We start from the raw sequence: 143411 nt of genomic DNA on the forward strand, positions 1-143411 counted from the left end.
AAAATATGCATAATAGTAAATTTACCATTTTAACTGCTTTAAAACACACAGTTTTGTGGGATCGAGTCTGCTCACACTGTTGTCACCACCATCCATCTCCAGGATATTTTCATCTTCCCCAACTAAAACTCTGCGCGCATTAAACACTAACTCCCATACCCCCTGGCAACCAACATTCTAATTTCTGTCTCTATGAATTTGACTAGCGTAGGCATCTCATATAAGGGGAGTCCTACGATACATGTCGTTTCGTGACTGGTTTATTTCACTCGGCATAACGTCTTCAAGGTTCATCCATCTTATAGCACGTGTCAGAATTTCTTTCTAATTTAAGGCTGAATAATATTCCATTGTATGCGCATACTACATTTTGTTTCCCCATTCATCTGTCATTGCTTCTACCTTTTGGCTTTTATGCATCATGCTGCTGCGAACGTGGGTGTGTGAATGTCTGATCCAGCCCCTGCTTTCACGTCTTACCCAGAATGTGATTAAGATGTTTTACAGAGAGCCCTAAGCCCATGCTTGGCATGTAGTAAACACTCAATGAATTGTAGTTAATAAAGTCAGTATTAGAAGAGTAGTGAATGAAAATGTTAAAAATGCAAATTTAAGAATGAGATGATGTTTCTGCCTGTTGAATTAGCAACAGCTACAAGGTAATAAAATAATCCTCAACAGTGAGAGGGAGTCTCATACAAACCCCTGGGTAATCTCTCTGGACAGCAACTCACAGCGCTAAATATGATATATTGAGGTTCCTGAAAGTGTTCATACCATTTGACTCAATAATTCCACTTCTGAGAATTCATCCCAAAGACAGAACATCGAATGTGGACCAAAGAGTCCAGAGAAGCTTGTCACAGAGATCTTCTTAATAGTGTGGAGGCAACCTTTATTTCTATCTGTAGGGAATCGTTAAAAAAATAATGTCGGTGAAGCCCTGGAATAGGATATTTAGCAGTTATTAAAAAATGCTTCTGAGAATAGTGAAATGGGAATATGTATATGCTACACTGTTAAATGAAAAGGAAGGAATGAAGATTGTATATCTTTATCCTATAAAAATAGGTACCGTTTACTGAGCATTTACTGTGGTGCCAGAAACCCTGCTAAGCTCTGTATGTACGTTCTCTCATTTATAACTCCTGAAGGCCCAAAGAGGTAGATCCTATTGTTACTCCATGTCGCAGATGAGGAGCCGGGGTTCCAAGGGGTGATGTGACTCTCAGATCACATAGCCAACAAATGGCAAAGCTGGAATTCAAACCCTTTGGCTCCAAAGAGTAGAAAAGGAATGAAAAGAACTGTGCACTAACAGCTAATTATGGCTCCTTGGAAGAGTAGGAGTGAGCTTCATTTTCTTCCTCATGCTTACCTATATTTTCTTTTCCCCAAAGAGGGGGGAGGGAGGAGGCACATATTAAATAAAAGGGGAAGGAAAGATAATGGCCTCTTGCAGGCATCTTTGTGGTTAAAACAGCCGGGTCTTGTGTCTCATGTCACAAACTCTTTTTTTCTGGTTCAAGTGGAGCAGAATGTGCTGGCTGTGTCTTCTGGCTGATTGTTTAATAATCGTGGACACACACACACACACACACACACACGGCCCTTGCTTGAGACAGGAGAGGAGACAAAAGCCAGCATTAGCCAGGACTCTGCTAGATCGATACAGACTGTCGCAGGCGCAGCTTTCCAGAAAGCACAGCGCAGTGAAATAAATATTTTTCCTGTGAGAAGAGGCTTAAGGCGGCAATCTGAACAACCCCCCGATTCATTCCAGATCCACGCCGAGTGGCTGGCGTCAGCGTGCCCATCTTGATGTACTTAGGGTCACTTAGTGACTACAGCGTGCCTGTGCGTCTGGCTGGCTCTCCCCCTCGGCAGTGTGCCAGGGGTGCCGGGCAGGATGACAAGGAGGAGCTTGTCCCTGGGGAAACTCTCCCTGCAGCTCCAGCTCCCCACAACTTCTTGGGGTTCCCCAACTTTCTTTGGCTGGTAATAAACCATCGCTATTTAATCTAAACTGGAGGCCTGAGAATTCAACCTTTTTTCTTGGCCGAGGCTCTGTTCTTCGAGTCCTGGAGACAATCCGCAGGAAGAATTTAGAATCGGGGACATCGAAAACATATACACACACGAGGTCTGGGTTATCTCAAAAATTGGGAGCGTCACTCTCCAGGCAAAAACTCACCGAACGATGAATCCATTCATTCATTTGCTCACTCAACAATTGTTTTTTTGGGGCCACCTCTTAAATGTAAGATTTGGTACAAAGCTAGTGTAAGAAAGTACAAAGCCGCTGGTGATGCATGATTCATTCATTCATTCATTCATTCATTCATTCAGGAGATATTTACTGAGTGCCTCCTAGGCGCACTCTCTGAGGGTGCTGGGTCTTTAGCAGTAAACCACTTCTTAGAGCTTGCATTCCGGCTCTGGCGACAGACAGTGGGTAAGGAAAAGGCAGCAGCACATAGGACATCAAATGGTGTTCGATGCTAAAGATCAAAATAAAGCAGGGATGGGGGGTTGGGAAACGGGGGCGGGGGCACCCCACGTACATGAGGGTCCAGGAAAGGTCTCACGCGGGGGCGATATTTAAATCACAACCCGCAGGGGATGAGGGGGGATGACTTAGGAGGTGCAGGCATTAAACAAGTGACTCACACGCCGTGTTAGCTAACTAACTCCCCTCTCAGTGGCCTTGGGCTTGTGATGATGCCAATGGGAAAGTCCGTTTGTTCTTAACGTCTTCGGTGCCTCCCTGAGGCCCACTCACCTCCCCCTTGAACGCACAGAGGCTTCGCAGGCAACTGTACCTACCTGCACTTGACCGTGGTCTTGTGTTGAGCGTGACTATCTCGCAGTTCCTGTTTACGCTGTCCACGGCAAATGACGCTGGCTCTTTGTTTACGACCAACATTCGAGTGTCCTTTTAAAATACACTTACTCTTCGAGAAGCGAGTTGGTTTCAGTAGTGATAAGTGACTTCGGATGCAGCTGGTACTGGAAGACGGGTAGAAGCGTGAAGGTGCCAAATGAATGAAGTTTGGGACACACTAACGTAAGACGTCCGTGACCCTTCTGGATGGAGTTGCTTGGGGCCCGGCTCGGGAGATGAAAGCTCTCGGAGTGTGAATCATCGACCTGCCCTCTGTGCCTGCCGGTAAGCTCTGGCCCTGCTGGGGACGGGAATCAGAGGAGATGCTGCTGAGGGCTCTGGACCTGCCAAGGAAGGTCATGCAGGGCATTTCAGGCGGAGGGAACGGGGGAAGCCAGGGCCGAGGGCAGGGACCGTGAGGAAAAGCAGCCCTGCAGTGTGCGTATCAGAGAGCAGAGCCGCTGGAGGAGCAGACCCTCGAGAGACCACCCCAGCTTTATACTCTTCCAGCGACGAATTCTGAAACTTCTGAGGCGCTCCTTCCCTGCGTTTTCTCCTGTGAGCTCAGCAGACGCATGTGGCAGCACTGTGGTTATGGTCCCATCGAACAGAGGAGGCACTGGGGGACTCGGAGCACACCATCCATGCAAGATCAAGCAGCTAGTGGGTACCGGTCAAAACTCCTTTAAAAACCTGCTTTAAAAAACTGAGCTATATATAATTCGTATAAGATAAAATTCATCCTTTACAAGTATGCAATTCAGTGGTTTTTGGCATATTCCCAAAGTTGAGCAACCATCATCACCATCTAATTCCAGAACATTTTTATCAGCCCCAAAGAAACCCTGTACCCATTAGCAGTCACTCCCATGCTCCTCTGCTCCCAGCCCGGGGGCACCGTTTATCTACTTCCTGTCTCTGTGGATTTGCCCGACCAGACTTTCATATAAATAGAACCATATACTATGTGGCCTTTTATGTCTGGCTTCTTGCACTCGGCTTAGTGTTTGCAAGTGCATCCACGTTGTCCCACATGTCAGTACTTGACTCCTTTACACGGCTGGTTGAGTAACATCCCATTGCACACCACGCTTTGTTCATCTAGCCCTCAGCTGACAGCATCGGGGTAGTCTCTACTTCTCGTTATGATGAATCGTGCCGCCAAGAACATCTGCGTACAGGGTTTACTGGACGCGTGTTCATTTCTCTTTGGGTGCTTGCCCATCTGAGGCACTGCCAACCCACCTTCCCCCCATTTCACATTTCCACCGGCAGTGTCTGAGGCTTCCAATTTCTCCGTGTCTTCACAGGGACAATGCCTTGACCTCAGGTTCGAGACAGAGGCTTGGCAGCAGAATCCTTTAAAAAAAAAAAAATCCTCCTCAAAAATCAGTGCAGAGGAGTCCCAAGGAAGGAATTACACCTGGGTCTGTGGCAGACTCCGAGGGGGAGGGGCTCAGGGCGCTGGGGCCTCATCTTTGCCCACTAAGACCGTTTTGCATATGCTACCTACATCCCTCAGGATCAGAGATTAGTTTTTAGCGTCCTGATTGCCCAAGTGGCCTGTGACTCCCAGGACACTGGGTCAGGGCTCGTCCCTGTGTCCTTGGTGTGTGGGGCAGGGCTCCGAAGGTCACAGGTTCGCCATTGTCAGTAGTCAGCTGATGCTAAGCATTAATATGTATGCTGTTCGTGTTTCTAGAGTATTCAGTGCGTACGTGCCTTACAATACACCCTGCTCGATGCTTTACTCGCATTTAATCTCCATCTCCATTTTACAGGTGAGGAAATTGAAGTTCTGGGAGACAAAGTTGGTACGGCTAACGTCACATGGCCAGTGAGCCTGGTCTCTGACCACCGAGCTACACTGGGAGGGGGTCTCGTCGGAGCCTTCCACGTGAAGGCTTCCTTTACAGGGCGGGTATTGGCTTTTTATTGCCTTGTAAGGGATTACCACAAACCTGGCAGCTTCACCCAATCACCGTTTATGAGCTTCCGGGTCTGCAGGGCTTAGGTCTGCCACAGTGTGGCTGGGGTCTCTGCTCAGCGGATCACAGGCTGAAATTCGAGATATTGGTCAGGCTGAGCTCTTGTTTGCAGCGTCCGGGACAAATCCACTTGCAAGAGCATTCTTGTTGGCGTCATGCAGTAAGTGGCTCTATGACTGAGGTCCCACTTCCTTACCAGCTGTCAACCAGGGACACTTACAGCTCCCAGAGGCCTCCAGTATCCCGTACCACGTGGCCTTACAATCTTCAAAGCCAGAAATAAAAAATCTCCCTAGCACGAATCCCTCTCGTGCTTTAAAACTCTTTTGCCTGGATGAGCATAATCATTATATTCCTTCCACCCACACTTAAACGGGAGAGGATTGCTCAAGGTCAAAGGTCACTGGAGGTCATCTTAACATTCTGCCGTATGTTCTCATAATTATGATAATGATGGCTATAGTAATGCTCGTACTGCCCTTCCTTTGCTTAAAGCCCGTGGTTTTCAGGCTGATTTTACACCTGTAATCCAGTTATAGCCCAACAGGGATGCTGCGAGGTATGTGTTTTATCCCCATTTTACCCATGAGAGTGAGGCAAACGCTTCGTTAGTCAGCTGGGGCCAAAGCCCAGGTTTTCAGATACCCCCGACTTCTGTTAGAACCCTCAGACCTCACTACTGTCCTTTGAAGGGGCTAAGCTTTTGTTCGTAGCCAGCCCGGCCCTCAGGGAATGCTTCCCTATAAACTCACCACACTGGGTCATCAGAAGGCTAGAGTCCACAGGGGTTGCCACGAGGGCAAACCTCACCTCATTAAGCAGGAAAACCAATAAGCATGTGTGCAGGAAGGGTTGGCCGGGTGGCAGCCCAGACCCCAGCAGGGGAGGGACTGGCCGAGGCTGTGATACGTTGGCCCAAAGCAAGGGGCCATGCTCTCCAGGGGGCAGTGTGCCAGGTCCCCCTGTCCCCCTGTCCTGGGTCTGTCTCCACGCGCCAGGCATTCATTCCACTTGGGACTTGACCTGGATGACCAAGTGTCAGCCCCTGAGTGTCCACGTGTTTTGAACCTCTTGTGGGGTACCCCTCCCTTTAATATTTAAACCAGGCTGAGTATTCCCCCGCCAGGACCCCGCTCTCCCCACCATCTCCCGAGGGGCTTAACATTTTTTCTAGGCGCCTTTGGCTGTTATATTAATTTTTTAAAAATCCTTCGTTCTTCTCCTAAAATTACTGTCTTTCCCCCTTTTATCACATCCTGGACACCGCTCCAGTTCTTTCCTTCTTCTCGAAGTATTGCTGACACAAGGCTGCTTGGAGAGTGGACTTTAGAGATAATCGTTGTGAGCTGGTGTCTGGCTCATTTAAGCTGAGGAGGTCGCCTGGAAGCCACTGGGTTTGGGGGGGCGGGTGGGCAAGAGACTTACTGAATGAATCTAGAGAATCAGGCCTGGACATGGGCCTGATTCAAGGGCTCAGGAACCCCAGGTGGGCTCGCAGCAGACATTCCAGCCGGGGCCCCTCTGTGGCCAGGATGAACGAAATCCAGCATGTTCTCTCTCCCGCCCCACTCCAGATGGCTTTTCTAAGGAGGCTGCATCGTCTTAGCCTGGCAGGGGCCATGTGCCTCTCCTTGATGAGGGGACTGTGGGGCCTGGACTGGTCCCATTGGACTGACAGCAGGGGGCAAGAACTAAATTACCAAAAAGAAAACAGGGTGTCGTCGAGAAGAAAGTCCACAGAATCTGGGGTCATAGGGACCTAGGGGGAGCGCACTTGGAAGTAAATTCTAGAATTTATGACAATTCTAAGATTTCATTGCCGGAGAACGTCGTGTATTATTGTCCCTCTTCCTCCCCCTCGAAGCCATCCTTTTTTCAGCAATCAACATGCACGTTTCTGTGTTTTCTTCTTCGCAACTCTCTAGCATCTCCTCTTCTACCTGCCGATGCTTGGGGCCCACTGTGGTAAATCTAAAACCTCGTTAAACTGCTGGGCCAAACAAGGTGTCATGTACCTGGTGTTGACTGAATTGTGCCCCTGCAAACATATGTTGAAGTCCCGCCTTCTCGTACCTGTGAATGTGACTATATTTGGAAACAGGGTCTTTGCGGGCATAAGCAAGTTAACATGAGGTCACTAGGGTGGGCCTTAATCCAGCAGGACTGGCGTCCTTGTAACAAGAGGGAAACGCCTTGTGAAGACAGAGACACACAGGGAGAACGGCGTGTAACGGCAGAGGCAGAGGTTGGAGAGATGCAGCTACAAGCCAAGGAAGCCCAAGGATTAATGGCCACCACCAGGAGCTGGAAGAGGCAAGGAAGGACTCTTTTCTTGAGCCTCTAAAGGGACCGTGGCCTTCCAGCCACCAGAACTGTGAAGACTATACATTTCTGTTGTTTTAAGCCACCTGGTGCATGGTCTTTGTTACAGCAGCCGCAGAAAATGAATACACTACCTCAAGTCTCTACCCTTAGCAGCACAAAGTAGTAGGAAAAGCTATAAATCATCGTCTGGTTTTTCCTTCTAAGGAGGAGAAAAACGCATGTCCTCGGAACTATAAAGTGAGGCAACGCTAAGGTCATTTCAAGGGCTTCCATTTTATAAACAAGGAAACTGAGGCTCAGAGCATAAGTGCCTTGTCCAAGTCACATGGTTGGAAAGAGGGAAGGGCTGGGCTTGAACTTGGGTGTTTGACTCTAAGATTTCTACTCATCATGTTCTGTGTATGTGTGTCCCACCGGTTATTACAGAGTCCCCAAATCCTAGTCCCCAGACATCACTTTTCTTTATTACATGAGCTCCGAACTCAGCATTATCTTTGTCCTCATGGGAACTACCTGTTCCGGCCACGTTTTCTGTAATACGATCCTCTGTACAGCGAGTTCTCTTTCATTACAAAAATTTCATTGCAAAATTGGAGTCTTTCGCTACAAAACTGGCCATTTTCATTACAAAACTGGCCATTTTCATTACAAAACTGGAGACGCGTTCCCACCGAAATCATCTCCCAACAGACCCAAGCAAGAATGTTTGGCAAAGAAGGAATTAATTGATAAACAGGACACAAACTCCAGGGGAGGCCTGGGGTATTTTGCAACACTTTTGGAAACTCCAGGATGACAATTCCAGCACAAGCTGTTTACTTCAGGCTAAGCCACCTACATATCCCTCACGCTTGGGAATGCAGCGGCCACGCTCTGAACGGCAAGCTCCCAGCCTCTCTCTCCTATTTGTGCCGGGCACTTGGCTGTGGCTGGCAGAGCAGGGCTGCAATACCGGGGGAGACCAGTAGGGGTCTTCTTCCAGCAGGAAATGGATTTGAAGCTGACGATTCAAGAAATTCGAGGTTTAGGATTCTAGAACGTAAGTCTGTTCCTTTGGGAGAAAAATCCATTCTCCTTACCATATAGGTTAACCATCTGGCAGAAAGAGGTGTGAAAAAAAATCTGACTTCCTGCCGCCCTGCCCCAGGGAGGGGCTCGAGCTGGGGCCGGGGACAGTCTCTCTCCACCAGGCACGCGATGCGCAGCTCCGAAAGGAAAACCGGAACGGCAGGCGGGCCCGATCCGTCTCTTGTAAATTGTTTACCTCAGCACGGCCAGATGCCGCCTTGCTCGTTGAACCCTTGACCACTTCCCGCGATGCTAACGGCCTCTCTATTCGCGAACGGCCCCTACCAGACCACACAGCACTGTCCTTGCAGGAACCGGGGGCCTGCCGTCAGGGGGCCTTGGCATTCCAGAAGGGTGACTCAGGGAGGCGCTGGGTCTAGGTTAGGCAACCAGCCGGGGGATGCGGTTTGGATCCGGAGGGACTGCGAATACCCACTGGGCTCCCTCGACCCGGCCCTGGCCCCCCACCCGCCTCCGAGCTCCTCCTGTGTGTTCCCTGCTCAGCCCACCCCTCACCTCTCACCCCACAAGTGCTTAAAACGAGTCCGAATGCCAGCGCCTCCCTCCTGCCCGTGCCTCCACCTGGCTGTGTGAGTGTGCAAAAACCACTTCCCCTCTCTGAGCCGCAGCGCCTTAGCTATAAAAGGGGTGGGTGACGGGGTGGGGTGCTGACCTCTCTTTCTGTCACAGGTGGGGTGACAGTGAGTGGAAACAGGATGATAACCCCCCATCCGCCCCCCACCCCACACTGGCCTGTGCTGTGACAAGCCCTGGCTGCGATAAACTTTTAAAGGGTGGGAAGGGGGCCCAACGGGGTGCCCTTGCCTTCCTGGCCAGTGAGTAGGGAGCTCTTGGCCGTCCCTGTCTGGGTTCCATCCTCAGGCACCACTGAACGTGGCCTCTCTGGAGGCAGCGTCTCCTTCAGGGTCTCGTGGGTGTGGTGTGGGGCTGAGACTTTAATTCTAAGACCGTGCAGAAGCCCCCAGACTGGGGTGGGGTGTGAGAAAGCTGATGGGCACTTTTCAAAGCTCACACTCTGTTTTCTGGTGGTGGTAGAGGGTGAGGTGGAGGCAGGGGGACCAGCGAAGACCCAAGGGGGCGGGTTGGCCCTGGGGTCGGGAGGTGGCGAGGAGGGGTCAAGTTCGGGGCGTTTCTGAGAAGCAGACCAGACAGTGAAATCTCCTGCAGTCCTATGGAGGAGAACGATACCCTTGAGGACTTTACAGCCTGGTCATGAGGCAAAACTCTCACCCAGGGCACTAGCTTCAGAAACCTCATCTTAAGGGCACAGAGAGCAGGCTCCAACTCTGAGACAAAGGGAAAATGCTGACAGACCTGGGCACGTAAGAACTGGAAGCTTCCGTCACACACACATACACAATCCCCATTAAGAACCAGTTAAAAAAAAATTAAAAAGAAAATAAAAAATAAATAAAATAAAATAGAACCATACAAAAGGTGAGTGAGGATCTGGGAGAAAACGGAGAAAGGATTGCCATCCAAGATTTACAGACAGCTCCTTGAAATCAATAAGGAAAGCCTAGATAACTGAGCAAAGGATTGTGAGTAGGTAAATCCCCGAAGCGATGCTGAGAGAGATGAACGTATGAAATTCATTAAGAACCAGGGCGATGCAAGCAAAAACGGGGAGGCCCACCCCCAGATTAGGTCAGAATGAGGCGGGGAGGTGGGCTAGGAGGGTGTGGACGGATGCGAGAGCCTAAACGTTCACAGACGTTCACGGATCATCTCCATCTTGTAACCCCAGGGGACTTAGCCGGCAGTGTTGGCAGTATTTGTGAACGTTAAAAAACAATTTTCTTTTCTTTTTTTTTTTTTTTTTGGAACAGGTAAGTTTTTCCTCTGACCAAGGTTCATCATGAAAATAAAGTTCCCTAGGTTGGAGGACGCAGAGTCGGCTTCACAGCTGATGCTGTGCAGCTCAGGGCAGCTGAATCAACCTCTCTGTTTTCCACAAACTAACATATTTTGCCTGTGATGAGGGACTACACGTCTGTGGTAGAACACCGGGGAGGTGTCGTTTCTAAATTAAAACCGAGACCGCGCTGGACGCAGTTCACGCCGCGCCCTTTTTTCACTCGGCGGCTTATTTTGAGCATTTCCCCGTCTCATTGCCCCTCACGGCCATCTTGCCAAGGGCCGCTCGGCTGTCCCCCGTGGGGCTGAACCGTGGGTTACCTACTCTTTCCGCCACACTCGGCCATTTGTGGCTGCACCCAGCGTTCTCATCTGTGAGGCCACAGCGCTGGCCTACCTGTGCACACGTGTGGTCATTCGTGTGCCAGGCCTGCCCTGGGCAGGAAGGTCACCGGGGCTGCGGGCTGTGGCCTCCACCTGGTACGGACCGTCTGCTTCCCGGAGCGGCCTCCTCGGGACACTCAGGCCTCTTCTGTCCAGGCTCGCATCCCTCCTCCTGGGCTATTTTGCCATTTCCTTTCATGCTAAACCAAAGGGGCTATTTTGGAAAGTCCTGTAAGCAAACTAAGCCCCGGCTGGCACTCGAGCGGATATGGAAAAGCCCTAAGTGAGGGGCTCAGGCATAAAAACTGCCCAGCCCTGGGCGCCCAGTCGTTAAATTTAGAAGCCTCACCTCCAAATGAGGTGAAATTGTAGGTTCCCTCTGGCGGGTGGGTGGCTTTGGCCAGCAGTGAGCTGGACAGATTTAGTGGAGTGAGCTCTGACTCCCTCCAGCCACACCTTGGGGGAAGAGGCCCAGGACAGTGCCCAGTGTCTGGGGAGCCGCTGGCTGTGTGAGAAGCCCCTTCAGCTGGCCTGTCCTCGCTACGCCCACCAGCTGCATCCAGGTGGCATCGTCAGCAAGTGCCGTCCAGGTCGCCAGGCCAGAGAGAGGCGGCGAGGGACGCACCAGGAGAGGCGGTCAGGTCTGCCACTGCAGGTTGGGGCCCTGCATGACTTCTGTGCCTCCCTTCTCTCCTGGGGGCCAGTGAGGTGTCTGGCCTGTCCTTTGTGTCCTGCAGAGGGCCCGCTCCCCAGGGCTTCCCTGAGCCACAGAGCGTCCCCCCGCCATCGGGACTTTCCAGACCTGCCCATAATCCAGCAGCTAAAGGGTTAATGCCAGCCACAGCTGGGGAAGGGGGGCCCGCGGGAGGAATGAGGTCTCCCAGTGGTCAGTGCCCATGGTGTGTCAATGATTAAATAGGAATATCACCCGTGGTCAAAGGCGACCAGCCTTCATCTGGGCTGGTCAGGAGCTGTCTGCTGAGGACACCTGAGATTCCGGGGGTCTCGGCCAGGCCATCTCATCTCCAGCCTCCCAGCTGGGAGAGATGGCGGCAGAACTGGCTCAGGTCCAGGGGGGCCCACGGGGACCTGGGCTCCCCCCACCCCCCTGAAGCCTGCAGGGCACGAGGTTGATTGTTCCCGGCCACCACCCAGTGCTAGTTTCTAGCTTGGCAGGTTCCTTCATGAACCTGCTTCCTTCTGGGCCCCCCTTACTCCTCCTCGGCCTGGGTCCGGCTCGTGGGGAAGGGGACTGACTGTGCGCCTCTGCACAGCCCTCGAAAAGCCAGTGCAGCCCAGCACGAAGCCACCAAGCTGTGGAGTCCACCGTGCCCAGGTTCAAATGCCGGCTTTGGCGTTTCCTACCCGTGTGACCTGGGATGAGTCATTTCTCCTCCTCTCTGAGCCTCTGTTTCTTTATCTGCAAAATGGGGATGATAATATTACTCGGGGAGAATTAAATGAGATTCACAGGCCGCAGAGCAGCAGGCGGAGTGGGGGGCTACCCAGGGCCACCCGTCAACAGCTGCTGCTTTTGTAAATCGTGTTTTATTGGAACACAGCCATTCTCATCATTTACACATCGTTTGTGGCTGCTTTTGCTCTAAAACGGTAGATAGTCATTGTGGCAAAGACTGTGTGGCCTGAAAAGCCAAAAATATTTGCTATCTGGATCTTTGCAGAAAATGTTTGTCCAGCCGTTGGCGTCTAGCACACAGTGTAAATCCTTCTTCTTCCACGGGCTGAACTTGGGGCCGCACACCCAGGTGAGGTGCAGGAAGCAGCCTCAGCCTCTCAGTCATTGTTCTCTGGTTCCATAAAGATGGGTCTCGCGTCTGCCCCTGGCCCCAGGGCTGGCGCCGGAGCCAGGGTCTCAACCCCTGACCTTGGGGCTCTCCCTCCCAGCTTCCTCCTCATTGCCCAGCTTGGCTAAGGGACATCAAGCAGTTGGAGAGGGTTCCTAGTTGTCACCAGAGCGGGCGCTTGAGAGTTGGGGGGTGGGGAGAGCGTGGGGTGCTGATAAATGTTTAACAACCAGTAGGGAAAAAAGGCCCTAATTCATAGTATTGGCCCATTTCCTCAGTGTAAATATTCCTGCCGTGGCTGATTTCGAGCTACCAAGTTCCTGAAGGTTTAACAGTGGACTCTGGTGAGCCGGTCCCAGCTGCAGCTGCACAGCTCAGAGGGCGTGGAGACCCTCCACGCCTAACCGCGTACAGTGAGAGCTGCTGTTTGAGTGGCAATGCCACTTCCCAGCTGGGGTCCTCGGGCTAGGCTTATCATCCCCCTGAGCCTCAGTTTCCTCACCTGTTGAATTAGCTTAGCAACAGCTCTTAGGCCTAAGGGGGCTGTGTGACTTTTAACAAGATCATTTCCATAAGGCATTGGGCTGGGGCTGGCTTAATAACAAGCACACGAGGAATGATGCCTCCATTGGCAGAGGACCTCGACCTCCCCATTTGTACTCGGTGCTGTCATTCATGGATTTAGAGCAGGTGACAATCCTGCTAGGGCTTGCCGCATAGTGGGTGCTCAGCAAATGCTCACCACCTGCCCCCGTCAGGGCTAGACGTCACCTCCATGGCTGGGCTCTCGGTCAGAACAATGGCACAGAGAGAGCCAGCTCTTGCCAAGTGTCTCTTATACGGCGGGCTCTCTGTCCCCTCGGGCCTTTTCTGAATGTCCATTATACGGATGTGACCACCGAGGCCCAGAGCCCGTGAGCAGCACAGCTACAGCCAAGATCTGAGCCCAGACCTGGCTTTTTGGTTCCAGTGTTCCCCCATGTACAGCAAACGTGGGGAGCAGGGCGAGGAATGACTAGGAGGAGGAGAAGTTTGTGGGGGCTGCACAGGGGGGTTCTGAGGGCGGGCTCTGGAGCCCATGGCAGGGGCTATAAACAAAATGCGGGACTGGACACTGGACGGATGTGGCTTGAAAGAGACCGTCGTTCCAGGCAGAGGCCCCCGTGTGAGCAAAGACGTGGGGACCGGGCTCGGCTGGCAGAGGAAGGGACTGTGGAAGGCGGGGGCCTCGCCGAGCGGGACTGCGAGGGAGTTGGTGGAGGGGCGCTTTTTTATGGGTTCGGCCTGGGCAATGAAGTCCCCGGAGTCGTTGGCCTGGCCCCAGCCTGGCCGAGGAACAGATATGAAACTGTAGCAGCAGAGATTTAGGTTAGATATGGAGGAGAACTTTCCGACTGTCCACGCTAGAAGACGCGGGGTGACAGTCCCAAGGGATGTGGGGGCACTGGAAGAAAGAGAAGACGGCCAGGGCTCGTCGCGGCCTGGGTCAGAGCTGGGGCAACGGGTCGGGAGGCTTCTGGAAGCCTCCGACGCCAGCAGCCTCTAGCCTCGTGTGAATTGGGCTTCGTCATCCCCTGCTCAAAACTCTCCCACGTCTCCCTGGCATCCCTGCCCAGCTGCAAGGCCAAAGTCCTCACTGGGGCTGCCCAGGCCCCCCAGTGACCTGCTGGCGTCTCTACCCTCACCTGGAGCCACACCCCAGCCCCCTGAACGTCTGTCCGCTTCTGGATCGCACCACGTCCTCTGCACCTCCAGGCTGTTACCACGCTGTTCTCCTTGTCTCTCCCCTCCCCTCCCCTGTCCCCTCCTCAGCCTTTCCTTCTCAGCTCCTGGGCTGGGCCAGGGACCCCCTGGGCTCCTCATCTCTTCACCCCGTAGACTCCCAACTATAACTGGCCAGCCTCATTGGCCTCCCTGCTGTACTGCGAGCCCTGAGGGCAAGGACTCTGTCCGTGGGGGTCTGTGGGGGGTGAGGGGAGGGGGACAGGCAGAGAGGAGAGCGAGGGGCCCGAGAAGCTGTCTGCCCCCTGCACGAGTACGCAGCCTTGCTCAGGGATTAAGAACCCAAGCCCAGAGCACAGAGACCTGGGTTTGGATCTCCTGCCACTCCCCTCAGGCAGGTGGCGGTGCGAGGCTGACTGTCCCGTCCTCTCCCTGTAGGTGACAGCCATGTCGGTGCGGGTGCGCTTCCTGTCCTCCGGGGACGCAGGGGCCGTGGGCGTCATGGGCCGGAGCGCCTCCTTCGCGGGCTTCAGCAGCGCTCAGAGCCGCAGGATCGCGTAAGTGCTGCCCATGCCGCGGGCATGGGGCTCCCCGCAGGGCTGAGAGGGGGCAGCAGGGACGTCCTCCTCCCGCTGCCAGTGAGCCTGGGGCCTGTGCTCATGCCAGGCCTGCGGCGCAGGGCAGCGTGTGTGTGCGTGCGTGTGCGTGCGTGTGTGACTCTTGGTGTCGGGAGAAACCTGTCAGGCCCACTTGGCAGAGCAGAAAACAGGCTCAGAGAGGTGGAGCTGCTCACCCAAGGACACACAGCAAGACCGCTTCGGGGTTGGAACTCAGGCTCCTGGGGCGGGGGTAGGATGGAATGTTCTTCCTGTTTGATAGAATGGGAAATGGGGCCATCTATCCTGGCTCTGTGCCCTGGGGCAAGTGACTCCGCCTCTCTGAGTCTTGGTTTCATCATCTGTGAAATGAGGTTCATGAATGTCCCTCCCTCGCGGGGCTGTCACAAGGCACAATGAGGTGACACGTGGCTAGCAGCTGGCACACAGTAGGCGCTTGTGGGACGTATTTGAAGGAGGAGGAGCAGCCTCTGCAGAGACAGGCCTGGGGTCAGTGCTGACCCTCTGGACGTGAGTTCACAGCCACTCCGCCACTGCCTGTCGGAGCAGATGTGGTGGACAGGCAGGACCCCCGGCCAGAGCAGGCGCAGAACCTGGCTGGTCAGTGAGTCAGTCAGCAACCAAGTCCCATCATGGTGCTCCCTCTCACTCAGAATGCGACCAATCCCCTCACGCACTGGCCCGCGGCCCGGCCTGGCCGGCCTCACTTCAACCCTGCGCTTTGGCTGCATCGACCTCTCCCCGTCCAGGACCTTCGCCCAGGCCGCGTGCTCCAGCCGGGGCTCCCGTCCCTCTCCTCCTCACCTGGACAGTTCCTCCTGAATCCTCTTTGGGCCGTGGCCTCAACGCCCTGTCCTGGGGGGACCCCCTGAGCCCCAGAACAGTGGTGACCGAGGGAGGCGGGCCCTGCAGGGCCTCGTGGGCCACTGTGAGGAAGGCACACAGTAGGCACTTCGTAAATGCCGCTGAGAGCAGTTAAAGGGAAACTGGCCAGGAAAAGATGCTCTTCCTCCACTGAGCCATTTCTGAGCTCCTCTTCCTGGGCTTCACCCTGGTCCCCCATGGGGTCTGTAATCAGGGCTGCTATGGACAGGTGTGGAGGTCGCCTGGCCACGGGGGACAGACATCCAGGCCATGTGACCCTCCCAAGCTGTGTGCCTGGCCCAGAGCTGGTCCACCCAAAGGGCGACTGTGGAGACTTTGTCCCCGTGGTCTGGCAGCCAGGAGACTCACCCGGGACCCCTCGAGTAACATTAACGCTCTGCTGTTGCCATTTAGATAAGCTTTGAACAAAGGGCCCTGCGCCAGGCCTCACAAGTCCATAGCCTGCGGCTCTCCTGTCAGGGGCCCCCAGACTTCCTGAATCCGAGGAAATGTTGCCTCAGGCCCCAGTTAGAAGCTCTGCCCCGAGAGTGCCCCCAGGTGGGCCCCCAGCCTCTTGCTGCCCACCCCACTCCTGGATTCCTGGGGCCAGCACTGTGGATGGGAAGAAAGCAGAGGGGATCCGACCCCATGACAATAGGGTTCATCAGTCAGCAGCACGGGGAAGAGGCACGTCCTGCAAAGTCCACAACCCGGCCTGAGAAAGAGGAGCCTTGTGGCCGTGACTACCCTGGACCCTTCCCGGGGCTCCTCCTCCTGGGGGTCCCCCCAAGGGAGTTCTGGAGGATGCCTGGCCTGGGCGGGTTCGGCAGCCCCCAAATGGCCACCATCTGGCCTTCGCCTCTGCGGTCCGCTCTCCATGGGCAAGGAAGAAGCTGCCCGCAATGACAAGGAGGAAGCATGTCTATTTTTAACTTCCTGTCTCTGTCCACCTCCCAAGGGTCTAGACAGCCTGGATCAGGTTTCAGGCCTCACCTTCTGGCCTTATTTCCTAGGTAATCCAAGCAGGCAGAAACACAGCCAGATGGCCAAGGCCCTCAGCAGCTGGTGCAGATCAGATGGAGACGGGAGAGCAGGTCCACTTAGATGGGGTGGGTAGATGCCCTCTTTGCCCCTCACCCTCACCCCTGTTCTGGCACCTTGAAACCGTTTTGACCCTAAACAGGGCTTTTTAGTCCATAATCAAAGAATTTGTCTGGGGAAGTCATCTGGCAAGGGGATTTTATACTAAGGTGTGAATGGTTGCTATAATAAAGCCATATGTAATAAGGTGGGACGAGGAAGAAAAGACCAGGTCCTGACCCTGTCCCGTTCTGCCCTGATTGATGGGCATGGCTACTCTAAACCGCTTCCTGTCACTCCTCAGCCAGGTCACCCCTCCCTCGGGCTGCCGGGCAGGTACCCTCCTGAGCCCAGGGCCTCTGTGACATCCTTGAGAACTTCTCTGTTGGGACGGCCGGGAAGTGGGGGTGGAAAAAGGCAACAGCGGCCCTTGGTTTTCGAGGAGCGAAGCCCGGAGGGAGAGGGCACAGCGGAGGCCCCCACACTGCGGCGTGCGTGGGGACGCACAGACTCCCGGGCCCTCGGGGACGCGTAGGGAGCAACGGGCTGGTCCACCTGGAGCCCCCGGAGCAGAGTTTGACCTCTGCAAGGGCCGCGCACACATTCATCATCACCCCGGCCCATCTGGTGCCACCAGACACAGGAGCTCACACCCTTGTCACGTGGAGTTCTCGCCCGAAACATCTCTAGCTGGTCCTATCATTGCCCCATGCCCATCCCCAGCCCCACCTGGGGGCGGGGGAGGAGGCAGGTGTGAACTTGAGCCTGGCCGGCCTCCAGAGCCGCGGCCACGCCACGCGCCAGAGCCTCCGACAAAGCATCTCCGCACAACACCAGGCAGGCCCAGTGGGCTGCACGTGCCCATCCGGCGGAATCTCGTCTGGCGAGCCAGCGGCTGTTGAATATTTACTGAGTTCGCCCAGGGCTGGGGAAGCATCCGCCCCAGAGATCGCTCCCTGCCCTGGCAGTTGGGACACCGAGCCAGACATGCAGCCTGATTTCGCCACCCGCAGCCGGCACACGTATCGCCTTTCCCGGCTGGACCGGCCCTCAGAGTGGCCGCCCCACCTGCCCTGATGAAGCTCAGACCAGAGCACTGGGCTCAGAGCTCCCCTGGAAGCCGCAGCGGCAGGGGAGCAGAGGTTTCCAGGCCGATGGGAGAGGGGCCTGGCTGAGGGCGCGCACCTGCCGGGACGCCGAGCCCCTGCACCCCTGCGAGCTGGCGGGTGAGCGTGGCTCCCGCCTTGGAGCCGCCTGCGAACCCCACCTGCCTGGCTGCCCGTCTGCCGCGGACCCTAGCTTGTCCGAAACCTGCCTCTTTCTCGAGCCCGCAGAGATGGCCACCTTGTGGAGGGTCTGCTCCAAGAGGTGGGTGATGTGGCCTCGGGGAGGGGAAGGGGGGCGGGAGCACAGCTCCGTCCTGGCCTTTGGAAAGTGTCACTTGTCATATAACGTGTAACCGAAAGCAACGGCGGGTCCAGGGATGACGATGTACCAGGCTTTGTGCCCAGCGTTCTGTTGGTACCTTTACTCAAACCTCACGCGACTGGGGGAGGCTTCCCCGTTCGCCCATGATCTTGCCTTTTTTTTTTTCCTCAGCACTAAGCACTGATGTATGATTTTTTTTTTTTTAAGTTCTTACTTAACTTCGACCCTGATACAGCGCTTACCTGTGGCCAGACACTGCTCGAAGCCCTTTACGTGAACTCATGTCACTCAGGGCGATCCTTTCTCGGGCTCCCATTTTACAGATGAGAATATTGAGGCACAGAGAGGTTCAATAACTTACCCGAGGCCACGCAGCTTGTAAGGAAGGCAGACCCTGGCGTCTGGCTCCGGGGCTGGTGTTCATTACCTTTTCCCACGGTCTCCCCCAGCTGGTACAACGGCTCACTGAGCCAGGGCTTCTCTCTGTTTTGGTCACAGTTCTACCCCCAGCCCCTAGAATCCGGCGCACAGTAGGTACTCAGTAAGTATTTGTCAGATGAGTGACACCTTTCACGACAACTCTGTGGGGCAGGACTCTTATTATCTCCCTTTCACAGAGGAGGAAACTGAGGCTCCAGTAGGAGAAGTGCCTGTGACCTCTGGGGCTGGGATTTGACCAGGGTGGCTGACCTGGAGCTTGTGTCGAGCACCGTGAGGGTCCAGGTGGGGTTCCAGAGCCTTCCTTGCTGCAGTGTCCCCTGGGACCGGTTCTCAGCCTGGGCAGGGCCTGGGGTCTGTATTTCTTGGTTTGCAATGTAGGGTGATGGGGAACCACGAGTCTTGGGGCTTGGTCCCCATCAGCAGGGGTGGCTGGGACAGCTGCTCTCGGCTGAGTCAAGAGCAGGTGTCTGCATCTGTGCACGGAATGTGCAGCTTGGCGGCTTCTAGGCCTCAGGGGGACCAGGGCAATGGTGGCCCAGTGACCCTGGCAGAGGATCTGGAGCTGTGTTCCGCTTGCCCTGTGCCTGGCTCTCCAGACCACAGTCCACCCCCTCCCTGTGGACTGTGAACCCTCGAGGGCGGGACCCTGGCCCCTTGGCGTTCATCACGGCTCCTGACCCAGGAAAGCCCTGCTCTGAGTGTTTGAATGAATGAATGAGTCCTGTGCCCATGATTTTGGATCTAAAAAGTCCAGCAGACTGTGAAGGGCTCCCAGGGAGACATGGAGCTGGGCGCCTAGCAACAGGACGTCTCCTGAGTGACGACTCCCATGCCCGGGACCAGCAGCATCGCCAGTACCTGGCAACACGTTAGGATGCAGGTCCTCAGGCCCCGCCCCAGACTCTTAGATTCGAAACTCTGGTGGGCTGGGGGTGGGGGCCAGCAATGTGGGTCTAAGTCCTCCAGGTGACTCTGAGGGCCTTGAGAACACCGCGCCTCACCCCCCGCTGCGTGGCGAAGACCCGAGCCTGGGGATCTGCATACATCTGGGTTTGGTACCACCTCTGTCACCTACATGATCTGGGGCAAGTCGCTTATCTGAGACTCCGTTTCCCTCCCTCGCAATGGGGTTAAAATTAATACCTGCCTCCTAGGCGGTTGTGAAAGTCGATATTTGTAGAGGTGAAGTTGCTTTGACAAGGGGAATCCCCCAAAATACTGGGACTTAAATAAGCTGGGCTAGTCCTCCCCATCCCGTAGCAGTGCCGAGCCGAAGGATGGCCTCCTCCACAGCTGTTCCTCCTTCCGTGTGGCTCAGCCATCCCCACGGGGGCCCCAGTGTGCATGGCCGAAGCTGACTCTCAGGGTACCTGAGGAAGACGAGGAGGGAGGCGGAGAAGGAAGAGAGAAAGGCTAGCCATTCCTCTTCAAGAAATTGACCCAGTCGTTAGTTTTAAGTGTCATTTCTGCCCTCGTTCCTTGTCACGAGGCCTTACCTGGTGTAGGGGCATCTGGGAAACAGTGTCTTTAGAGGGATAAGATGGGCTTAAACACACCTGGCGGTGGCATTCGCCAACTCTGGTCTCAAGCTTCGTGGACAAAGCAGAGGATCGTAAGACGCTAGAAGAGGCTTAGACGCCCATGGAAGCAGTTCTGTGCCGTGATGAGGCCCCCCTGACCACTGTGATCAATCCTGAACTGCCTGCATATCCGTAAAGGGCTGAGAGACACAGCTGTCACTGCTGGGGTATCCGGTCCGCGCTCCCAACTCCAACGAGGCTTCAGCAAAAATAGAGAACCAACTAGCTCATGTATCTGAAAGTCCATGGACGGGCTAGCTTCAGGCATAGCTGGATCCAGGAACGCATTGCCTTGTGCATGTGGTCCGCCTCCATCCGCTCTCTCCGCGCTGGCTCCATTCCCCCTACGTGGTGGCAAAAGAGGAGTCTGGAAGTTCCAGATGTGTTTCCCCCCTGGATTAGCATGCTGCCAAGGATCCTTCTGACTCCTGTGAATTTGCAACTAAACTCCTGAGTTACTGGCCAGACTTGGTTCCCATGCCTCTCCCTGGGGCCACGGGATTGGAATATACTGACCAACCCAGACCCGGGACGTGGGTTTGCTTCAGAATGCCCGTGTATGTGTGTGCATTACAAGTGTGCGCATGTGTTTGTGTACATTGATTCGTTGGCCCGCCGCCCTCCACATCACATACATAAAAAGCAGAGCTGGGGAGGTTCTCCAGAGCAAAACTGAGCTATGAACAGAGGGAGGCGGATGGATGCGGAGCAGGCGAAGCCAACACGGGCCCACCCCATAGGTACTCCACGGAACTATGATTTGGCCTCCCACGTTGCTTTGCCTGCACAAAGCAGGCTGAACAGAGAGCATTGGTATTTGGGCTGCTTGATTGTATTTCTCACTGTAAGTTAATTTCTCATATCAGATTATTATTATTAGTAGTAGTAGTAATAGTATTTGAATGCTCAAATCCAAGCCCTTGCTTTACAGAGAAGGAAACTGAGGCCCAGAGAATCTTGACAACTTTCCTGAGACCACGCAGCTTGTTGGTGATGGGGTGGGACTCAGCCAGGTCTCCTGACTGCCCGTCTGCCCCTGAGAAGGGCTTTGTCAGACCCATACCCTAACCATGCCCCCGCCCCCACCCCCCGCCCCATCCCTTCTCACAGAAAATCCATCCAAAGGAACTCGGTGAGGTCTCGAATGCCTGCAAAATCCTCCAAGATGTATGGCACGCTGCGGAAGGGGTCCGTCTGCCCAGACCCGAAGACGCAGCAAGTGAAGAAGATCTTCGAAGCACTGAAGAGAGGCCTCAAGTAAGGATGGGCTGTTTGCGGCCTTTAAAAAGTGTAGCCCTTGGCCTGGTTGGGTCTTGTCCGTACAAGGCCACAGAGGGAGCTCCTGCTTATTCACTGGCGGGAAGCAACTTGTCCAGGATCCCGTCGCCAGAATGCAGGGGGTGGGGCGGCCAGGCCAAAGCTGACCTGTCCCTCTGTCTGCTCTGGGCTTGGGTAAAATGCCATATCCCCCCACCCACTCCCCACCACCCAGGGGGCATCCCTTGCCCTCCTCCCATGATGCCCCTCGCACTGGTGTGGAGTAGGAGCCGGGGGTGTGTGCCTGGAAGGGGGAGGCCTGTCTCCAAGGCGCTCACCCCCCAGGACAGCATCTGGTGATTCCCATAAGGACTGCATGTTTGAGACTCGTCTGGGGTCAACAGCGCCCCCTTCTTTCTGGGAGCACAACCCCCAAGTGAGCAGTGCCTGGTGGTAGGTGGTACATACATGGGCCCAGAGAGGGAGAGTCACCTTCTTGGGGTGACCCAGCAAATCGATGATGGAGCCCCACGCAGGCCCCCAAGTCCGGGCCTCAGGTTTCCTGTCCGATCCAACATGAAATGTCCCCCTCCTGGCCCACAGCCTTTTCTGTGCTTTACAGAGTGGTTTTCCGGGCTCCTCCCTGGTCCTTGGCTCTGGGCGTCCAGACAGCAGGACGGCCTGCCCTCGTCCATGGGGGTGTGTGCTCTCGCTGACCTCCCCGGGGCTGCGGTGATGATCTTGGCCTCCAGAGGCCACTGCCTGGCTTTGGACCTGGGTTCAGCCTCTTACCTGCTGAATGACCCTGCACTGGGTTACTTGCCTTCTTTTAGGGCCAGTTTGCCCATCTCTAAAAGGGGTTTAATAATAGTTTGGAGAGTTAACAGAGAGATTCCCTATTCTGCACAGGACTGAGCACATGGCCCACAACGTGTGGGATCTGGAGGCTGAGCAGATAGGCCAGGCTCCCGGGGGAGAATGGCTGTGCCCTCTGCCCTCTGCCCTCTGCCCTCTGAGCCTGCTGAGAACCACGGCTGCCCTCCCTGCGGCAGCTCTGGCTGCCTGCACGCTGCAGCGTGGTCACCGGCCTGTTCCTTTTCCTCTCCTTGTTCCTTTTCAAACCCCTTTTCCTCGTTCTCCTCACAGGGAGTATCTGTGTGCCCAGCAGGCCGAGCTGGATTACCTGTCAGGGCGCCACAAGGACACCCACAGGAATTCCAGGCTGGTGAGACCCTTCCCCAGACCCGTCCCACTCAAGCAGCCTCGGCTGGGGTTCAAAGACGGACCCTTCCTCACCCCCGTGCCCACCCCATGGGTGCGAATCTCAGCCTCAGAACTCGGAGGCCTAGGGAACGGACTTGCTTCATTTGGGGATAAATTTAACCTCAGGGGCTGTGGAAAGCCCCCTGCCCCACGGTACAGAGTTCCCACATCTGAGGGCTCACCTCCATCCTCTTTGGTTCTAGAAGGAACTGTAAGGCGGGTGGGTGTGAGAGGTACGTGTGTTACACGACCCTATTTTATAGACCTTGGCCACCCTGGCGCCCTGCGGTCAGGTGGCTCGTGGGATGCCAAGAAACTGGGCTGGGCATCGAACCCAGGTGTGTGGCCCAGGTGCCTGTCGCCCTATGGTCTGGCGGCATTTTGAGAGCAGTGTCTTGGAGGCTGCCCTGGGGCCTGTCTATCCCAAGACGCATGTGCTCTGGGCTTTGCCACTCCCTTAGGAAAACCAGAGAGAGGAAAAAAAAAAAAAGGCTCAAACCACACCAAGACAACAAACAAACAAAACACACACATACATGAAAACAAACAGAACCGGAAAACCAAGACCGAAAACAAACAAAAAAGTAGGCTACCCAGTTAAATCGGATTTTCAGGTAAACAACAAATAATTTTTCAGCGTAAGAATGTCTCATGCAGTCTTTGGAACAGACTTATACTAACAGAAATTTCGTATCACACTGCCAGGACCCGCTGGGCGGGACCTCCTCCCCAAGGTGGGGAAGCCCCTCCTCCTGGTCTGGAGTCCCCAGCCTCTCTTCCCTCCCCCACCCACCCACCCTCCATGGGAAGAGAAACAAAGGACAGGAGGCCTTGCTGCCTGTGGGCTCCCACCAGTCAGCTTGTTTCTAGCGCCCCTCCTACTAAATGTAGAAAAAACGGGGAGCGGGAAGCGAATCTTTCTATCAAAACAGCAGCTGGTTACCTCTGTATCCTGGCTCCAGTGGAGAGGACCTGGGGTGGGGGATCGGCAGGGTGGGAGACGCAGGGTCCCCAGCCTCACGCATGTGCCAGATGCTTTGGCGAGGATAGGGTGGGCGGCTCAGGCAGGCCGTGCCCTTGGTGGGTGGGCGGGCCACGCAGAGGGAAGGCGGCCTTGCCAAGAGTCCACCCCCAGTTCCCAGCCCTTCCCATGCCCTCCCCACCCCTCTGTTCTCAGGTCTCCTGGTGCCTCTCTCCCTCTCTCTCTCCATTCTAGAAAGTACTCGAAGGTCGGCGAGTGTATAAAGGCCCGTACGTTTTAGCTGCTCCCGTTTCGTAGATGGGCCCACTGAGGCCAGGGACAGGGCGGTGACTGCACCGGGGGCCACACAGCAGGATGGTCCTGCCTCCCTGATCGCTGCTGGTTCTTGGTTTCCGAGAAGTTGCTGTGCGGTTACTTTTCTTTCCAAAGGCTTGGGAACTTCCCTAGTCCTTTATTTCTCACAGGGAGCTTTAATTTCGTAATCCCACACATAAAATTCCACATAAATGCATACATGGGAAAACCGAATTCCGGGGCTTTGAGCCATCTTTCCTTTTTGCCTGACACCCCTGCCCCTGCCCCCACTCCCACCTTCTCTGTCCCGCCCTGTTTAACCCTAAGGACAATCTAACAGTTATCTTTCCATGTTTTTTTCCCGGATCCCATAATTATGTAAACACACATACAAGTGCCTACCGAGGGTTTTGGTCAACAGCTGTCATAAAAACGAAGTCACGATTTACACGCTTTCCCACATCTTGCTTCCTCTCCCGAGTGGATCTCCGGCCCTGTGGAAGTTTCTCCAGGCTCAGAGGCGGTGGTTCTAATCCACGTGGGTAAACCAAGGCCTCTTTTGGAAACACAGCTTATCCACACGCGGCCACACCCGCCGTTCCCATATTGTCTGTGGCCGCTTTCCTGCCACCACGGCAGAGGCCGTGTGGCCCGCGAAGCCTGAAATGTTCCCTGCCTAGACCTCGACACGCAGGCTTCCCTGCCCTGACAATAGGTTACTTTCACCCTGGCCCCTGGCGTGGAGGGACCAGGTCTGGATGTGCCATTTCTGGGGCCTGAACTCCTGGGAGTTGCTGGTTGCCTCTCCCCGGCCTCAGTCCTTCTGGTCGCAGCCGAGGTCACCCCTTAAGCAATCGCATCGCAGCGGTCCCCCTTGTGTCGCGTGCTTACCGTGTCCTTTCCTCTTCATGGCGACTCTGTGGGGGGAGATGCTGAGGCTATCCCATTTTACGGGAGGGAATGGAGGCTCAGAGAGGTTGAGTAGCTTGCCTGGGACACACAGCTGGGAAACAGCCAGGACTAGAACCGCCTGGAACTGCCTCACCCAAAGCGCACGTGTGCGGGCCTCAGGGGCTGGCGTTTAGTCCTCTGAGCTCAGGTGCCCTAGGATGTAGGCTTCTGCGTCCTGGAGGAGCATCCAGAGCCCTGACACCTCCCTCCCCCCTTCCCTCCCCCACAGGCTTTCTATTACGACCTGGACAAGGTGAGCGAAACTTCCTCTGTCTGCATGTGGTAAGAAAGGGGGGCAGCAGCTGGGCCTGGCTGGGTGAGAATAATTCTTTTGCTCCCAGTGCACCCTCTGGCCATCCTATAAAAGAAATACCTGGGTTCCTCCCCAAAACTGAGGCTTGGCGATGCGCCTTCCTCAAGGGTGGTGAGGGGCTGGCCTGGCTTTGAGCCCGGTTCTGTGTTAGGACCTTGAGGAGGGTGGCCCAGGTGACTTTTAAAGCATCTTCTCTTTTTCTGGGAGAAGCAAACGCGCTCTGTGGAAAGGCACATTCGGAAGATGGAATTTCACATCAGCAAGGTCAGCTGGGTTCCTGGGGTGTCGGTGGGGGTGGGGCAGTACTGGAGCCAGACGCCCCCTCTGAGGAGGGGGCGGGCGTCTGGGTGCGGAGTGGCTGGAGGAAGTCAAGAAGGAGCAGCAACGGCAGGGAGACTGGGCCATGGGAAGCTTGACAACAACCACCCAGTCGTAGACATGGAAAAGTAGAGGCCCAGAGAGGGACAAGCACTGGCCCAAGGCTGCACAGCAAATCCTTTAGGCTTTGAAGTCTGCAAACCCTTACTCCCCCAGTAGTCCAGTGGGCAGGCAGGACGTCACAAGCCCACCTCCCCCGCTCACAGCCGAAAGCTCAGGCAGGGAGAGGGCACATGTTACAGTTACGTTTTCCTTGTGGACGGCCCAGCTGCCAGGCGCAGCCAGGAGCTGGGGATACGGAGTGGATGAGACACATGTAGCTCCTACCCCCTCCCCCCCCCCCCCCCCCCCCCCCCCCCGTGTTCTGCAGGCCCCCTGAACCGCTGTCAGGGGCTGGGCTGGGGGCATGAGCTCAGGGGTGTCCTTTCCCAGAGGGGGAGCGTAGCAGGCGGTCTGGGGCCCTGTCCCTTGGCGTGGGCGACGCCCTCCTTCCTGTGTTCCCGGCAGGTGGACGAGCTCTACGAGGGCTACTGCATCCAGTGCCGGCTGCGTGATGGCGCCTCCAACATGCAGCGAGCCTTCTCCCAGTGCCCGCCCAGCCGCGCCTCCAGGGAGAGCCTGCAGGAGCTGGGCCGCAGCCTGCAGGAGTGCACCGAGGTGGGCCGCGGCGGGGGCGTGGGAGGGCGGCGGGGGAGGGGGGCAGCTTCGCGGGGTTTCCCTGGACTCTGAGGGAGCACCTCTCTGCTCATGAGCCTCTGCTTGGTAGGGTCTGTGTGTGTCCTCTGTGGCCTCGCCTGGGGGCCAGCGCTGAGCTGCCCTGTGTGGGGTTTTGCAGGACATGTGGCTCATTGAGGGAGCCCTGGAGGTCCACCTGGGCGAGTTCCACGTCAGGATGAAAGGTAGCAGGGCTGAGAGTGGGTAGGCAGCGGCCCGTGTGGGTGGGGCGTCAGGCCTTCCTGGGGGCCCTAGGACTTCTACTGGGGGAGAAGGGGGAAAGGTGTCAGAATCCAGGGATCCAGGCTCAGCCCTGGGTTTGCACTTGTGTGATATGTGACTTTGGGCAAGTCCTGCCCCCTCTCTGAGTTGGATGTGAAGGTCCAGGCCTGTCCACTGCCCATCATGATGGCCTGTCCCTCCCCGAAGCTGATCCCCACACCGGGGTGGGAGGTCTCCTGGTAAAACCTGCGGCCCATGGTGCAGGGAGGGGACCGGCGGAGGAGGGTGGAGAGAATTGCCCGTCTGTGTTCCAGGCTTGGTGGGCTACGCACGCCTCTGCCCCGGAGACCAGTATGAGGTATGTCCACTCTCGGCGGTCAGTCGTCGGGGCTCCCCGCCATGCCTTTGGGGTCCCAGCAGCAGTGAGGGCGCCCGGGCAGGCGGCAAGGGCGGGTGCCCGCCGGCGGCGGCTGACCCCGCCGCTTCTCGGGCCTTGCGCGCAGGTGCTCATGCGCCTGGGCCGCCAGCGCTGGAAGCTGAAGGGCCGGATCGAGTCCGACGACAGCCAGACCTGGGACGAGGAGGAGAAGGCCTTCATCCCCACCCTGCACGAGAACTTCGAGATCAAAGTGGGTGGGGCCTGGGGGCGGGGCCAGGGCGCCCAGGCGTTCAGCTCAGACACCACCCACGACTCGCCCCCTTCCCCACCCCCAGGTGACAGAGCTAAGAGGCCTGAGCTCGCTGGCCGTAGGCACAGTGACGTGCGACATCACCGACTTCTTCACGACGCGGCCGCACGTCATCGTGGTGGACATCACAGAGCTGGGCACCATCAAGCTGCAGCTGGAAGTGCTGTGGAGGTGAGTAGGGGTCAGCCTCCCTGCGGGCCCTGAGGCTCCTCCTCCGGGTAAGCGCCAAGTTCCCCTCCGGCGCGACTCCCTCCGCGAGGGCTGGAGGGGCCTCGCCGGCTCCCCCTCGTGGCCCGACCGTGCCCTAGCATCCACTCGTGGGCATGTCTGTTGCCTGCAGTGCCTGAGTCACAGGCCCCCGTGGTCCGGCTGGGCCTCAGACACCTCAAGCCCCGCCTTTGTGCGAATGAGAGCGAGCAGGTTTCTGCAAAGCAGGGAGGGTTTACCCAGGCCCACCTGCTCCAGGGGCTGGATCGGCGAGGCCCAGGGTCCCCAGCCTTACCTGGGGACTCGGACTGACACAGAAGCCCTAGAATGGTGCCCTTTACAGATGAGGAATCTCGGATGGGTGGTGACGATGCCTACCCAGGAAACGGCAGCACTGTGTGTCTACCGCTGGTCTGCCGAGCTTCTCAAAGGGCCCTCTAAAGGGGGTCGCTGCTTCTTGCCATCCGAAGCCCCTCAGCGTGGTGGTGGGCCTCAGAGGGACGTTTCTGAGAGGGTCGAGAACGTGGCCCTCAAGTCCCTGGGCTGCGCTCGAATGTCCTCCCCGGGCACCGCTGACAAAAACGCCCTGGCCTTCTGTTCTCTCGTCCAGCCCGTTCGACACCGAGATCTTCCTGGTGTCACCCAGTCCCACGGTCAAGCTCTCTGTGGGCAGCAGGAAGGGCTCCTTGTACAACTGGACACCCCCGAGCACCCCCAGCTTCCGGGAGAGGTACTACCTGGTGAGTGGGCCGGGGACGCTGTGGTCACGCTGGGACTGGCGCGTGCGGTGGCGACTGGGCACCAGCGTGTGGGACGAGGCCGAGCAGCCTGGCGCCTCCAGGTGCCGCAAGCTTTGGGTTCAGCCTCCTTCGTTTTCGGTTATCCTGGGTGTTTTCCTGTGATTTTCTTCCTCGATGCCAGACCCTCCATTCTGGTCGGCTCCCCTACATGCCTGGAGTGGGGTCTTCTCGATGGTTCTATCACCCCAGCCATGGCCTTGGCCTCCAACTTACTCATTCTGAGCTTTAATGTTTCCAGGAGGTCCTACCTTGAGATCGTGTGCAGTAAAACCTCTCTTTCTTGTGACCTCCGGGGATCTGGGTCCCCTCCTTAGTGCTATCGTCAACTTTTCCATATCCTTCCAGAGATACGCTATGCCATCTGGGTGCAAATGCATCTTCCGCTCCATCTTTTATCCCATAGCAGCCTTTTTAACCTAGTGATACATTTGGAGACGGAGGCGTGAGGGATAAATGAGGTAGGACTTGAAGGCCCTTAGAACAGGGAATACAAATGCCAAATGCTTAATTCACTGATGAGCTGCTCTCGCTTCTGTATAATAGGCACTCGCCGTGTAGTGTATGTCAGGTCCTTCATTCGTTCATTCACTTCACTCATTTGAAACAATGTGCCAGGCTCTTCTCTAGGCCAGGTGAGGACTGTGCCCTCTGGGAGCACGGCCTGCCCGAGGGGTAGAAGGACAATGGGGGAATAACGCAGAACGTTCTTAGGCACAGAGCACAGTCAGTGCAAAGGCCCTGAGGTGAGAATGTGAAAATGAGCCTGGAGAGTGTGAGAAACAGCAAGGAGGCCCGCTGGGGCTTGAGAGGCGTGAGTTCGAGGGGAGACAGGGAACAAGGACAGAGGTTACAGGGTCCTATCAGCACCTCTGAGCCGCCTTGGTGGACCGTGGTCATCCGAGAACGTGGGTTCGCAGAGCAGGTGTCTGCGGGGGGGATGCCCCTCTGGGAGCCTCGCCATGCTCCCTGGGGTGGCCAGTGAGGCTGGTCCTGTGTCCTCCTCTCCAGTCTGTCCTGCAGCAGCCAGCACAGCAGACCCTGCCGCTGGGCAGGCCGAGGGCCACGTCCATCCTCAGCTACCTGTCCGACGGCGACCTTCGGAGCCCAGGCCTGTGGAGCCGGAGTCAGGAGCTGCCTGAGATGGACTCCTTCAGCTCTGAGGACCCCCGAGACACCGAGACCAGCACATCGGCATCCACCTTGGACGTGGGGTTCCTGCCCTCGGCCATCGGCCCCAATGCCTCCATCGAAGAGGAGGCCCAAGAGGACCCGCCATCCCCGGGCCTCCTGCCAGAGATGGCCCACCTGGCAGGAGGTCCATTCGTGGAGCGGCCTGGCTGGAGGAATCTGGGAGTAGAGATCCCTAACCTGCCACGGGGCTCCACATTCCACAACCACACGATGCCAGGTGGCCAGGGTAAAGGCCTTGATGAAGGAGAGACCAGGGATGGAGTGGATGAGCCGGGGGTGACCCTCGAGAGGCCCCTGCAGGAGGTCCTGGACTTACTGAGGTGCACGGACCCCTCCCAGCCCCGGCTCCGGGAGCTGGAGTACCAGGTCCTCAGCTTCAGGGACCGGCTGAAGGTAGGTTCACCCTCTGCTGGGCCACAGCCCCGCTTTGCCAGTGGTGGAACAACCGGGAACGGGGGCTGTGGGCAGCCGGCCTGGGCCGGCGGTCTCGCCTCACTCCGGCAGCACCCGGGTCGGCCACGGCCCCGCTCTGGGCCTCAGCTTGCTCATCTGTCAAGTGGGAATAACAACAGCCCTCACCGGGCTGGGAGGAGGCGTGTAAGAGGAAGTCGGGGCTCGGAGTGGATAACTTGCCCCACGTCCAGTCAGAACTGGCCCCGTCTTGAAACGTCTGACCCAAGCAGTTGAGGCTGTTGCCTCGGCATTAAAACCCCAAACTTGGGGTGTTCTCAGGGTCAGAGCTGGCGCCCTCACGCAGCCACACACCACCGCCCGAAACTTCTCGACAGGGCCTAGGTGGCTCTCAGAGGTGCCGGCATGGGGAGATTATCCTATTTTTTTTGTTTGTTTACATAATTTAAATGTATATCAAATAAAATGTAGGACACCAACACCTACTAATACATCAATTAATTTATGAAACCACTGTCTTTTGCGTAGGGCACTTGACGCTGAAACAGCTTAACGGCTCCCTTCAAAAATGAATCTTGGTGGTTTAATTCCCACCCTCGCTCCTAACATTATAGGTCAGCACAGGTGAAAGTTGGATTTTCATTTTATATCAAGTTACTTAAAAAAAAAAAAGTTCACTATCACTGCTATGATCTTTCAAAAGGACCTGCCCGAAAATTTCGAGAAAAAAAATTTAAGAAATAATCACCGTTTTCATATTTTTAACAGCGTTTTCATGCAGGACGCTTCGAGTCGGCATGCCTGCAGCTTCTGCCACACACCTGTGATTTGAAAAATTATACTTAACTTCACACTGAAATCTCAAAATAATTCGGCAATAATCTAAAACATCTTTGAGGAACTTTTTCGGCAAACCAAGTTAGAATAAAATGATTACAGGCTATGGTTTTTAGTTCGACTTTTTAGAGAGAAATTATACACACATGTACATGTTTACAAAGGTGTATGTTTACATGTCCATAGTCGATTCTCATTATTCATAGATTCTGTTTGAGCAAATTCACCTACTGGCTCAGATTTCTTTGTGACCCCCAAACCAATACTCGCGATGCTTCCACAGTCATTCGTGGGCAGGTGCAGAATGGCAAAAAAGTCTGAGTCACCCGCCACGCACGTTCGCAGCCGAGGGTGAGCAAGGTGACGCTCCGCCTTCGTGTTTCGGTTCTCAGGCCGTACTCGGGTGTCCCTTGCGTGGCCTATTCGGTGCTCTGCTTTTCACACGTTTGTGCTTATTGTCTGCGATGTGGCTGTTTTAAACGGCCCCGAGCGCAGGGCCAAAGTGCCAGCTGGTGCTGCTGCGCGCAGGAAGGCGATCGATGGGAAGGAACCTCACGGAGAAAACACGCGGGTTAGAGGAGCTCGGTTCGGGCGTGAGTTAAATGCTGTTGGCCTTGAGGTCGGTGTTCAGGAATGTATGTGGAGTCAGCGATGTATGTGACCTAAGGTGTCTTCAAACAGCATGCACATAAAACGAGGTTACGCTTGGACCGGTTGATGGAAATGTGACCAGAGGCTTGCAGCTTCTGCATTGCTCCTAGGAACCGTGGTTCCGTACTCTCAGATTTCATGGACAAATTTAGTGGTCACGGCAACTCTATATATATACTTCTACGAATGAGATCGACATGCATATGTACACACACACTATTTTTTTTTTTTTTTTTTTACTATCAAGAAAGGAAACCTCTACAACTAGCCTTATTAGTCTCTTTCTCTTTGGGCTCAACTTTTCAGAGCCCGGGTCTGGTTTGTAAGGCAGCGTCTGCTCGGGCTGTGTCGTGTGTGTGACGAGGCCCGGGCTAGCTGGGCCTGGGGATGGATGCCAGCCCTGGAGTGCCACCACATAGGGGCACAAGACCGAAATCTCCAGTAGCAGAGTTCTAGGAAGGAAGGAGCCTGCCATCGGGAGGCTCTGATGACTTGGCCGTGGCAGAAGCAGTGGCTCCAACACCACCTCCGCCCCCACCCCCCAGGCAGGGGCTGCCCCCATCTCCTCTCCTTCCACGTGTCCCTGGGAGGAGCAACACCTGGAATCCAGAGGCTCACCTTGCAGCTTTGAGCCTCCTGAAGAGCTGTCGGGCCTGACCCACATCACATTTTAAAAATAACTTGGTATTAGTTGTCAATATTTCAAAGCCGGGCATCTGCCCACAAAAACCTAGGCTCCCAGCCTGTCTGAGAACACTGAGCAATCCGGCAACACTGGCCCCAAGTCCCCAAGCTTGCCATCGTGAGGCAGGGCGCCCGCTCTCCTGCTTTGCTAGGTCACCCCTCCACCCCCACCCCACTTACCCCCCCCCAACTGCTCACTCACGCCTGTCACTTGCCCTGTCCCTGTGGGTGTCTGTGACCTGGCGAGGCTTTTCAGATCGGCCTCCCCTGAGTTTGTGCACCATACCTCGTTACTGGCCATGTGGGAGGGCACTTGAGGAGTGCCCACCCCGACCTTGGGGACCGCAGCCACGCTGAGGGACACTCCTGAGGTGGGGGTGCTGGGCGGCGTGAGTGGGGCCGGCTGCCCTCAGGCCTTGCTCGGTCCACAGCCCCGCGGAGGCCGCCGGGAGCACAGCTCGGCCGAGAGCCTGATGGACTGCATCCTGGAGAGCTTCGCCTTCCTCAACGCAGACCTCGCCCCACACGAGCTGTCCCTCTTTGGGGGTTCCCAGGGTCCCCGGTGAGTGCACCCCCTCCCAGCGCTGACCGGGTGACCGGCTTTAGCTCCATGCTTCCTGTCGGCCTCCCACTGCCTGATCGGTATTTATTTGGATGATTTATTGCGCCCCCAACCTCCCGTTCCCACGTGCCCACCGTCTGGCACAGAGCACGTCCTCAGTGACCACAGAGCAAGTGAGATGAGCTCAGCCTGGCCCTGAGCTTCTTGCCCCAGGCTATGGACTTTTTTTCTTAAATCGTAAAAAATAACGGCGGAAGATGCAGCAGGGCCCCTGACCTCGACCTAAGCGATGCACACGGAGACCGTGCCCCCCATTGTCCCCCCTGCACCCCTGCACAGCTGTCCTCACCTGTGACACCACCGTCCTTCCCGGTCAAGCAGCCCTCACCTGGCCCGGTCGCGGGGTCATGAGCGCTTCCCGTACCCAAAGCTCAGCAGCATCGAAGAGAATCAACAGTGGGAATTCCTCCTCCTCTTCCCCCTGGCGGTGGGACGGTGTGGCACCCCCTCCCCCCCACGTGATGGTGTCATTTCGCCCTTCCCCCGGCCTCAGGGACACCCCTCAGGGGCACCCCTGCCTTGGCGACGATACAGGGCTCGGCACACTGGCCGGCAGCGTTTCACTTACCAGCCTGAGCTGAGTGAACTAAGGCAGGGGAGGCAGACTTGCCCGGCGTCACCGAGCTAGGGCTTAGTCCGAACCCCAGGCTGCTGCCCAGACCGCACACCCTAGGGCGCCCCCGCCTCCCCAGGCCCTGGGCCCATGCCGCCCAAACCTGTTTTGAGTTATTGCCGCTTTTCGCTGCTTTTCCTTTTCTCTTAGTTTTTCCCTCAGTTTAGCTCCATCTCCCTAGGACCTGGAGTGGGCCTCCCTGACCAGGGCCCTTCAGGGAGGGTGGGTGTCCTCTGCCTCAACCAGAACGGTCACCCAGCTCTTCTCAACCCACCCCAGAAACGACAGGACCCCGCCCCCACCGCCGTCGCTGAGAGGGTCATCCCGGGAGCTCACGGCCGGCACCCCCGAGCTGGACGTTCTGCTCATGGTCCACCTCCAAGTCTGCAAAGCTCTGCTGCAGGTGGCTGAGAGACCCGGGGGGGCGGGGTGCGAGTGGAGAGAGGGGGCTCGCTGGGGGGGGCCCAGGGCAGTGGCTGGGGGTTCTCTTTGCAAAGGGCTGAACTTGAAGGTGGCGAGGAGCATGGTGCAGGTGGCAAGAGACCCCGAGAGCCAATGCGATTGAAGAGGTCGCCCCGTGGAAGGTCCAGGCCAGGCCGGGGTGAAGTGCCACCCATGCCCTGAACCAGTAGCTGCGACTCGTCCAGCTGCAGACGCCAGGCTCCAAATGGGCTGTGCCGCAGGGAAAATTTATTGGCTCACAGAGGGGGCAGGCCCAGAGGTGGGCTTCGGGCCCAGCGGGAGCCAGGGTTTCAGACGTCATCGTGACCGGGCCGCTCCCTGTCTCTGCTCTGCTTTCCTGTGCGGGTCGGCTTCTCTCTCAGGCGGGCTGGTCCCTTCTGGTGGCACAGGCGGCCCCTGGCAGCTCCAGCCCGTATCCTATCGGCTCGGCCACCTTGGTGAAGGGGAAATCCCAGGTGACAGTCAGGCACAGACAGCCCCCGGGGTAGCGAGGGCAGGCGGGGGCACGGCTGAGCCGGCTGGCCACCCCCGAGTCCCGCGCCGCATCCGCGCTAACCCGGAGCACTGTGGCATCTTCCCAGAAGCTGGCCTCGCCCAATTTGCCGAGGGTGGTCCAGGAGTGCCTCCTGGAAGAAGCTGCGCGGCAAAAGCAGGTTCTGGAGACTCTGTCCATGCTCGATTTTGAGAAGGTCAGCCGGGCGGCATCCGTTGAGGAGAGTAAGTAGCTAATCGTTGCCTCCACGGTTGCTCGCGTGACTGGCATGGACCGAGCGAGGGGCTCTGAAGTGCAGGGGAGCCTTGTTTCCCTTCCCACGTCCAAGGTTAACTGGAGCCCAGGGGTGCGAGCAGGGCTGGGGGCGGGGGGAGGACGAGGAGGGAGGCCGCACAGCCTCCGCGTGAGCAGCCCATGCTGTGTGACTCCGGGCACACGATTCACCTCTCTGAGCCTCGGCTTCCTCATCTGTATAATGGGGAGGCCGCTGGGCAGCGTGCAATGAAGTAGCCCCCCGAAACACTCCGGACACGCGGCATGCCCCCGCGCAAACTGCAGCCGTGACCCCGTCCTGTCGCGCCCCCCCCCCCCAGGAGAGGCGGCGACAGGAGCTGCCCCGGGTCGCCCCGAGGGCTGCGGGTAGCGGCCGAGGCTGCGCGTCCTTTATGTGTCACGCTGGGGTGTGGGAAAAGGACGCTCCGGCCGCAAGTCCCAGTGGAGGGGACCCTGTGGGCCGCCAGTCAGGTCCCTGAGCCTGGGCTTTCAGTTATTCCGCAGGCCGCGCGGAGGAAGGGCTGCCTGAGGCTGTGGAGTGGGTGCACGGGGCCCGGCAGGGTCCTGGCCTGCCCCGCCACCACGCTCCTGGACCAGCTCAAGAAGACGGTCCTGCACCGCGTCCGGGGGAAGTTCCCGGGACAGCTGGAAATAGGTAGTTGCCCCCTGCCCGCCCCACGAGGGACGCTGAGCTGAGCCTCCGGGGTCTTCGGGGTTGTTGCAGCCCTGTGTCTCTGCAAGCGTCTTCAAGGCACCGGATGGAGGCCGGGTTTTCAGCGTGACTGCGAGCTCCCGGGGGGTGACGTCCGGTCCCCCCTCAAGCCTTCTCCTGTGTTTTGCCAGTGGGCCGCAGGCTCCTGGAGCAGGTGGTCAGCTGCGGCGGGCTGCTCCCTGGAGCTGGGCAGCTGGAAGAACAGACTATCACCTGGTTCCAGTTTCACAGCTACCTGCAGAGACACAGTGTCTCGGACCTGGAGAAACACTTTGCCCAGCTCACCAAGGAAGGTAGGGGCCGGGGAGGGCAGCAGGTGACCTCAGAGCCGCACAGCGGCAAAGGCGCTTCCGTCCGTGGAGCCCTCTGTCCCCATGCTTGGAAGCCAGTTTCTCCAAACCAGCGTCCCCTCCAGCTGTTGCTTGGGGAGCCTGACTCCACTCCTCCAGGTAGTGGGATGAGGTCCTGGAGAAGGCACGGGACGGGGCCGAGCTGGTGTGGTGAGGCTCGCCTGGCCCGAGCCCCTCAAGAATGGGCTGGGGCTTTATTCATTTTCGGGGTGTATTTGATTTGATTCCTTTGCTAGAAGGCCGTCCTGGAGATTCCAGGAGGCCCACCTGCCACCCATCCAGCCTGGGCCTTGGCGATCATGTGAGCTGGCTCGGGATTTGCTTCTCCATGGCTAATGGCAGTGGCCAAACAGACCTGCAGCTGTGCAGCCCGGCTGTGATCAGTAGGGGACCCTTGGCCCACTTCTGTCTCTCCTAGTAACACTCGTGGAGGAGCTGACGTGCACGGGGCAGGCCAAGACGGGGGCAGGCCAAGACGATCCGGAAGCTGCAGGGGAAGAAGCGGCTGGGCCAGCTCCAGCCCCTGCCCCAGACGTTAAGGGCCTGGGCGCTGCTCCAGCTGGACGGGCCCCCGAGGGTGTGCAGGGCAGCCAGTGCTGGCCTGGCCAGCGCAGCCAAGAACAAGAGCTTTCGGGAAAAGGTAAGGCATGCGGAGGGTGCAGAGGCAGCCCCCTGGCTGCCGCTCTGTCAGCTGAGGGGAGGTGGAGGGAGCAGGCTTGCGCGCGCGCGCTTTCTCTCTCTCTCTCTCTCTCTCTCTCTCTCTCTCTCTCTCTCTCTCTCTCTCTCTCTCTCTCTCTCTCTCTCTCTCTCTCTCTCTCTCTCTCTCTCGGAAAAGCAACAAAGGCCTGAGTGACTGGGGACTGCCTTCTCTGCAAGATATTTGGACTTAGGGCTCATGGAAACATGAACATGGCTCTCTTCACACCATCACCATCGGGTGGGGGGAGGTATCTGGGTGGCCAGGCCATCTGAGGAACCCACAGAACCCCATGCCACAAACTCACCTCACTCATCTCAGTGTTTCTGAAGCAACGTATCTATTTGGTCTCTAAGATGTCATTTGCATGGAGAATGTGTTTCTTCGAATTCTGGCCATTTACTTGCAATTCACATGTGTGGCTGCTCGGTTCACTGTGTCCAGTCCATTTTTAAACTGAGAAATCAGACTCCTCTGCCTCTTAGGTTTCTGGACCTGTGACTGTTCTAGATTTAAGGAGCCAGCCCGAGGCAGCGTTGGGGTCTTACTGGTCTCTTGGGCTCGCCTGAGATCCAGGCGTGTGTCCCCACATGCTCACTACAGTTTCGTGAGCAAGTGCCAGCTTGATCGTCCAGCTGCAGTGGCTTGACCGTGGAGGGCGGCGGGGTCGGCGCTGTGACCGGAAGAAGGTGACAAGGGGAGAGAGATGCTTTTCCTTCCCTCCGGGCAGCAGCCTCGCGACTGCCAGCCCACGAGGACGGCGCCCTCCGTGTTCGGTCCTTGTCGTCCCCGCTGGACCTCTGATTTCTCCCATTTAACGTTTTCACTAGATAACAGTTTTAGAATGCCTTTCATAAACATTTAACTTTAAACAGTAAGAGTTTTCTTCCCTTGATGACCACCAGCCCAGGGACCAGCATTTTAAGAGATAAACTCAATATTGTAGTATACACCTCCGGACTGTGCGCCTGGCCCAAATTATTAACGGATCATGGCCTGATTTTTTTGGAGCAAGGTAAGAAGGGCTCGACTGACTGTCAGCCGTTGGAGGATCAGCCGTGGGCGCCACGGACTTTGCTTTCGGCTCCTCCCCTCTTTATTCACAGCAGCCTTATTTCCCAGGCTTTGCTCTTCTACACCAATGCCCTGACGGAGAACGATGCAAAACTCCAGCAAGCCGCGTGCGTGGCGCTAAAACATCTCAGGGTGAGTTTGACCTGTCCCCTCTGGTGATGAAGAGGCTTCCTTGTGGTGGTTAATGTTAAAGCTAGTTCATTTCAAAACGATTCCACTGGGACCAAAAAAAGTAAACCACTGCCAGGTGAAAAGCCACTGGAGAGCTGGTTTTAGAGGAGCAGGCGTAGCCGGCAGAGACCCTCAGCGAGTGAGCGTTTGCTCTGGCTCTGCACGAAGCAACAGGTGGCCCCAGGGACTCAATTCTGAGCTCAGATGATATGCTCTGATGTCAATCAAAACACTTATGAAAGCACGATAAACTCGTAGAAAAAAAGTGTAGTCAAAAAACAGACTCACAAATATAGTGGACAATCTGGTGATGGACAGAGGGGAGGGGGGTTGGGGAGCTGGGAGAATGGGGCGAAGGGTTAAAGAAGTACGAATTAGCAGTTGATAGACAGTCACGGGGATGGGGCGCACGGCACAGGGAATGCAGTCAGCATTAATATGATGGCTAAGTGGAAGGGCCAGGGGAGGGAGGGAGCAATTGGGGGGATTGTTTTATGAACACTATAGGTGTCTAATCAATATATTGTATATTTGAAACTAATTTAAATAAATTTAAAAACATAAAAAATGAAAAGGAGTGTAAAACATAGTAGCTTACGTTATCTGCCATCCTAAGACTTAGTGGAAACTACTGACATTTTGGTGTATTTGTGGGCGTGTGTGAACATTTTAAATTGTTGACAATATTAAGTATAGTTTAAAACCAGTAAACAAAAATAAGAACTTTGTGTTAGACTGGAAGCATTTTGGAATTCTTTAGGGGCTACCAGACGTATACCTTAACCTTCTCCCCTACTCTCGTATTGTAGAAAATCTTGGTTCATCATCATCCACTTTTTTATTATAATGTCATTATAAGCATAACTGCGCATAAAGCTTTAACCTCACTTGCATTTAGAATTCCCATTTTAAAAAATTGCCAATTTACTGGATGAAAAATAGTCCAATAGGTTAAACTCACTTACGCCATTAATTCTGGGATGAATCGACAGGAGATTCTAGGACCATCTGGTTATAATCAGATAATCAGGATGAGGGGAAGGGTGCCCAGTGGAGGGAGCTGAAGTACGCTCTGGTCCTTGGCCCTGGAGAGCAGCCTGGGGGTCAGGGTGCCTGGACTTGGCCCTGACAGCTCCCCTCCCAGTCTAACCTGGAGGGGAGAGTTGGGAGAGCAGGGAGGAGGTAGGAAGGTCCACAGGGAAGCAGGTCTCGTTTTCAAGACAGGTCTTTCAGAAGTTGTCCATCCGCCAATGCTAATGGCCTGGCTCACTGGCAGGTGTCAGGGCTGAAAAGATGAGATGTTTCCAATGGTACTTCTGATAACCTGAGGCCACATCAGAAACCTGGAAGCCTTCAGCAAAGGGCAGGGTCAGACCCCAGAGACCATGCCAAGGCTGGTCCTGCAGGGCGAATAAAAGTAGATTCTACCTGCTACTTAAAATGTTCCCTAATGGGCCCTCTTTCCCCCGACCTCAAATAGGGCATCGAAAGCATTGATCAGATCGCCAGCTTGTGCCAATCTGACCTGGAAACCGTGCGCGCGGCGGCTCGGGAGGCCACGCTGTCATTTGGTAAAGAGCAGCGTCAAACGTCACGTGCAGTGTGGTGGGGTTTCCGGGTCCTTAGACTGTGCTAGCGCGGCCGCAGCCAGCTCTCGGAAGACGCAAAATAGCACACGAGACGGGCACCGCTAGCGACCCACTTAATTGCACTCAGCTAAGGCAGGTTTCCTTTGTGGCTGAGGAAGTTAAGAAATGCTTTATTTCCTCATTTGGTTTACATTCCTTGGGAGTGAAAGCAGATGCAAGGTACACGCTTAAAGTTCAGCAGACCCTGTCTCGGACACAGGAGCAAGGAACGGGGTCCACGAGAGGAGGCCAGTGAGCTCCCCAGATGCTCTTGCCCCTCCCCATTATAGCAGCACCTGAGATCCAGGCAATGGTAAATGCTAAGGTCCCCCTGGCCTGCCAGAGTAGGCAACACTGAGGCAGGGGACAAGACAGTGACAAATCACCTTCGTGTTTCAGGTGAAAAAGGACGCTTCGCCTTCGAGAAGATGGACAAACTTTGCTCAGAACAAACAGATGACTTTTGCCAGGAGGCAGATGTTGAAATCACAGTATTTTAAAGAGCCTCGGCGGATGAGCTAAATCTGACATCTTTGTTTTTGCTGCTGCCCAGTCTTGACACAGGACCTGAGCTGTGGGTGGGGGCGTGCTGTGTGCTCCCAGAAGTGTGAGCTGGCCAGAGCTGCTCCCTGAGTCTTGGGACCAGTTACAAAGCCCTGGGTCACAAGTGGGACTTTGTACCGGAGCAGAACAAGGCAAAAGGCATGGCACTTCAGAGGCTGCACAGCTTCTTCAGTCAGCCTCTGGCTTCGAGACTCTGTCTGACCCGGGATGCAGCAGAGCTGGGTCAGCGCCAGCCAGCCACGCTGTGAAGGGGTCAAGGCCAACAGGTTGAGGCTTGGACTGAGACTCCAAGATGAACGTGCCGAACTTGAGGTCTCTCTGCTGGTCAGCTGGCATGGCACTTTTGGTTTGATTGAGGAAGCCAGCAGGCCGGTGATCTTGGCAAGTAAAGCAGGGTGTGGTGAGTCAAGTCATTTCAACTGCAGCGAGCTGTCACTCGGGTGGGCTGGGGAAGATGGGAAGGCACAGAGCCACGGGGTTTCTACACTTCACTCGTAATCCGAGCCGTGGCTTGCTGCCTGTTCACTGTGTCCGACAGCACAAAGAAAAGCAGTCTTGAGCGTCATGTGAGTAAAAGCATTCACTTGGAGCTCACGAAAACAAAATGGAGTCCAACTTTTGAAGCAAAGAGAACTTAGGGTCCACTACATGAATTGCTTCAGAAGCCATAAGCTGGTGTGAAGATTTTACAGAAGAGAATGTTGCTTTGAAGAAAGAAAATCAGTGTCCTATTTAAGTCTATTAAAAAACTCAAACGTGTCCTGCGCTGTTTGTTAATAACGTCACGATAACACGGGGCTTGAATGCGGCTATCAACAGTGGCCTTGGAGGGCTTTGTAACATTCTCACTTAGACTTCCTGTATATATTTTGTGCTTGTCAGTTTGACTTAGTATTTATTTGCCTTGTTTCCATGTTCAGTGTTCTGAAATTTCAATTAAAAAATGAGTTTTATTGGTGTTTGGCTTTACCTGAAAAAAGTAGGTAGTGGTTGTTTCCTCAAACATCCTGCTGGGGAAAAAAGTTGCCCCTCCTGTCCCTTAACGCTCTCTCTCCGATGCGACACCACGAGGCAGGCTCTCCCACAGGAGCGGGCGTGAGGGATTCATGTGCTTTGCGAAGACTCCCTGGGGACCCTCTGCCAGCCGTGCGATGTGGCCCACGTCTGGTCTTCAGCCCCATCGGAGTTCTGCTCCGAAGTTTCCAATTTGGTTTTTCGTTTTCTTCCCCACACTGCTATCCCCCCTCTTCACAAAGGCGCAGATGCCATTTTTTGTATGTGAAACAAAGACTGAAGTGACACAAGGCAGGACACCATTCAGGTCCCCGTAGTCCTCTACGGGTGTCGCGTGGTCACCTGACCATGACCGTTTGTTCCTCAGTTGCACAGATCCTGCCGGGAGGCCGAAACGTACGTGGTTTACTTGACGGCCAGCTATGAAAGTCATAAAACCTTGAGACTTAAGGGCATTCTTTGTATACTTTTGGCAACATCTTTGCAAGTCTGAAATTATTTTTTAAAAAGTCAAAAAAAAATGACTTTAGGGGGAGACTTTAATTTTGTACAGGCAAGGCTATGCAAATTTTGTATGTATTATTTCTATGTCAATTCTACATCAAATGTGGACCGTATGGAGGAACTGAGATGTAACAACCACTGTGTCTTACAGGAAGTTGGCTAAGGCACGGGTCCCTACACCCCGGGCTGTGGACCAGGACCAGTCCGTGGCCTGTCAGGCACTGGGCCACACGGCAGGAGGTGAGGCGGCGGGCGAGCGAAGCTTCATCTGTATTGACAGCCACCCCCCAGCGCCGGCATCACCGCCTCAGCTCCGCCTCAGATCGTCAGGCATTAGATTCTCATAGACACGCCGGTCCCTGGTGCCAACAAGGTTGGGGCCCGCTGGGCTAAGGGACACGTTCTTGAGGTCTGAACGGTTCTTTGACTATGTTCCAAATGCGGGTTCTGTCGCTCCTGAAGGAAATGCGCTGAGGCCTGATATGCTAAATAAACCTCCAGAAGGGAAAACGCCCCGAGCCCAAAGGCACTCGCAGCTCGGGGAGGCCCTTGTGATAACCCAGAAGCCGCTCGGCCGACGCCAGCTGCTCCGCGTCGGTGGCGATGGAAGGCAACGGGAGCCGTGCGTCCCGGTTTAGGCGCATTAAACAAAGAACTGGGAAGCGCATCAAATCCATGTTTCTTAGAAAAAAAGTTTTTATTGTTGCAACTAAAATGCAAACCCATCATTTATATGGCAAGTTGGAAAAACTGTACAGTTTGATAGTTCTGTGAGGTCACAGAAGACCCTGAGACGTGCCCCCCGCCCCGCCCCGTCATGCATCCATGTATACACACACCTGAAAAGGTATTATACCAAAACACCTTGCTTTTTTGTTTTTATTTTTGTACAAATGGTTTATTTCCGTGGCCATTGTAAAAAATAATGACCTGTTGAGTAAATATTGGCTTAAGGCATATAGTAGAGGAGCTCACTACTTCTCTAACATACGTTTAACAAGATGGAGAGCCATCTGTTTTCCAAGAAGAGGAGGTTAAACAGTATATCCATTTTTGAAATGCTACTATATATACACACCCAAACTACTACATACATATATAGGACTTCGAAAACAAACAAACAAGCCCAACTCAAAAATGCGTACGGCCTGGAACCTCAGCCTTATCCACACCTCACCAAGGCTCTGCAGGGCGATGCCTCAAAGTTCCCACCACAGAGTTTCTCTTTCTCTGCACCGGCTACTAACACGTGAAAGGCAAAATGTGAAAATGCTGGCAAAAGAGCAGCTCGTGAGCTACGGCTGCCTTTTTTTTTTTTTTTCTTGGTAAAAAAGCCACTTAGCGTGGGGGGTCTTAAGTTCCCCTCGCAGGAAAAGTCGTGAGCACCATCAGTCCCCAGGATTCAAGGGCGGGGCAGTCACGCCTCTCTCCACAAGGCCCTCCGGACTGAGACAGCAGCGGGCTGACTCTAAGGGACTGTTGTCATGCGGGCTGCTTCAAGGAGGGTGGTTTCCCACAGTTGCCTTGGCTCCACATCACAGTCTGCTCAAGAAGAGTGTGAACTTGGGATGGTGGAGGCCGATCCCAAAGGCGAATGTGCGGGATACCCTGCTTGCCTAAACGTCCAGAGCGTGAGGTGTGACTATGGCTTCCCATCCCCTTGGAATGTCTGAGTTACAGTGGGACCCAGCTGGACCAGGACAGGCTGGGCCTCACCAGGAAGTCACCAGAGTGTCATGCCAAGAATTAGGCAAGTATCTGTTACTGGAAAACATCCTTCTATCGCTGAACGGCAATTAGCTCAGCAACAATTAAGGAACCACAGCCACACAATGATCTGATCATGCAAAGGGAGACTGGACTTGTACACGGGGCACTTCAGTAAGCAGAGATCTAAGTATTTCAAGCACGTGGTATCTGATCAGGACACAAGAAGACCGAACATGCATTCTAATACACACGGGGAAAGCGGTGACTGAGAACAAGGTTCTAGCAGATAACCGGGGAGGGGAATAACTAATCTCTCGTCGTGTTCTTAAATATCCAAATATTCATTATATATTATCCCACTGTTCTATAAACATATGCCCGACCTCTTCTCACATTACCCACAGAGTCACGAAATAGCCACCGCTCACGACCGCCCTCCTTCCGAGTACCGGTCTGAGGCAGCGGCCTCGTGGCAAGTCTCGCATTCCCAGCACTACCTGAGGGTTTATTATTGTACTTTCTGAGAAAGACTTGGATGCAAGGCCGACATCAACACATCTGAATACATTATTAGTTTAAGAAAATGCTAGTGCACTATGGATGCCTTTGGGGAAAAAATTAAAAAATAAATATGGAGTGGAGAGGCTCACAACACAGTCTCCGCGGAGGTCTAGGGGAGGGTGCTGAGCGCCACCTGCCTGGGACGCGCCAGGGCACACCGGAGGGCGCGCTGGGCCAGGCCAGCCCCTGGGCGCTGCAGGCCACCTTTCCTCTGCGCCGCCAGCATGGTCCTCCCCTTCATTCTCCTCGGAACAGGGGCTGCGGATCTGGTATTGAAGGAAGGGGCGGAGGGAAAGACTAGAAGGATGCGGGTCAGGACTGACGGCCCGGGGAGGGCGGCCACAGTGCAGAGCCGACGTCCGGCCGGGCGGCGGCCCCCACCCGGCCCGGCACGCCTGCTGGGCGAGGGCCGGCTCTGCGGGCAGGGGCGGGCAGTGGGGCGGGGTGGGGTGGAGGTGAGTCAGACTATGTGTTGCTGCTCGACAGGAACTGGAATGGAACCAAATATTTTCAGATAAGCCCAGACCCACCCCGCAGAGCTGCAGGCTCGTGTCCTGCCCAGGCCGCCCCAGTGCCCCAGCCACTCCAGAGAAAGGGGTTTTGATTTTTTTTTTTTTTTTTTACAATAGACCCCTTCCCAAACATCACCCCTAAGGAAGAAACTTTATGTGTTGCCAAACCATCTGATGCATTCAAAAGATGGCCGCCAGAAAAGAGGTAAAATATTGAAAATGATAAAAAAAAAAAAAAAAGTCTTGTGAGGTGATTTTCATGACGTTTTGAAGCTAATCCTCTCTCTTCTCCTTTCTTTGTAAAGCAACACACTTCTCATGTGTGGATTTTTACTAAAATGGCATTTACATTCCAAATCAAGTGGAAACTACCCCTTCTGGATCTCGATGGCAGGGTGAAAAGCCGGTGGCCACCCTGTGGTGACCGCTGACCCTGAGGCAGGGGCCTCGAGGAACCCGTTTAGGAGGATGGGTGATGGGGGCAGGACATGAGCAAGATGACTGTAACAAGAAAGGATTGGTGGAGGAATGAACAATGGAAACCTGTGGGGATGCCCTGAGCGAAAGCACAAGCCGGGTTCTGTTTTCTAGAGATGGCCCTTTGTCGTTTTTCTTCCTAAAATGGGAAAGCCGGCAGGCACTGTCCTAGCTCAGGGCACGCACGGCAGGGGACGTGTCCGAAACCCTTAAACTCTCTTCTCCGGAGGACTCTACATTCCTCAAAGGGTGGGAGTCTTTCCCTGGGGAATCGAATAGAAGTCGTGTATCGGGTTATACCACCTAAGGGTACGTGAAAGTTTCCTAAGTGCCTAGACTTCCTTGCCCCCCGCCCCCGGGAAATAACAAAAAGTTGTTTTTTATAAAGGTTAAAAACAACAATGTGTTGTAATCCTTTTTTTCAAAAACGAATGAAAAAAAAAACCCATAAAAAACGAACCAACAAACAAAAACAAAAACAGAAAAAGAAAAAAAATAAAGAAAAATGAAGAGAGAGAGAGAGAGAGATGTATTTGGCATTTTCTCTACTTACTCCTGAAAAGCTTAAGGCCCTGAGATTAGACTGTTGTATTCTTGGGACCACAGGGCTCCTTAAAACCCCAGTGCATCAATCCTCAATTCTCTCTTGTTAGCCCTTCACAGTTCCAGACTTTAAAAAACTTTGATCTGTTTCTTCTGAGACTGGCTCAGATCCTTGCACAGCACTGAATGCTACCGCCAGGCTGTCGGCCAGTGCTTTCTGCACACGTGGTCTTGCCAGCACGTCCGTCAGTGAAAACATACCCTGTAGCAGAGGTACGCGCCAGCTGTGAGGACCGTGGCCATGCACATGTTGACCAGGAAGGGCTTCCAGTGAGTCAGAGCCTGGTCCTGCTCCTCCTTGGGTGGCGACGGCTCCCCCTGAGCAGGATCTGGCCCCACGACCCGCCTTCTGACTTCAGTGTCTTGACTCGTGCTGAGGAACGAGAAGGCAGAGGTGGGTTACTCATTCTGGGGAAAACGACGGCAAGGAAGTTATCACCGCAGGAGGAATTCTAGGAAAAAGGAGCCACGTGTAAAGAGCCCGGCGATGCTGACACGGGCCTGAGGCCTGCGTGTCGCTGCCACCCCGCCGCCCAGGGCGCTCCTGAGCGATGGCAGGTAAGGGTCCGAGAAGATGCAGCCGCAGGTGCACAGACAGCTGCTAACTTTGCCCTGAGCCCGTCGCCTGCACAGTGTTCCGCCGCAGATCGGCGAAGGTGACGGTGTGACCCGCATGCCTCTGCTTCCTCCCTGGGCACCCTGAAAGGTGCTGACATATGGGCCCTCGTTGCTGCCGACAGGAAGACACACTCATTCCCACTGAGCCCCCTCTACCCCGTCTGAGGCCCGAGTCCCCAGCACCGACGAACCCGACCAGGGGGACCCTTTCCCAGGTGTCCTATGTGCGGTCCACTGGCTACCTCCACGGTGGTGAGCCAGAGAGACCCAGTGGGGACAACATGCAGTGTCCTCGCACCAGGGCTGTCTCAGGAGAAACCTGCAGAGACCCATGGGCCCATGAGGAGCCGGGCCCTTCTTCTCCTTTTCCACCTCTGCCTCCTCCTCCGAGGGCCTGGCCACAGGCAGTCCGGCCTCGCACGTGCACCCACAGCCTTTCCACCAAGCGGCATCTTGGGACTGGCAGGGCTGCCCGAGGCGCCACCTCCCCAGGAGACGGGGAGGCCGCACGAAGCATCCGATTTCCAGTGCCCGCCCTGCGAGGCCCTGGCTGCAGGGCGGAGGCCTGTGTGCACGTGGGCTCCCGCTGGCGTCCAGCGGCACTTACGCTGCTCTTGGCACGACTCCATTTTTTTCTGAAACTCTGGCTTTCAGCTTCCCAAATCCTACTCCCCACCTTCACACACAATACGAGAGACGCACGCCTCGATGAGTGAAGAAACCAGAACATGTGGCACGAACGAGACACGAGCCGCCTGCAGCTCCTTTCCGCTCACCCGGGGCCGTCCGTGAGCCGTCGGAGGGAGCACACGGCCCACCCCAGGAACGCCGACGCGGGCGCTGGGAAGGCAGGCACGGCCTCGTGGCGCGGCGCTCACTGAGCTGTTGCTCTGCATATCACGTGGCACCTGCTCTGGGAGGGCCCACTGGACGAGTGGTGTTCCCGTAACAAGGACCAGCTGCATGAAGGCCCCTGGGACTCAGGCTCACGGGCTAGGCCCCGGACCTGACGACCAGCTGTTAGGAAGGTGCTCGGGCGAGATTCTAACGTTTAATTTCGCCAGCAGACGCCCTGCGGCACACACGGCCTGCAACCCGCTTTCTCGGGAACTGCCTCATCAGTACGGCCAGGTCCCCGCATTTTAACAGTTGCAGGGCACCCCTACACAGAAGAAAAACAAGATTTACCTAATTTCTCATCTCTGCCTGAACACCTCTGAACGCTGTCCGAGCAGTGCTGTGGGCTAATTTCCTACATGCATACAAATAGGAGGTCAAAGTGTGCAGTCATCTTAAACTGCTCTCCAAAACCCAGGTGCCGAGGGCACCGCCTCCACAGTCTCAGGCTTGAGCTAACTCCCATTCATTCTTCGAGTGTCCACACAGCGCCACCTCCTGCAGGCAGCCTTCCTTGACCACCTAGGGAAGGCTGAGTGTCTCTTCTGTAAGGCTGGCCACCTCAGCGTGCACCTCATCACATCAATGTCCACAGGCTCCCACTACAATCTGCCGTCCCCTTCCCAACAAGATGGTCTAGAACACAGACCAGGAGATAACAAAAATATTGTTATCTCAGTATTTCACATGTATCGATAGGTGCTCAATAATTTTTGTTAAACTGTAAGGAAGCAATATGGCAATTTAATCAAGACTACACGAAAAGCTTTCAATTCCCAAAAGGACCATTTCGGGGGCTGAAGGTACGTGGTCAGGCCTGGACACCACACTACTGGGCTTGCCCTGAAATGTGGCACTGTCGTCACTGGGCAAGAAGACCCGACTACCAGTGCGCCGAGCTCCTGATTCCAATGAGCACCACCAGGTGGTGCTAGAATCCCACTGAAGTCTGTCACTTAGCAGGGCTCACCCCTGACCAAGTACCTGGGCTCCTCCAGCCAGGGCAGGAGGACAGTCCTGGGGCCCCACACCCCAAGAGGAGGCTGCATCCACAGGGTTTCAATATCAACAAGTGTGCCTAAAACAGAAGGTCATTTCTCCCCACCCCAATATGCCAGGCCCTTTCACATTACCGTTCGATGCAGGGGACACTTAAGGGTGTTATGGTTTCTTCCTTGATGGGGTCATCTTCTTTATCCTCCTCGGACTCATCCTTTACCCACTGGTGGTTTGAAAAGAATTCCTTGCATTTCCCATTGTATGGCTCCACGATTCGTTTGGGTGGCCGGGGAGGTGGGGGGACATGCTCTGGTGGGGGCTCCAGGTCCTCGTGGGAGAGCTCCTTCCACTGCTCCTGGAAAAAGCAGCAAGATGAAGCCCCATGAGTGCTCACGTCTGGCTGACCTTTCAGTGAGCAGAGGTGATGGCTTGGTGAGGGGCTCTCTCTCTGTGCTTCTCGCGTCTCCCGGTGAATGCTTTTGAAAATAAAATCTACTTTCCCTATTAATGTTCTCTATGTGAGCACTTCGAAGGCAGAAGAAATTGGAAGCTGGTAAACATCCCCACAACTTTTCGGCTCTTAAAACATGAAGGACAGCTATTCGCTCTGATACGTGATAGCGTTTGAACTTCCACAACTGAGGGCCCCCATCTTCAGTCAAAAACTGAAAATCCACACACCTGGATCAAAGCGAAAGCAATGCTCACCTGCACTGAAGAGTCTCCCATGATGAATTTGGCACCTTCAATCACAGCTAGGTAGGAGAAACGGAGCTGGTCTGCTGTCTGGATCAGTCCCATTCGAAATTTCCTCATTTCTAACAGGACTTTCTTGATATCGACAGAGGAAGGGTCTCTCCTCTTGTCCATCTGAAAGCAAGAGAGGAGACACAATTCGGTCAGCCCTGACTCTCAGTGCCTGCTCCAGAAAAAAACACAACGGGGAGGGCAGAATTCTAGAAAATGTGAGCAAATGCAGCAAAATCGGAAACACAAGCACAGGGGAAAGAATGAGACGGGGGAGTCTCTGGATCTCCCTGGATCATACTTTAAAATTAGTAACATCCTTCCAAACAAATCTTTGGGGATAAAGCTGTTTTCATGGGAGGGAAGTTGTTAAAAAGTGAAGATCAAAGCTCGTTTACTGCAGAGACAATACCAGAGATACCAGGCCAGAGGAGAGCTTTACATGTGGCCCCATCCCTTCCTGGGGTTTTCAGGGACCTACTTACCAGCAAGAGACAGGTGTCAGCCAGACAGAAGGTCCCCGACCTGCCGATGCCGGCACTGCAGTGTACCACGATGGGGCCATGCTCCCGGCTGAGTGACCCCGACTCGCGGACTTTGAAAAGAAAGTTCAGGAAAGAGGCTGGAGATTCGGGGACTCCAAAGTCAGGCCATGTGGTATAGTGGAAATGTAAGATCTCTCGAGTTTCTTTAGACTGAAAGAGAAAAATACTCATGGCGATTCTAAGATAATCATTTGTACAGAAATCATGAATTCCAAATGTGCGAAGTGCCTTTCCATACATTCACTCTAAGGGCAGCTTTAATTCTCACACCTTCTGCCAAGGGCCGTGCACCTACTCCACAAACACCAGGCCCCGAGGTGCCAGGCCCTGTGCTCGACTCCAGACTGCAGGTTGCTCCTGCGTTGACGTCACTTCCGGTAAATGGAACAGTCTCATCCACCTCTTTCTCCAATGTCCCTCTCACCTCTGCTCTCTGTACGGTTACAACTGATTCCTCTCCGCCTCACAATGTTTCTGCACTGCCACCCATAATCTTGTCATAAAGCTTTCACGCGAAACAGTGAAAACGTAACTGCACGTGTGTGGCTCCACCTTCAGGTAACTCGGGGCTTCACTAGGATTGTCATTTTAGAGAAAAAAGTAACCAACTCAGTCTCCACAGACTGGAGGTTGCCACATGGGGCTCAATACCCGGCTGAACAGATGGTCCCCAAACGTGTACTTCGTTTTAGCACTGAGCACATCAGCTCGCTGAGTTCTCACACCAGCCCTTCGAAGCATGTATTCCCATTTTCCAGATGAGGAGACTGGGGCTCGGGGGCCAACCCTCCACTCGGTGGGGGAGCAGGAGTTTCGATCTGACTTTGCCTGACTCCAGAGCCTGTGTTCAGAGCCTGCTGCAAGCAACGTTCGAAAGCGGGACCCTGGCCCGGTCTGCTCCCAGCGAGGCAGAAGGAATGGCCTCTAGTGCCGTATCCACTTCTGGTCCTTCTCTGGGCCATGAGAGTCCGCTCCTAGAGTGGACACCTGGTCTCCGGCACCATGATTGAAATGTCGTTCCTACAGGGAGGAGAGCACCTGCGGTCTTTACCGAGCTACGGGCACACAGTGTCCGGGAGCCAGTCACTGGGTGAGCAAGGCCTGCAAGCCTTGCTAAAGCGGGCACAGGAACAAGGTTGGAAGATAAGGAGCCAGGCCGGCCTTGAGCGTCTCCTGCTGCGCTGTGCCAAGGGCCAGGGCAGTGCCTAGGTCACCCGGAGAGCGGCTGATGGAGAAACGCTTTGGGCCAGAGACCCACTTACGACACTGTCTTCCTACATCGCGCCAGGCACGATGAGGTAAAGATGGCACACTCGCCTTCCCAGAGCTCACGACTTCGTCATAACCACCTCCCCTGACCCCGGTGTGATGAAAACGTGTGAAAGGACCTTCGATAAACACCAATGACCCAACATCAGAAAACACATGTATTCATCTTGCACCAGCTGTTACTATGACGCACGCTGGGACCCTTCCGCGGAACTGGGAGAAACCTGCCTATGACGTCAGGATAATGTATAGAATTACACTAAGCAATTCCACTCTTTCCTTCCTAAAAACTATTTCCTAACACCTTTAATGGCTTAAAAGAGAAATGCCTTTTCTATTTTTTAAGGAAAGAAAAGCACTTAAAATGTATTTTAATGTATTTTAAAAATTGAGTAAGAAAAAAATATGCCAAAAATAAATTCTTTCTTTTAATCCTGAAGAAGGTGTGGTTATATCTCCTGTTTAAATCCTCCCTCATGCCTGCCATCCCTTTCTTGAAGAATTCATTTTAGATTTGTGCTCGAACAGATAGATACACATGTCTGAGAACAGGTTTTTTAAAAGCGAAGTCTGTTAGGCAAACATCCTACAAATGTTAAGGTCTCTGAGCAGCAGTATCTGCTGCGCCGCCCAGCACAAACCTCTTCTGCTTGGTCCAAATTCCGTTTCCCTCAACAAGTAGGGGAAATATTCTCCAGAGTTTACCAGAAGTCACTCTTAATATGTCAGGCTTGCCAATGCTAAAAAGCATTTAAAAAAAAAAAAGGCTACTACATAATTCTCCAGGCACATTCCAATCCGCTGCCAACATTATTCCTGAAAATCCTCCATCAAAGCCCTCCATAAATCACTCCCTTGGAGCCTCCGTGCATGGCTACGGCCGGGCTCACGGCTCCAGCACTATCACTTACTCACTCACTCACACTCACTCACACTCACATACACACACACACAGCACTCGGATAAACTGCACTGCTGGATTCCTCAAAAGCCGCATGATTTTTACCCTGTTCTCTACATGGCAGTAACCTGTGCTAAGTTCTAGATCTTATTTCAGCCATTAATTCAACAACAGGAGTCATGGTGGCCAAAGCACACCCGAGACACGAATGTAACTCAGAAGCAGCCCTTCCACTTCGACACAGCCCCATAAGCCCCAATCTGCGGAATCGTCTCATCGCCCCGCCTTTACTTCGGGCTGGTCCTCTGTGCTGCTTCTCGAAGAATCCCGCGTGACTTCACCCCACGGTACTGCTAACCCTTCCCAAGCACGTGCTCTGGGCCTGGTGCCACTCGACACTTCACACGTTACCTCTTCCACCCTGACCGAAGAGGAAACTGAGACAGCGTGGGCGTGATGCCCCCTACCCAAAGTCTGGCAGTTCGGCACGGCAGGCCAGGATCAACCCCAGGTGCTCTGGTTCCAGAGGGTGGTGGCTGACCACCGCGTCTGAGGGTGTCCCCAGGAGCAACCTGAGCTCCCTCCACTGTCTCCGGCACTGGCAGGTGCTCCTCAGAGTGATGGCTCCAGGTGAGTGATTCGGAATCCCCACAGGCTGGGCCTTCCGAGGCGCTGTTCCTTAGCACAGCGCCTTGCCACATTCTAAGACCATCTTTTAATGATAGCCAGCAAACGGCGTCATAAATTCTTCCCATGACAAGTAAACCCAAGACCTCACCTAGAAACCTCACACTGGCTATGGAACCGGGACGAAAGAAGCCGTGGCCATCAGAGAAGGCACATGCTCCCCAGGCATGCAACGTGCAGGACTCCCCCCCCCCCCCCCCGCCCATACCTCTGCGGCTGCAAAGGCAGGAGCAGGTTGGTTTTACATAAGAAACTCCCTTCTTTTAAGAAGGTATGTTAACCAGTGTTAAAGTTTAGAGAAAGAGCTCTGTGGAGCAGGAGGTACCCGAGATCCTCTTCTTGCCCCGCAGGCACCCTGGTCACCTGGTAAGGAAGCAGGTAAGCGCCACTCACCCGAGCGCCACACCACACCACACCTTGCTCGGGGTATGCAAAATCCAGAAAAACTGGTGTTAGGCACTGTCACCCAAGCGAAGACACCTCAACCAGCAACCGTCAGAGTACGCAAGTGCATGCCATACTTACTGAAAGGTTTTCCAGTTCTAGCTGTCGTACTGTATAATATGACTTAATATCTTCAGAAACCAATGTTAATTTCAAATTCGTGTCTTCAAAGACCATTTCTTTTTCTTCTTTTTGTGGCCAGTACTGCGCGCATTTTAACTAGGGGAGAAAATAACACTGAATTATTGTACGTACTGACGACAGGTCAGAGTACCTCTCACGTGCTTTACAATAACGCAGAGGCCTGGGGTTTTCCGACCTCAGAAGCCACCGTCGGCATAACCTGCCTGGCTTGTGAAGATCCAGCCAGGGTACAGACTTCCAAGCCCAGCAGCCCCCCGGTAATCTGTACAATGGGGTGTTTTAGGGTCTGATCCTTTCCCTACCATCTCCGAGGTGGAGCCAGACTGCGCGAAAGGTTTAGTCCCTCACAGACCCCTTTACATAGCCGTTTCAAAGATGGTCAAAAACCTGATTGGCGGTGTTGGCTTAGACTCCCTACCCTGGGGCAAACAGGAGGCTCACTGAAATGAGACTAGAAGAGACTCCATGGGACAGGGTGAAAGGCCGTAATCAGACGAAAACAATTTAGAGCCGCCCTGGACAGGGGCTCTGCCGAGGTCCGGGGCACCGATGGCCTCATCCCACCCCTCCATCTGAGCTTGCTTCAGTTCAGAAGAACACTTTTGATGCTCTAGTTTAATAATTCCAGAAACTACTTGATGGTCTTGATTTAAATGTAACATTAACTTTTTCTTTAAAGCAAGCAAACCCAAAGGCTTAGTTTCGTTTAGAGTTTAAGAAAAAGAATTCGACTCAAATTTCGTGGCATACTTTACTTGAGCTAAATTTCTACACGTTACCTGCCATTTCTGCTTGCTGACAACCGTTCTGGACAAAAATGGCAGGAGGACTGAGAGCCAAAGGACTGACAATGCGCCTTGACAGAGGGACCCCCAAAGACGGTATTGTTTCCACGGAATGAAATATCAGTGTGTGCGAACAGCCGTCTGGGAAATGGTACAAATTCAAGACAACTTGTAATTCGACACGCATTCGCTCCCTCAGCACCTCCTCTGAGGCAAAGGATAATTGTGCCTGAAATACCACGGGAGGTGGAGGGTGGCCTGTCAGGAGAGACGGTTTTTATGCCCGGCAGTGACAAGCTGGCCCGAGGAACTGCGAGGAGGGAGCGCTGTGGCTGTGCCACGGGAATGCAGAAGGTACATGCTTCAGGCCGGCCGAGGTTATGGGAATGGGATCAGAGAAAGCTCGAAGGAAGAAGCAGCCTCTGACGGTCATGTCTGGAAGGACGACTAGGACTTCGTAGGCAGGGACTACCAAGCGCGTCTCAGAGGGGCAGCGGAAGATGGGCCCGTGCGGCCCAGGCGCAGCGGCTCGGGCAGCGGGCCCGGGAACCTGCAGCATCCCCTGTGCAACGAGGCGCCAGGAAGCTCTTACAGAGGGTGCAGATGGAAGCAGGTGCCCACTGGTCCTGCTCTACTGAAGCTGCCCACTGCCCAAAAATCCAAACCAAAGACAGACTCATCAAGAAACACCAGCATGGGACGCCAACACAGCATCGAACTTCAGGATACCCAAAAAAGATGGCTAATAGGGCTTCCTAAACAGCCTGTTCGAAAGTTTTAGCCGGTTTCACCCACGTCACCCACAGATGGACTGCCGAAGACAAAGCCCCGGAATGGGGCCAACCTGTCAGTCTCGCGGCAGTTCTGCCACTCAGGACACAGAAGCATCCGTGCCATGGTAAGAGTCCACGCTTAGCCAAAGGAGGTGGGGCGGCTGAAAGCAAGACTCGGAAGACCTTTACAGGACGCATTTATTCCCACACGTCAAGTCATTAAACCTGTGTAATTCCTTAAGACCCCAGAAACAAAGGGACTGCCGCGTAGGTTCAAAACCGCGTGTGCTGGAGCGGGGCACTCAAGCAGCAAGCAGAGAGAGGCTGGGGCAAAGAAGCGGAGATGCAGAGAATGCAGAGAATGGCCAGTTGTCACCCAAGAAGAGGCCAGTGTTTTCATGGCTGCTGGGCATGGAAAATGAGTCTTTTAAATCCCACCTCTACACAGCAAGCACTCACTTTTAAAACAGAATAGAAAGTCTAATAAATCTATGTAATCTGGATAAAGACCAAGACTTTGGAACTCAACAGCTGAGGAATTCTGGTAATGTTAAGTGTCAATCAACCAGTGTTTACTTTCGAGAACTCAGGCATCTACTGTAACATGCCATGCTCTGCTCTGTCATTTCCTGTAGATATTTTTGTTTCAAACACAAAATAAAACAAAAAAATAAGCACAAGATCACTACTTCCTGTTATCCTATTAAACTGACACATACTGACCTGAAAAGACTGATTTTACTAGAATGCAGTCCTTTACCAGGATTCAAACTCAGGCATGTCTTGGGTCGGCACCAAGCAGCAATGTGGCACTGTCGTCACAGTTGCCGTAATTGCCATGAAGGTAGATGTGAGAGAAGAGGCCTTGGGGCCTTCTAAAGCAAATGGCTAGGCAAATCTTAAGAACAATCTATGAAAGTCACCTAAGTGACCCCGTGATAGGCGATCTGGCTTTCCCAAGGAGTGATGAACACAGAACTAAGTAGACTATAAGAGAGATGGACGAGGCCTATGGCACCTACGATACAAAATCCAGTCTCAGGCACAAAAGCACTTGAACTCAAACAGCATCTCTGGTAGGGACTTCAAGAGACTGACGACATACTCGTAGAATAGCAAGGGAAACTTGCCTCATTTACTTCCCCTGCCTGAACAATGACCCTCCCCTCCCACACACATTAACACATTCTATGTGGACACGCCTAAAGTCAATGTGGAAATCAAACCAATGGGTCTTCGGCCATTTGGATGGCCACAGTCTAACACACACGATCATTTTCTGCACAACTGTTTTCCAGGAAGTATGAGGTCCCAATAAAGGGTGACAGGCAGGTCTGCCAAAAATAAGAGGGGACCATCCTATACTACGTGGTGAAGGAAGGAAACCAGAAAACAAACACGGATGAAACGGGAACGCTCTGCAAGCTGGTTTTCACTGTGGGCCGTGTAGATGGTTTCTAACTAGATTAGCTCGGCACATAAGCCACTGCAACTTCTTAACGGTTTTTCCCGATAGCCCTTATAAGGCTGATAATGTCAATGACGAACTGAAAATGTCAAACCATATGTGTCTTTTCACACCAATTTTTATGCCCAAATGACCCTGAGTGAAAAAAATATATATGTAAAAGAAACAGGGACCACTGCCCCATCATCGCAGTGAACTACAGCAAAACCTGCCAGCCGCGCGTATGACGGCCAGCACAGCAACCGAGGGGAAAGGCCGCGACGGTGGGCTCTGGACCATTCACGGCCAGTGGGAGGCAACCACGGGCAAGGCCTGGTGACAGCGCTCCTTGTACTGTGACAACGGCAGCTAAAACAAACCCTGTACAAAAGACAGAGGTTTTACCTGAACTTTTAGCAACCAAAAAATAAAACGCAAGTGCTACTACATCTGCTGAGTTTTGAATAAATAAGTCTTGATTTCAAATTCCCAACCCTTACCACCATCCAGAACAGTGGATTTCCACCAGCAACGATTCTGCCTCCCAGAGGACACTGGACAATGTCTGGAGACACTTTTGGTTGCCACGGCTGGGGGCAGGAATGCTACTGGCATCTAGCGGGTAGAGACCAGGATGCTGCTAAAATCCTCGCCTGCACAGGGCGGGCCCACCCGCAGAGAATGAGCCAGCCTGAAGGTCAGCGGCACCCAGGCCGAAAGACCGTGAACACTGACCCGTGCGGAACACTGACCGTGCTGAACGCCCTCACTGGCCACCAGTTTTCACTTTCCCTTGTGGAATGCGAGCTGTGGGGACCTAATGTTTTGTTTCTTTATTCAAAATTGGTGACGGGAGTGGTGACAGGTGGGGGGGGTTTGCTTCACATTTGTGACTTCGCATTTTACTAATCAAGCCACTGAAGCAGGATAAATTAAAAACTGCTTTCAATAAAAAAAAAAAAATTTCCCAAGAAGCATTATTTTATCAACTGAACACTCAGGTAAACGCTTTATTATTGAGCGAGTAAGTACTTTCTTTTAAGAGAAGGGGACAGAGGCAAAATGCATGGATTTAACCGTGCTGCGGTAAGAGGGACTGTTTGCTGTAACGGAGACGGTTTCTTTTGTGGGGAGCAAAGGGGCTTTGCGGTGGAGGCCTCCCGTTTTCACTGCTCCAGTTCCCTACTTCTTGGCACTTTATTTTTACCCCCTCGGACCATGACTGTGCTTTCTTTGGAGGAGTGGCTTCTCCTGAGCCCTCATGTTCTTCTGGCAAGCCACGTCTACGTCCCAAGGTGGCCCGGACAGCTGTGAGAGCAGTGACCAGCCAAGCTCCGGCAAGCACAGTGCCAGAACCTGGCCAGGCCTGGGCACGCCTGGTTCTCTGGGTCCTGAGCCACACATTCCCATGATCCTCAGCTCACCTCCTCCCAGGGCCTCACCTCTGCGGCTGGAGAGCCCCGGATGTGCCGGCGGTGTCGGGGGAAGAGGGAAGGGCCCAGGCAGCGGGGATGTAGCATCTATTCATGATGTTGAATACTTCACTTGTGACAGGCACCTGCACAGCCTTACATGGGAGACAGGCCTTTGACAGGCCACGCAGCAGCGTGAGCCACGTGGGGAGGGAGGGCACAAGCCTGGCCGACCGAAAGGAAGCCATCTGAGGACACCCGGGAGTGGGGTGAGGGTGCGCACTGTGTTTCAGACCCTTAGCCCAGAGAACATGGCAAGACAGCAAGAAACTTAAAAAACACAGTTTGGAGTTGGAGGTTGGAGAGAGGGGTCCAGGTTAACTGGCACCCAGTCACACTCGGTCCTGCAGCCACGTTAACATATCACTGAGAGGCAGGGAGAGCCCCAGACGGGTTTTCAGCTGGGAAGAAGTGTGGTGAGACTGCATTCGGAAAGATCATTCTAGATGCAGGGTCAGAACAGAGGAGACCAAGTTGAAAGGCGGGGGATGGCCTGAGCGAATGCACACCTCTGGCCCATGTACTACCCCAAGGCCGTTTTGACAGTTGCGAAGGACTCGGAAGAAAGGACGACACAAATCCTGAAGCAGATGCACAAGCAGACAACATCCACACCGGAGAGCGTGGCCAGGAGCCAAGCGGCTGGGATTTTTTGGAGGCAAAACCAGACTCCAGCTGCTCCCACGGCCGGAAAAGCCAACATGATGATGATACCATAGACACTGGCTTTTCAAAAGAAAACTCTGCTTACACAGCAGTGCAGGCACCACGGGTGAGGGTGAAGCAGGGCGCACCCCAAACTCTGCAGAGGCTCGCTGGGGGGTGGGGGGGGCGTGGCAGTGCAAGGGCACTTTTACTTACTGCCCCTTTTTAAATTCATTTACTTATCGGACTTGTTTACAATAAACATGTATTTTTATATTGCTTCTTTAATTTTTTTTTTAAATAAAAAAGACACCACGTAAAAGAAATAGTAAAGCAATTCAAAGAAATGAGCTCAGACAACAATGTTAACTCTGGACTGGTACTCTCGCAGAGAGTGCTATGAGCAGGTCAACGCCCTACTTACCGATCCTTTCTCCATCACTCGGTTGAGCATGACCACGCCCCTGCTCTTCTGCTCCCACACCATCTCCCAGAAGTGGCCACACGTATTAGGCAAAGGGCCCTGCAAACACACAACCCACAAAGTGCATGCCATTTGCATATAAACATTCTCCAGTGCAAACTCATCATTGGCGGTTAGGGGCTGAGAGAGCCCTGAGGCGGAGTGGTGGCAGAGGCTGGACGGAGACCCACCTCTCCCTGCTTAGTGGTCAGGAACCACAGTTCTATTTTCTAACACGTGGTGAAAGGTCATTTCTGCCTCTCAGGGCTGGCTCCAGGCTGACCAACAGGGGAGAGAAAATGCTGATTCTGCTGTCTGGTTTGGGCCAGCTGGCTGAGGGGCTCCACTGGGATCCCTCCCTAAGGGCGGGTGGAAGATAGGACAAAACTACTGGGCGAAGGTGACAGGCAGCGTGGGGAAGTGACCGACAGCGAGCTTCTGGCTGCTGGAGTCCCAGCTCCCATTGTTTGCGTGTGTGACCACGGACGAATGACCTTACCTCTCCACGCCTGTTTCTCCACCCATCTCACCTGACTAATCAGAGCACCTTGAGTTTGTCTCAAGTTTTAGTTCGGCCTGGAAGGGACGTCACCGAACACCCCCATGTCAGAGCGAGTCATCTCCGGCCAGCACCAGAACGGTTTCCATTCTCAACTATCTTCATCCAAACTCTTGCCCTTCACACGTGTTCCCTGCGAGGCTCGCCACACCTTCCTCGCCCATGCAAACCCCAGTGCCCTCTCACTTTCGCCTTGAACTCACCCCCGGACCTGCTGCCTGAACCAGAAAGTCTGCACTCCACGCATGTGCTGCAGGACCCAGACGACAGGGACGACATGTGCGACCCTTTCCACCGACTAACCGAAAATGGCTCAGGGAAGGCGAGCATCCCGTGGCCTCCTGGCTGGCCACCGGGGCCTCTCATCCTCCGACCTGGGCATGAGGGCTCCATCACCAGGTCTTCCTCAGCTGCAGTTCTCTGTGGCTCCTATCAGTTACCAGCCTGTCGCCTTCCCTACCTCCCAGCGTCACCCCAGCTTAGAATGGGTCACAGGGATTAAAAATCACAGAGAGTCTGGAAGGATACACACCAAACTCAGCTGACACTCCACGGGGGAGGTGAAGGCGAGCGCCTCTGACACTGTCCTCTGCACCCCGATGCCTCTGGTGGTCAGACAGGACCAGAGGCTTGTGTCACTTGCATAAGGAACAATGAAAATAAAAAATGAGCAGGGTTTTCTTGGTTTTGTGGCTTAGAAAAGGTTTCAGTCATACTATCCAGGAGTGCAACTTTGGGGTTAGGCTGCTTTTGATCCCTTTTGTGAGTCCCAGGGCAAAGGGAGACGGTGTCAGCCCCCAGATACATCTGTGATACCACTTGACAAAACAAAACTTCAGATGTGCCAAGTCACTGCTAGGGCGCGGGGGTGGGGAGGGAGGGTGCAGAAGCTTCCATGCTGATTTCCTAATGCTTCGTTTCACTTCACACACCCTATCCATCTACGCTTTGGGCTTCCGGACCCCACACCAAAGATGAATGGCTGAAATCAGGAAGTACGACTGGACCTCCCCTAAAAAGAGAAGTTTCCACGAAGCCACTCTTGCCTCCACCTCTTCCCACCGGCTTGCCCCACCAGGGACCTCCCTCCTCACCGCCCCACCGCACCCACCCCACCCAGCCCGCAAGTGCTGGGAGGACCATGGGCTGAGGGCCTGGTAAAGGCCGGCCCGCTTCTCACCCCCCCGAAAGCGAACACCGCATGGCTGCTGTTGTGCTGACTTTGACTGGGAGGTGTCGGGGCTGATTTTGGTCACAGAGAGGAACTGGGACAGGACAAAAAGGGGCAGGCGAGGACGGGCCATGGTGAGCATGCCCTCATCTAGTTCCCTGTCCCAAAGCAGCCTTTGTTCGTAGTGCTTTCTGGCTTCACTAGAATTTTAATTTCTAAATACCATGCAGAATTATGATGGTCAAAATCACCCTATAACCCTAAGCCATATATATATAAGATTGATATAAACTGATATGCAATGAGAAAATAAAAATTATGATAAAAAAAAAAGAGAAACTTAAGACTATTTAGGCCAATTTACAGGTAACAGATTAAGATGTGAGAAAATCAATCAAAAATTTCTTTACCCCCATTCTCAGATACCCATTGTTTTGGTTCAAATACCAGTAAGTGTTTCACAAGGTCAATTAATTATTAAACCACTTTCATGATTCTTTTTCTATAAAGATGCCAAAAGCCAATGGGAATTTTAAGTGACTTCGTATGCTTGTTCACATACTCTAATGTTTTTTTCCTGGATCAAAGAATGAGGACCATGCCAAGGAACTCTGACCGGACATCTGGACGAAGGTTCCCGGTCTATTGCTCACCTCCTAAGATTTCCATGAGAAGCACTCAAAGCTCTCAGGCAAATGCTTATGAAACAAGCACAGGTACAGGCCTTTCTCTAGCCACGGCTCTGATGCCTCTGGCGACAGACCATGGGCAAATCCACCATTTTAATGCTGTTTTTTATAAGCCCAGCAATGTTGTGCTTCCCAGAAAAGGTTAGTGTTGCAACCAAACAATCTCTGGAGGAAGACTTTTTCCTACTTTGTTGCTTTTATGAGCTGTTTAAACCTGATCTTCTAAAGATATGGCAGATTTTATTTGAGGTATAGATAATAGCACTCTAAAATGCCTAAACTGACAGCAAGTAGGCAAAAAAAAAAACCATTAAAAAAAATTCAGACAATCCTGGGTTTACCTGGGTAAGAATGTAACTTCTTTGGGCTTCTTCCATTTTTATCAAACTAGCGTTGATATAGTCATTATCTTCTTGATGAAGTTTAATCCGACTATGGTCAACTGAAAAGCAAACCAGAACTCAGAGGTTAATCCTGGAGGACCGAAGTGTCTACACAGGCAGTGCGCCCCAGAGGGAAAACAAAGGTGAGTTGCTGGCATCCAGGACGTTCACACTGGCTGAGGCCATGCCTTTTAAATCAAGTTTAGTCATCAATGTGGGAATGACTGGTACTTTCAGAAAGGTTCCTGAAGTGGCTGAAACTTAATGCTAAACAATAACAGAGATAAATGACACTAAAACGTGAGTTATGTCCATTCTTAGGTCACGTCTTCCTACAACACTTATTACTGTCCTCACAACTTGGTAGGCTGGGAGAGAGAGGGTGTCGAGAAATCTGTCCTTTGATGCCTAATATATACTTTTATAGGGTGGGATTTGTGAGCACACCTCAACTTAATTTACATCTAAAGGTTTGAAGATTAAATGACTTAAGTATACAGCAGTGTGAAAAGTCACACCTTGGATTCCTTTATACAAGGTTTTGTAAAAATTTCAAGTATAATTTACTTAAATGATTCTGACTCTTTCAAAGTCAAAACCTGCCATGATCAAAGACATTTAAAAGGAAACTTAACTGGAAAAAATAAACTTTGAATCCAAAATAGTGAAAGCAAATTAAATATAGCTTTCAGAATAGTTTTTAAAAATAAACTCTCACTTGGCAGTTCTGCCCAGGTTACTGAAAAGCAAAGCCGCTTTTTTTCTCCCTTTCACCATGACTTTGTCACAAAAGCAATAGTTCCCTGAGGGCCACTTTTCTTTTCCTGCTAGTGCAGCTAACAAGAGCAGGTGAGTACTTTTATTTTCGGTACATGAAAAGGGATAATGAACTCAGGTGACCACCCATCAACAGTATCCTCTCCCCCGGCCCAGTGGGAAAGAAGTTAATGGCAATAAGAGATTTGGGGGCTTTTTGTTTTATAAGATTCCAAAGAGATGTTTTAAAAAAGTAGCCGCTGTTTATTTAAGTGGGTCATGGGAATAAAAAAATATCAAAAAAATGATGGGAGTGGCATTGGTGGGTTATGTGAACGGTTCAAACAGCAATGGATGATTTTGGGGAAGCAATTCTTCTGAGCGTTGGGGTTTCATTGGCTAAACAGGAGATAACAAGATCCCCTCCTACCCCGAATCACTCTCCCACCTCCTCCATAACCGGCAAAGCAAATCACTTTGTCCACTGGAGAGGGGCGGTAGGGGAGAACAATATGAGGAATGAGGCGGGGGTGAAAGAATATTTGCGATGCCTTTTCCCTCTGTGAAACTGGCCCATGAAGCCATTTAGATGAGACGGAGAAAAGAAATACTGATGACAACATTACTGCCTAACTCAGAGCGAGTACAGCCAAAGCTGGAGACCACGGGGACCTGCGGCGCTGGTCAAAGACGTGAACAGGGATCTCCGAGGCGCAGACCCGCGGGCCAGGACCTCACGGGAAAAGGCGCGAGAGGTTTTCAAAAATATAAAGCATCTGAGGTGCCACCGCCCAGACATGCTAACTCAAGAGTGTCAGGTGTTGGGGCACAATCGCTGTCACCTGAAGACCTAGCATTGCACTTCCGATGGCCCCGGCGTGCGCCTTCAGTTAACGATCATCTCAGGCACCGCCAACATTCACAAGTGTGACACGGGGCTGAGCAGCTCATGTCATCTGATTTCACCTTCACACGATCCTGCAAGATCGGTGTGACGCCTGTTTTACCGAGGCTCAGAGAGGGGAACAATTTGCCCAGAGCCACACAGCTGTAGGTGGCAGGCTGAAGCACGGATGAAGACCTACGGCGGCGGTCAGAGGCAGGGTGCTCTGGACCAGTCTAGGCGCATTTCCGCTCCCCTCCCAGAAGCCTGGGTGTGGTGTAACTCAGGGGGCACTGCTGACTTTTTTGCGAAGCACGCCGAAAGCCACCACCCACAGCCACGCGCTTTGGTAGGCATGCAGGAAGTGCAAGTCTGAAGAATGACCTACAGAATCTTCTATGTCCCTGGCCGAGATTACTGCCACAGGAGATGTCAGCAGCTTCAGCCCTCACCAACTGACAAGATCTAAAAACCGTGGAGGTGGGTCACAAAGGCTTCTGTGGCCTAGAGGAGATGTAAAGTTCATGTCCTTCACTCGGTTCCAGAATTTCTGCTTTACAGAAATTCTAACTCGTTTACTTATTTACTTTTAAGATACAAGCAGACTGAGAGCCAAGTATTCAGAAGGCAAAGGAGGCTGCCAGCGGCCTGCAGGCACACTGAAAGCTAATGGCAGGAAAGAGCTAGAAGTATGATAATGGTGGCAGGGGGCAGATTAGGGTGGAACTCCACAAGCAGAGCTGGCTTGTGTCTCCAGTGGAGGGACGAACAGCTCCTTCCCCTCACGCCTGCGCGGGGCATCGTGACAGTTCAGTACAATGCTCAGGGTCCAATAATACGGTTGCTGAGTCATCCAGAAAAGGTTATATTATGCCTGCTATACTCTGCTTCAGCTGGTAGGAAAATGATTCATCAGAAAAAAAGTCAAAGCTAAAAAAAGTGCTTTGAACTTAGCTGAATTTTCCAGAAACTGAAACCTTACCCCTCTCCAATGGTGGAAAAATGAACCATTACTATAAGTGTCTAATGCCTTTATTATAGGAAACAATCCAGTCATAAACCTTTGTTGCTACTGATTTATCACCAAACCCCAGAGCTCCAGGAGTCTTGACTGAGAGGCCCTGCAGCTGAGAACGAGCCAAGGCAACGGAAGCAGCGAGACCAGGAATGGCGATGTGAATACTTACAGGGACTGACATCTCTGTACCTGTTTCGGTTTTTGTTCTTGGGAAGCTTGGCCACTCTACACGGGAAGTCACTGGCTTCATGTCGGATATCCTATGAAAAAAGGATAAAGAGATCTCTTTTGAAATCTCTGGCATCAGGAATTCAACCAGACATTTAATGGAACACGGGCTATGTGCCAGGCATTGAGAAAGACCCAGTGCAGAAACAGACATCAAAGAAGCCAGGCAATGTGGGAAACTCAAGGTGATAATTCAGAGGCATGTACAAGGTCATAAGAGGAAAACAGAAGAGGAAGCTCATGCCTAGGGTGGGAGGAAGTGGTATCGAGCTGGGTGCTGGACAGATGTGAAAGGGGGCAGGGAGACGGAAGGGGGCCGTTCCACTCAGAACACCCAGAACAGCGAAGGCACAGGGGCTGGAGATCACACCTTATGTGAGGAACAGTGAGTGGGCTGGCGGGGAGGAGGGACAGACAGCGGGAGCACACGGGTGTGCAGGCCAGACCTGGGAGAGCCTTGAACGTCAGGCCTGGGAGTTCCATCTGCAACCTTTCATAAAGCTACAGTTATTAAGAGCAGATAAGATGCATTTTTATGCCAATAAAACTATCCAACCGCTTTCCTTGGAGATGATAAACAAATCACAGACTACGCCAAACTATCCGAAGGAAAAAGTGCCTGGATTAACGTAAAACCTGCATTATCCCTCCTGATAGACTGATCATACACATCTAATTTTGCCCCTCTAAAACACCGCTATAATCACATTAAAAATATTTCCTTTTATTTTATTTATTATTAAAGGGCAAACCCCACAACAATGCCAATAAACTGTACACCTAAAAATCGTTACAGTGATAAATTTTATGTTATGTATAATTAGGGGGGGAAAAAAGGTGAACCCACCAGGGGAGAACAAGAGAGAAGACAACAGCGACCAAATCTTGAAAGCCGGCAGTCTCACTGATTAGTGGCTGGCAGATGCAGGAAACTCAATTACGAGCCGGCAGTGGGCAAAGCGGAGAACCACCCTGATTTCGACCACGGAATCCTTCAGTGGCTCAGGCAACGTGGCCCCTCTGGAAGAAGGGGTGGGATTTGCTGCAAGGGGTGGGGCAGAGCAGTCTGACAGGGGCTGCCCCCTACACACACATTGCCCCCCCTTCCCACTGCCAGGTGCCTGCCACCTCTGCAGAAATGTGGAGATTCTCTGGAAAACGCAAACCAGGAGGCAGAGGCGCTCTAGATGATCTGAGCAGATGAGAGGAAAGACCAAAAGACACCATCGCCAGGGTGTGCAACTGACAACCCGCACAGAGGCCACGTGACCAGATGAGCACTAACAAGCCTCTTATACCTGCTCAGAGCTCTCGGTCTGCCTTGTAAATTCCTACTCTTCATCACATGCAGACAACCACTGGTTACCAGATGCAGGAGGAAAGCCTCTCTTATATAACAGGGATTTACAAGGAAAAAAAGAAGAAAAAGTTATTGTATCCATGAATAGGATATTACATAAAAATAAACAAAAATATCACGTGGAACTTAAAAATAAGATAGCAGAAAGAATAAGCATATTTGAACAGTCAGAAGAGAAAGGCAAAAGAAATCCTCTGAAAACAAAACAAACAAACAAACAAAACAGACAAAACAACCACATTAGAAAATTAGGCAAAACAAAACACAAGGAAAGGAAACATCATAAAATGTTCAAGGAAATCTTCCAGGCCCATCCAGTGCTCATCATAATGATAAAAACAGACCCATACGAAGGCACATTAATTTACAATTCCAGAATCCTGCAGACAGAACATTCCGTAAGTTTCCAGAAAGAAAAAATAGATGACTTTCAAAGGATGAGATGATAAGCATGACTTCCGACTTTGCCAGAAGAACGCTGAACGCTAGATTGCAAAGGAGCAGTGCCTTCAAAATTCTGAAGAAAAATGATTGCCAACCTAGAATTCTATATCCAACCCAACAGTCATCAAGTGAGAAGGGACAATAAAAACATTTCCAGATATACAAGGCCTCAAAAACTTCACCACCCATTCTCCCTTTTCTCAGCAATCCACTGGAGCATGTCTTCTACCTGAGGAGAAAGATGTGAGAAATACAAGGAAAAAAAAATATGGCAAACGAGCAAAGGCGAAGGAAATTTCCACAAACAGTGGGAGAGGAGGCATTCCCAGGGCGACAACTATGTACAGAACTAGGAGGCTCGCAGGCCAGATTACAGCAGAATGATTCAAGAGACAGATGTGTGAACACCACACTTTTGTCCAAGTACCGTGACCGAAAGGACCAGAGAAAGTGAGACCTGAAATCCAGGAACGGGGAATCCAACTGAGAAGGAAAGCAAAGGAAGTGTCAGATGACAGCTCTGCGTGCCGGGCCTACAGCCCAGCTCGCCCAGGGAGGAGTGTGGCAGTTCCCAGCAGGGATGTCTGCAAGGAAAAGGAAACTGAAACCAAGAAATCACCTGCGACTGCCCTGTCCAACGCACCAGCCACTCGCCGCATGTGGCTACGAGAGCACTTGAGATGTGACCAGGGCGAAAAGAGGTGTGTAAAGTGTAAAAATACACTTTGAATGTTGGTGACTTCGTACAATATCTCAAATATTTTATTTGTCGAAATAACACGTTAATGAACATGTTGGGTTAAGCGAACTGTATCATTAATTTCATCTGCTTAACTTTTTTCACCGTGGCTACTAGAAAAGGCAAAATCATACATGAGGGTTGCACTGTATTTCTACTGGACAGAGCTGAGTGACTGGAAAGTTGTTCTGAGAGGCTACTGGAAGGAATGGGAAGAATTAGCAATAGGTAGAAAGAAAACTACGCAAATTTAAAAAACAAGGCACGTATTAACTACAGAAAAAAATGTAGAAAGGAAACAGTACAGCACGACACTATCTGTGACTGTGCACAGGGGAATGATGTAAGTAATAAATACTGTTTTAACTAAAAAACATGTCATGTTGGGAAGACGGGGAGGGGAAGCGAAGGGGATGAAAAGCAGAGATCGCTGTTTAAGAAAAAGAAATTCAGGAAAGATCTAAATTAATGAACCAAAAGATACACATGCTCCTTAGAAATGTGGATATATTAACAATCTAGAGTCAGTCACCCTAAAGAGCTGAAAATTGCCATTATGAGGAGAAAAGACTGGGGGAATGGCCTAGGGTGTGGGCAAGCCAATAAATGGATTTTATTATAAACCTATCACGGTACTATTTAACTTAAGCTCTGTGCACTTTAGGCTTGGATTTAAAAAGAATGCCCGCATTTTACTATTCCACTACAAAAACTACAAAATGGCAGGGAGGAGTTTCTGACTCATAGATGAGCCAATCATGTAAAAGCATGATGACAGATTATAAACCCACCTGAGATTAAACAGATCAATCCAGTATTAAGACACACATCACATCACTTACGGATGACATTAAGCTTTCAGAAAAACAACATGGAGCACACAGAAAGAACTTGAAGGAATAAAAATCTAAGTCTTAAATTTGTTGTTCGACACATTATTTGGAAGCATTTAGCAATAGGTACAATTTCTACCTCGTGAGGGGAAACGGTCAGGTTATTTCAGATGGTGCGACTGGATTAGGATGGAAGAAATCATATGAATAAATCACTGAATACTGTGAGTCAATAAGGGCCAGATATCAATAGTAGTGTGCAATTGATTTTATTCAGCTGAAAGACTATTAATATATACTTTTTTGGGTGCAAAAAGAAGAGGAAAAAAAAACTTGGATGTGTCATTTAATAAAGGGAAAATAAGAGGTATTCACACGATAATTTTTTAAAAATTGATTTTAAAGTTAACATATTCTCATAGAGTAAAATGCACGGATCTGAAGTGTGTAGTCGATAAATTTTTCTGACCGACTTTAAAGTATAGTTTACAAATAATGAAATATACCCATTCAAGTGTTTCTCTACTTTAGAATGGTATACGAGGAACACACGCACGCTCTGAATACACGTTTTATATTTCACTTAGTAAAATAAAATGCCATGATTATAGTCTTAAAACTAAAGTGTGATAAAATACCGTTAAAATGAAAGGTAATTACCAACAGTGGTTTAGAAGAAAATCAATAACTACTGTACCATAAAACTTTATGCAGAATTATAGCAAAATGAGATTTCTGTATCCTAAAACTGTATCAAAGGTAGGCTGACTTTCCAACAGCTACAGAAAAACTAGATTACTCACTATGAAAGGAGTGTAAAATGACTTCCATCATACACATAAAATATCCCTAGAAGATCTTTTATTATGTGATCTATGATTAAGTAATCCACTAAGCATGTAAAATTTATGCAAAGAGAAAATAAAATAAAGGCCTCAGGCTCATGAGAGAAGATGAATGCTCAGTAAATTTAGGAGCCAAGTCAAAAAGGAAATATTAAACTTACCATGAAACAGGTTCCCACAAATAGCCCCTAAACAAACCACTGAAGATTTCAAAAATCATTCAGAGTGCACCCCAGCATTTCGGGGATGGGATGGCACTAATTCAACAAGGTAACAAATGATTTCCCAGTGAACACGAGGGGAAAACATTTACAAAGCTTTGGTAACAGAATGAATTAATGCCCAGAGTGAATTAATTTCTCTATCTATTCAGGAACGCTCAGTATCCAGTATTCAAATATCTCCCAAGTCCAATTAGGCAAAAAGTCAAACTTGGGTGAAAAGCTGACAATTTTTGATTTGAGATTTCTATTTTTCTTGAAAATGCAGAGGCATAAAAAACCAGTCCAGCCTTGTAGAAATATTTTCATGTTTATAGTAAGCACCTCATTAAGTCAAACACAGCAATTTTGGTTTTAACATTCTTTTCAGTCTCACAACTGGGTGAATGTCTTATTGGTTCTATGATATTGTTCATTTGAAAACTCTTTGACAAGAGACAGGTAGAGACAGCTACCTTATCCTAAGCTCTCACCTCTCTACCAGCTCCTAGCTTAATTAAGCCCATGCTAGGAGGCACTAGACATAATTTTGTTGACTGAATTACTGAATGGTTCTAAAGGAACTCAAAGCTCAGAGTCCTCAATTCTATATCGACATGCTCCATTTTATGGAACAGAAATCTTCCTAAAAGGGAGTATGAGCAGAAATCTTCCTAAAAGGGAGTATGTTATTATTATTTTGCTTTTTAACTGGGCCACACAGCCTCCTGACAAGACAGCACCAAAATAGTTACTACAACATGGATTCAAAGAATAAAGTGTTGTTTTTTAATAGGTCTGACACTGATATGCTTTACAAGTCTCAGGAAGAAAAAACCCCAGGGATACCTTTTACTACAAAGTCCCTTAACTCCTTCAACATCTGCTTTGCCGCCTCCCACCCCGTTCTACGAATGGTCGCCTAACTTGATTGTTCACGCTGTTCCCTAGTACTTTCTGAAGGCTGCTGGCTGGCAGAAACAGACAGAGCGGGCTAGACCGAAGGGAAATGCATAAGCACAGTAAAGGCGATAATTTAAAATGCAGTAAGTGAACATACAGGGCGCTCCTTTCCTGGAACTCCCGCGGCAGTCGCCGCTAAGCAGGGACATGTATATAGAAACGGGTATGTGTGTGGCTGGTCTTTGGCTTTTGAAAGCAGATCTTCAAAATGATGTGTGTTGAACCAATTTTGTTCATCATAAATCTCATTATAAATGAGAACATATGCAATTTCTGTGTAACAAAGTATACTGTGAGAAACACACAAATCATCAAAGTCAGAGGTTAAAATGTCTTTCGAGTTGAAAGCAATGCTGTATCCTTTACACATGGAAGTTAATGGAACAATATAATTTACTACAAAAACCCTGGGAAAAAACTTTACAACATGTATACATTTATATAATCAATATGTAAGAAGCCATATACTCAATATTGTTAAATTTTAAGATAAACTACAACTCAGATAATAAGGAAAATGGCTTAAAATTTAGCTAACCAATACCAAGCTTGCTTTGGTTTAAATTTTAAAATGATTATGTACTGAATAAAAAAAAGATGCTGAAAGGTAAACCAAGCACCTAAGAATCTTACGCGTAGCTGAGAGAGAGAGAGAGAGAGAGAAAGAGAGAGGAGGGCGGAAAGGAACAAAACTAGTCAGCAATTAAAAGGCGGCAGGACATACAATGACCATCCCTGCCGGAGGAGCCTGAGGAAGCGCTGGGTCATCATGTACACCGTCTGGGCAAGGTTAAAAGATAATGGAGTTACAAACAGAACAATTACGGACGTTTGGAAAATGACATGGAAAAAAACACACAATTGATTTGCTTTACAAATTTCCCACAAATGAGAGGATGAGGGCAGGAATGGGAGGTATGAAATATCCTTCATGAGGCTGGCAAGGGGAACACCTGGTGGAGATGGTGGGACCGGTTTCACACTTTTCTGTACACCCTCTGCTCGGAACGCAAAGCGATGGCCAATTAAACACAGAGACAAGCACAAAGGCACAGCCAGGCGCGAAACAGAACGAGAACAAATGAAAACATACGGCCTCCCACTCAAAATGATCTGCGAGCACGGGACCAAAAAAATAGATGATGACTCGTTCTGAAAAAGATATTCGATAACTCGACTAGAAAAAACAAATCCACTTTGCATACAATTTATCGTATAGCTTGTGGCATTTTAAAGATATTTAAGTATATTTAAAATCAGGGATAACTAAAGGAAATATATATTTAAAAAAAGATGCTATCAATCAAAACAGGGAGAAATAAAACTAGAACAAGTAGATAGGAAGGAACAAAGGCGATATATAGGAAGCATGAAGGAAGAGAGGCTAGAGAGGCGCCAGCACACACTCAGACATATTCGGGTAACAGGAAAGCTGCTGATTTAAGGATAAAGAATCTTCCAGATAAATTGCAATATCTTTTGACAGCTTAAGAGAGCTTTCATGTTTACTTAATTTCAACGACTCTACAGTCACTCAGCCAAATCATTAACGAAGAGGTATAAAAATGGCTTTTTCAAGTGTCACTGACTTTAAACCTTATTTTTATAGTCCTTAATAGTATCTGGGTTTTGTTTTGTTTTGTTTTGTTTTAAATCACTTACGTTTTCTGTTAAATGTCATGAATTTCACCTTGGGCAGAAATCAATAGGAAGAAAATGAATCAGACTTACAGTAATTGATGTCAATAAAACATATTGGAACCAGTATCTTTTTAAATGCTGAGAACCACAAAACTATTCCTGTAAGAAAACTGTCTAAAAAATTGAATCTACTTTCACTTCTGCTTTGTTTACCTTCTGCTTTCCCTGAGGGCAGTTTAAGGATTCCAGGCCCTGGGGCTCTGGCACTTTGCCCGAGGACAGTGGTCGCTGACCAAGGACACAGTAACTGGCAGACATCCGGAAGTGGAAGGTTCACACCTTCCTTTACAGGGAGTCAGACTGCCACCCACCCGCTTCCTCCCTACGTGGTTCATTTCCCTGAGCTCAGTGGTCACAGGGCTTAGGAACCCCCGTGATATTCCTACTCCGAAACGACCGAGAACCATAGTTAAAAAACTGGCTTGATACTTCTGTGAGTGTGAATGGGAGGAAAACAGAATGTCAAAATGAAGCCACTTTTGGTTAAGAAGTTCTTTAATATGCCGAGAGCAGAACAAGATTCTGTTACTATGACCAAAGAAAAGGCTTTTGCATTATCGTCATCAACCAAATGAGTTCTCTAAATACTTGTTAGACATGATGTGCTCCTCCACACACCACCTGGGGGACTAGGAACGAAGGAGGTCATGACTGATGCCCGAGAGCATCATGAAGTAACAGTTCAATGAGGCCACAAAAACGCAGTGACCACGTGGGCAAGAGAAGAGGGTGACCAAGGTCTTCCGCGTGGCTTTCCAAAGAATTCTTGTGTAGGTGAATAAGGGAAGCAAGGTTTAGATTCAATTTTGAGTCTTTCGATTCATCCAAATATATACTGCGCACTGCCTATGTGGCAGGCCCTGAGGACAGGAAGATGAACGAGGACAAGGGCCTGCCATCGCGGACCTTGCGTGCCTTCCGGTGGGGAAGACGGCCAGATAAACGGATGCTAGGTTCTGAGCCAGGCGCTGTCACATGTAACTCTAACATGACAAACACATACATCAGTGTTCATTGAGGTTACAGAGGATGAACAGCAAAACAGCCCCTGAACAAGTGGACACTGTACCTACACCCCTGCACCCCGGCCCCCTCCCCCCAGGCATCGATCACTCTTGGAAAGGCAGAATGAGTAGTCAAAACCCCAAACTCGGTCTGTGCCTGCATCTTTCCTTCTGCTCCTTCCTGTGGATTAAATTAAGGGCTCTGGCACTGAAATGTGCCTACGAACAGCGCTACCAGGCTGTACACGCAAGCCTACGCGCATCATTCGTTATGGGCAGATTAATCTGTATACATAGATTTCTCACCTTTTTTATACCCTAATCCATGAATGAGATGCAACTCGACTGACATAGAGCTAATTTAGAATGCTGCTGAACAAACAGCAAAGGTCTTAACAAACTTCAGGGCTTCGGGAAAAAAAAATCTCTTTGGGTCAATTCAGAGAAGACTTATTAACAGAAACCTAAAATCATCAGTTTAGTGAATGCTTACTACCTACCATGCCAAGACATGCTAGTCTTATCATGCGATTACGAGAGACATAAACCCATGTGAGGTCACAGCCTGTGGTTTTCTGTTTTCTCCACTTAGTATATCTCCACTAAGAAGTCATGTAATTCTTAGTGTTACTTGAAATTCCTACTCGAGAAAGCCTATCTGAACGCAGCGAGGGAGAACATCATCAGAATGACTTCACTGCTGCTCGTTTCGTAAAGCAATTTATTCATAACATCAGCACTGAACAACAGTTAACTCGTGGCCTGTGTCACACCTGCTCAGGCCTAGACAAGGGGCAACACCAGTGTTTTAGAGGAAGGTTCACTTCTGGGGTTGTAAATTCTACGGGTCTGACAACTGTATAAAGACATGTATCCGCCATGACAGTACTACACAGAAGATTTTCACTGTCCTAAACCCTCCCGTGCTCCACCTAGTCATCCCTTGCTCTCCCTCCAAACGCCTGGCAACCACTGATACTGTTAGTTAGTCTCCATGGTTTTCCCTTTCCAGAAATCTCACATAGTTGGAATCGTATCATATGTAGTCTTTGCTTTTTTTCTATTAAGTTGTCTGTCTTTTCCTTAATGATATGCAGTGTTCCTTATTTACTCCGGGCACTAGGCTTTCGGTGGTCACGACACTGCAAATATCTTTCCCTGCATCATCTGGCTTTTGCTGTATATCAAACCACCCCCAAACACAGTGGCATATAACAATGACTGCCTTGCTCATGATTCTAGGGGTTGGTCTAGACTTAGCTGGGATGGCTTGTCTCTGTTCCATGTGATACTGGCTGGGTTTGAATATGCATTTGTGGTCAAATGGTAGAGTCTACAGAATTCTCAAAGGCAGCAAGAGGGAAAGGCCCAATGTGCAAATTCTTTTTTATGCCTTTGCTTATGTCAAGATCACCAATATATTACTGGCCAACGCAAGTCAGGTAGCCAAGTTGAAATTCAGAAGCAATTCTCTACCTCCTGACGCATGTAGACAGGGAGGGAAGAAATGCGGGGTTACTTCTGCAAACAACCTAGTATTAATGATGTCTTTTAATGAAGAGAAGTTCTTAATTTCAATGTCGTTCAATTTATCAATCTTTTCCTTTACTGTTAGTTTTTTTCTGGGTGTCTTGCTTAAGAAACCTTTGCCCATCCCAAGTTCAAAAATACATTCGTTCTCTACGTTATCACTGAAAGTTCAACTAAAGAAGAAAAATACTTCTGCATTTTAATTTGTGTCTTGATTATGCCTCAAAAGGCTGGAATAAAACAGAGGTGACAGCAGGACACGTCCATCCCTCCGACAGCTGTTGATGTGCACAGCAAGCATGACTTTACTAAGGACACCTCACTGGGCAGCAGGCACTGTCTGCCGCACAAGGCACACGAGTGGGATCTGTCTCTTCCTGTCCTGTGTCTACCAGTCTTTGAGGATATTAATGTTTTTCTCACTCATATAGGCTCTTTACGTATTTTAAAGCCATCAATTCCTTGCCTGTGCTGGAAACCACTTTCCAATTTATCTGTTTGTACATTCGAAAAATTTTATGTATGGAAAATTAAAGTGTGGGAGGATGATCATAAAACTGTCAATATAGTAACAACAGATCTGCTACTGCTAGATGGCAGGATTATGAGTGATTTTTATTTTCTATTGTTTTCCAATTTTTTTCTAGAGTGAATACACATTACCTGTATAATAAAAAGTTTAAAAGTAGTTTTAAATATTTATGTTTGCAAACCTATTGATCTTTTCGTCTGCAATTTCCTTTATTGCTTCTAACAGCAGAGAGTCTTTTTCCACAGTATTCTTCCTCATTAAAAAAACAAACAAACAAACATTTAATCTTAATCCATCTGGATTTTTTCCTACATTTTCCAACTATGCCCATTACATTGCCTTTAAGTCTCATATACTATGCTAATAGGTGTTTCTTCTAGTTCGGTCATCTTAACAGTTTCCCTATGCTCAGTGTAACTTTGTGTTTGCATGTAGCTCAAACTGTACATTACAGAGAGCTCCTCCTCCCTTGCCTTAAATCCAAATAGTAAGAAAATGCACTGCACCTGATAATTTGAATTTCACAGTGAATAAATCACTATTTTTCAGAGATAGCTGAACCATTACAATCAGGTAGAGCTGTTTCTTTATGAAGATAATGCGGGCAGAACTGTTTAGCAAATTAAAGACCAAGAGGATAAGAGATTAAAATACAGGGAATTTTAAAAACCTACAATGGTATTCCTGTAGTTAAATGAATATTGTTACTTTGTTCTTCTATAAGGAAAGGGTGGACAGGGTAGCTCTGGTACAAATTTTTCTCTCCCTTATTAATCTGGTATTTATTTTTATGTGTATAAACTTGTAGTGAAATACGAGAAAAAAATTCAAACATTAAATTCTTTCTGTTCATCATGTCCATAAATGGGTCTCTAAAAAAAAAGCCGTTTTTTTCTAACTTCAGCTAAAGCAAATTTTATTTTATTTAGTAAATTTAATTAAAAAGCAACTTGAAGAGTAGCTACTTCAAATGCTGTCCAGCATCAAGTAGCGGTATCTCAACAATTTAAATTAGTACATCTTCCCACCTCCTCAGCATGTTCAGTGAGATGGGATCTTTTTTTTTTTTCACAAAGGTGTTACCCCTTCCTCCGGTCCAGCCTTGAGCAACAGCTGCATGATCTTTTGGTTATCTGCCTTCTTTGAGCTGAATGCATAAATATACAATTTCCATACAGTGAAAGGAGGCAGTAAACCTTTGATAATAACATGATCAATTTTCAGAAGCTTTTGAAGGCTGACAGATGCCAACTCCTTCCTCAAGAGGGTTTGCTCAGTATCTCAAGGCCACAACTACAACTATATAGGAAGCAAAATCCATATGCGTATTGCTAGCTACAGGCCTGGGGGCCACTATTATTATACAATAACTGAGGCTACTGCAGAGGTGACATCCTTTAAAGATACTACAGCTAGCTAGACGCTCTTCTGCCCAAGGCTCGCAGAATGATGACATCTAAGCTGGGCTACAGAACAGATCCCTAGGACCAAATGGAGCAATAATCAGGGTAAAGAAAGAATTTTAGAATGCTAAATCTAATGACATTTTCATGTAACAGCACTATATAAACTCAAAAAAAAAATCACTATTAGAATGTTTGTTTTCCTACTGTGCTGAAAAGCAATCTTTATAAGATTACTCACATTAAACGGTATAAAATTTCACTGAGATGTGTTCGCTAGAGGACAGGACAGCTAAAAAGTCAGAACTGTAAAACTCTTTTAAAGGTAATTGGTTTTACCACTCAAGTATATTCTTTTAAGCAAGCTCTTACATAAGACACCAAAGTCAAGTTTTGAGGAAAGATCACCTTCAAAATCAAGATCACAATACATCATTGTACTTGCTGCCAATTTTTGTCCTTCCATTTCAAGTTGTGCCAAGCGTCGATGGGGCAAGGTCTTCATGGTCCCATCCTCAATGAGTTCCCACTTACTACGGGAAGACTACCAGGGGCCACAGAGAACTCTGGTAACTAGAAAGTACTGATGATTAGAAGGGAAAGTGCTCTTCAGGAAGAAGGGAAAGGCATCAAGGTTAGCTGGGAACAATGAGAACAGCTAACTCAGGAGTAACCATGGAGCAGCCGCATCTGGTGCAGAGGAAAGAGAGCGATGCTCTTGGCACTGCTGACCAGTCGCCTCCCTTGCCGACTTTGGCTGGTGTCAATGGGAGGAAATAAATCAGACAGCTGTGTCCAAGCTGTTTTGCCCAGTCTGTTCCGGCTCTGTTGCATGAAAGGAAAGCTCAGCGATGAGGGCTGAGGTGGAGAGAGGGGTGGCCTCAGAAGCCTGCTCCTGTGTCATTCTCCAAGCCCTTGCCTTTCTCCAAAGGTCGGAAAGGAGAATGGGCCCACACCACACGACAGTGGCTGCAACCCTTGTCTGCGTGCCTAGACTCCTAGCGGCACACAGGACACACAGAACACTTTTTAGCTTCTTGCTTCCGCTTAATGGGGCTGGATAGGTTTTCCAGAAGAGCTGATCGGCGCGCCTCCCCAGCTCAAGGGAGCAGATGCTAGCTCGTTTGGCAGCGTGGATACTGAGGGCTTACGGAATGAAAGTGCAAAAAGACCGGAAAGAACTCAAGTGAGAACTATGAGTTTGGCATTAAGAAAACAGAGAAAGCACAAGGATGACAGTGGAAAACAAAATAATGAGACTTGGAGGACTCTGTCTGCTTTCCCTCTGACCTCCTCACCAGAAAGCTCATGGATGAGTTTCCAGAAATGAGCAATTTCCTGCTATGATACCCAGGGAATGGCTGTGTGTGATAGAGACATTTCTTGGAAGAACAGGCCTCTTCTCTCTACTTCTGCAGGCAGCGCCATTTTCTGATGTGGCTGGTCCATTCGCGGAGGAGGCTACATTCCATCTGAGATGGGATCCAGGCTCTCTACAACTTTCCTACAAACTTGGGAAGGAGGTCAACAGCTGGGCTATCTGGAAGGATTTTACATGGGGGCCTTCTGAGCCAGGCCGAGACTTAGTACAGTACAAAGCACTCTCAAATGAAGACACACTGGGGCCCTCTGCTGCAAAAAAAATATTCAGGCAGGACTGGGACTGGCAAGCGCTGCCTTTGCAGCTCCTTGTGCCTGGCAGAGGCCGCCACGAAAACCAGCTCCTCACAGGCTGTACTCTGTACTTCCAGGCTGATGGGCACGTCAGCCCAGACCCTGGATGGTGTCACATCCTCTCCCTGATGTTCTACCTTCTTGTCCAAGTGCAAAGTAGAGATGGTTCTAGCTCCTTTGATCCCCAACTGTTCCCTTTTGAAAAAGTATCTGTTATGATACAGGGATTTACTTCAACGAATCAGAGCTAGGGGGGGTTAAGGGAGTGGGTACAGATGAAAGAAAACAGGCCATGAGTTTATAATTATTGAAACTGGGTGATGGATACATAGGGGTTCATTATATTAATCTCTCTACTTCTGTATGTTTGAAAGTGTTTATAAAGGAGTCTTAAGACTCAATTTTTTTTAAAAGTAGTGGGTAATGATATAACTAGATATGGTTCTGGCTTTTTAATCCTGGGAAGATGGCGGCAGCGAGTGGCAGTTTTGCACTCTCCCTGAATTTCTCCATAAAAATAAACAGAGCCACAAGGATAGCAAAATGAACACAGACGAGCCTTCAGACAAACGCAGGGACAAGGCACCCTTTGATTCTGGAAGTACCAATAAAGAGGGGACGAGCCACTTATTAAGACCCATGTGGTATCAACTTTGTGTAGGAAGAAGCAGAACCAAGACTGAACAGGTGACTCTGATAGATAGCTCTGATGGCACTGGAAGTGTGACAGGCCAATCTGTGGTTAGCAGCCAAGCTGGGAGCAGATCCTGCAGGCTCCAATTCCCAGGCAGTGCCAGGCTCACCCCCGCCCCAGGTGCTGGGAAAGTCTAGAACCAAAGGACTCCTAAAGCTAAGCGACCAAACGCCCTTCTATGACAAAGCTCTGAGGAAAGAGGAGGCTGAGATAAAAGGTGAGATGGGAGGAAGAGGGGAGGCAGATCTTACAAAGTGCAAGGTCGTCTTACGAATCACTTCACAAAGACAACTGAGGAGAGAGGCTGACAGCCCCGAGCTGATCCACCCTCTGGGCCAGTCCTTCCTTCATAAAACTTCAGGGCCACACTGCTGACTTAAAAATGAGCAGACAAGGGGCAGCTGACTTCCACACAGTGTCATCACATTAAAGAGAATAAGGGACAAAACAATATCCCTATGGGAAATAAAAGCAAGCTAGAAAGATGCCTATGAGAGATGAACACTGATCCAACGAGCGGAAAGAAATTAAGACGATGATAGAACTATGGAAGAACAACCTAAATGAGAATGAGAAATCAAGAAACAAGATAACCGGAAAAAAGAAAGATTTAAAAAGAGAAGTGGAAGGAGTTAGAAAAAAATGAAAAAGATCTTTTCAGAAATGAAGACAAAAAAAGGAGAAATGTGAGAGCAAATCAACATGTTTAATGTCTTAAAGGAAACACAATGGGGGAGTTTTTAAAAAAATTCAAAAAAGTAATTAAATAGAAATAGGTTTCTTGTACTATAACATGCTGCAAGTTGAAATTACATTGAAAGTTTTTTGAAACTATCATTAATAATTTTGCATTTACTTTTTAAACATGTGAAGAAAGTTTTAAAAATTTTTGAGAAAAGTAAAAGAAACAGGCAAAGAAGATCGATCACACAGACATGACATGACAAGCTGATCCCTGAAGAAGGAAACCAAAGCAAGGGAAAAGAAATATAATAAATGATCAGACTTTGAAATAGAAGGTTAACAAAAAAAACCATTGGGAATCTAAGCAAAAAGACCAAGTCACTTATAAGGGAAAGACAATTAGGCTGTCAATCCTCGAGAGCAATGCTTTACACCAGAAGACAATGGAATGACATATATTGAAATCGCCAAAGGAAAGAAAATACAACGCCGAGATTTTTATATACAGACAAAAATGGTCTCCAAATGTAATGGCTGCGGACAAACTGTTATGAATGCGCCCTGTTAACTTACGGATGTTGTTTCATAAACCCTTCCCGAGGAATATGGCAGAGAATGAGTGTCAGGCAAACACAATGACTAGAGTGGTGTAGGAGAGACCTCGGCGCGGCCATTAATAGTTACTAGTAGGTCTAAGACGAAAGGATGGTTACAGAGGAGACGATGTATCACTATCGAAAGGGAGTGTGGGAGGCAGAACAGGAAGTTTTTGAAAAGTAGAATAATCTTGCTGATCGGTTTTTTAGATATAAACTGAGAATCCTCAGATATCAACTGTGAATACTTCACATCAGATGCTGGGGGAGAGGGAAGGGAAGGAAGGAGGATAAACGATCACAGTCATGGGCCACTTAAGGACGGGGATGCATTCCTAGAAATGAGTCGTCAGCTGTGCGAACATCACAGACTACACTTACACGCACCTAGATGGCGCAGCCTACTGCATGCACACCGAGGCTACACGGTATCCACCGGTGCACGCGCGGCCCACTGTCGACCAAAATGTTATGCAGCGCGAGATGGTACTAGCTAACTTCAATATCGCTCACGCAAGGGAGTCACAGTTAACAGCCAAAACCTCAGGGCACTAGGGGTACACAATAAAGATGTCAGTGAGGAAGTAGCCATGAGAAAATATAAACATTCCTAAATGCTGCAGGACTTAATCATTTATAATATTTCTCCTCAAAAATTACAAAAGTAACATGTCCAGTGTATAGAATACAAAGATATAATGAAAAATCTTAACCAATGTTAACTGTCTAGTAGTGCCACTCTTTCAAACTTTTCTCCGAACACATGCAAGCATAAATCACAAATCCGCACTGCCTGTTTCTACACAGATAGGCTCACGCACTACTCCATACTATTATCTTGTTATTCAGCCTTCTAACCTACCTTCATTTACTCATGTTGTCTTCTTAACTGGGTTTTCTATGGGTATCGATCGTATTGGCAAATAGAATAAATCTGTCACTCCCAATAGTTTAGCAATAATTTAATTTTCTTATCTTGTGACTTTACCTAGAACCACCAAAACCATGTCAATAAAAGCTGGGTTCAGTTAAAAACAACCTCCGCATTTTAACAGTTAGGTCTGTCAGACAGGTTCTCCTGTTTAAGTAACTGCCTTCTATTCTTATGTTATCCCGTGAGTTTTAGTTATTAAGAGCCACTGTGTAAGGCCAGCTAAAACTCAACAGTTATTTGTCACTAGAGAGAGACCAGCCTCCAACCGAGAGAGGGGCTATTCTGGACAGAAAGAGCTCCCTGTTCTCACTACCCAGAATCCAACCTGACAATCACACCTAACTAGTTTTTCTTTTCAGGTCCTTTCTATTTGCAGTTTATCTCCTGCTTTTAACTTTTTTTTCCAGGCGACTATCAAGTCGATGTGCTTTCAGCTACCCCAAGAAACTCGACGACCAGCATCAATCATCTTGGCTTCTCCCTGCTCTCTTTCCGCTCTCTGAACTCAGTTACTCTAAAACGACTTTCTTTTTATTCTCATATGTCTAGTGTTTCTTTCCTTTTTACATCCCAAAATTGAAAATTGAGGGTATTTTCTAATTATAAAGGTAATTTATTCTCATTTAGAAAACTCAAAGCACACTAAAAAACAGATCGCATGTGAAAATCATATGACCACTGAAAATCAACTGACACCACACACACACACATGCACACATGCACACACGCACACACACCCAGGGTTTGGTTGTTTCTCCCGTGGTTAGGGGAAGGGGCTGTCAGCGGATAGTCAGTGTCCTACCATCTCAGAAGTATATTCACTCAAGATTACGGGCAAAAATCTCAAAGCCTCCTTCGATATTGGTCCTTTCCCTGTACTTTTACTTTTCTACTTACTCTGCTCTGCTTAATTTACAGGCCACTTGACATTTATATCACTGTCAGGCCTTTTCATACATTGTTGATACTTCAGCCCATTTTGAACGACACTAAACGGTTCTCTCTTGGTTAGAAACCATCCGGAGTATCTTTGGGCAGCCAGCTCAGAAACTATAAACTGCCTAAATTGTCTATAACAATCAGTCTGGTAAGTACATCACACTCGCAATTGTTTTCAATCTATCTATATCTTTAAAAGTAGCTGCTTTCTTAGGTTTAGAGAAAACACACGAGGTCATGAGAGGGATATACGATTAGGGGAGGGGATACCTTTTGAGGGGAAAAAAAACTAGAACTAAATCACATTAAAAATAGTATTACTGATACAATAGTCTACGGAAAACAAATAATGCATATGTAAATGAGCACCAGTAAAACTGAGGAATCTGAATAACGTGGCACATTGCATCGACGTCAATGTCCTGGTTGTGACATCCCACTAGTTTTGCACCGGGCCAAGTGTACAAGGGATCTCTCTGTATTATTTTTCACAACTTCACATAATGCTACAATTATCTCAGTGAAAATTTCAATTAAAAATACGATTGGCAGAGTATAGACAAAATGTTGATAGTATTTGTATCATGTAGTGATAGGAAAAAGTAAACTTTTTTTTCCCCACAGTAAATGTAATCACTTTATAATAAAATACATTATAAGATTAGTGATTATAGGATTGTTCAACAAGTCATGGGATTCCAGTATAAGATAAATTCTTAATTTTTAATACTGGATAAACCAAGGGGAAGTACTACCTTCTACCAGCGAATAATTAGCTTTCGGCAGTCGCTATCCCGGGAGGGGATGTCCTCTTGGAGACCAATGCGCCCCACACCTGCCTCCCGTGTTCCTGGAAACTGCTAAGCCACTTCTACCTGCAAGCCTCGCCCACTGCACCTTCAGGCCTCGCTTGAGCATCCAGGGACTCCTTCAAACCAGCTCAAGCCACTTCGTCAACACATTCTTTGTACTTTTTCCCCTAGCACTTCCTCCACAATTAAAATGAGTCAGTCGTGTGACTGTTCCCATGCTGTCTCCCTCCTGTGACTAGAGAGACCACAGGCATGTGTTCCTGATCACGCCTGCACCTGTCAGTGCCCGGCACTTAATGAATTAAGTGCCAACATAATTTATATCAATTTATAGATGGCAATCATCCACAGGTAGATTACTCTCAGGTGCTGCCGAGTCCCTCATATGGTTTATTCTACAACTATTTCTGGCAATTCTCATATGGCAATTCTGTAGTTAGGTAGGAGGCAAAACCGCATATAATTAAAATTAACCTTGCAAAGCTTTAGATATTTTAAAGTCCAGCTCTTAACCTCTTTTGTTTCCTTCAACTGTAACCCCTTTTGCCCACAGAGGATACCAAGGTGTGGTCCTACAGGACAATGTGGAAATGCAAGGAATTTAGCTTTTTTCTCCTCTAACCGAGGAAGGTTAAATGTGTGTATGATATGTTTCCACGAGGTGATGTGAGGCCAGGCGCCATGGTACCTGAGATGCCGAGGATACAAGGATGAGAAAGACAAGATCCCATATTCCTTGAGGTTCACATTCTAGCTCAGAAGGAAGTCATATATAAACAACAGAATAAAAATATTAATTCATATAACACGTTACTAAGTGTTGAAAAGGAATAGCATGCTGCAAAAAGGGCTTTTTGGCCTGTCAGAAACGCAGTATGTTCTAGTAGCTTTCTGTAACCAAGTCCCAATTTTCCCCTAGGCAGATGGATTCCTCAGGTGGATCAGGGCAAAGTTAACATGTTCACAGAGGCAATAGGAAAGCTTAGTAATACTTGCCGCGGTACCAAAACGGGGAATTTCATAGAAAAGTTGGCTAAGTGTGGGAGGCACGTGCTCCACTGAAGGTGACTGGTGGTGGCTCAGGAAGATACAGCAACAAGGACGGAGATCGCAGTGTGTGGTGACGGTGTGGGGGTTGGGGGGAAGCTAGCCAGGAGAACTGGGCCAGGAGAGCTGGGAAAATTCCTCATGTATCTGCACCTGCGTTAAGCACCTGTGTTAGGTAAGGGCAAGGACTCTGGACATTATACTCTCAGCAGTGCAGAGCTGCCAAAATTTTCAAGTAGGACAGTGACTTCATTTCCCACCCCAGGAAAGACAGAGTGGAAGTGAAGAGGCCGGGCTGCTGGTGACTGTAAAAAGCAAGAGGTGAGGAAGGCCTGAACCAAGGCAAGGGAAGAGGGTCAGGAGAGAGGAAAGGGTTCAGGTGCACGGGTCAGGAATAGAGCCGGAGGACCGGGTCGGGGTAAGGAGTTGAAGATTATTTTGGTTCTGAGCTAGTGCAACTAAGAATAGATAATGTATTAACTCATAAACATCGGTGTTAACTGATTTTATTATTACTCAATGGATTTCTAAATACAGAAAAAAATGCTTAGTGGTTCAAAAAAATCAAGCTTACCAGACCAGATAAAGCAATGCTCTAATTTACAAAATATAACCTCTAAATAAAAGCATGAGAAAGTCTACAGAAATCCATTTTATATAAAAAGAATGTAATAGAAAATTTATAAAATTTTATGGGTAACCCATTTCTAATATATTGTAAAAGAATGTACCATATTTGCAGAATTAAAAAAAAAATAGCTTAAGTGCTTGAGTGATTTTCTGGCAAAAATAATTCTTCTTCAGAACTGCCAGTAAATTAGAGAGAAAATTTAAAGTCTCATTTGAGTAAAATTGCTAAAAGCAGAAAGTGCTGTTTCATAAGATAGCTTCTATGGCGAGACTACCCCCCACACACACACACCACCACCTTCTGTGCTCATAATTATTAAGGGGGAAAAAAATGCCAGAAACTTCCATCGCACTATGCCAGAACACGCTTATGGAACAATCTGTAGTTCTGGGGAACAGCCATGTTCCACCTCCAGCCCCACCTGACTCATCTCGGTTACAATGATGCCAGACTGAACCTTTCAGAAGTGGTACATCAAACCTTTCTGGGTGGGTGTGGGTGTGTGCGGGGGTGGAGACGGGTGCCCCTTTCTGCTGAGAAGTGAAAGAGCAGCTGTCAAACCAGGGACAAAAGTATGTGAACGAGCAGAGAGCCTCCAGCCCTGCTCTCCACAAGTTGGCTTAAAAGCACGAGTTTCAGTGGAAACACCCCAGGCCTGCTCTCCACAGTGAACAGCCCAGTGCCCCAGGATCTCAGCAGTGTTTGGCTGAGGACAAAAATGGGGTATAGGTTGAGTGCCTACTGCAGGGGATGTGACATTTACGGGAGATGAGAGCTCTAGAGACAAATTATTTTTTCACAGCGCTGCCAGGGCCAGGCCCTGTGGTGCCATTCAGATACTCCCCCGGGACCCGTGTGCTCTGACTGCCTTATGCTGCTAGTCCTTTGTACCGTGTGAAACGTGAATCGAGCCATAAGAGACCACTGAGATGAACGACCTAAAGGTTTATCTGGTCACTGGCAGAAGATATCTTGGACTCTGAAATACCACAGTGGACGGTTTTGGAGAGTTTAAGCAGGAAAGCTCACTGTATGGTTTCATGTATAGCCATGAAAAGGTCTTATCCGAAAACTAACCTTATATAAGAAATACAATCAAGGGAGGCAATATTAATTATAAAAGCCGTTATTTTCTGCCATGTGACTTATAACAGAAAAGAATGAGATTGAAATACATTCATGGTTTATAAAGATTAGTCATCTGCGATTCTATTATTTCTCACAGCAAAATTAACATATAACTCTGATGCAACAATTTACAAAACCTCTGAAAGACTATATACTTAGTTCAAAAACAGGAGACTCTGATAGGATATTCACTTGTAGACAAGAGGCAAAAACTCTCTTCAATAAACAACAACAACAACAAAAACAGTAACTAAGGAAAAAATAGGCCAATGCCTAGGGCCCTCAGAAGAAAACAAACAGGGGTAACAAAGAGACAGCCAGGCCCAAGAAGTGTCCCTGGGCGCTGTCATTGCGCTCCAGCCCCAGAAACTCCAGCCTGATCGTATTCCTCATGGCCCTCTGCCTCCAGCGGTCCTGAATCCATCCTGTCCTCCACAGTCCATGACGGTCCATCCAGACTTACTTGGCGGTGAGGAGAAGCATGTCCAGTGCCAGAGTTGTATGGGAAGGGGATATATTAATACACATCCATATCCCCACCATATACCCACACAAACGCACTATACCCCAGATCGAACCCAGATGGTTTTTATTCATAAAGTCTCTATTACATGTAATATTACATATTATATGTAGTAATCATCATTGTGTATAGTAATTCTATGGGGAGATTTCATATGATCTTAGTAGGAATACTTCAGGGTACTGCGTATGAAATATGTTCCACGGGTGGGCTTGCAACTTAATCATCATTCACGACACTGATTCTACAGAAAATACATTCAGAGTCCCAGACGACTAACTTTCAAACTTGTGTACTAGGGGCTGTCCGTACTTTCAAGCTTGGTTACCATTTTGACTCCATCCTGGCCAGAAAATCCATCTGGACATTGTTCCTGTGAACTGACCCAAGTAAGATCTAAGGGGACACCTTGGACAGTAACAATCTTTGAACCTCACAAGCCAGGTACTCCGTGACACATAAAACTATCCATGCTTTTACCCAAAGCCTATGGATTTGAAAAGGACTAAATGCAGATATCAAAAAAATAAAAACACGAAACTCATAAACACAAATTTTGCCATGAGACGACTTTGTCTATTTTACAGGCTATCGTAGTCAGTTTCGGCTGTTATTAAGAGCTCCAGCTCGCTGGAGCCTCGAAGGGTGATACGCCTCCATCACGCATCCTCTCTTCGGCTGGCACTGGGAGATCACAGACACGCCATTAAACACAGAAGTGGAAAGGAACTGCAGACAAATTAGACAGCAGGAGAAGCAGTTTATTGCTAGTTTGCAGTCTGGTGAATGTCACGAGGTGCACAGGGAGAGAACCCACAGAGTTTGGTTACCATGTCTATAGCCAGCACCACATGCCCCGTATCCTTTTAGGGAAGTAGCCCTAAGATCTAACGTGTGGGTAAATTGGTCGTGGTGGCTGTGGTGGCCATGGAGAAAGAGGGTGGTGAGAAGGGGGAGGGAGAGAGGGGGCAACAAGACGGAGAGTATGACTGTGGGTGGGGACTCAGTCACACAGACTTCAACATGACGACCGGGTAAGTGAGTCTGAACCCAGCATAAGGGAACACAAAGGCTTGCCGCTTCCCACACGATCTGCAGCACGTTTTCCAAGACTCCTGCCGACGACCATGTCTTTAAAGCTTTATTTCTATTTTGTTCTCAACTGCTCAACCTCTGGCCTTCAACCTTGTTAAAAGGCATTATTACATTTTAAAAAATCTCAGTCAATAACACTGAGGATTCAGAACTACTGCTCTGCCATGAAATGTCTATTCCGTTGAAACTCAGTTACCCTAATGCAAAGCGGTCTCGGAGCTTCGGGGAGGCAGCGTATATGGAGGAAAGGACAATGGACCAGGAGTAAAAGGGTCTCCTTCTGGTTGTAGGTCTGCTCTGTGACCACTGAGGATGCTGGAGCTCACATCTTTTGAAAAAACAATCCTATCGGTTACCGCAGTGACTTGTCTTTAAAATAGGTAACGGAACTATGGCGATGCCGCCCTGAACAAGCCCGATCCCGTCTGATCTCAGAAGCTAAGCAGGGTCAGGCTTAGTTAGTACTTGGATGAGAGACTGCCTAGAGAAGACTAGGTGCTGTAGGTGTAAAAAACAAGGGACTGTAAGCTTGACAAGGTCCTTGCAATCTGTGAGGTCAACCAAGGGTTGCCTCGCCTAAAAAAAAAAAAAAATTTTAATTTAAAATAAAATAGTTAACAGAAGAGTGCTCTGAAAATTATGAAACTCAGTGCTTTCTCAATTTACTTACATTCATATAAAATTTCCAGTTTAAAAGACAAACCTAAAAAAAAAAATCAAATATAAAAAGCCAAACCAACCCTAAGTATCCCTTCTTAACCAGACTAGACATGTCATTCTGCTCCAACATATAAAGCCAAGCTTGCCTAGGCAAGAACAAGACTTTTACAGTTATTTTTATTCCTCTCTTTCTCTTCTCCATTCAAATATCACCCATTTCATAAGATCCAGAAGATGAAAGAAAAGTTAAAATGCGTAAGTAATAGAATAATCTTCAGGGCTGAACCAAGGATAATAAAAAAAAGTTAAAAAAGAAAACAAAAACACAATGATTTCGTTTCAGATGCAAACACTTCACCTGCCCAGATTTTTTCTGCTGTGAACTTTTTGGCAAGATCAAAATCTCGGGAAATTCCAGACAAGTGAAACTCTAAAGCAAATTAGGAAAAAGGATCTGACTTTAGAGTCTAAGAAGGCTCCTCCCTTTCTTGTCTGGTTCTTCACTTCTAGAGAGGACCACCAAATCAACCACAAAATCATATGCTAACAAGAGCTTTGCTTCCTGCAAGTTGACAGCTGTCTGGGTTTTAATAAACGCCTTTATTTCCTGTCAGCATCGGTCAGTCCCAGCTACCAAACCTATGAAGTCTGAACAAGAAAGACTCTCACACCACTGACGTCTCTGGTACTTGGCCAGCACACTGGAACCCAAGAGCTAGGAAACCGCAGGGAGATCGCCCTCCAAAGGGGCATGGTTTGTGCATGGCACAGACACAGGACTGGCCGAGGAAGACACGGACGGATCACAGATGAGACTTAGTTCCATCCAAAAACAAAAACAAAAAATACATGTATGTACCTGGGATTAGGCCCCCTGAAATGAAGTCTGACTACACACAAGGCACTGTGAGGGAGACACCAGGAATCATGCAAGGTTCTTGCTCAGAAGGGGCTTCTAATCTCCCTGGGAGGTATGCCACACAGAGGAAATTCATAACAAAGTATGTGCTGAACTGATGGTGAGTCAAAAACACATGATTCACACAATACCTTAAACTTGGTGCCTCCCTATGAGTTTCCAATTCATGACCCTTCTAAATAGCATAGCTCATCTCTTCATTCAGGAACTACTTATTCCGGCCTTTCTATATGCCAGGCACTATACTGGGTACTAAGAGATGCAGATGACTGAAACTAAAGCAGTCCTGCCCCTTCCAAGACTTGACAGGTTACTTGGCAATAGGCTAAGTAAACAGGTAATTAGAGAACAATGGATATAATCATAGTATTATCACACCAAGAGCTATAAAAGGGGGAGGTACAGGGGCCAATGGGAGGACAGGAAGAGGCACCTAACTTGGACCTGGGGAAAGGGGAAAGAGGAGGAGGACACAGTCTCAGGAAGGATGCCTCAGACGCGACTGGAAGAGCAAGAATCAGCGAGACAGAATGTTCCAGGCAGAGGAAACAGTATATGCAAAGGCTCTGTGAGAGACAGAAGGCATTCTCACTTCAGAACTAGAAGCTGTATAGGGGCCAGGAATATGTATGCACACGCCCTGAACTCAAGGGCCATGACTACTTCCTGGGTGAGGGAAGGAGACTGCTGAGGAAGGACCAAGGGTCAGGGGAAAGGAACGGCGTGGGGAGGCCCCCGAGGAACTCCCCCAGCAGAGGAGCAGAGAAGCAGCCCAAGAGTGAGAGTTACAACTAACCAGAGAAAGAGGAGATATAAAAGGAAGAAAATGGGAGAAAAAGAGAGTTATAGAAACCAGAATTAGGGAACATGCAAGAAGCAAACAGAGGTCAACCCTGATGAATGGTGCTATGTTAGGGATGCAAACTATCCACTGGATGAGCAACAAGAAAGCTAATAGTGACCAGTCAAGAATTGTTTTAGTGGCTTGGTAGGGTGGAGCCTAACTTCTCTGAGTGAGAAGTGACTGGCAGGTAAACAACGGACACAGTGACCTAATTACTCCCAACATTTTGACTGGAGAACGAAACAATACAGCAGTGGCTGCAAGGAGAGTCGTAGCTGGAGGAGGCCTGAGAAGGCTGAAAGGGTCCAAGTAAACTGGTAACAGAGAGGGAGAGCTTAGGATGCATACCGGAAGAGTCTCTGTGCCTGAGTAGGTGAATTGGGGGGTGGGGGGGAGGGTGTCAGAAGCACAGATATAGGGGTTGTTTTAGACCAGAACGGCTCCCCTTTCCTTGCAAGAAATGAGGTCAAAAGGATGGCAGATAAGCTTTAGATCTGAGGGCCAGAGCTGAGGGAGACAGATTTGAGGTTAAAGACTGGATTTCCAGGGGCTCAAACTGCAAGATGGGGAGCTTTTCTCTAGCAGCACTCTAGAGCCTGAGCCGGGGGAGAGAAAAGTGGGTGGCTGGCCTGGTCCAGGGCAGGGCGAGTCAAGTATGCTGACGGCAAGAAGATGGGCAGAAGGGCCAGGAATGTTGGACAGGCAGCATTTCAAGAGACTGACCACGGTCTTAGCTGAATAACAAGGTGGGAAATGAGGGCTCAGGGTCAGGAAAGCGGCAGCCGGAAATCTGGATACAGCAGAAAACTCAACCCGACGCGTTCTCACTGTCCTCAGCAAATCTGAAGACGAAGCATAATCAATGAACTGGGGATCTTATTTAGAGTTTGGACTTCTAAAAAGGATGCCTTTTAATAATTTTTTCGTATTCACCACCCTCATCTTAAAAACGATTGCTTCCCCCTGCAATATTGTTACCATTTAATGCCTGTTTTAGCGATTCTGTTGCGAGCCTCGTGGGTTACTGTCTTTCTACTCCACACTTCTCCTTCAGCTATATATGCTCTATCGTACCTACTCAGCGACATGTAGATGACTCCAATACAAAACTAGAAGGAGGAAAAAAACCCACAATTCATTATCCCTCCCACTATTAAAAGGAAAATAGTCAAACTTCTTTTATTCTAGTTTGTCATCCATTGGCAACGAAAACTCTCCCCTTTCCAAAGCTTTAATGACTAGTAATCAGCAATTATTCTCTAAAAAATTGAATCCAGGGCTACTTCTATACATAATCTTCATAGCTAGAATTAAAATAAAGAAAAAAAGAACGACATTTCCACAACTTTATTGGTTTGCGGATATCTAACCCTGCCTGCTTCTATATGGCAAGAAGAGTTTAGTAAATATGGGAATGGTAAACAGGAAACTATCAATAAATCATTCAGACTTCTCGATGTGATAATTCTGCATTTAAATTGAAGCAATCATAAAGTCGTAGAATTTGTAAAGATATCCAAAATGTTAAAATGCCTAAAAAATTAAAGACTATCACTTAGCCATTTAAAAGAAGAATAATTATTAGTAAACTTATTTTACAAGGTACTTGACTTGAAAGAATCATTCAAACAAAGCCATCTGTATACCAAAAACTGCTGATAAACAGACCACATAATGGGATATTCCAGCCAGTATCATTAAAAATATCCTTTAAAATTCACGATGAATAAATGAGACCTTTATTCTCACAGTGTCAGCTGCAAATCAGGGGGCTGGCCACATATTTTCAATTTATTCTTAGTGAGTCAGGCTTACATTTAAAGATTCCTTAAAAATATTTTACGTATTAAAATATAATTCTGCTTTTGTACAGACTAAAGAGTATCTGCATATCTACTTGGATAAGAAAAATAAAACTCTTTACCCAAAAGTTATCAATTCCTTGCAATGAATACTGTATGACCGCCTACTAAGTGCAACGCACTGTGGTCGGTGCTCTCGGGCTACAAAACTGATGAGGACATCTACACAGACGACCTCACTACACGGTGGTGTGAGGTCAATGCCACAACGTAATCTCCGCCACGTCCATACCCTGTTAGAAGGGTTCAGAGGTCATTATCACAGTCAAGGTGAGAAGTGATGGCAGAAGAAGGGAAAAGAAGGGAGAGAATAAACATGTATATACTGAGAGAGACATGCTCATGAATTGTGTGTGGGGGATGGGAGCAGGAGGGTTAAGACTGAAGAGGAAGAAAATTAAACATGCTCCTATGCTTTCAAGCTTAAGAAATGAAACACTCTGAACGGAGGAGCGCCCAGAGGCGCAAGCCCCATTAGGGGTCCAGAAGCTATACAGGGCTCCTACCTGCTTGCCCCTGGAATCCTCACTTAGACAATACTTTCATAGACTAGCCATTTTTCCTGCTCCCAGTCCCAATCAGCCACCTCTTCTTGAGTGTCCCCATAATACCTGGGCCTACGCTATGCCTCTATTCAGCCCCTTTCCTGACTAGACTATTAAGCTTCTTAAGGACAAGGACCAAATCTTGCTCAGCACTTAGGCTCACTCCCTCGCACAGAGCCTGGCACCTAGTAGCTGCTCATGTATTTGCTGAATAACTGATAGAAGGCACTCTGCCTGCAAGGAGCTTACAATCTAGAGTAGAAGTGAAATGAACGACGGATGAAAAGCTTCATGGCGGAACTGGTCAGCGGTTACTGATTTTAATTTCATGTATACCAAAATGTATAAAGTGGCTGTGCCGTCACGCCACATGATTCAGGAGTGCTAGAACACTGAGCTGGTTTTGTCCTTTTGGGAGTCAGCTTTGGGGGGGGGGGACAAAATTAATAACAAAGACTGTTTTATAATGGTAAAGTATCTTCCTCACCTCCTGCTTGTTCTAACTTGTCATATACAACATACATCTACAGAGTAACAGATGTTCAAGGAGGATCGAAGAAAAAGCATGTCCTACAATATAATATGTACTGTATTGCTGAAGCAACACGTGTTCTTTGTACCTATTTATTTACTTTTGTCACGGTAGTTGTCAATTTCATCTCTTGATAGAGGATAAGGTGGAGAAATAATGCAATCATGAGCTCAGACACTTGACAAATGGTATTCCCAATCGCAAAGCAAGTCATTAAAAATACTGCTCCTTAGGTGATTTTTCAGTGTAAGCATATTTGGGTAAGGCACTTTTTTTTTAAATCAATTCCCATAGGGGCCACCCAATTCAATTTCCAAGTTGGTCATCAAAAACAGTTCGTGGAAATAACTGGACATGGGACAAAAAATACAGTCACAGTCAGTTGCCCAAGGTGGAAAAAAAATGGTGGCAGCTTCCAACTTCCTCAAGATAGAAGAAGGGGACTAAGGATGAAAAGAGAAGGGGACGGGAAGGAAGGAAAGAAGCTTCTGGCTAATGATTTTAGCCTGAATTTTAATGTCAAGGGGCACTCTCTCGGGCATTTTCACAGTAGCCACCGAATCTTTAACTCTAGCTAGTCTTCCCTTGCTTTAACTTTATTTAATGATAGTACACTAACTACTTACAGGCTAAACATCTTTTTAAAATTATCTTAATTATAACGTTAACATCAAACTCCAAGGAAAAAACCCAGCCTGGAGTAGAGGTTGCAAACTCAAGTGCGTCCAAGGGCCGGGTAACACACATAATTGAGGACAATGTGACCCGCCATGGAGCTGTGGTAAACTATAGAACACATGTGTCTGTCCAGCAGGCCACTGCCAAGGTGGCCCAGGTTTACAGGATTTTAAGAGAAGTCAAAAATCCAGATTTGTATGTGGTTTCTCTTGATTTATAAACAGTATTTTAAAAACACTGTGTGGACCAAGCAAAATATGACTGAGGGTGGCCAATTTGTGACATCTAGGTAAGAAGTCAGAAAACTGGGCAAAAGTCAAAATCTATAAACGATCCCTTCCTTTGTCCTAATAAATCAGGAAGGTTTAGCACAACTCCTTGTCCCTCTTTGTACCATAGTGAGCATGTAAAGCTGGCTTCAGGACACAGGGGACCTCAGGCAGAGAAGAACATCCCGGCTCTGACACCTAATTGTCCTTCTAAATCATTTCCTGCTATTAAAGACCAATTTATGGTGTATAAAAAATGCTACTGCATGCAAAGCACTTTGCACAGGGCCTGGGGCACATAACAGAATTCAATAAATGTGAGCTATTATTGGGTTTATTAGGTTTTATTATGAATGAGGGTAGAACAGGGATCAGACTATGTATTTCTTCCTTGAATGAGATTTTAGTCCAATTACAAAACCCAAAAATCCTCATTAGATATGAGAAAAATTTCAAAGGAAACTGCATTCATCAATATGGCATTTGGAAATTTTATAAAATAATTTGATTTATGCCTTCATAGGGCATTTTATTAAACATGGATTTTTTAAAGTTTTGAGTTAATATAAAATTTGAAAGTTCTATCCCACTTTTAAATAAGGGGGATCACAGAACACACAGGCTACCAAATCCAATGTGAACAGGATGTGCAGCCCCAAGCTTCCTGGCTCCTCATGTGACCAGGTCACTGTGCAATGTTAGATTCAAGTCATGCTGTTAAGGCTGTCTGGTCCAATCACCCCATTTTAGGAATCCTGTATGTAAGTCTTTCCAGGTCCCATAAGAGTCAAAGACAGACTCAGAGCTCAAACCCAGTCCTCTTTTTCCATTACCTCACAAGTCCCTGGAGACATGCAGGTTCAAGATGGTTGGTAAGGGTAACAGGGCAGCCCTGAACTGATGCTTTGAAACAAAACTGCTCCGTGTGAAACCAGTAACCAATAATGGAGATAGGTACAAAGCCCAGCCTTTAGGAGCAAAAGGCTCTGTCATAGGGCCGGGACGCTTCCCTATCCACAACCAATCAGAGCCTTGCTGATACATCTCAGGGCTGGTAAGAATCTTTTAAAAATTCTCTAATATCAGCTATGCCCTTTTAGCCACTGTCTTAGACACTCTTGTTCCAAGCCTCTATGAAAGAATCTACTTTATTTGCTGGGAAAGTAGAGTCATTAAGCAAAGGAATCAATGATTTTCAAATAATGTTACTATGCTCCAAATGTATGCTTCAAACTGTCCAACTTCCAGAGTAGTGAGAAGTATTTTCTGAAATGTAGCCAAATGTAGAATATAGATTGTGTCCTACATTCGAAATTTGTCTTTCTAGAAAGCATGTTTTAATGTCAAAGGATATAAAACAAGCTGTGAATAAGAGACTAAAATTAGCTCAAACCACAAATAACCTAACATACTTATCACTTCCTTATGATCAACCTACAAAAATCAAACACTAAAGGCATTTACAAAACTAAAAATGTGATGCCAATTTAATCCTTTAACTTCAGCTGTATCCTTGCTTCCTTCTAAAACGGAGCTGGCATGTAACATTACCAAGGAATGACATTTTATTAATTTAGAGGCAAGTACAAGGGAAACCATTAGAGCTAAATCTTGCCCTGTAAATAAAACAGCACATACCGTGCAGTTCTAAAGTGGTTAGACGGTAACCACCTCCTCGAACTGAAGATAGGAAATTTCAGATGATGGACCACACCCATCTCCAGCTGCGTTTCACACCCGAGCACTAGGGACATACCAGACTCCCACTTCAAACCAAAGCTTGCCTCCATCTCCTAGAGCCATTTATTTCAAAAGCAACATCTTCCAGTGAACAAAGTGTGTTGGGAAACACAAAAAGCTTGTCTTCATCAAGTAGTGGAACAAGTTGCAAAAGGAAGCTTAGTTGACAAATGTGCATTTATGAAAAAAAAGAAGGTACTATGTTTGCTAAACTTTAACTATTTTTACAGTGATCCTCTCTGCAGGATAACTACATTTTGGTTAAATTTTTTCTGGGGGAAATTTGAGCTCTTAAAAGGACAGAAATAAGTGCTTAAGATGAGTAAATAACCCACCAGCTGCCAGTTAGGCTCTTCAATATTGTTAATATAACCCTCAAAAGCATTCTTATTAGCAGGTAGAAAAATAGGGGAAAGTAGCAGACCTGAGTAGTTAGCTGTGAAGAAAACAGGTGAAATAAAATACTGCAAATGATGCTAGTATTCCTAGGGTTTGTCAAAAAAACTGTCAGTAGGACATGAGGAATACTGAAACGTACTTAGAAATGGTAACACGACAGGTACCTGAAGGACTATTAAAACCCAGCATCACAGGATGTGGATTCTCAAGAAATATTCAAGGGAGACGTGGATCAGCTGATGCTTAGGTGTGGCCATACTGGGGGTTGCTCTAGAAATTTGGCATGTGATGTAAACCCGATGTGGCTTAATGCAACTTCCTGGTCTCGGACCATTCTGCTTCACTCCACCTCTGCGGATGACCCTGAAGACCCTGGCAGCAGGCAGGTGGTGTTTGGTAGGGAATAATAATGCTCTTACCTCTAAGATGCTCTTAAAATACAGTTCAAATCAGGATAACAACAACGGAGCAAAACAATGCCAGCGAAAAAACAAAACACAAAATATTCTGCACCGCCCTCAAAACAAAACAAAACGAAACTGCGGTGTATCTTCTTAGAAGCCTCTTCTCTCTGTGCAAAAGTGAGCCATGTAAATATTTAAGACCCCATGAAAAGGTATTTTGTCTTTCCCCCTTGCAGAAGAGCAGACTAAGCCCTGACTATCTGAATAGTGAGGCAGCACAAAATCTAAAAGGGATAAATATAACAGTGACAAATGTTGAACCAGCAGGGAATGTAAAGCTAATTTACCGTATTATGCTAAATGCAGCTTGCCTATTTGTTCTCTTGAGTGAAGGTATATTCAGAATTGATTTCATCCACAGACGTTTTTAAGTAAGCCCATGTTCTTAAGAGAGCTCCAACAATTTCAGATAATTACTTGATGTTCACTTTCCTGTAAGCAATTCACAATAGTGTATCATCCTCCAAGTTAATCAGTATTCATCAGAATAAAAACTAGCTGAGCTGTTTGCTGGAACTTAGATGGCAATTTTTAAATGAGATTCTTCAAAAGGAAACGAGGCACCAATAAGAGATCCATGAAGAAAGGAAAACAAGGGGGTGGGGACGTTTCATAACAGAGTGACGGAGATAAGGAAAAGAGTTTTCCGTCTCTAGTCACTAAAAAGTTTTTAAAACACGATTTTGGAAACCTAGTTTTGCTATGCTCATCTTATCTTTGCAAGTGGTGTTGCTCACCCACAAAAGCCACAAACACAGCTGAGGCTTTTCCTTCTTCATCAGTAAGAGAAAACATGCCTCACTTGGTCTTCGGGAAGAAACCTCTGCAGTAAATGGAGCCCAGGGTACAAGACCACTTGGGCCCACAGGTTTACTTCGACAGCAGTGAAGCCTCAATAAGGATCCAGAATTTTCTGGCACGGCCCCAGATTAAGAGTAGTAGAGAATCCCTATATTCCCCGAAGAAAATACAGCCTTCCAGTGTCACTCTGCTAAGAACCCAGGTTTACTTTGTGAGGCTAAACTAAAGAACTAACTTCTTGAAGCACCAGTTCTAAGTATCGTGGTGTGCCCGCAAAATTTTACCTGGTAGAATCACAAGCACTCAGAACTGCAAACAGAATCATGTCGCTATTTTTTTTTTTAAAGACCGAAAATTATTTCTCAGTATTTATTATTTTGTTTGCAGTGTGCCTTGTGCCACATCCCAAAGAGCAACTGATTTGGGGGGGGCTAAACTTTTCTTCGTCTATTTAATTTTTTGGGAAAAAAAATCTTCCACATGAAATGATCTTGTTTCCAGTTTTCAGACATTCAAAATTTACAAACTGTAACTAAGAGATTCATGATTATGTTAAGCTGCCTAGAAAAAGAAGAGGGCAACCACCAGAAACTATGAAGCCCACTTTTACACAAAGTAAAGCATTATTTCTAAAATGCTGGAGACTTAGGTACTTTCTTCTCAAACATGGCAAATATGTAAACCACCACACTATGCAAATGAAGTTTAGAACAGATGTAGGTTTCTTCAAAAAATTACAACATAAAGGGCAGCTACTCTTCATGTACCTAGCTAGGGTTGAGTCTTTCGTAAATTCTCAAGAATCAGTTCCTCTATCTTTTACAGGAAAAACCACCCAATTGCTACTTAAAAGAAAAAAAAAAAAAAAACCCGTGTCAGGACTGCTCATTTTCCCACATTACTAAATCGAATGACCCCTGCTTATTAAAAATGTTTTAACACTTCTTAGGAAAAAAAAAAAAAAGATTCAATTCTTCTGAGTCTTTAACTCCCGTAACTCCCACGAAACTCCCATAAATTCTGGAGCCTGGCTGTATCCACTGACGCCCACTAACAGTATTAAGTACCCACTGCAGTGTTTACAAGATTGCTCCAGGAGCATTAAATTCTCTTTGTGAGCACATTAAAGGCTTTTATTACTTGATGTGAACTTGATGATCATTTAGACCAGGATAACTTTTACAAAGGGAGGGACTAAAGCCCAAAGTCAGCTTCAGAGTTAAGCCTGGAGAAAAAACAAAAGGTGGAACTAACCCTCTTGACCTGAAAGGTGGTCTGAGCAAAGGCCAAAAATGTTAGCATAACCACTTACACCTTGAAAAAAATCAGCCTTGTAAGGGTGTTACTTTATAGGGAGAACCCTATTTATATTATACTCCATAAATAAAAAAAAAAAAAAAACATTTTACAAATCGACTATATGCAAAAGCATTCTAAAAGGCATGCGAGGACATGTCAAGAGTGATGAGGGCAGAGTCATTCGACAATTCTTAGAGACACAGACGTATCACCTCCAAACTTCCTATTAAGTTCGCCTCAGGCCAAGTCTAAATTTATTAAAGTTCCTATGAAACAAATTGGTACCATCAACGTCTACCGTGTAAGAATTCGAGGCTTTCTTCCGAGTCACCAAGGAGGTCATACTAAATTGCCTTGCTAGGCCATGACCCACAACGTGGTAGTTTTCTCCAAGGGTGACTTCCGCTATCAGTGATAATGCAGGCTAATCTATTTGTTTCTATCATTCTCTCCCCCTAGAATGGGAGTCGGGAACCACGTCTTGTTCGTTTTTACACTGTCGGGGCCTGGCAAAGTGCTGACAATCCCAGCATCTGTTAGGCACTTTGTGCCAGATGCAGAGGACACCAAGACGAATGAGAAAGATGGACTAGCTGACCTCCCGAAGCTCAGACTGGAGGAGACGGACAGGGATATAAAGGAACCGCTCCCATGAGAGCAGGGCTCCAGAGGCGACGTGGATGAGGCTGTATGGAAATGCAAGGTAAAAGCAAAGGTCTAGTGCGGGGAGGCACGCCTGAGTGGGAAAGGCGGGCCAGACAAAGCACTGAGGCACGGTACAGAGGAGGGAAGGAGGAGGATGAGTGTGGCAAGAAGAGAAAGCACATGGGGAGGGGATGGCTGGAACCCGGCTGCCATGCTGAGGAGTTTGGGCCTGACTGGTATTATGGAAGCATCGGAAGGACTTAAACAGAGGAGAGACAGGTTCAGGGCTGTTTTTAACACAACTATTAGCAATAATGTGAGGATTATGCAGGGTGGGGTAGGGGGAGATGTAGAGAGACTACTGAGGGACCAGATTAATGCCTAACTGGTTTCACTCGCTTCTGCAGCATGAACTTAGAAATGACTACAGCATTATAGGCAAAATCTGAGAACCCAGACCACTGGGATGGTAGAAAGGATGCTATGGTGGCCAGTCAACGAAATGTGGTAGAGGGAATCAGGAACTCCTCCAAAGCCCCCAGCATTCCCGGGTACTCCAAACATGCACACCAAGTGACTGGTACCAAACTACTCTGACTCGGAAACAATGACCAAGCGAGACTTCCCATTTTCCTGAACATGAGCTGTATAGAGAAACGTGTCTATCCTATTTGTCAGTACTAGTTGGTTGCCCTGAACGACTTAACACAAACACTGTAGGGAGGAATGCCAGTGTACAAAATAACATATAAGCTTAAGAAAAAGTACCTGCAATTAAAGGCACATCATAGAATGAAAATTACCAGAAAGAGTCTACAATCTAAAAGATCAGAAAACAGACGATAAAAAAAAAAAAAAAAAAAAAGGAAAAGAAAGAAAAAAAGGCACAGTCATTATTCCAGCAGTTTAGTCTGAAAAACCCCTATAGGAAATTTTTTGCTCATTTCTATATCATGAAATTCAGTATATATTCCATTATATTATTCAATACCAGGGATTTGTATAGGTTTGAGGGAGCTATTCATGCTGAAATGCGAAATGCTGTGGGAGGCCATGGAGTCCAATGGTAGATAATTGGTAACTGAAAATTATCTATCTGCATTATATTATCCCCGAGTTGACCTGTGTTTGCATACTTCCAAAAGTACCCAAGTATTCCTATAAATATGCATGTGATGTCAAACAAATAATGATAGCAAATAGTTCCCTCCACTATATGTCCTTGTGCTCCTAGTTAATTTAACATGAGTTCAGGCAATTATAAAGGTCTTTACACCATTTCCAAAGTGGTGGTCAGACACCTAAATTTAGTTCACTCGAACCAAGGCTAAACAAGAACATTTAGATCTAATGGGTCACTCAAGATGACTAGAACTTCTCAATCTCTCCATGTCATTTCCGTTTGTCTTTATTTTTTTAACTGAAGTGAGTCATAGTGTATAGATCTGTCTCCTCTTCACAAAATAGTTTTTCTCTGAAGAGAATGGCATTTAAATAAACGTTACTGGGAAAGTTTAATATCCATCTACTTGGATTCTCACAACATGAGCTGTACATAGCAGTGAGGAATTTCAGTGAACCATGGTTATAACATGGTTTTAACCTAGACCGGCATTAGATCATATTTCATAATGAAGGCAGCTATGAAAACAAATGTCAATTGGAAGAGTGGCCCGTTTTACAAAGCCTGCCTCTAACATGGAATAAATCTTGCCTTCAAGTCACAAGCTGCAGTCGTAACCTCCTTTATCCGAAACAATCAGATCATTCACACTGAAAGTGGTGAACAATGTCAGAGAATCAAAGAATTTGGAGAGAGGAGAAAGCAAAACCCCTGACCCAAACCTTAAACTATATGATGGAAGGCAGCTTATCAGCTATTTTCATTCATTCGAGGCCTCTCTTCTCTCATTCTAGCTCCAAAAACCAATCCCTTTTCCCTGTGTTCTCCCTCTTTTGGACAGTCAGACCAACTCAACTCCAGGCTACGTAATACTTCCACTTTTCAAAACCAGGCAATCGTTTAAATGATAGGAAACAATTGTTAAAGCCATCTCCATTTGCTATCAAAGCTGACTGCTTGTAGGCCTAAATGCTTATTAGCATCTATGCTATTTCTTAGCGTTAACAATTAAAAACACAGTTATGCTCACTTTAGCAGACTGAGCTAGCATCAAATCTTTGCCTGACACTTTTGTTTTCTAAACTACCACATTCCTCAGCATTCAAAAGCCTACTTCACCCTTTGTTTGGTTTCCCAATTGTTTCCAAGTTTTTGCATCTTTTTGTTCTAGTTAGAAAAGAAGTTAGTATAGTGAGAAATAAATGCACTGCCTTGTTTACAATTTTTTAAGCAAAAATAATATAATTTAAAAATCACAACAGACTAAGCAAGCTCAAAATGACTTTGTATAAGGCTGCCCCAGTGACATGCTATCAATTAAATTTTAATTATTTAACCTACATTTTTTCCCCAACAATAAGCACATCTGTTTGAATTCCTTAAAAAAAAAAAAAAAATGGTTCTGGTAAAATGACACATACTTTGGAAATTTTGCCACTTTAGATTCAAGGTCATCTGAACTCTACGTTTTTAAAAATGCCACAATTACCCAATAAAGAAGCACTCTTAAATTCAAAAGGAGAGCTTCTGATTTCAATTTTAGAAAGGAAAAATACCAGTATAGTAAAGATGGGAAAGCCTGTAGTGGACAACTCTCTAAGATCAAAAGAAACCACCTCCAGGAATGCAACAATCCATTAAGAAGCTGGTGTAATCTCAACATACAGCAATCTTGACTGATTTTAGGACCCAAATGCGGTAGAAAAACTTAAAGGGAAATTAACTGAAGAACAACATGCTCCACGGTAGGGCTTAAAACAGTAAGAAATCAAATGCAGAATTTTTAGAACATGAATTTGTTGTTGCCAATTCAGTCAGTTTTGGCATAAAAGATTTACCCGCTGCCTCTTGGAGGCCACCTCTACTTGTGATGGGGTACACCATAACCAACTCCAGCACTTCTGACTCACAATCTTTTCATTTAGAGCCACTTTAGACTCTGTTGCATCAAATTTGATGTAGAAAATCTGTCTGTACATTCTCAAAGTCACTAGTGGTATTTATTCAAATAACTCAGACTAGACATGGAATGCAAATTTCATATATTTTTCAATCGTACTTACAGAGATTTACAGGGGTTATAAATATTAGCCTACCAGAAACTAATATACATTCTAGTACAAGTTAAAAGGATCCTGTCAAAGAAACTTGATGCAAAATCCACGTGAAACCAAGCCTGCCAAAAAAAGGCTTTGTTAGTCAAGCATACCAAAGAACTGCTCAAAGCTTTTTTTCCTTTTTAAGTGGAGCTCAAAATAGATTTTAATACTCCCAGCTGATGGATCTCACAATTTGCCTTTTGAGCCTGTAAACTGGAAACAGAATAAACTACCTTCTCCTTTTATACAAGTAACAAAATCTCTCTATTCTGTACATCAGTTATTTAAAATTCTGAGTGTGGTTTTGGTTAATCCTCTCTACCCCCGCAGTGACATTTAATCAGTAGCATGTATTTTCTTTAGAGGATTTAGCTGCTTGTAAAAGCAGACAGCTTCGTGTTTTTATCCTGACGTTTTAGAGATATTTGAGAAACCTTACCTTCCTAACTTTTATGAACCATCATAACTCATGAGAGATGAGGCCTAGGAGGACCCAGTCACCTCCGCCATGACCAAAGGATAAGATGCTGATCCGGGGAAGATGCTATTTTAGAGAAGGTAAAAACGTTAACCCTCCCTGTTTCCTGCCTGAAAGGGTAATAATATTTTGGCTCCAATAAAGTGAGTACATCTCGCGTCTAGCTGGAAAGCTCTTTAGGCTGATGTTTTCATGGCTTGCTGCTGCTCCTCACTCAGCTCATAGAGCAAATGTCTCTTCCTCTGACGGATCTGCTCTGATCCCCTTCTCCGCGGTGAGGGAGCCCACCTTCCACGCTGTTGCTCTCCACCCTGTTCGATATTTTACAGCCCTTGTCACCATCTGAAATTATCTGCTTATGTGTCTAACTGCCCTCTTCGACTCTAAGCTCCGCGAGGGGTAGGGTCTTGTCTGCCCTGTTCAGCAAACACCACTTCCAACGCCTAAGCGGTGCCTAGCACGGAAAAAGCACGCCAATTCATATCCATTAAATGAATGAACAGGAAGGGGGAAGGGGACTGTCATCCTCGGGACTCTCGACGCACACTGAGACCAGGGGAAAGGAAGTGTGATGGAGGGAGGGGGGAGTAACCCTTTCCCCCAGGGAGACAAAGGAAGAGAGTCTGAGGTGGTCCAGTCTAGAAAAGGAAGTAGAGGGGGTGTTCTATCAACCCCAGGGGACAAAGAGTGGACAGGCAGGGGGGCGGGGCCGGGGTGCGAGGGGCTGGCGGTGAGAGCACAGACCGGCGGCCTCCAGGCTTAAGAGGTCAACCGGGCTGGAGGATATGAGGTAAGTGGGGGATCAAAGGGGAATGCGAATTCCGGGAGAGACGAAGGCCCACTTGGGGGACAAAGAGGGGGCCGGCCTCTGCCGCGGCCGGACTGAATCCTCAAGCGGCAGGACCGAGGCGGAGGGCGGGACCCAGAGGGAGAACGGGCCCCGGGGGTCTGAGGGAAAGGTTCACGCGGCCTAAGCCAAGGGCCTGCCGCACTCTAGGGCGCTCCCGCACCTGGTAAATGGCCGCCCAGCTCCCGGCCTTGTCGATCTGCTCGAACTCCTTTTCCATCTCCATGACGGGCCAGGGCGGCTGCTGCGCCTCCCCCTCGGCCTACTGCGCCGTCTGCCGCTCTAGGCCGCGTCGCGCTCTCAGCGGGGAGTCCCGCTGCAAGCCTCGGCTCCCGCCGCTACCGCCGCCCTAGCCGCCGCTGCTTCTTCATGTCACCCGGCAAACGGAAGTACGCACCGCTCAGCCACGGTCTCCGCCCCGCAAACGGAGGGCCAATCCGCGGCCGAGAATGTCGGCCAGCACTTCCGCGGGGCGGAGCCAGGGGGAGGTGCTGGGGAGAGCGGCCTCCGCCCCGCGAGACATCTTGCAGCTCACGCTCCCTCCTCCCTTCGGGACTCCGAGCTTGGGCGTGGCGCGCGCCCGTTGCCTAGGCGACCTCGGGAGCCCAGCTCACTGCGCGTAGGTTTGCAAGACCCCCGCGGATCTTGAGTTCCAACTTCGAGGAGGCCCGTTGAATCACAGCGTGGCCTTGAAGTAGTCATGTATCTTTCCCGCAGCTCCAGGGCCCTGGCCTCAGTGCTCCAAGCAGGAGTATGGGCGGAGGAAGCATGCTTCATTTCCTGCCTCCCTCCTCTCGCCAGACGTCGGCCCGTTTTTCATAAAATTTGCAGCTTCTTGATTCACTAGGTTGCTGCTGGGGAAGGCCGTCTACTTTCTGTACTATCCTTGTACTGAAATGCAAGATTTCTGCTTAGGGTCTCTGATTTGGGGCGCTGCAGGAATGAATAGACTGGGGTCCTGGCACGATTTCCAATCGTTCCCAAAGTATCAAGGAAATCCTGCTCAGACTGGACTCAGTGAAGCACAGATTCCATGGTGCATCAGTGAATCGAATAATGCAGATTTCTAGGTCCACCTCCAAAGGATTCGGATGCCAAGAATTTGTACTTTTCACCAGCAACCTGTGCTAATTGTTCACCAATAGTCCTGGACGCACACAGGAGAAGGGGCTAGTCTGACTGCCTTCCTGCAGGTTCCACTTTAAACTAGCCAGCTTGGGCCTGACACATTACATGGAGTTGTGAACTGCATGGGGTCAAAGAACCTAAAGGACAGAATCATTCTGTTCCCTGTTCACATCCCAAGCCTGCCCAGAGCAGCTGCTGATATCACTGCTCAAATTAATTCCTTGAATGCTCGTGGCAGGTGCCTGTGCCTGCCATTCCAAGCACACATTCTCAATCTCCACAATAAGCCTACAATATAGGCACTATTATTCTTCCCATTTTATGGACGGGGAAACTGAGGTGCGGAGAAGCAAAGTCACCTGTCCAGTATAGCATTGCTCAGGTGTATGGAAGCCAGGATTCTAACCCAGTTTCTGGGGGAATGCTCGTTTTGGAGCCAGGCTTTCTGGGACCAAATTCCAGCTTCACTAAACACTAGCTATGTAATCTTGGGCAAAACATTTAACCTTTCTCTGCCTCTGTTCCCTCCTTCGTAAAATGAGGATAATAAAAGTACCCACCTCATAGGGGTGGCATGAAGATTGACTGAGTATATATAGTGCTCTTAGTATAGTGAGTGGGTCAATAAACATATTAGCCCTCATTATTATATTCTTCCAAATAATAGCAAATGGGAAGGTAAATGAATTCTTATTGAATAAATGTAATGGTTCGATACGCAGTATCTTTAGAAACAGAACATTCCATGAAGGGGAATTAACAAAAATTGCCCATTCTGCTGAAAAGTTTAGGAACTTCACATTTGGAAGCTACCTAATTTAAGTCTTAGCCCATTTAAGTGATTCTCCAGGCTCTCATGGACTCTTCCTGCCCACATTGATTGGAGTGCTAGTTTATCTGGAACTTAGAGAACGACTTGAAGAAAGAGAGAACAGGGCCGGTTCATTCCTAACCCAGTGGGCTGAGCTAAGTAAGTAAATAAATCAGACGCCCATCTGGATGGAGCCCAAGTGGACCTCATGCCTGCAGGGAGTGCCACCCAACAACTGGAGTGATCTTTAAGTGGGGCCAAAGCTATGTGCAGGAAGTTGACGGCAGAGCGGGAGGGGCTACAGCAGGCTAAAGCTGGGTCCAGGCTGGGGTGTTTAGTGACAGTGTTAGTTTCTGAGGGGTGCCGTAAGAAATTACCACACATTTGGTGGCTTAAAACAACAGACATTTATCTCAAATGGTTCTAGAGGACAGAAGTCTGCAACCGAGGTGTTGACAAGGCCAGACTACCTCTCAAGGCTCTGCGGGAGAACCTTCCTTGCCTCCTCCTGTTCTTGATGGCTTACTGTTCCTTGGCTTGTGGCGGCATCACTCCAATCTCTGTCTCCGTCTTTACATGGCTTTCTTCTCTGCCTCTCCTCCTCTTCTGTCCGTCTAATCTCCCTCGAATTCTTGTCTGGGTCCCAAGCACCTGATATTTGGTCTACAGGAGGGACCCGTGGTGCCAGAGTCTTCCATGCCTATCTGAGGCTTGGCTTTCATCTATAAAGCTCAGCAGTTCCCTGCCAAGGCCTGGCCTGGAAACAGCCAAGCCCTGGTACACCCTGGAGATGTGATGGTGGCGACTGGGAATCTTTTAGTGATGACTAGTTAGAAAATAAACAAATGAACATGATAGCTGAAACCTTTTCCTGGCAGGCATGGTCTCACGTGGTTTCTCTGGCTTTTCCTTCATGGATTTAGCTAATGGAGGAAATCAATGACCCATTAAACTTTTTTTAAATGTCCTAAAGAGTTGTCAGTGGAGAAGGATGGCTGTTTACCAAGGATCATCGACTCCTAACTTAGCATTGTCAGCAAGTTGCCTGGTAAAATCAGTCCTGGTCTTTTTCCTGGCAGATAACTCAGTGTTAAGAGCTTGGGATCCAAATTGGTCTCTGATGAAATGTCACTTCCTCAGCGAGGCCCCTTCCGATGCCTCCTAATAAACAGTGCCTCGTCACTCTATCCCTTTTCCTTCTTAGCACTTATCAGGCATTTGGTGACATATTTTCTCCTTAGTGTTACCATGTGGTATTATGTTATATATTTGTTTTATGTGTTTAACATCTTTTTCCACCACTAGATATAGATTTCATGAAGAAAAGAAACTAAGTCGACTTGGTTTAATGCCACCCTCCTTAAGCTACAGGTCATTCCCAGATGAGCCCACTAGTCCATGGAAGGTTCCAGAAACTGAGAAGATAGAGTTTCTTTCCACCTGAGAGACCCAGGTTTCTTTCCACCTGAGAGACTCAGAACTGGAGGCTCCTCAGGCCCAGCCCTTCTGTCTATCACTGAGAATGCACAGCCAGGCATGAAAGCAGCCTGTCCCTTTGAGATTCACACATGGTCCATTAACATATTTTGGGCATCTTCACTGGTTGGCTGATTGGGGGTCTGCTAAAGATGGAACCCCTGAGATGGAACAGCTAACTGGGGCCAAAGCCAAGAGCCAAAGCACTAGAATCTGGATGCACAGAGATTCTACCTACAGTCACAGAAAGTGCTAGATAATGTCAGCTAGCATTTTCTATTTCCCAACTGCCCTGCAAGTCTGGAGTTAGTCCACTTTTCAGATGAGAAAATGGCTGCTCAGAGAGGGTGACGAGGTAAAACCAGTGAACACCCAAAATACAGAATGCTGGCCTGGATGTTGGCGCCGTAGGCATGGCGGGTTAGAAGCTTCTAGAGGTCAGCTGCTTACTAGCATTCGAGTCCTGGGCAAGTTGCTTAACCTCCCGGCATCAGCCTGGATGCTTTCCAGTGAGAAAGACCCAACCGAAAGTGCCTTTCACAAAACGGGGAATTTACTGGCTCATGAAACCGGGAAGTCCAAAGCTGGCTGGCTTCAGGCACAGCTGCATCCAGGGGCTCAGCCAATGTCATCATGACTCTGTCTCTCGACAGCTCTTTCATCTGCTTCACCCTGTGGTAGCTTCACTTTCAGGCAGGCTCTCTGCCGAGGTAACCAAGATGGCCCTGCAGCTCCAGGCACAGGTCCTATAGCTCAGCAACTTTGATGGAAAAGCACTTCTCCCTGGTGGTCCCAGCACAAGTCCAGCCCTTGAATCTCATTGGTCCAAGTGAGCCTCGCATGCCAGCTCTAAGCCCAGGGAAATATTGGCAAATGGAGAAACCGAGGCCCAGAGAAGTAGATTCCTTAACCATGGTCACACAGCTAAGAAATGGTGAACCTGGGGTTTGAACCTAGTTTAGCTCTAGTTTCAGAACTCCCCGGAAGGTTAGCAGCACAGAAGCTCCTCACTCACATCCTCCCTGGGCTCTTTCCCACCCCTAGGAAGACTCCCCAACCCCTCCACTCCCACGAAGTATTTTAGACTTTACTCCAAGCCACCGAAAATAAAACAAATCCATAAATCTAATCGTAAGCTGCCTTCCCTGTAAGGGCGACTGCCCCGTGTGGGGAGAAGGCGCTCAGGGGGAACTGGGGGAATCACGTGGGTTCTGAGAAAAGGCAGCCAGAGGCCTGGGGTTATATGGGGAGGGAAGTCGGACCCAAGTATGGAAACCAGACTTGGCCCACATTTTCGGCAAAAGAGGAGTCTGGGAGGGTTTCCGGAGGTCACTGAAACTCCCTCTTCCCCCACCCTGCAGTTTAGAGGGTGGGGATAGGGGGACACTTCTTTTGAAAACACAGCAGTTCTGGGTGCAGGTTCCGGAGTCTGGCTGACTTGCGCTTATGTGGCCTTGGACAAGTTCTTCACCCTCTCTGATCCTCGGTTTTCCATCTGTTACCTAGAACAAGGATGTCGTGGTTGAATAAGATAGTGTCTCCTGGTCTGGATCTAGCTTACAGCAAAGAAGCGGTAAATGAAACTTAAATGAAACTGTTGCGATTATGATCCATCCTATCTGTGGAACAGCAGGTGTTTTCATAATATATGTTGCAACTTGATGTTTCACATCTAATTTTTGTCCTGCCGGTGGAGGAGCAGGGCTGGCTTTGTGACGCGTGCAACCTGCACAATTGCACAGAGCTCTGTGCCCAGAAGGGCCCACTCTTTTTTTCACGCTCTGCTGTTGCTTTCTTGAAATCCTTAATAATTTCCGAGCAAGGGAAGCTGCATAAGCATTCTGCACTGGGCCCCGAAAATGATGTAGCCGGTCCTGGAGGTGAGGTTCTAGGTTTTCAATTTCTTAAAGCAGGTTAGAAGCAGTTCCTGTCTTTGAAGATGGCAATGTGTTCCCCCTTTATTCTGGGAGGAACCACTGCTCTTGATGGAAGTCCTAAAATGGTGACCTTATCCCGACACAGATTCCCCTTTTTGAGTTGGTTACTATTATTTAGTAACAGCAATTATAATAGCTACACGTCCTGAGTGTCATCTATGGGCCAGGCTCTGTGCTAAGCTAGCATTTTGCCTCCATCGTCCCTCCAGCGCTCACCAACATCCCTGTGAGATGGTCCACTGTTAACCTCATTTCACAGATGAGCAAACAGAGTGGTTATATAAGTTGTTCGCCACCACACAGCACCGTCAGGATAATGTTTATCAATTGAGCGAGTCTGTAGCCTTTTAGAGAAAAAGGCTTAACTCCTAAGTTCACATTGAGACAGATGGGTTCCTGGAGTCCTTGGGAGAAATATACGCCTTTTTGATCAAATATTTGCTTGAGTCATTTTGTATTTAAAGATAGAAATGGTCGTCCATTTGAGATCCGATTGTGCAGAGAGGGGGGCGCTGATCTAGACTTTTCCTCCCCTTGTGCCGGAACGAAGCCCATGGAGAGGACCCACACTTTATGTGACTAAAAGCAGAGGGACCCAGATTTGGGGTAATATGCTTACAACTCTCATGCTGGCCCCACCTGGGCCACAGGAAGGAAGGAGCTGTCTTCCAAAGGACTTGAATAGTTCCCTTACCCGCTCCCCCTTGAGATATGGGGTCTACTCCCTACGCCCCCTTGAATCTGGACTGGCCTTGATCTTGTGTCTGTTTTGACCAAGAGGTGGTAGAAGTGATGGCGGGCTTCCTGTCTTGGCGTTTTGGAGTGGTTTGTCCTGCATCACTTGATAGCCAGAACAATGTGTAAGTAAAATATACATAGGTAATTAAGATATTTCTGTTTTCATATTTATTAACATTTTAATTAAAATCTTTTTATATATAAGTGTTGTGAAAAATGGAGAAAGGAAGCACCAGCCCGACTTACGTGGATTTAACCCCGATCACAATGACGAGTCGCGTTTTGTGTTATTCTTCCGGTCTTCTTTCCTGCGAAGCGCTTCATGCAGCAGTTTGAGAGCCCGTCTTCTCCTCTACCATTCTGTCATCACCATCATTCTGCACTGCCGCAGAGTTTCCGCAACCAGCAAACTATACTAATAGTGCTATGAATAGCCACTTAGCGTAGACAGAATAAATAATGGTTCCCCTAAAGACGCCTACGTCCTGACCCCTCAAACCTGCAAATGTGTTACTTTATGTAGCACAAGGGACTCTGCAGGTGTGATTAGGTTAAGGATCTTGAGATGGGGTGATTATCTTGATTTATCTAGGTGAGCCTAGTGTAACTACAAGGGTCTTTATAAGGCGGGAGGGTCAGGGTCAGAGGAGACGATGTGAGTAAGGAAGCAGGGGCAGAGGGAGAGAGATCAGAAGATGCCACACCGTTGGCTTTGAAGATGGAGGATGCGCCGTGAGCCACGGAATTCAGCTGGTCTCTAGGAGCTAAAAAAAGGTGAGAAAGCAGATTCTCCCTTAGAGCCTCTAGCAGGAATGCAGCTCTGCCAACACCTGGGTTTCAGGTCCATAAAGGTCCATAGGACCCATTTTTGACTTCTTACCCCCAAAACTATCAGATAATAACTTTGTGTTGTTTTAAGCCACAAAGTTTGTGATAATTTGTTATAGCAGCCCCAGGAAGCTAATACATCACCATCCTGAGGATTTTACACACAGTATCTTATTTAATTCTCACGACAACCCTATGAGGCTTCCTGTAAGTCACTGTTAGTGGAGGTCTCAGTAACAGTAGCTAAATCTATATTCTAATTAACCCAATCATGTTTTGGGGAGATGTTAAGAAAGAGAAGTGTATACCAACTCCAGGACAAGATGATATTGGGGACAGGGACAGCATCCTGGTGCAGGCAATCAAGAGACAGCAGATAGAGCAGTAGAAGTCCTAGGAGAGATGGCTCACTGTGTTTGCAAGCAACAATAAGGCTGGTCCATGGGACATGTGAATGTCCCCCAGAGACTCTGAGTAATATCCTGCAGAAAGAACCTGATAAAGTTAGGTCAAAGTCATGAGGTCCTATCATTGCTTAAACTATAAAGGAGAAGTTGGAAATTTTGGGGACCGCTGGAGTTATGAATGGGGCCCAGCAAATGTTAATTCCCTTTTGAGGCAGATATTGTCAATTGCCTATCTACCCATCATTCCCTTCTTCTTGGCTGCCAGAGCCCACCCATTATAACAGAGGCTGAAAAAGTGAGATGCTCCTTTTCCAAGCCACCTTTGCAGTTGGAGCATGGACATATGACTCAATCCCAGCCAGTGGGATTCAGTCTGCTTGGGAGCTCCTGGGAAAGGTGTCTCCTTTTCATAAGAGAGTCACATGGGAGGAAATATCCCTCTTCTCCATCAGGCTAAGAAGAAAGGGGCCTAGAGGTAGAAAGGACCTGGGTCCTTAACAACAATGTTGAGCTGTTAAAATGTCCCTGGAACCACCTCTCTCTGGACTTTTTTGTAAAGATCACATACGTTTTTATTTTCGAAGCCACTCTCAGGTGTCTTTTTTGTTATTCGCAGCCCAACGCACGCTAACTGATACACTGTCCTCTCTCTCTGCCTTCCTCCAGCCCGAAGGGTCTCGGGTTGAGTCACATTCCATCCCCAGAGCACCAGTCACTTTGGAAGTCAAGATATTTTGGAAACCACCTGCATCGATTTGTCATCACTGTCCTTCTCAATAAGAATCTCCCTTATCACCGCTTACTTCTTCATTTCATGAGTGAGATTTGTAGCTGGGTAGGTGAAAGCGGAATTTCAGACTTTGGCCAACCTCTAGTTTGGCATGGATCAGTGGTCTCCTGTTGGCCTGATCAGTCCTCGTGCCTGTCTGTCTAAGCCAAGTAGGAGCCCCTCCGGGACGTGGACTGTGGACTATTCTTCTCCGTATATCCCCAGGGTAGCTCAGGACCTGAGCGACAAGAACTGCTCCCTGAATGCTTGTGAAATGAATCTGTGAAAGAATGAATCATCTAAACCCAATTATATGACCTCCATAAACAGAGCCAATTCCCCTCCCCAAGTGCCCTCCTACATAGCTGTAGGACAAGACAGCTCTTGCAGCTGAAAGAGCCAGAAAAAGAAGTTAATCCAATTCTCAGTTCCAGAGCAGCTTCTAAAAGCTCTCTCTAAATTACCTTTAATCCGCCCACTGTCGGCCTCAGCTCTGGTTCAGCACTGAGCCAGCTCCGCCTGCCCGGGTCTTAACGACAAAGAAATAAGGAAGGAGGGGGAGAAGGAAGGGAACTGTGTGGGTATTTAAATCGTTTTAAGAAACATGGAAGAACTAAAGTGAGAAGCAATTCAAAGGAAGTATTCTCTCACTCGGAATTGTAAATTTTAGCGTTGGAGGCGGGACATTTTTATTTTCCCTAATTCTTTTCCTAATCACTATAACACGCATTTATGAAGAAACCTTGAAAAGCGCATATATAGAGAGAAAACTTACTTTCGTCTCACCATTTTTGAGGGCGGCTGTTAACATTTTGGTGTGCGCATTTTCACATTTCTTTAGTCTAATCGGCCTCTTCCTCTCTGCCCCCACCTCTCCCTTTACCACAGTCCTTTCCCTACCTTCCACTCTGTCCTTCTGTCTCCAGGTCTCTGTCACTTTGTCTTTTTCTTTCTTTAGCAAACTGAAATGTTTCCAGGTTGTTTGCCCTTCACAGGGGCTCATCCCTCCTTTTAACAACCGAGCAGCACGATCCAGTTACCACCTTACAAAGCAGCTGGAAACCGGGTCCCCTGCCCTCAGCGATGCTTTCTGAGAAATCCAAACGTTTTCCTCAAACTCTGATTATCCCTTGTCTATTCTTGCTCTGAATTGTTGCTTCAGTCTACTCTCCAGCTGCTTCTTGCTCTTTATGTATCATTTAGAAATGCTTTCAGCTACAAGTAACACCGGATCAGACTAACAGTAGCTCGAGCAGGTCAGAGTCTATTTTCCCTAGAGAACAACAAGTCTGGGGACAGGTGTTCACTCACCGTGCTGATGACCTGCCCAGTCTCCTCTGCCCGCAGTGTTCACGCCTGAAGTTCTCTGGCTGCAAGCTTTCTCCAGCCACAGGACGGGGCTCAGCTCACCGTGGGGTCCGTTCTGATCAGGAGTGCCGGGTTGTTCATGCCTTCAGAAGCAGCCCTCAAACAATGACGAGTGGAAGTTGGTGGATAAAAGCCTCAGCTCCTCGCTCCCCAAGTAGGGCAATTCAAAAGCACGGGCTTCACAGTGTCCCAGGGTCCCCAATGGGAGTGAGCCCCACTTGCCCACAGTGGCGGCCTGCTCATGAATGAATGCCTCTTCTCTTCCCCATTCCTCAGCTGGTGCTTTCAAGATCTCCTCTCAGAGGAGTTATGTACTTGCATTCAAATCCTTTTCTTGGAGTTGGCTTCTGGAAGAACTAAAGAGCTTCAAACAGACATGTCTTCTTTGACCAAATATGAATCCACAAACTTCTGGCATCTTTTAAAGAGCTGTACATCCCAACCGCTTGTCTTGAAAATGTCAGAAATATTGCATTTCCATCCAGGGGACCCTATTACATTGCTTTGTGGCAGGCACTTTATACGTACATAAGCTGGAGTGATGTTAGGGCCCCTCTGGCCCTCTGAGTCGCTCGGTCTAAGTTCAGAGGTTATCCAGCAGTTGGGGTCAGCCCCTCTCTTCAGGGCTTCGCCGTGAAGCCATTTTAGCAGAATGGCACCCCACTCCCTCTCCAACCCCCACCCCAGCTCCAAGCCCCTACAGCCACAGTCTAAGCTTGAACTGGGTGTTGGAGGACAAGAACGTGTATAGAAGAACATGGAACTGAATCTGAGGTTGGAGTTTTTTTCAAGTAAAAATTTTTTTTTTGAAATACAACAAGATACAGGCAAACAGACGTGAGTACACAGCTTAAAGAATTTCCACAAACTGAGCGTACTCGCGTAACCGGCCCTTGGATCAAAAGACAGAGCTCTACCTGGAAAGCCACCTTGAACTCCTTTTAGTCACGTCCCCTCCTCGAGTATGACCACCCTCCTGACATCAACACCCTGGATTAGTTTTGCCTGCCTTTGAACTTCATTAGTTTTGCTCGCCTTTGAACTTGGCGTCAGCGGAATCACATAGCACGTGTTCTTTCGCGTCTGCCTTCTTTCGGTCGGCACTGTGTGACCGTGAGATTCACCCGTGCTGGGTGTAGCTGTGGTTCGCTTGTCGAGCTCGGCGTTTTAACATGAGGAGCTCTGAGTCGGAAGAGCTGACAATGAGCCAGCTTTGGTAGCCCAGGGTCTGACCAGTTATGGAACCGGAGAGAGTTGAGGAAGCCCGCCCCTAAGAGCTGCAGACTTTGGGCAAACTGACTTCTTATTTCTCTGCTTTTAGAAGATGGGGATCACGCTGGTTCCCACCTCATGAGATCGTTGTGAGGATTCGATGAGCGACTATATGCCAGGTGTTCGGGGCAGCGCCTGGCGCATAGGGAGTGCCCTGTGGGAGTGAGCGGCTCCCTCTGCTTCTGCTCCTACCTCTCTCCTGCCACTACTGTATTATTTTTATTATTACCTAGAGGAAAAAAGGAAGTGTTGATGGAGAATGTTTGGTAGTAGCTATTGTAAAAATAAAATTTCATAGCTATACCTCAACGAGTTGAGACGGATCACTAAACCGGTTAGATGCGTCATCTCGGTTCAACTGCCCATCAATCCTGAGAAGTTAATATGATAATGCTCACTTGACAGATGAGGCAACTGAGGCTCACGGGATGAAGCAACTCCCTCCAGGTCACAGAGCAGGTGGCGGTGGACCGGAGCCTCCCTGGCCGTGGAATACTGCTCCTCTCTTTGCCCTTTAACCTCATTCTCATCTCCTGCAGTCCTCGGGATCCACCGGGCGACCTCGCCGAGCTGCCCTTGGCATGGCCGCTCTGTGTGGCGTTTCCCTCAGGACTTGGCAGAATGTTTTCTGTGTTGATTTTTCCCACTGCCCTCTTCACGGGAGGCTCAGTCTTTCCTGTGGGTCTCACGAGCAGCACTTTGTGAAATACCAGGTGAGTCAAACTGAACGAACAGGTTCTAAAGGTGGCCCCGTGATAGTGGTATGGTGGCTGGGGACGTTGGGTTTGGGGGGCTGAGATTTGTCAGCTGAGGTAGCAGAATTCTCCCACTGCAAGTCAGATTAAGTGGTGCTGGACAACAGGAGCCGAAGAGGAATTTGTGAGAAGGATGCGAGGCACTTCATAGAAATAGAGAAAGCAAGCTCCAGCGGTGAGTTGAGAGAGGACTGGAAGCAGGATGCCCTCCAGGCTCTAATGATGTGTCACTTAGGATGCTCTGGCTGCAAGTATCAGAAAACTCAACTCGAACTGCCTTAAGCGGTAAGGGAGTTGGTAGGGAGGGCAGCTCCAAGGTTGGTTGACTCAGAGTTTCAAGAAGGTAATTGAGAATCCAGGTTCTCTCTGTTTCTTCCCTCTGCTGTCTACGCTGGTTCCCTCCGTGGCTGCGAAGTGGCTGCAGGCTATAATATTGTTAATATCCGGTGGGGGGAGCGAGAAGGGGGCTTCCCCTGGCTCTCTCTTCAGAGTGGGGAAGCTTTGCTGCCTGAAGCTCCCAGGAAATCTAATCTGGTGTCTCATCGGCCAAACTGACTTGGGTCTGTTCACCCCTGAACCAATCGCCAAAGAGGCGTAGGGAGTGAGTTGGGCCCCCAGAGGACACCAAGCCATGTCAGCGGACATTTTTGGATATTGCAGCTAGGGAGATGGCATCTCACGGGTAGAAGTTAGGGATGCGACTAAATATTCTACAGTGCCCAGGACAGCTCCCCCCCATCCCCACACTCTACAGAAAAGCGCCATTGTGCCATGTCAACAAGGCAGGGCTTAGGAGACACCGCTCAACCACTCAGGCCTTCCACGTCCTGGGCTGTAATGGCTGGTGGGCAGTCACATACGGCATCCACCGAGAACTTTCTTTCAGAAATTATTTTGTCAATCTGTTTGAGATTCAAATTTCAGAAAGGGCTTGTTTGGCTTGACTCGGAGCACTTGCCCACTCACTCATAGGCTAATGGAGTGCAAGGCACCGTGGTTGACCAGTAGTTCCCCCACAGAAAGACTGTGTGGGACAAGTTTCATGTCTTAAATGAAAACCCACACTTTCTCAGTGATAGTCCCATCAAAGAAGAAGAGGCAGACATCCCAGAATGACATGGGACGGCGGGGGAGGGGAAGCATGGAATGTCCTGAGGCGCTATGGGGTGGGGGGAGGGTAGAGGAAGAGCAAGACATGCATTAGCTTGGCTTAAAAGGTGCCTGTCATCGATCCCTTCTGCTGGGTGTGCCACTCCCCCTTGAGATATGGGGTCTACTCCTACATCCCCTTGAATCTGGACTGGCCTTGACCTTGTGCGGACCGGCCTTGACCAAGAGAAGAGGGTAGAAGTGATGCTGGGCTTCCTGTCTCGTGTAGCCCTGAGTCACTGTGGAAGAGCCATGAGATGCCACCCTGGACGTCCAGCCCACGTCAAGATGGCGTCAACCCCAGGAGCCCTCTGCCTGCAGCTGCATGAGAGAGCCCAAGTGAGACCGCTCAGCTGAGCCCAGTCAGTCCACAGGACTGTACGTAATAATAATAATGTCTTTGTTTTTAAGCCACTAAGTTTTGGAGTAGTTTGTTAAATAAAATATACATCGATAATTAAGACAGTTCTATGTTCACATTTACTAATGGTTTAATGAAAATCTTTTTATTATAAAAGTGTTGTGAAAAATGGAGAAAGGAAGCACCAGCCCGACTTACGTGGATTTAACCCCGATCACAATGACGAGTCGCGTTTTGTGTTATTCTTCCGGTCTTCTTTCCTGCGAAGCGCTTCATGCAGCAGTTTGAGAGCCCGTCTTCTCCTCTACCATTCTGTCATCACCATCATTCTGCGCTGCCGCAGAGTTTCCGCAACCAGCAAACTATACTAATAGTGCTATGAATAGCCACTTAGCGTAGACAGAATAATGGTTCCCCCAAAGATGCCTATGTCCTGACCCCTCAAACCTGCAAATGCGTTACTTTATGTGGCACAAGGGACTCTGCAGGTGTGATTAGGTTAAGGATCTTGAGATGGGGAGACTATCGTGGATTACCTGGGTGAGCCCAGTGTAACCACAAGGGCCCTTATAAGCCAAGAGGGTCAGAGTCAGAGGAGGCGATGTAAGGAAGCAGGGTCAGAGAGAGAGAGATCATAAGATGCCATACCGTTAGCTTTGAAGATGGAGGATGCGCCGTGAGCTACGGAATTCAGCTGGCCTCTAGGATCTAGAAAAAGTGGGAGAACAGATTCTCCCTTAGAGCCTCCAGCAGGAATGCAGCTCTGCCAACACCTGGGTTTTAGGTCCATAAAGGTCCATAAGACCTGTTTTTGGACTTCTGACCCCCAGAACTATCAGATAATAACTTTGTGTTGTTTTAAGCCACAAAGTTTGTGATAATTTGTTATAGCAGCCCCAGGAAGCTAATACATCACCATCCTGAGGATTTTACACACAGTATCTTATTTAATTCTCACAACGACCCTATGAGGCAGGTCCTATGACCATTTCTATTTTAGAAATGAGGAAGCTGGTTCTCAGAGTTATGAAGGGACTTCCTCAGACCACATGACTACTAAGTGGCAGAGCCAGGAACACCCTGCCATTTATGGTTATACTTAAAAATAACACAGGATTGTTTAAACTCGTGTAAACATACAGACATTGGTCTATGCCTCCGTCATGTTGCATATTTTTTAAATTGTTTGTTCCAGTGTCAACACTGGGATTTCTGTGCAAGTCTCCGTCAGCCATAAGGTAAAAACTGCAGTTTTGAAATTGCAACCGTCATTGACTCGTTAGACTTTATGAGTTACTGGCACTGAAGTGTATCATTTAAAAAGATGAAATCCCAATTTGCTTTGAGTTTTGGATGGACCAGATGTGATTTTGAAGATCTGCCTGAATCTTAACTGTCATGTCAATCTGCTTTTGAGACTAAGTTTTAATGACACATTTAGAGGAGATCTATAAAGCTTCTGAAATGAAGTCAAGACTAAACACATCTATAATCCGAAGATGGCCAAGAGTTTGAGCAAACAGGCTTTTTTCTTCTCAGCTGAGTTGCCCTCCTCATTCAGCAAGGTTGGTCTTTCCATAGCTAAGCTCACAGACATGTGAAGTCCAGCCGTGTCTCCTAGATTGCTTTTATATTGATCTGTTTGAAACAAACCTTTTTTTTTTTTTTTTAATCTGTTGGAAGACAGTAACACTAATTGCCTGCATTTCCATGAAGTTCTCAAGACTGCTTACAGGTAAGTGTGGTCTGAATGGTCCTCACTCTCTGTCACACAGGTTCCCCACTGGGGTCAAGATTTGCTCCAGAGTTCTCACCAAACTTGTGTTTTTCCCCTGAAATGTGCAGTTGATAGTCCTATTCTAGAGTCTTCTGAGATATTGTTTTTACTATTTTTATTAAGAGACGATCTACCTACATTAAGATTTCCTCTAGTGTCCAGTTTTGAAAAACTAAACATCCCACAATGCACAAGACAGCTCTCCATCCACAACAACAGAAATCTAGCCCCAAATCTCAGTAAGGCTGAGGTGGAGAACCCTGTGTCACAGCTGTAACCAAGTAACAAATACCCTGTATTGGGTGCCATACCCCCCCATTTCATTTCCCCACTCTATGCTTCCCTTGCTGCTCAGATACGTATTTAGCTACTTAATGTCTCTTTTCCATTCTGTAATACAAATCCTAACAGGCAAGGATTTTGTCTGTCTTGTTCTCTATTTATCGCATATAGTAGATGATTAATAAATACGTTGACCAAATGAAAGTGTAAATGAAAACTTTTGTAAAGCACCTTTTAAATTTAAGGGCGCCAGAAGGCATCTCTTGGCTTCTGTCTTGATAACTTTCTATATATCTTTTTGGGGGGGGAAAAAAAAAAAAAGAACGTACGAGAAAGAGACAAAGAAAGAAAAGGGTGGGGGTGGGGAGAGAACGTCGTGTTTGTAGACCAAATCTGAGCTGGAATTCCAGCACGGCCCCTTAACCAAGAGCGAGTCACACTCCCTCTCTGAACCCCAATTTTCTCATCTGTAAAATGGGAATTAGAAAAACAAGATTATGTATGGCAATGATGGCAAATGCTCTGAACTTTGTAAGTGTTGATTTTGTACCTTCCTCCCTTTTCCTCCTTCTCTTGAGTTCCCCGGCCAGCATCGCTGCCCACTGTCGTCCCCCTCAGCCTACCCAGCAGCTTGGTGGACAGTTCCACACATGCCTATGGCTTCTAACTTCCAGCATCTGCATCTCTGCCCACGGCCTGTGTGCTCGATGTACACATAGCAGGTGACAGGGACAAGCCTGGGAGTTGATGGCACAGACTTTGGCCATCGAGAGATGGGCATTTTGGATAAATGTCCCAGCTTCCTCAGCCCTTCTCGAGACAATTCTGAAGAGTATTCCACACCATCTCCCAGAGGCCCCCACTGGGACTGAGCCCCACTTGCCCATAAAGATAATCAGCTCATGAACACACCTTTAACTGGCAGTCCTCTCTTTCTATCTCATTTCCCACTCCCTCATTGTTCTTCTTGGGATTGTCTCCAAAAGAAATGACATACACCTAAGAACTACACCCCTCAGCATTTACCCAGCTTCTAGCTGCTAGCATCTGCATCTTTTTGCCTGAGTTTGATGTTTTTCCCTGGCTGTTGGAATCAAGCAGGCTAGAAATGCTGGAGAACTAATGCTCCCTCCCGACCTATCCCCCAGCAGCTATCAGTGGATGCAAGGAAGGAGGTGGTATATAACTACCCCAGCTCCCTGGTCCTTCAGGTAAGAAGACGCTGAGATGCACGCTCCATACTGGTGGAATCAAGCCCCAGTTGCCCATGGTAGTAACTGTCTTGATAACTTGCTTAATTTCGGTGGTCCTCCCTTTCCTGGCTCACGTTCCTCTTCCCTATTGGTGTGTCTTCTGCCTACCAAATAAATGATTTGTCCTCAAATCGTTGTCTCATGGTCTGCCACTGGGGAAACCCAAACCAAGCTCCAAGCTCTGCAATCGGGGATTTCCAAACTAAGATATCAATCAGATCCCATTGTAAATAGTCTTGCTTTAAATCTCCCCCAAAAGGATAGAACAGGGCAGAACATGCTGTACTTTGATTCAACAGCACTCCTGTCATAATGCCATTTGGAGCAGAAGCAGATGACTCCTATTCACTGGATGGAAGAACCTCATCTTTCCCATGGCATAACAAGCCACACCCCCCACCCCTGGGGACATAATTGCCCCCTTTATTTCACATGAAGTCCTTTGTTGTATTTCACAGAAAGTGACTGAAACACAGAGGATGCTCTGTTGGTAGCTTTGGAAATGTCCCTTGGGTCTCCAGCCGGGGGCGTCTCTTGCTCAGATTTATTTACTTTCTGAGGATAGTCACACATGTTGAATGTTGGCAGGGAACGTCTGGCTCAATCCTTTCATTTGCCAAAAAGAAATTTTGCAGACTGGCTGATGGGAAATCCTACAGCAACTATCTCTGGGACCGTGACAATTTGTCATTTTCTAATAATTTTCTTTCTTTTCATATTGATGAGCATGAAGGATGCTTGCTGAGTTGGGACCCTCCTGCAACTATTATAGTCTCTTCTGTGGCAAGTACCCTGCATTTCCATTGGGAACGACCCCTTCTGGAAGTTCTGTCTAGTTGGTTCCAGTGACTCCTCCCCACCCCCAACAAACAGCATGTGACTTAGCATCAGCCAATCAGAGCATCTGAGGTATGATGACCACAATGATTGGTTCAGGGGTGAGCCATGTGGTACAAATTGGTCCAATCAGAGTTCATCTCAAGATTTGTTTGGTAGCTACAGGAAGCTGCTCTCTCTTGTGCCCCTTGTGATCTTAGTGTGATTGGGCTGCTGACAAGTGAACTTGGCTTACTGACCATCTCAATTCCAGAGGAGTTTTAAATGTTATTTTTTTTTTCACCAGACACTACAGTCTACTGTATTATGTTAAGTTTCTTTAACGGAATTTTTTTTTAGCAGAGTTTGTAACTTTCCAGTCACTTTTGTTTATTTTAAAAAGCTTAGCCTAAAATAGTTCCAGAATCTGAGCAAATACCTGATTTAAATCTTGTATTGGTCAGGATGTCAGTTCAGTTGCTGTAATAAAAGCCAAAATAGCTGGCTTGAACGAAATAGAATTTTAATCCTTCCTCACGGAACAGTCCAAGGGTGAGTGTCTGGTTGGCTATCATGGTTCCAGATCATCGAGGATTCCAGACTCTGACTACCTTGTTGCTTGGAACCCTCAACAGGGGACGTCCATTATGTGGTCTAAAAGGGCTGCTCTAGCTCCTGCCATCAGGTTCCTATTCCTTCCGGTGAGTGGAAATAGGAAAAGAGGAAGAAGGGGGCACTTCTGTTCCTTCCAATGACACAACCTAGAAACTCTCAAGAACGCAGCTGGGGATGCAAGCCCTGGCCTCCAGCCTCTTCCTCCTCCCGCCTTCCCCATTCTGCTCTGTGACCTATGTGGGCAGTGTCAAAGTGCTCTCTTGCCCTCTGCCTTCTGATTGGCTTTGACCAATGAGAGATGCTTACAGGAAGTGGGTGGAAGGGAGGAGAGTAGGTCTGGGTGTTTATTTCACCCCCCACCCCCTACTCCCGCTCTTCCGTTGAGACACCATGGGCTACTGTGTCCTTCAACTAAAGGTCATAGCTCCTTCAGGCAGCCTTTCCGTAGGGCCCTTTGTCTCCGGATCTGGCAACTACTCCCTTCTTGCCCCTTCAGGCCTAGGGTGATAATGTCTCCACTATTACTACTAGCTAGGGGTTGGGCTGCCCCCCTGTTATTAACAGAGGATAATAACACACCCTCTGTTACTAGCTCTGGGGTGTTTCACCTGTGGGTTTCATACATCTGCTACAGCTTTATAAAAAATCCATTCATAAAACTTCTACTTCTGCAGGGACTCTGACTGATCCGAATCCTCCTAACAGCTCTAGGCAACAGGTGCCTTTATCATCATCCCTATTTTACAGATGAGAAACTGAGGGACAGAGAGGTTACATGAGCTGCCTGAGGTCACAGGGCTAGACAATGGTGGCACCATTGTTCAACCAAGACAGACTGGCTCCAGAAACCACATTCTTTACCACCACATTGGCCCTGGCTTCTTGGAAATATGAGAAAGAAAGTACCAGGTTGTGGATTATCCCTCAGGTCATCATTAACCTGCTGAGGGCCTCAGTTCCTCATTTTTTTTTTGGTGAAGGAGTTGGATTAGGTCAGGAGTTGCAAACGCTTGCCTGCAGGGGCCTAGAAGTGACATAAAGGAGGGAAGTGGGCTGGATCATTGCCACACAGGAATATGCTTTCTCCTTTTTTTTACTGTGAACATGAGTTTCTCTTAGTCTCTCTTTCCTTGTCCTACCGGCATAGAGAACTAGACATAAGATATACCTTTTAGAAATCGTGCTTGGCTGACAGTAACAGAGACTGGACTCCAGTGGCTTAAACAGATTAGGGATCTATTTCTTTCACATGAAACCAGTCTGGAGGTCAGCATTCTAAGGGAGACGGTATGGTGGCTTCGTGATGTTGTTAGGGATTCCATTTCCTTCACTCTTTAGCACAGAACTTCCCTCCTCGAGGTTACAAAATAGCTACTTGAGCTCCGGCCATCATGTTTACATTGCAGGGAAAATAAAGGAGAATGGCAAGGCACCAAAGGGCTTTCTTGGAAGCCCCACTATCGACTTCCACTTGCAATGCGTTGGCCACGCAACCTCAGCACTGTTGACATTTTGGTCTGAATAAGTCTTCGTTGTGGGAAGGTGTCCTGTTTACCGTAGGGTGTTTAGCAGCGTCCCTGCTTCTACCCGCTAAATGTCAGCAGCACTCTCCCTGCCCAGTTGTGACAGCCAAAGTTAAGTCTCCAGACATTGCCGAATGTCCGTGGGAGATGAAGTTGCCTGATTGAGAAACACGGGAGCATTCTTAGATTCAAGAGAAGCTGGGAAAATGTAATTTTAAAATACATTTCCACCCCCGATAGTGTAGGAGTTTCTGTTAGTAGAAAGAAGTGGAGACTGGACGTTTGGGTGGCAATTATCTCTGCCTCAAAAGAACTCATTCACTTTCCTCTTACTTCTACCGAGAGAGAAACAGTAATCCAAGAGTGACAAGAAACAGTCTTAGTATCAGGAGTAATAGGGAATGATGAGGATGTGGCAAGCTGAGAGCAAAGGTCCCCAGCTAAAGGGGGGGTTTTCTCTCCAGTTCTGTTACCAAAAAGGGGTGTGGGACCAGAGTTACTAGAACTTATGATTTTCCAAGAAAAGCTGGAAATCAAGATTTTTATATGCACTCTCCCATTTTTAAATATTGGCAACTAGTTCAATTTTTATAAAGATTTTTTATGAGTGATATTTGACCTACAGGATGCTAATTTGCGTCAACTGGTATATAAGATTTTTAAAAACATTGTTATGGAAAATTTCAAACATATACAAAAATCGAATCATATAAGTAATACCTAAGTATCCATCAACAATTGTTCACATTTTGCCAATCTCATTTTTATTCTGTCCCCTCGGCTTGCTCTTTCTCAGCTAGACTGTTTTAAAGCAAATTGCAGGCCTCTTGCCATTTCACCAGTAAATACTTGATAGTCACTTTTTTAAACAATGACATCATCGTGCCATCATCTCACCTGCCAAAGTTAACAGTGAGATCTTAGTATGGACCAGATGATTTTTTAAATGATGATTAGCCTTTATGTTATTTTTATTATGATAATATTGGTTTATAACATATAAGCTTCAGACATGCGACATTATAATTTGACTATAATATAAATTATAATTATAATTTGTAATATAATGTATATACTACATCATGCTCACCACCAAGAGTCTAGCTTCCATCTGTCACCATACAACTGACCTCTTTTACCTGCTTTGCCTTCCCGCCATCCCCCTTCTCCTCTGTGGACCAGATTTTTAAGGGGGCTTCCAGCTTTGTCATTCTCAGTTTTATTAACTGATTCTCCTCCTGTCACCCAATCATCCTCCCTCCCCCACCTCTGTCCTTCCTTTTGGACACCTAGACAAACACACAGATAGACAGATAGACAGACACACACATGGACACACATAGGCAAACACAGAAAGACATACAGACACACAAACGTATACAAACCAACTCTCAAAACACCACACATGGACATCACACACACACGGACATTACACACACACACACACGCACGCACGCACGCATGCACGCACTCCTCAACCACTTCTTCGAGAAGAAAGCACACATCTTGAATTTAGACCAGCAAGCATTTAAAGCTGGGCTGGAACCAATGCCTTCCCGATTCCCACGCACATCCTGCCATCTCCCTGGTGCTGACTAATTTTTGACCCTGAACTTGTTCACTCACCTAGGCCTTCATTGTCTTTTGTGCGAAACAGGGAGGACAATTCCAGCTTGCCTCTGACAATGACACAGGGAGGACCGTAATTAAAGGATTGCACACTCTTTGTGCAAGTATTAAAGTGCTTAATTATCAAAGCAGCAATAGCAGCAATGAGGCAGTTATAATCCCCAGTGGAAGCATAGAGTAAATAAAGGCCCGGAAAGGGCTTTGATGGTCTTAATCTTCTGAGTCCAGACAATCTATGACCAATAGTCAGTCCCCTCTGTCCCTGAAGTCTTATACTCGCCTTCTATTAATACATGAAGACATTTGGGTGGCCTGGCAAGTGAAGAGGTTCAAAATCCAAATTCCCAGCTCAGGCAGTTATGGAAGGAAGATACTTTGCAGCTCGGTTCCTAAATTAGAAGATGATTTCTGGGTGTTTAAATATCTCTTTTTATCTCTGCACCATTTATACCGCTGCTGACACAGCTCTAGGGCCCCGGGTGGGGTCAAGGGGAGGCCGGGTGATGCATTCTTTAGGTGCGCCCTTGGAGGAGATGTCCAAACAGGCTTCTGGCTGCTGCCATGCTCTGCCGAGGACACTCCCAAAATATCCAGGGGACAGATGCTGTTTCCAAGCTTCGGCTTTGAGGCCGCATTGTGGCCCCCACATAATCTGGTTTCACTCCTAATTTGCTTTTAAACACATCCTGCCTTGCCTTTTATTCTTGGTTCCTTTGGGGCCGTAAAATGTGAATTAGCTCCAGTTCCTCAGGTCTTTTCAGGAGAACCAAACTCTTGATGTTAAAAAAGAAAAAAGCATTTTTTGTTTGTTGCTTTTTTTTTTTTTTTTTAAATCCCTTGGTCTTTCTTTCCTATTATCGAATAGAGAGGACAGCAGTTAAGTGCTTGAGATAAAAACCTTAAGATGCCAGCTTTTAAAATCCAGTTCCTCCTGAGAGGGTACGAATTTATCGCTCCCAAGATCAGTTTCTGGCCCGGAGTCAACAGAAAATGAGGAATTTTTGTTTCCTGTTGTTCTGCTTTTTTAAAGTACATATTGGAGGCTGGCACCATTTGGAGATAACTTCATTTGCATAATATCCTAAAGTTAAGAAGTGGTCATTTCTGAACTGATAATGATGATGATGATGGTGAGGATGATAGACCCGTAAGAGCTGCCACTGGTTTGAGTACTCACTGTGTACCGGGCACTGTGCTAAGCGTATCGCGAGCATGTCTCATTTAATTTTCTCCGCAGCCCTACGAAGTAGGCACAGCTATCACCCTGATGCTAAGGATCTCCACCTCTTCCAGGAAGCCCTCCCAGCCTCACCCCAGGCTGAGTACTCTCTGTGCTTTGAACCATCTGGCCACCTTATGTGTGTTCTCTCAGCGCCACATTCTTTGAAATGGCGTGATTTCACGTCCTCGAGAGCAGAGTCTACGTCTTAGTACTTGCTTCCTAATGGATTAGCACATAGTAGGTACATAGGTAACATTTATTGAATGAATTAAATAAAACCTTGGGGCAATTTATCTCATTTCTCTGAGCATTTTTCCCCTCCTCTCTAAAATGGCAAAAATAACAGCTAATATTTATTGAGCCCTAATGTGGCAGAGATACCTGGCTGTCTTCCCAGTATCCATTACTATTAATGGACCCTAATTTTGTTCTGGGCAGCAGTACGCCTCCCATGCAGCTAGAGGCGACCAATGAGAAGCAAGCAGAAATTGTTGGCCGGGACTAATAGCTGGCAGGTACATGCCTTTTGCCCTTCCTCATTTCCTCCTTCTTCCTGACTGGAATGTGGACGTGATGGCTGGCACTCTGGCAGCCGTTTTAGTTTATGAGGCAATCTTAGAGGACGATGGAGGAAAGAGACAGATGTCTAAGACCCTGATGACTGTGTATTTATTAATCCAACCCTAAATGCCACACCTTTTGATTTCTTAAGCATATGTACTCAGAAAGGGAGGGGAAGAGAAAGATAGAAATGACAGAGATAGAGAGAGAGATAGAGATCTTACTTCAGTCACTTATTTGGGTCTTCTGTTTTATACAGCCAAATCTAATTCCAATGGGCAAGGCTTGGCTAGGCCCATGTTAAGTGCTTTTTACACATCTCAGCCACTGCTCGAAACAACCCTTTTAGGCAAGCATCGTCATTATCATTTCTAGTTTATAGGTGAGGTTCAAAGGGATTATGTGACTGGGATTTGAAGCAGGGAGTCCACCTCCAGAGCCTGGACTCACGGCCACTGCGTTATGCTGCCCATTTTACTGTGATCTTGTGAGGGCTGTGGAAGTGCTAGGGACACTATAAATCACTGGATACATATTCACGCCCTCCCTCACTTATTCATTCACTTATTTAACCAACAGACATTTATCGAGCATCAATTTAACAGACTTACGTTAGACTTGGAGGCTTTGAAAACTACCAAGATGTCTGCTTCCAGGAGCCCACAACGTGAGGTTCTGCCATTACTTTCCAGGGACAGACACTAGGCCAGGGTCCCATATGCAATGATGCACTCTACATCCCCAGGGCACCATCTACACAGACCTCAATGTGAAGAGCGCCCCCTAGAGTTGGACAGTGCACAGCCTGCACAACTGCATGCGGCAGCCCTGCTAGGATGACAATGCTGGGATGCGAATCCTGGTCTCCAGTCTCCTACTTGGCGCCTTCCACCGGCTCCCTGCAACATCTTGGTTTGTTCTGGGATCCCTTTTGCTGTTTGTTGGTGCTGGTCTCTCTCTCTGTCTTTCATACTGAACATTTCCGACTCCCCTCCACCAGCAAATCCCCCCATTTCCTTCCCAGTCTATTCCCTCTTCTCCCCCACCCAAGGTAACCCCTATTGCGACTTTCATCCCCATAAGCTGGTTTTGCTGATTCTAGAACCCTATATAAATGGCATAACACAGCATATATTCCTTGGCATCTGGCTTATTTTGCTCAATAGAATGTCTGTGAAATTCCTTCGTGGTGTTGTGTATATCAGTTCATTCCTTTTCATTTTTTAGCATATACCACATGTTTGTCTGTCTGTCTACCTATCTATATATCACAATTTTTTCAATTTGCTGTTGAAGAACACCAGGGCAATTTCCAGTTTGGGTCTATTATGAATAAAGCTGCTATGGACATTCTTGAACGTGGCTTTCGGTGGACATGCATCTGCACTGGTCTAGGCACAGGGCCCCAGTTTGGGACCCACACAGGATCTGCGTTGGTTACTCTCTGTATAAGTCGTCTCAGTTCTTACTGGCTTCCCCCCACTGCAGGCTCACGCACCAAACGGCCTACGCGATATTGCCACTTAGGTGTCTTACTGACCTCTCAAAGGTAACGTGCCCCACCCTGGAGCACGCCCTCATCCGAGCCCAGCCTGGGCCCCGTTTCCTCGTCTTCCCAGCTCGGTCGGCCCCATCACCGCCCACATGTACGTAAGCCAGACGCCAACTCCTGTCTTCCCTCCGCTTCACTGGCACATCCAACCCACGCATCCCAACTTCAAACTCTCCTTAAAATCTGTCCGCTCCTCACCATCTCCACCGCCATCTCCAGGTCCAGCCCACCTCATCGCTCCCTTAGATAACCGTCCAGACTCCTAATTGGTGTCTCCGTTTCCATCTGGCTTTCCTCCAATCGTTTTTCCAAGTGGCAGCAAGATGCTCTTGAAATGTGAATCAAATCATGTTCTTCTTTTGAATGTCTTCCCACCGCACTGAGACTCAAGACCAGACTCCTAAAAGTTGGTCTGCAAGACTCTGTCTCATCTGGCCACCACCTGTCACATGTCATCTTTCTCAGCCACACTCTTAGTCCTTGGAATTTACCACCTTTTTTTTTTTCCTACCTTGGGACCTTTTGCATATGCTGCTCCTGGCATCTTCTGGTTATTAGCTCCTTGCATATCTTTCTAAGATTTTTTTGCATATGCAAGCAAATATGAATATGCATTCTTTTTCTCTCCACCCCCTTAAAATGTTACGAATGAGCGCATGCTAGACATATGATTTTGCTTAGAAGGTTCTGGCATGCACTTTACTTACCCGTCCCCACACAGCCACTTCCTTCTTTTATACCACTGAATAGTATTTCATTGTATGGCAAGACCGCCATTTACCCAGTCCCTTATCAATAGGCATTGTTTCTTTTTATTAAAAACAATGTGGTAATGAATAACTGTATATATCATTTAGCACATGTATGAATAAGTCCATAGGATAAATTCCTAAAAGCATATTAGTTTAACGATTCATTAAACTTAATGACTATTACCAAAGTCTTTCTGTGGAGTTGGATCAGTTTATACTCATACTAACGATGCACGAGAATGCTTGTTTTCTGATTCCCTTACCAACACTTGTTGACACTTAGGTGTTTTACCGAACACTGTTGATTGTCAATTAGGATTTTTGTTAATTTGAAGGGGAAGGAATGATATCTCATTTCCCTTATTAGATATGAAATCGAGCATCTTTTTATATACTTAAAAGCCATTTGTTTTTCCTTCTTTTTTGCCCATTTTCTCATTGAGTTGTTGATGTTTTTCTTATTGATTTGTCAGAACATTTTATATATTAGGTAAATTAGCTTTTTTTTGTGATTAGCCCAAATTAGCCCAATTTGTCTTCTGGCATCTAATTTAGTGAGGTTATTTTTAGCCATAAAGATTGTGTTTAACATTTTTATGTTGTAGGATTTGTCTTTCATTTTAGGACATTTGGGTTTTGCTTCATTATTAAAAAGATCTTTTACAACCTGAAGATATGAAGGGCTTACACCAGCTTTATTTTACTACATTCGCGGTTTCCCCTTTTATGTTTAAATCTATGATCTATTTGGAATTTGTCCTGGTTTAAGTGTGAAGAGGGACTCCAACCTGTGTTTCCCCCCTACGGCTACCTAATTAGTTCTAGTCATAATTCACGTCTCGGTTTAAATGTCTCCTCCTCTCTAACCACTCTATTCAAAATATTCGCTTGGTCTTTGCCTGTGTTTTTCATAGGATTTATAAACAGTTGTAATTTTTACATTTGTTAGTTTACTTTTTGGAGTCTCTCCAACTGAGATGTCAGCTCCTTGAAGGCTGGGACAATATCTGTCTGGTTCACCATCATGTCTCCTCAGCTTGCACAGTGCCCTGTACAAAGCACTCCGCTTTTCCTTTGGGCAAAACCACACCTCCATTGCCCTAGATCCCCTTGGTTTGGTTGGTGTAGAGTCCACCCCTGGGTTCAGGAATGGGATGTGACCAATCAGTGGCCCACCCCCTGGCAATACTGATTGGCAGAGAAGGGGCACATGACCCAAACCTGATCAATGAGATACAATCTTGGGACTGACAGGCATAACTGGGGGGAGGGGGCGAGGGAAAGAGACAGGGAGAGGCATCCTCACAGGAAAATGCCTTTCGGTGTTATTTTTTACAGCAGCCCTGGACTTTATGGGACAAAGGGACTTGCCTCCTCACTTTAAAAAAAAATCCTAAGAGAGCAAGTTTGATCTCTCTCTTATTAGTCTGGAAAACAAAAGAATATTATTATAATTTCACATCTGGAGTCTTTGGTGAATCAGTTAAAGAGAAGCTTCTATTTCATTTCATCCAACAAATATTTCTTGATCACTTATAAAGTATAAGACTTGACCTGAATTCTGGGACTTGCCTCAATTCCTGATAGCGGTGTTTTTCCAGATATAGCATGCTTCTAAATTTTTTTTTTTTTAATTCAAACAACATACATTACAATTTTATTTTTAAATACAAAAACTATAAAGACAATCAAAAAAGTCCAGAAAACCCTTACTAACATTTTAAAAATAATACAAGTAATGCTTGTACATGGTTAAAAAGTGAAGTCATTCAGAAAGGCTCAAAAAATAGCATTCAGGCATAATGAACCACCCCCAAATTTAGGAGATTAAAATAATAACTTTTTTTAGTTCACAGACAAAAAATGGCACCAAGTGTATCTCTCTATTAATAGTTTCCTGTGGTTGCTTCTAGAAAACTTTTATGCCTGTGTGAGAATATCCATATAAGCCAAAATATTGTTTTGTTTTTAATTTATAAAAAATAATTATAATGTGCCTTCTGTTCTGTCCCTTCACTTTTTCATTGAATAATGTCAGTGGGAAAATGGAAACGGGATATAAATACACAGGTCACAGAAAAGGAAATTCGAATAGCTCATAAACATATGAAAGGCTGTTCAACCTTTATAATAAGAAAAATGCAAATTGAAAGTACACAGATCATTTCTCACATATCAGATTGGTAAAAATCCAAAAGTCTGATCCACCCTGTGTTGGCAAGGCTACAGAGAAAGAAGCAGTCTTGTACCTTGTTGGTAGAAGTGAAAATTGGCGCAGTCCTATGTAGGGCAATATGGCCATATCTGTCAAAGCAACAAATGCAGATGCCTTTGATGCAATAGTCTCAACTTCTGGAAGTGTATCCCTCAGAGATTCCTGCTCAAGATGACATACGCCCGGGGTCACGTTTAGAACAGAGGTTTATTACAAGGGAAGCTCTGAGAGGGTAGGGATCTTGTTGGTCTTGCTCATCTCTGGGTCACCAGCTCCTAGAACAGTCCCTTAAACATAGCTGATGTTACAGAGACAGCTCTCACTCGATATCCATACGTTCTTCTGCCTTTCCCTTGCAATTCGGTTGGAACTATGTGGCTCATTTCTGCTTGAGGGTGTATGCCAAGGGAATGTCAGCTACTTCCAGCCTAGCCCTTAAGAAAATCCCATGTGACCTTTTCTAGCTGTCTCTTGGCCTGCCATGTCCATCTCCAAGACCCCCTGCTCCAGATGGCACAGCAACAAGATGGAGAGGGGTCCTCCGTTTGCATCATAATGTGAAAGCAAGAAATGAACCTTTGGTCTGTTAAGTCACCGCTATTCGTGGGCTTGTTACAGCAGCATAGCCTCCTTTATCCTGACGACAACGTAGGTGCTCATTACATGCTTGTTGAGTAAGAATATGCTGCAAGGAGTGTTCTTGGGTACATAGCTGGATGAATGAGAGCAGTTGTAGGCTGTTTTCAGCCATCATATTGCTGGGTTAAAGAGTACCTATTTAGCATCTTGGTAGAGAGTGCAAATTGTCCTCCAGAAAGTTTGCAGTAATTTACATTCCCACCAACAGGCATAAAGACAACCAACAGATATAGATCTCACTCTGTTCCAGGCTCTATGCTAGGTGCTTTGTACACATGAAATAAACTTGTTCTCACAACAACTCTATTTACGGGCAGATGCTATCACTGTCCCCATTTTATTGTTGAGGGAATTGCAGAACTGGGATGTTAAATAACTTGCCCAAAGTCACACAGCTGGTAAGACAGGGAGTGTTTTAAAAACGACAAATTCCTGATATACTACTTCTTCATATGAACTGGTCAAGGCCCAGGAATCTATATTTTAAAAATACTCCCAGTACATTGCTGATAGCCAGCTTTGGGAACCAGGAGACCGGGGACTTAAGTTAAAAGCGACAGAGGTTTTGTTAAAGCAGCCAAAATTTAGGGGACCCCTGGGCCAGCCATCTTCCTTAGGTAGTCTTAAATGTTTGTTGAACTGAATAAACCGATATAAGTGAATCAAGATCGTATCTTTCTTTCTTTCTTTCTTTCTTTCTTTCTTTCTTTCTTTCTTTCTTTCTTTCTTTCTTTCTTTTTTTTTTTAAAGGGATTTATTCCATGTATACATTTTACAAAATTTCTCAAGCCAGACAACCTTCTTTAGAGGTGTATAATTTAGAACATAATTTCCTCTATGGGATCTAGCAATAGAAGAGACTGAAATACAATAAAAGTTTATGAGGGAGTAGTGGCTCTATACCACGGAAGCTGGCGGGGACTTGGGCCCCTCACTTGCTCCTCCATCATCGTCGGCACGTTGTCTCCTTCCCAAAGTCCGAATGGCTGGCCACCACGCTTGCTTTCCCTCGTTCCGCTCACATCCCATTGGCCATACCTCAGTCCCGCGGCCACTCCCTGCTGCAAAGGAGGCTCAGAAGCGTAGACCCTGCCCCCGAGCAGCCACGGCCATTGTAGAAAGGAAGCAGCGACACTGAGGGACAACTCTCGGACTCCGCCCCTGGAGGTATCGTTAAAGGGTCTAGAATTTCGATTCTAGAACAAAGTAGATTACTCATTCTCAGTAACAGCGCAATGCCATATGGTTTCGGAATTGCAGCTGACCACGGCTGCCAATTTCAGGAGGCCCTACTTGGCCGGTCGTATGCCTTATGGTCGTATCATGCAATAAGCACATGCGGGTCCTCAAACTAATCAACAGCAATGGAGTGCGGCCAACAAGGGTTATTTTTAAATTTCTTCTCAAGGATATCCTCCTCAGTGTCGGAAGAGAGATTAATTAACATTTTGCTGATTATGTAAGAAGTTGCATGCAGAAAACCAAGATTTCTTTTGGCTTCAAACTTCTAATCTCTTTCAACAGTGTTTAATGCCATGGATATATTGGTGTCTAGGGACTGCCCCAATCACCTTCTCCTTATTCCAGCGCTATCTCTGGTATTAGTACAGTTCCTCCCACCCCTCAGCTGAATATAGTTTGATCCCAAATAAGGGCCCTCATTCAAAGAGCGTAGTCCTAGGCATTCAGCTCGGTGAATGATTTACCTTTTTGTGGTGGACGACTGTTGTTTTTACCTACCTAGCATCCATGTCCCCTTTCTCTGATAACCGCATCACCGTTTTCTCGCAGAACACTCCTACCTCACTCTCAGTCCATATGGCTTAGGTACTTCTGGACTTAAATACAGACTTGTGACTTAAGCCTGGCCAATCAGTGTATTCCATTCTCCCAGCTACAGTGATTGGTTCAGGGAGAGACATGTGATCTGAGGTAGCCAATGAGACTCAATTTTGAACCAGTGGGAAGGAATTCTTTATCAGCTGGACTTGATGCTAGTATAACTTGGGTCTAGAGCTGTTGGTGTCTATCTTTGCCATCATTTATTCATTCCTTCATTCAGCGGATACTTACTGAGCATCCATTATGTTCCAGGCCGTGGGGCTACAGCAGTGAAGAAAAAAAAAAAAAAAAGCCTGACAAAATCCTTGTCTTCAAGGAGCTAACGTTCTAATGAATACAACATACAACAGTGAACAGATATATAATGTGGTCATGGGGTAATAGGTGATATGGAGAAAAGTAGGATAAGCGGGCGGAGAGGAGGGGGCCAGTAGGAATATAGGGAATTGCTATTGTTGAATAGCATCAGATGGGAAGAACTCTTTGAGGAAGGAATATTTAAGCAGAGACCCAGGGAATGAAGGAAATGCCGGGTTCCTCTCTCAGGGAGATAATAGAGAATGCAAAGCCCCTCAGTCAAAAGCACACCTGCCAGGTTTGAAGAATAACCAAGAAATCAGCGTGGCGAGGCCAGAGAGAGGGAGAAAGATGGAGAGGCAGGGACAGACTATGACAGACAGGCCTGTTAGGTCATGATCAAGAATGTGGATTTTATCCTGAGGGCACGAGGGAGCCACCGAAGAGGTTAGAGCAGGGGAGGAATCTGATCCAATTCGTCCTTTAGAAAACTCACTCTGGCTACATGGCTGCATGGTGGGAGGCGGCCTGGAGAGTTTGACGTGTGAGTTGAGTGGTGTTTGGGGGCCTCTGAGATGAGCCGCCTGCAACCTGGAGTAACGATTTTCACATTTTGACCCCTGCACCAGTGTTTCCCAAACTTCAGTCCCCCAACCACTACCTTCGTTATTTATGTATCCTACTTCGTACACCATTATCTACTCAATATTTTTCTTTAAACAAACACGTTTACTTAAGTGTATTTATTCATAAAGGAAACATTTTCTCTCTACCGTATCAGTCAACTCAGGCTAGGTTTCACCGCAGTAACAAACAGCCCCAGCATCTCAGCGTGTCGCTAACAACAAAGGTTTATTTCTCATTCTTCTTTCGCGTTGGTCGTGGGTTGACTGCGGCGCTGGTCCATGTGTCCTCACCACTCTGAGATTCAGGATGAAGACACAGCCCACCTCTGGGGCAGGCCATTTTCCCAATAGAGAGAAAAAGGCAAATGAGAGAACCACAGGCTGGCTCTCAAAAGAATACAGTCTACCAAATCTATTGTAAATGGAAAATCAGCACCACTTGCCCTCAATAGAAAGTGACCACCAAAAATAAATATTATAAAAAACATTGTTAAATTGCGACCAAATAACCTCGCCTTCTGAAGGCTCTAAGTCTGAAGCCTGCTCTCTTTGTGTTGAAGAGGGAGGTGGCATTAAAGACATATTGGTATCAAACTGAGACCGTCACCTAAACATAATCAGAACGATTGAAAGAAAATGGAATGTTGTTTGGTGGCGCGGCCCAGACCCCACTAAAATCTTCCCATGAAGCACCACTGGTTCTTGGTCTATGCTTTGGGAGATTCTGCTTTTGAATCACCCGGGAAAAGGGTGGAAGGAAACTAGAAGTTGGAGCGAGTGATGATCGTGAGAGCCGTCCGCTTCGAAGTGGGTGGCCCTGGAGGTGATTTCCATGGGTCACCTCATTTAATTCTCACCTCCTCTCTGCCAGGCAGGCAGCATTATTTCCATTTTAGAGCTGAGAAAACTCCAGAGTCAGCACCTTGCTCAAGCTCACAGCGGGAGGGCTTGGCATGCAGTTTCAGGATTGGCCACCTGGTGTCACCCTCTTCAAAGTGTCGGGAGACCTGATAGGCGGAGTTGGGCTGGAATCTAGGGAAGGCAAAGGGTTCCCATCCTGTCCTCCACTCCTGGGCGTGCAGGATTCCTGCCTGTTCCCTGTCTGCCCGTCGTGACTGGGATAAGAACTGGGTCCCGTTCTGTATACACCCTGAGCTACGGGCCGACGGGTACCATCTCACACGAGGCCACTAGCAGTCCTGTGGTCTTTCCACACTGGAGATGAGGGATCTGAGATCGAGAGCATTGGAATGACATGCCCAGCTAGTAAGTGGCCGTTTGAGCCTAATTCAAACCCAGATTCGAATTTAAAGCTTGGAATTTTGACGCCCAGCAAGTGCGCAGTGGGATGACTACATTAATTCTCACTTTTTCATAGGATGTATCTCCAACCACTTAACCTCAGTCTCTATAACATTCTTGGTCATAAAAATAATGTGACTTGACTATTTGGGCAAGTGTGTTTTTGTTTGTTTGTTTGTTTTTTATGTAGAAGTTAGTTTTCCTCTAACTACCCAGAAAACACCAAGGGTCTACTTTTTAAAATGAGAAAATCCATCTAAGTAAAAATAAGAAAACAAAAGTCACCCTCAATTCACATCAGCCACCCAGAGATTAGTGCGACTGACATTCTAGAGCACGTCCTTCCTGCAATCTCTCTCTCTCTCTCTCTCTCTCTTCTATCAATACATTAAAAACAAACAAACAAACAAAAAAAAAAACAAAAAAAAATTCACAGGAAAAAAGGTTGAAAGCATGCCAAAAGATTTACAGGGGCTGCTCCCCCTCTCCTCCTGACCCCCGCCCCACTCCAGCACTCCAAGCTCCCCTCCTGGTCGTGTCTCAGGGATGGTTACAGAGATTTCCCGAGTGTAGATAAGCGAATGAGTTCGTGGATTCCTGTAGTTCTCTAAGTAGAAGCGTACCTCACACCCTGTTATGCACTGATTTTGTTGTTTTTTTAACTTAACAATGTATGTTGGAGATTTTTCCAGACCAGCACTAGGAGAGCATTCTTTGCATAGTCCATTGTCTAACTACAATAATTTATTTCACCGGTCCCCTGCTGGTAGTCATGTAGGTGATTCTAGCATTGTGCTGTGACAAACAATGCTGTAATTAGTATCCCTCTCACAGAAGTCTCTCCATGTATGTGGATCTACAGGATAAATTTTTAGCAACTGAACTGCCCAGTCATAGGGCAGACGCCATCTTTAAATTTTGACACTAATCGTCTAAATGCTCTTTGAGGTCATGCCTACCAGCTGACATTCAGAACAACACCCTACACGAGCACCGGTCTCCTCACACCCCAGCCAGAGCCACCAGCATCGGACTCCGTACTCTTGGTCTTGCTAGACAGGGGCAAAGATCTTCACCATAGTTTTAATCCGCATATTCTTTCCTTTTGTGTCCAGTTGAGAATTTAAAAATATCTAAAGGCCATTTGTATTTCTTTTCTGGTAGCAAAGCATTCATGTACTTTGTCTATTTTTCTATTGGATAGCTGTCTTTTTTATTCATCTCTAAGAGCTCTTTATATACTAAGGTCTTTGGTTCTCATATATGTTACAAATGCACACGTTTAAAAATACAGATCAAAGGAAAATGGGATCCCGCAGTGCGCAATGTTTTTGAGGTCTATGGTCATTTGATAATCTATAGTAGATCCCTTTTCAGATTAATAAATATGCCTTGGCAACATAATTATGTATTTGGTGCTTATCATTCTGGGAGCACTGGAAGTTCATCAAAAGCAAATGGCTACAGATTTACGAGTGTCAGAGAGGAGGTTCATGAAGCACCCACCATTTTTATTTGCCATCTATTTACGTATGTTACTTAATCTAATCCTCTCAATAACACAGTGAAGGAAGTAACATCATTCCCATTTTATAGATAAGAAAAATCGAGGCCTGCAGGGGTCATGGGATTTGTCCAAAGTCTCCTGCCGGTCTGCGGCGAGCTGGGATTCAAACCCATGTCAGTTTGTCTCCCAAGCCATTGTCGCCACCTTCCATTACCTTAAATCCCCACACTTCTGACTAGTCTGGATAAAGAAGGACTCTGGGGCAGGTCCCGGTCCTCTCTCCCACCACCCCCTGCTGGGGAATGTCATGTAGTTTAGGGATGAGGCCACCAGGAGGCGCCAGGGACACGTCCTTTGCCTAGCAAGTGGGGCTGGGAACAGGCTAGGTCAAAGCACCCTGAAATGGGACAGTCCTTGGGGCTTGATGATCCTGTGTGCTGGGTGGCTCAGGGCCCGAGGGAATGTCTCCTGTGACACCCCGAGCAGTCTCCTCCAGGGAGCCACTTATGGCAGCCTTCAGGGGCTCCCAGATGCCTATCCCGAACCCACCCCCACTGGCAGCCCGGATTCCTGAAGACTTAGCACTATTGACACCTGCAGCTGCATAATCCTTTGCTGTGGGGTCTATCCTGAGCTCTGGGCAGCATCTCTGGCTTCTACCCATTAAATGCTGGTAGTACCTTCCCTCAATTTGTAAGCCCCAAATGTCTAGAAACTTCCAAACGTAGACATTGCCAAATGGCCCTTGGTTGAGAATCACTGCTGGGTACCCACAAGGCCCAGGCAGGTCACATAAGTACCAAAGCCGGTCCTGTATAGGGTTATTAATTAACGCCCTGCGAGGTGGGGCTGATATCATTCCTGCTTTGCAGATGAGGAAACCGAAGCCCAGAGAGGTTCAGCGACCTCCCCAAGGCCACACAGCCTGTATGCGGCAGAGCTGGAGCTTGAACTTGGGTTGTCAGGCTCTAACATCTGTGCTCCTAACCACGGAACTCCACCATCCCTTGGGAAAATATACATTCTTCATGCATCAGATCCACAGGAATATTCTCTCTCTCTCTCTCTCTCTCTCTCTCTCTCACCCTTCTCTCCCAGTTTTCTCTTTACCTATTTTTATTTTCCCACTTCCGATGGAGAGTCAGGAACAAGAGATTTTTCATTTTCTTCATAACTGTATTATGAGAAAAACGCCATCCAAAAGTGACATGAGAAGTGGCGGCTGACTCCCGACCTCGGCGTCGGGAGTGCGTTAGAACTAGCAGGGACGGTGGTATCCCAGGGGACGCCCCTATCGGCCCTGGCACATCGTTACCCGGTATGCACACTGGCTCAATTTTGCAAGAGAAGCCACAAGTCTGGATTTTTAAATGTAAAATTTCATAATTTTTGAATAATGACGATTAATTTAAAACCTTAAAAACCTTGTGACAACCAAACAAAACAAGTCTGAAGCCCGACATGGCCTGAGAGCTGCCAGTTTGTAATTTTTCTGAAGGGCACATTCAGTGTCCAGGAACAAACACTTTTATCCTCTTAGGGCCTTCTGCCTTTCGCCATCATTTATTTAATTATTTTACATGTTCAGCCATGTGTTCATTCCATGCTTGCATTTCACACACCTGCTCATCCATTCATCCATCATCCATCCATCCTTTCATTCATGTATTTCGCCCATCCTCACATCTATCTATTTGTCCATCTACTCACCCATCCACTTGTCTGTCCATCCATCCATCCATCCATCCACCCACCCACTAATTCGTTCATCCATCTATCCACCCACACACCCATCCATCCATCATTCATCCATTCTTTCATTCATGCATTTTACCCATCTACCCACCCATCATCATCTATCCACTCATACATCCATCCATCCATCCATCCATCCACCTACTTATCCATTGATAATCCATTTGTTAGTTTATTCACTCAACTATTATTATTAGGCACTTGTCGTGTTCTAGACTCTAGGCCAGGCCATGTGGTGGAGTGAGAGGGACATGGTAAAGACTGTGACCCAATTCCGTTCCTCTAGAAACTGACCATCTAGTTTAGTAGAAATGAGAGGAAGGAGGCCAGAGACAAGGATGGAACCAAATAATGTTAGATTCAGACTCTGCCATTTACCAACTGGGCAACCTCGGGCAAAGGATTAAAAACCGTTGAGCCTATCTCCCCCTCTGCGAAATGGGGCTCGCTGTGGAAACCTGCAGCTTGCTCGCAGACAGGGTGGCAGGGCCAGGCTGGGTGAGGTGACCCATGTGAAGTGAGGCACGCAGCAGGTCCTTTATGGACATGGCGGCGACAGCGTCAGGCTGCTGGGAAACGCAGGCTGTGGCATCAGGCAGGTTGCTAGCCCAGGCTGGGGGTCCGGGGAGGCTTTGTGGGTGTGGCGGCTTCCAGAACGTCCGACCATGCCCTGTGTTGGCAGAGGGTTGCTTTGCCATGATTCACACAACTTCCCCCTGGTCGGCTGACACCCTCTGTCGCCTGGACCACACTGGTCGCCCTGCTCTTGCTTCATTTCTAAAGGGCATCTCTTTCTCTGAGCGTGAGCCCATCCCGCCCTCCCCGCCCCGGTCTGTGGGAAAACTGTATGGAACAGAAAAGGCTGTGGGCTCCCTCTTCTAGATCTGTTGTTATTTTCCCCCATTTAAATTGAAACCATGCTTATTAAAGAAGATGAGAAAAAAACACATCAAACAAGAAAGAAGAAAAATCATTCTTTGTCCCATCCTAATGCGACCGCACTGAACATTCTGGTGTTTTTCTTTCTCCCAAGCCAGTGTATTGGAATGTGTGCATGCGTGTGTGAGTGCGTGTGTTCGCCTCGTCGTAACTCATGTCGCTCGACTATTTAGTGTTGTGCTTTTAACAACTTTTCCATTATATCACCAGTATTTCCCCCTCCCCTCCACTGTTCATAGTTGAAGGGCTGCATTCGTTTCACCAGCAAATGTTAAGTGAGCAGCTACTACAGTCCGTGGGAGAGAGCACGAGGGTGTGATACTACAGCCAACCCTTACCGAGTGCCAACTCTGGGCCCGACGCTGTTCTCATCATTTACATTAAGTCTCTTCTTCTTCTTCACACCCATCCCACGAGATATGTATCACCATAATGCCCATTTTCCGGATGAGAAAACGGCGGCCCAGCTAAGAGGGGGAGCCGACACTGGGATCCAGGTAGGCCGGGCACAGGGACTGGACTCTGAGCATGCTGGGCTACTCTGTCATCCACAATCGGGGAACGTCGGTCCAGCGTGACCAGAGCTGGAACGGGGCGTGTGCAGAAGCCTGTCACAGCCCTGAGGACACGCCAGACCCATCCGGCGGCATCGGCGGCCTTGTGGAGGCTTTCTGGCGGAGGAGGTGACAATTCACCTCAGGAGGTGGGAGGTGAGGGTGCTGCAGGCGGAGGGAGCGGCAGTGTGAGGACCTGAGGTGGGAGCAGACAGAGTGCGGACAGGCTGATGGCGTTGACTATGATTAGAGAGGTGGGCAGGGCCGCGTCGTGCAGGGGCCGGGGGCCCTGGGCAGCCTGCGGGAGGGGTGTTAAGCTAGGATATGCTATGCCTAGGCCAGGCAGCACCCTAAGTCCGGCCCCCTCAGCCTGACTGTCCCCCATTGTAGCCCCCAGCGCCCTGGGTACTTCTCGCCTGTTTGTCATCTCTCTACCATTCTAGACTGATGAAAGTTCTGGAATGTGGGAATTTGGACTGAGTGGTTCATTGCTGAGTGGCCCAGGACCTAGGTCAGTGCTGGGCAGGTAAACATCCCGGAACGCGATAACGGCGACTAGCATGTGGCGATACTGTGTCAAGACCTTGCCGGCAGCATCTGCTACAGCCACGGAGACAGGGCCCCTTTCGTGGCCCCCTCAGGCCCCTCGCGGTGCAAGGCCAAATTGGGGTGCGCCTGAGTCTCAAGGTTTGCCAGGGCTTTGCTCCAACTTGCCCATAATGTCTTGTGTACCTTAGGAGAGGCCCCGGTAAATAGGGGGCCGACTCTGCCTGGACGCTCTCGAAGCCATTCTTGAAGGTCACGAGGAACTGGTGAGGAACGGGGCCTGCGTGCGGCTGCCTCCCCACCTCCTGCCCGCTCCCTCCCAGGCCCGTCTGGGACCCAGCACGGGTTCGCCCTCCTCCCGTCCACGCCACCCACCCACCGCTGGAGGTGTGGAGAGTCTCGGGGTAGCATGCATGAGCCCCTCCTCTGCTCGGGCCGAGGGCCTCCAAGGTAACTATTTACTCCTGGCCCCCTCAGCCAAGACTGCTATCTTATCAGCTCAAACACTTCAGAGTTTGGGCCAAGAAGCCAAAGTCAATTTTGAAAAAAAAAGTCTTTAAAAGGCCAAAACACAAACACCAGGGAGGGTATTTGCAGGGGGGTGGAGATGAGGCTGGGGACGGGTGAGCTCTTGGGTTCCTTCGGCGGGCCCAGAAGTGCTCCAGTGACTTTCCTGGGTCCAGAGGCGTCTGTGCAAGGTGAGTCACTGTGGCACTGTGTGCGGCGGCCGCTTCCGTGTCCACCCCGAAGGACAGGCACCTGCCGAAGCACCACGCGATCTCCGCAAACCCAAACCCCTTCACGAGCAGCGATGTGAAAACAGATCGTAAAGCGGAAAAAAGGAAGCGCGGAGATCTAACGCGGTGTGTATAATCGGATCCTTTCTGTGTAAACAGAAAAGGTGGGCATATGTTTCCCTACATGCCTGTTTACGTATAGGAAATTTCTGGACGCATTTGCCAGGTGTCTGGAAACGTCAGCTGCCTCTGAGGCAGGAGTCTGACCTCTCATTATACACTCCTTACACCTTTCGAAATACGTAATGCCACGTTAATGTATTATTATATAAATAAACGAAGAGTATCAGTAATTTTGTTCCAGCAAAGGGCCAATAGCACAAAAGATGAGGGGGAAAACAGCTGTAACTTTTAGCACAGATCAGATTATTGAAGGTGCAGCTCAAGGGGAAACCTAAGCCTATTTAGATTTTCCTCAGGAGCATGAATCGCCTTCAAACAAGGCTTTCATAATTCCCTCATGTTTTAGAAACACGGCTTCTTAAAATGCGCTTTTAAAATATCACCTCGTCGAACCTCTTGAAGAGGCTATAAAGTAGGATCAGATCACTGTGTCGTTTGCTCAGTTAATTCAGCAGGTATTTATTATTTTAGGTGATGAGAATGTAGCGATGAACGAGACAACCAAGATCCCTGATCCTGTGGAGTCAACGGGTCTAGAGTCAATTGTCGAACGTGACAATTGCAGTTAGTTAGAGGCCCTGGGAGGAAAATGAGCCCGGGGGTGCCATTGATGACGGCAGGTGTGGGGAGTGGTCAGTGAGGGGTTCTCCGAGGGCGTGACACTTGAATTGAGACGGAATGAGAGAAGAGAACCAATCACACGCAAAGCAGGGAGAGGATGGTTGCAGGCAGCAGCACAGCCAGCACAAAGGCCCCGAGGCCACACTAGGCTTCGCTTATGGGAGGAACAGGAGGCCGGTCAGTGTGGCTGCAGCTGAGCGAAACAGCCGGAGAGGACTGGGAGCCCCAGGTGGAGCGGTGAGCAGAGGCTGGGCCTGCGGGCCTCGTGGGCTTGGCAAGGAGTCCAGGCGAAGAACCTGAGGCTCAGGGAGGCGAAGTGATGTGTCCAGGGTCACACATTTGGCGGTGGCAGAGGCAGGATTCAGACCCGGGTTTCCCAACTTCACACCCAGTCCCTTAAACGCTCACGTGTGTGCATGTGGCAAAAACATGAAACGTGTTTGCACACAGCACAGCCCATGTTCTGAGAACATTGTGTGTGTGTGTTTTTAAATTTCAAGGAAAAGTGCACACATCATACAATGAATTCTCACCAAGCAGACAAACTCATGTAATCAGCACCCAGATGAACAAACAGAACATTCCAGAAGCTTTTCATGTCCCCTCCCAGTAACTCCTCTCCCCTCAAAGGTTAACCATGATCTTGAATTCTAACCCCATAGATTAATTTGACTGCTTTTGAACTTTATATAAATGGAATCACACAATATGTGTTCTTTCCTGTCTGGCTTCTTTCACTCAGCATTATGGCTGGAAGAGTCGTGGTATTTCAGTAGACTTCTCCTGTGTTACAGGCCAGACCAAGATATCGTGTGAACCACGAGAAAGCTTCTCTCCTACAAAGAAAGCCAGGAAAATGTAGCTTACACGGAAGGCAGTTCTAAGAACGTCATTAAATGAAAAAGAAAGGTTCAAAACAATACATGTAAAGCAATCTCATTTTTGCTGGTGGAAAAAAAAAGTTCTTTTATGTGGAGTCAAATTGATTCTAGAAAATTCATTACATTTTCTCTTAATCATAGTGCACTATGAACTCTTAGTAAATCAAAATAGCCACTGACTGGAGGGGGGGCTGTCCTGTGTTTGGGGACATGCTGAGCAAAGGTAGGATCTGCCAGCTAGACTCACCTGCTCTATTTAGATTCTCTCTCTCTCTCTCTCTCTCTCTCTCTCTCTCTCTCTCTCTCCCCCCTCCCTCCCACCCTCCCCCTCCCTCTCCCTCTCCCTCTTTTTCTCTCTCTCTCTTTCCGTTTTGTTCACAGCTAAAAGCCCAGCGCCTAGCACAAAATAAGTGCACGATAAATATTAGTTGAGCGAGGGAAGTATAAATGAAAAAAGAAGCAGGTGAAGCACGCCTGAAGGGTGACAGGGAGTGGTGGGGACTGTGGCTAACCAGTAGCCTTCATCCCAACAGAAAGGTGCAGCTGCCACCCGGCTACCACCTAAAGTTCCCACGCTGGGAAGTGGGCCCCACATGGCTGAGCTCCAAGTGTTTCAAGGGAAACCAGAAACTCCCATATTAATGCAAAATGTCTTGATTTTGATATCATTGCCAATAAAAAACCTACACCTGCTTGAACCTAGGTCAAAATGCTTCCAAATGGGTCTCACAGAGTCCTAGATTTCTTTAAAAAGCTGACTGGAGTGACAAGAGGGGGCGCTGAACAAGCCGACGTGGCCTAAGAGTTTCTGTGAATCGAGTGGCACTTTCACATTTAGGTTCTTGAAGTGATTTCATTTCAGGGTGAGTTCCTTTCTCTTCTCATACCTCTCAGTTCCACCCTCATATTTATGCTGAGCCTGGGCATCTTTCCTCCACTCTGGAGCAAAGATCAAAAGTAAATATTGGCAGAACATTGGTTCTACTGTGACCCAGATAAGGAACAGCATAAAACGGAAATAGCGAGATTTTATTGCTCCTCCCACAACTTCCACCCCGACTCAACTCCCTCAATATTTACTCATTAATGTCGCTTCATACAAATTCTCAGCGTTCGTTTTGATGCCAACAGGGTGGGCCCTGCCCCACCACTCCAGGGGCTCCGGTCTGTAAATGACCCTGTGAACTATGCCCCCGGAGCTGTCCCGTGGTCACCGACACACGTTTACTGAGATCATCCCATTTTCACAGGCTGTGACATAGGAACACGTTTTTTGCTTTGGCAAATGTTCTCTGCCTTGTAAAAGCAACACACGCACATGGAGAAAAATTCAAACAGTATTAAAGGGTTGTGGTGAAAAAATATCTCCTTTTTGCCTTCATCATCTGATCTTCCCTAGTTCTCTTCTCCAGAAGCACTTGATCTTGCCAGTTCCTTGCATGCCCTTTTAAATACATAATAAACAAATCTCTTTTTCACTCTCTCACCAAATATATATCACACATACAATACAGAGATGTAATGTAACCTCTCTCTCTCTCTCTCTATTTCCTGTGTTTCTCTATCATTTCTTCTGGCACCGATGGTTTGCGTGAGGGATCAACAAACTACAGTCCCGGGGCCAAAGCCGTGCACTGCCCATTCTGTACAACCTGCAAGCTAAGAAGGGTTCTGATATTTTCTCACATTTTTAAATGGTTGAAGAACAGTCAAAAGAAGGCTAGTATTTTATGACACATGAAAATTTCATGAACTAAAAAAAAAAAAAAATCTCAGCGTCCATCAATAAAGTTTAATTGG

General features: G+C 48.4%; 2 protein-coding genes, 2 long non-coding RNA genes and 1 pseudogene across 5 annotated transcripts in view; 4 read left to right on the forward strand and 1 right to left on the reverse strand.

The window, feature by feature from the left end:
* The first annotated feature begins 8660 nt into the window (after positions 1 to 8660).
* Positions 8661 to 40536, forward strand: RIPOR3 (RIPOR family member 3). Its single transcript, XM_036229296.1, is given in 23 exon segments — positions 8661 to 8855; positions 14493 to 14611; positions 21175 to 21321; positions 22468 to 22546; positions 25041 to 25064; positions 25335 to 25388; positions 26010 to 26159; positions 26338 to 26401; positions 26753 to 26796; positions 26942 to 27067; positions 27153 to 27298; positions 27945 to 28074; positions 29143 to 29718; positions 32340 to 32470; positions 33423 to 33546; positions 34187 to 34322; positions 34865 to 35026; positions 35215 to 35376; positions 35852 to 35880; positions 35882 to 36073; positions 37253 to 37336; positions 38856 to 38946; positions 39403 to 40536. Coding segments are annotated over 22 exon segments (2862 nt in total). The 5' UTR covers positions 8661 to 8855; positions 14493 to 14501; the 3' UTR covers positions 39504 to 40536.
* Positions 40537 to 41759: 1223 nt separating this feature from the next.
* PTPN1 (protein tyrosine phosphatase non-receptor type 1) lies at positions 41760 to 102377 on the reverse strand. Of its 2 annotated transcripts, XM_016143748.2 has the most exons (9): positions 102150 to 102377; positions 63413 to 63503; positions 60545 to 60645; positions 57746 to 57844; positions 52137 to 52274; positions 48695 to 48904; positions 48171 to 48332; positions 47597 to 47817; positions 41760 to 45321 (listed from the first exon to the last, which is right to left on the reverse strand). In XM_016143748.2, exons 1-9 carry the CDS (start codon positions 102210 to 102212, stop codon positions 45135 to 45137), a joined length of 1272 nt encoding a protein of 423 aa, XP_015999234.2. In that variant the 5' UTR covers positions 102213 to 102377; the 3' UTR covers positions 41760 to 45134. The 2 variants fall into 2 exon arrangements, with proteins under 2 accessions (XP_015999234.2, XP_036085190.1); XM_036229297.1 differs by lacking the exon at positions 60545 to 60645 and having other exon boundaries at positions 102150 to 102358.
* Positions 86170 to 86289, forward strand: LOC118610647 (annotated as a pseudogene).
* Positions 101866 to 111421, forward strand: LOC118609976. The gene is made up of 3 exons (XR_004953555.1): positions 101866 to 101929; positions 108282 to 108850; positions 109978 to 111421. It is a non-coding gene; the product is annotated as an uncharacterized LOC118609976 (long non-coding RNA).
* A 28318-nt stretch (positions 111422 to 139739) lies between these two features.
* The window catches only part of LOC118609977, a 13527-nt gene continuing 9855 nt past the window's right edge, over positions 139740 to 143411 (forward strand). The window contains exon 1 of the long non-coding RNA XR_004953556.1: positions 139740 to 140052. This is a non-coding gene — a long non-coding RNA (uncharacterized LOC118609977). The remainder of the gene's footprint in view (positions 140053 to 143411) is intronic.

This window comes from Rousettus aegyptiacus, unplaced genomic scaffold (assembly GCF_014176215.1).
Source record: "Rousettus aegyptiacus isolate mRouAeg1 unplaced genomic scaffold, mRouAeg1.p scaffold_m13_p_12, whole genome shotgun sequence".
Taxonomy (NCBI): Eukaryota; Metazoa; Chordata; class Mammalia; order Chiroptera; family Pteropodidae; genus Rousettus; species Rousettus aegyptiacus.

Coding starts and splice junctions, on each gene's coding strand:
- PTPN1 (XM_016143748.2), bottom strand. CDS start 102,212: ATGGAGATGGAAAAGGAGTTCGAGCAGATCGACAAGGCCGGGAGCTGG. Junction 48,905..52,136: donor TAGAACTGGAAAACCTTTCA/GTAAGTATGGCA, acceptor TTTCTCTTTCAG/TCTAAAGAAACTCGAGAGAT. Junction 48,333..48,694: donor CTGACACCTGTCTCTTGCTG/GTAAGTAGGTCC, acceptor TCTTGCTTTCAG/ATGGACAAGAGGAGAGACCC.